Source organism: Ammodytes marinus, assembly GCF_949987685.1.
Source record: "Ammodytes marinus genome assembly, chromosome: 6".
Classification (NCBI taxonomy): Eukaryota; Metazoa; Chordata; class Actinopteri; order Uranoscopiformes; family Ammodytidae; genus Ammodytes; species Ammodytes marinus.
Window position 1 is genome coordinate 11,491,140 of NC_137235.1, and position 144,179 is coordinate 11,635,318.

General features: G+C 39.6%; 6 protein-coding genes across 12 annotated transcripts in view; 4 read left to right on the forward strand and 2 right to left on the reverse strand.

Moving 5' to 3' along the window:
• Window positions 1-550, forward strand: part of dkk2 (dickkopf WNT signaling pathway inhibitor 2) — a 12,970-nt gene extending 12,420 nt beyond the window's left edge. Inside the window, exon 4 of the mRNA XM_080029668.1 lies at window positions 1-550. This exon is cut by the window's left edge and continues 1,513 nt beyond it. The gene's annotated coding sequence lies outside the window, so the exon portion shown is untranslated.
• Window positions 551-28,650: 28,100 nt separating this feature from the next.
• Window positions 28,651-42,425, reverse strand: aimp1a (aminoacyl tRNA synthetase complex interacting multifunctional protein 1a). Its single transcript, XM_080029130.1, has 7 exons — window positions 42,311-42,425; window positions 38,862-38,992; window positions 38,164-38,277; window positions 35,759-35,920; window positions 32,190-32,398; window positions 31,086-31,254; window positions 28,651-28,970 (listed from the first exon to the last, which is right to left on the reverse strand). Coding segments are annotated over exons 1-7 (954 nt in total). The 5' UTR covers window positions 42,313-42,425; the 3' UTR covers window positions 28,651-28,803.
• Window positions 42,426-42,773: 348 nt separating this feature from the next.
• Window positions 42,774-83,421, forward strand: tbck (TBC1 domain containing kinase). Of its 2 annotated transcripts, XM_080030110.1 has the most exons (27): window positions 42,774-42,874; window positions 43,276-43,485; window positions 44,476-44,548; window positions 44,807-44,921; window positions 45,013-45,086; window positions 46,271-46,412; window positions 46,551-46,611; window positions 46,705-46,766; window positions 47,622-47,683; window positions 47,921-48,069; window positions 48,624-48,762; window positions 48,906-49,005; window positions 49,114-49,163; window positions 49,292-49,421; window positions 49,722-49,820; window positions 49,925-49,987; window positions 50,084-50,210; window positions 50,436-50,486; window positions 50,608-50,691; window positions 51,823-51,908; window positions 53,980-54,016; window positions 57,377-57,538; window positions 65,083-65,255; window positions 72,102-72,265; window positions 75,885-76,044; window positions 81,121-81,265; window positions 83,248-83,421. In XM_080030110.1, exons 2-26 carry the CDS (start codon window positions 43,293-43,295, stop codon window positions 81,229-81,231), a joined length of 2,667 nt encoding a protein of 888 aa, XP_079886236.1. In that variant the 5' UTR covers window positions 42,774-42,874; window positions 43,276-43,292; the 3' UTR covers window positions 81,232-81,265; window positions 83,248-83,421. The 2 variants fall into 2 exon arrangements, with proteins under 2 accessions (XP_079886236.1, XP_079886235.1); XM_080030109.1 differs by having other exon boundaries at window positions 81,121-83,421.
• Window positions 83,422-83,734: 313 nt separating this feature from the next.
• Window positions 83,735-92,564, forward strand: LOC307252162 (polyunsaturated fatty acid lipoxygenase ALOX15B-like). Its single transcript, XM_080029753.1, has 15 exons — window positions 83,735-83,839; window positions 84,044-84,219; window positions 84,726-84,930; window positions 87,372-87,453; window positions 87,758-87,880; window positions 88,940-89,043; window positions 89,300-89,466; window positions 89,672-89,815; window positions 89,954-90,157; window positions 90,354-90,440; window positions 90,538-90,707; window positions 90,960-91,081; window positions 91,218-91,318; window positions 91,493-91,663; window positions 91,852-92,564. The coding sequence occupies exons 1-15, from the start codon at window positions 83,797-83,799 to the stop codon at window positions 92,029-92,031; spliced, it is 2,079 nt and encodes a 692-aa protein (XP_079885879.1). The 5' UTR covers window positions 83,735-83,796; the 3' UTR covers window positions 92,032-92,564.
• Window positions 92,565-110,963: 18,399 nt separating this feature from the next.
• LOC307251895 (polyunsaturated fatty acid lipoxygenase ALOX15B-like) lies at window positions 110,964-116,491 on the forward strand. The gene is made up of 15 exons (XM_080029341.1): window positions 110,964-111,047; window positions 111,251-111,440; window positions 111,960-112,164; window positions 112,284-112,365; window positions 112,668-112,790; window positions 112,916-113,019; window positions 113,277-113,443; window positions 113,648-113,791; window positions 113,930-114,133; window positions 114,330-114,416; window positions 114,514-114,683; window positions 114,936-115,057; window positions 115,194-115,294; window positions 115,469-115,639; window positions 115,779-116,491. Exons 2-15 carry the CDS (start codon window positions 111,276-111,278, stop codon window positions 115,956-115,958), a joined length of 2,025 nt encoding a protein of 674 aa, XP_079885467.1. The 5' UTR covers window positions 110,964-111,047; window positions 111,251-111,275; the 3' UTR covers window positions 115,959-116,491.
• Window positions 116,492-121,380: 4,889 nt separating this feature from the next.
• npnta (nephronectin a) overlaps window positions 121,381-144,179 on the reverse strand; it is a 41,938-nt gene continuing 19,139 nt past the window's right edge. For 3 of the 6 annotated variants that reach the window (XM_080029100.1, XM_080029101.1, XM_080029104.1), the window contains 10 exons: window positions 141,887-141,982; window positions 136,685-136,804; window positions 135,262-135,381; window positions 132,505-132,639; window positions 131,303-131,425; window positions 129,546-130,028; window positions 126,056-126,145; window positions 124,894-124,992; window positions 123,107-123,366; window positions 121,381-122,866 (listed from right to left, as the gene is read on the reverse strand). In XM_080029100.1, coding sequence (XP_079885226.1) covers window positions 122,756-122,866; window positions 123,107-123,366; window positions 124,894-124,992; window positions 126,056-126,145; window positions 129,546-130,028; window positions 131,303-131,425; window positions 132,505-132,639; window positions 135,262-135,381; window positions 136,685-136,804; window positions 141,887-141,982 — 1,637 coding nt within the window. In that variant the 3' untranslated portion in view covers window positions 121,381-122,755. The remainder of the gene's footprint in view (window positions 122,867-123,106; window positions 123,367-124,893; window positions 124,993-126,055; window positions 126,146-129,545; window positions 130,029-131,302; window positions 131,426-132,504; window positions 132,640-135,261; window positions 135,382-136,684; window positions 136,805-141,886; window positions 141,983-144,179) is intronic. The other 3 variants (XM_080029103.1, XM_080029102.1, XM_080029105.1) reach the window with 1 other exon arrangement.

The window sequence follows — 144,179 nt, forward strand, 5'->3', positions numbered from 1 at the left end:
TGAGTAAAACTCCTTTAAACAACCACTTGTTGCTTAAGTAGTACATATAATATCACATCTTCTTGCTTTAATGTTTTTAGAGCATCAGCTACACCAGCTACACATATGTTATAACCATGGAAACTCTCAATAAGCTCTTATACTGTAAATAGATTGGAAACAATGAAAATGTATTTAAGAATCAATGTATATCATGTACATATAATACAAATATGAATCTTAAACGTCACAGCAAAATGATGTACGTGAGAGATGTATAGAGGGATGAAGTAGTACAAACACAGTTGGATAGATTCCAAATAATGTAGTTGAAATGATCAGAGCTGTGTGTATAAGCAAAGGGGAAAGGCATAGATAGCTTTTACTGATATTACAGACTGGAGGCGTCAAAATGGTTATTAAAAAAAATGAGAAAAAAAGGGACAAGCACATTCATTTCCAAAGTAGTATGTGTAAATTGTGTGTAAATTGTGTCAAGATTTATATCCCACTAAATATTGTTTATGTCCATTCTTATTTTGTTTGTGTATTTACAATGCTGAGTAAATAAAATAATGTATTTTGTAACAGTGGTTACAGAAGGCTGGTTATTACTTGTTGTGTTGCTTATTATGTTATGTTGCATTTTCATATTTTAGGACAGGAGGTAAAACCAAGGGTAGATTAAAAATGCTTATATCATACATTTTGTTTTCACTTAAAACAATTAAATTAAATCAACAAAAAAGTTTACAGGGGGAAAAAGAAAGCTTTGGCCTATTTCAGACATGTGGGACAACATCACTTAACCAGCTGCCTATTTGTAGTATGTACTACGAGCTGATTCTTTGCATAACATGATCATTACAAAACTTAATAATATAATATAACTTGTTTTTGGATCTTAAAGTTTCCCTGTGTGTTTTTTTGTATACAATGTTATGTTAACATTTAGTGTTACTCACCAAAATGCATTGTGTGTGTCTCCTCAAGGTCTTCCGATGTATTTACTTCCTCAGACAACAATTGAAAATCGGAATCTTTTGAACAGTTTGAAACAAACACTGTTTACATCCAAGTTTATTTGCTAGATAAGTAATACAAAAATAATCTCTTTTTTAAGTAACACCATATCTGTTATTTGTCACACTTTAGGAAAGATGAACATAGCTCTGAAACATGAAAATATTAGTGATATGTAGGGACCATACCAACCAAACTGAAATAATCATAATTTAAAATCAATTTCAGAAATGGGCTGATGTAGTAAATCCTGAAAGAGTTCAAGGTTCACTAAAACCGCCAACCAACTGTATCTGCATTTGAGAATTTCTTCACGAGTACAAATAAGCGCCATTATGGGCTGATGTTTTACACATGTGATTTAAAGACAATATTCTTTCATGCACTCCTCTTAGAGTAAGGGTAGGGAAGGGTAGGTTCAGTTAGGTAGACCACTCACATTTTTTACTGCATCTTGTATGTAGTATGTGATTGAGTTCAAATTTAGGAATTCTTAATGACATGTCTGAATGCGACCAGTGTCCTCACCACTTCAGACAATGTGCTGAAAGCTCTTTGAGACGCCACTTTGCACAATTTTCTGAACATTATTGGACAATTTCACTGAGTCCTGTTTTTGACTGTTTCCAGGAGAGTGACATATTTTTTCCATCATCTCCAACAGGGATCGGCCAACTTGCAACACCAAATACAGCGGCAACATTGCGGCTCTCATTTTGTTCTTCTGAGTATGCCTCGTTATGTTCACAATGACTTTTTATATATTGGTCTGGGGACTTGTTCTTTCATACTTCAAATAAACTTTTTCATGCCCCTATCTGCAAATGACAAAAACGTTAGATGAAATTAAGGCTGATGAAAACTGTCTTAGTAGTAATGCTAAGAGACAGTTATGCTTTGGTTCAGGTAGATGTAAAGTTTGAACCAGATGTGGGGTTTACGTGGCCCTAGAAACTGCTACAACTCTACAATATACCTACGAGTTATTTTTGATTTACAAGCGTTGTGCTGTACATTTTTCCAACCTTACACTCAGAGTACATTTATATTACAGAGTAGCCCGCATGCCAAGATTAGCTTTAAATTCATTGCGATCAGTACATAAAACATCTTTGTCTAGAACATCTGGTGCTACCATGAAATGACCAGTGCACATTGGTAGGATCATTTTTGTATTTTGTACAAAAGATTTGTTCTAAAATAGCTGCTGGTTTTGATTTGATTTCACTCTTTAGGTTCTTATGTAAATCACTTAATAACACATTCAAAATTTCCTTCAGTCATTAGCTTATTTTACTTCAAATATGTGTAAAAGACTGGAAGTGACTTCTTATGAAAAGTGTTCGCCAGATGTTAAATATTTGTATTTGAAAAAAGGTGTCCATTCCCAAAGATATAGCCGTTTAAACCATTCAGTTTTTCTTCTGTTTCTCCTTTGTCTTCTTTTCATGTTTACAATAGAAGCAATGTCATATACATGAATTACAATAATGCATCTTTTACACTACATGCACTTTTGATGGATATTTCAATAAAGAGACACAATAAATCATTTTCCCACCCTCCTTGACAGTAAGAAAGCAGAAACGTGCAATAATTATTCAGCACCAAACTCTGTACTCGCCACTTTACAAGGTTGTGTTTTCAATCCAGCAAGTGTCCACTCAGTTTTTTTCTCTTTCTTTCACATGTGCTTTTGATTGAAAGTAATGACTCTACCCTACCTTTGTTTGGATAGGGTTTCTATTTGCTGAAATATTGGATTCCTTTTTATCTCCACAGACACTGGAAAGGGTACATTGAGTGTGACTGGAGACTTCAGGTCTCCATGGAAAGAAGAGGTAGATACAGACATGCTCCAGGCCACCCACAGGCTCTGGAGTCTTCACCAAAAAACCTGCTAATGAGGGAGCCACTGTCACTGGCTCGGCACTTTCCAGCATGTGTCAGCAGAAAATACAAATGAAGGAGTTCACACAGAGACAGGTTTGACTGCCCATGAAGTTGCCAGCTAAATAAATATGCTAAATGATTCAGTGGAAGGCTTTGATTTTGTGCCCGTGTTGGCACAGCGCAAATCATAAATGTAATTTGGGTTTTGTAAGGCTCATATCATTCACTGTGGCAGAGAAGGAAAGTCTTCCCAATGCAAGCAGGCTTCATGATTTTATCACATCTGTCTGTGTGTGAGACCTGTCGGGTCAAATTTTTCTGATGAAAATGACATTGGTCATCAGTTTCATGATGATTATGGTAAAAAGATGACTTGTATTATTCTCTGGCTTTTAATATTGTGCATGTCTTAATTAAGCAAGAGAGAATAAATTCCTATCCTGAAGCCAGACTAAAATAAAAGCCAAGAGGAGAAATTCATAAAACATATGAAGAAAGTTGGGTTGACCGCAGGAAACATGTGGTTGGATGCTTGGTGACATTTTATCCTTCTGTCACAGCGTCTGTTGGTCATTCTCACATTTTTCTTCAGCCTTCATGGGACCCAAAATTCAGGAATGTACCGCTACTTGTGCCATGTGATTATGAGCAAATGACAGCAGTAATGTTGTTCTGCAGGAAGTGGTGTGAGACGGATAAGGTAAAATAATTGAAACACTGTCATATTGCATCTGTATGCATCCTACTGTGCAGGTTGTGATGATGGAGTCTACTTGGGGTGTCCACGTATATAAGAATTATCATGGTCCAATCTGATTGGTCAAGTCTTGCCTATTTCCCACTAATTCTCGAATCATGTTTTTATGTTTTTTCCCTATGCATGCTGATTGATCCATATTCTCATTTGCAACATTGGCTTTCCATTTTTTCCACACCAAACAAAGGGGATAGAACTCCAAATTACAGTTTGTCTTCTTGAATTGGCAAAATAATTTCTATTATTGCGACTTAGTCTATTCACACACACACACACACACACACACACACACACACACACACACACACACACACACACACACACACACACACACACACACACACACTATCTCAGGGTGTATTCACACTGGGAAGGTCCGCTAGTTCACTTGCTTTGGTCCAGACCAAATAGAGTTTAGATTTTTTTCTTTTGGTGTGGTCCACTTTCATATTGCCCCTTTTGCAAGTGAACCAGCATTACGAAGTAAAACCACACGTGATCTGAGGTCATTCATTCATTGGACAGACATTCTGGGGTGGAGAGAAGCAGGAAGCACGAAGTGAAAACTGCGAAATATATAACTGATACGATATGGGGTTAAAAATAATAAATACATAAATAAATAGGCCTACATCTAGCCTATAAATAAAATAAAAAAACATAAAATTATTGTTGTTTCATATGGTTATAATATGTAGGCCTGTGTCAATGATGTGGCTTGTAGCCTACGATGTGAAACATAATATGTACTGTATTTTTGCTGCTGGACGCGCGGATCGCGAGGAATGGGCTCATGCTGACACACAGCTGATAGCCGTGTGTCAGCTGGGTGTGAGTTCGGCGCAGCTCAGCTCCAAACTGACACGGGGATAGTATTGACGGTACCGTAACATGGGAAGCAAACTAAAAACACGCACTTCAAAGCGCAGCGTGAACCTGTTGGCACTGTGCGGGAGACGCTCCCCTCTCCTTCATCTGATCGCTGAACACATCAGCATGTTTACGCGTCCTGTCTATCAAATGTAATAGGCTATATTTGCTCGGGGCTCCCGGTCAAACCACAACTAATCTTCCCAACAACGGCAACACTTTCCCATAATGTGAAGCTGACGGTGATTTATTAAAAAATAAAAGGCACAGTGCTTCCTGCAATTGGGTCGGATCGAGTCCGGACAAATTCACACCACAAACGAACTGCAGCAGAGTGCGTATGGAACCGCATCGAGACTACCTCTTCAGCTGGGTCTCGGATCGTTTGTTTGGTCCGCCCCCGAGTGCGATTGCTGTATTCACACATGTCTGAAAGATGCGCACCGAAGGCAGAAGTGCATCTGAGTTCGTTTCAACCGAACTAAACACGGCATGTGTGAATACACCCTCAGATCCATAAGTGTGATAAAACCAGATAAAACATGATAAAAACCATCAAAACAGACATTGGGAAGGATTTTTACCTGCTCCGCCATTGTAGGCGCATACACATTCACCCATCTTTTGCTCTGGCGTGCACCGGCAGTGAGACCATGGAGTGTATATAGTATATATGAGTGAGACGAGTGACAGTTTGTAGCGTTCTCTCTCCTGATTGGATAAAAAATCGTGATACTACAACATTTTAATTGGGCTATTACTGTAAATCAGAATGACTTGGAGACCTGTGATATGATGTCCGCACTCTGTTGAAGTGATTGCTGTAGGAATATGGAGTGATATAACACATATATTAACACAAATAAACCGCTTACTTCACCTTTAACAGTACAGTATAATACGCTGGTGTGTATACCAATGTATCATGATTTATTGGGAGAAACCAAGCAATTCCATGTAAAATCAGACATTCAGCGCCCCAATATATCCTGAATGGAATGATGTAGTTGACAAGCTTTCTAATTGTGAGTGCAAAGTGGTGGAAGTAGTTAGAGCATTATCTTAAAGAGGACCTATGATGCTTTTTGACTTTTATGACCTATAAACGTTGTTATGATGATTCATTGTCATGCTTAACCATACTAAATTATCAAATAATGACTTACATGCATTTCGACGTATTCCCTGCTGACCGTCTGGGGTGTCTGTGCAGAGCACTAAACACTATTCTAGCCAGTCGAGAAGTCACGTCTTCAAAGCGGTCTACCCTTTCATAATTCGTGACGTCGCATAAAACTTTGTGACGTCACCACGCGGATGTTTCCATGTATGGTAATGCTGTCACTTCCCTGTTCGCGTCTGCCTTGCGCCCTTATAGGTCCATGCTCGCGCTTCCCGCCACTGAAAGTGTTCCGGAAGGAAGGTAACCAATCACAACGGAGTGGGGTTTGCAGGAGGGGGGGGGGGAGGGTAGCGGAGATGGCCGATGCACAGGCGGAGGGAGCGGAGATTGCCGAAGCACACACACTCAAGTGTTGACAGGACGTGCTGGATCGCCAAAATAAGAGAAAGAGCTTCCCGAAAATCTACATAGTTTTTTGTGATGTGATTCGTGTCAGGTTGCTCTATAGCAGTGTAAAACAAGAAATTAAGACCAGAAAAGTAGTATAATAGGTCCTCTTTAAGTAAAAATAGTCCAACAGTATAAAAATAGTCCAGAAGTATTACCTTCAAAATGTAGGAAAGTTCAAAGTTAAAGTACTTCTTCCAGATAAAATTGGCCCTTATCTGTGATACTTTATTATAAATTACATTATTATTGTTAATACTGATACATTAAAATATAATTACTGTTGTATTGTTGTAGCTTGTCGAGGCGTAGCTCATTTTAGCTCCATATTTTGGGTCACGGGTTTGAGTATTGTTTGGTAGTTAAGTACTGTAATTCCCAACTTGGGGGTCTGGCCTCGGAGGGGTCACAAGATAAATGTGGGGGGCGATGATGATTAATGACATAGGAAACAAAAGAAAACAAGGTTCTGCTACATCGATTTGTAATTTTATTCTGGACCTGTCTCTAATATTTGCTGTTTGGCATAATGAGGGAATAATTTGTATTTCTTTTGGGCCTCAAAACATAATTTGAATGAAACCACCTGAGAACTCCAGAGGAAAAAATCAGTCTTTGATGGAAATGACATCTGAAGCGGTACAAAAAACCTGAGGTGGACAATGCTTTTCTTGGTACGTGTTCACGAACCAATTTTGATTGGGAACCACAGATTTAATCTATTACAATTCCTCATATTTTATAAGCTTATTGTGTATTTTTAGGCAAAATCTTGATCTCAAAAGTCTCCTGTATATGTATCTGTCAAATACATTTTGTGGAGTAAAAATATTTCCCTCTGAAATGTCCTGGAATACAAGCATAATGGAGCGTACAATGTAAATACTCAAAGAATCAATATTTTGGTATGAGGATTAATTTAAATGTCACAGAGTACAGGCTTCCTTAAAATGGAATTATTTGTAATTATTAAGTAAAAAAACTTGTACTTCCAAGAGTCATTCTGAGGTATGACGAATTGTTATCATTTCTAGAGAACACATATTTACTGAGGGCTATTATAGATGCCTTGAATCAGCCAAAGCGCTGATCAGATATAGAATGGCTTCCTGACCTTCAGGATTCTTGTTATGTGCTTATCTCCTCCCATCTGAATCCACACAGTCTCCTCTGATTGAGGCAATCATTACAACTGGCAGAGTTTTGGTTTTATCATTGCGGCAACGTTCACAGTTATTATTTTCCATGTCGTATGTGATCCAAGAATAGACTCATTTTTATATCAGAGATTATCCAAATAGATGAAATCTCTCTGCCAGCTTTCAATCCCTGGACTCCTGCCTGGTCCACCACTTCTTTTTTGTCAGTGCCTTGTTTCTCCTGTTGCACTGTTATTAAACAGTTGCATTAGTCCTTAATGGAAATAGCACAATGTTTTATAACAGCAGTCCAATCACCCAGAGAGAGACTATACTTAGTGTTGCATATGTAAATGGTCTCATATCATTATAGATAAAAAAATAATAATAATAGAAAAAATAAACATGATAGATAAGTTAATCACGTCAACTCAAACACCGGGTTCCCCTCTACACATGCGACACTCGATTTGTATACGACTTTTTTAATCCTCCCATTTTCCGCTGTGACTTTCTTTTCCTCTGTGTTAAACAACATCTTAAATCAATCCTTTTAGTCAGTGGACCATTCACTTATCCTCGCTCATTGCACGGTGCAACACGAACACAAGTTTGTTTGATCTACTAGTCCCTATAGCAAAAGCAGATGATGGTGCTGGGGTGCTTTTGGGTTGGGTTACAACAAAGAAGAAATCCTTTTAATGAAACTTTCTTTATTTCTGCACTTAGTCTGTCAAATTACTGCTGAACCTGGAACATTAATAGATACTCAGTTGATGTGTCAATAATTAACCAACGAAGACCTGCTATTTCTCAGAATCACGATAAGGTCAACTTATTTACATCTTCAGCTTGAAACTTAAAATATACCTTCAGTAAAATTGTATTTTGTGAAAATAAAAATCAATTATATCTAGTAGCTCTACCTAAATAGTGGGTTTAATTATGCCAAACTGCAATGTTTTGGTCCCTTGGTCCCCCATGTGCCCCAAAAGCTCAAGGTTCAGAGTATAATTGTATAATTTCATCTGGCAATATACTGAAGCTATACAACTAAGACTTCACTTTCAGATTCTTGACAAGATTATTTCAACCAAACATGAGACAAATAAAAATACTTTTGAATTATTCACATCCAAACGTAGCCAAAGCTTTCTACAAAGAAAGCTTGATTTCAGTGTGGTATGTGCTGGTGCCTGATTACAGAGGGGTGACAGACATTTGTTTTGGGGGACACACAGCTGCTACATGGTTCCCCGCTTTCATAGTATTTATTTTTTCTCATATTCAGAATAATTACATTGTCTGGTTTGGACAGAGTGATGTAAACATTTCATAAAAATGAGACTTCAAAGATCCGACCCATGCATGTTTATAAGACATAAAAGACATTCTGCTTAAATAATAATACAAAAAGAGTTAAAAAAATCTTCTTACCCTTACTTAAAGGCACATGTATTCACTGAGCCTAAAAATAAAAAAGTCCCGAAAATATAAATGGCAACAACTTAACATACCCACATTCCTCTCTTTTTCATACAACTGATGGTTCTTTGGAAGATGAGTAATGCAGAAATCATCGGATATCACGTGAATTTATCTGCATTGTCACAGGCAGAAAGGAAAATAGAGACCTAAAATGATCTGTTAGAATGAATCTTCTTAAAAAAAAGAAAAAATAAATTTCTAACTGTAGTAGCTGTGTATCTGTGTATCTGAATCTTATGGCAGTGGGGGCGGGACCCGATAAGCCTTTGGCTTCTCCTGCTTCCCTTCGGACGATAACACAAAGTAATATGTATGAATATGCAATGAGAAAATTATGTATTATGTGTAATTGTCCGGAAGAATAATAATAAATAAAAATTTAATAATTCTGAGAAATAAGTTAGAATTTCCTTGTTTGATCTGTTTTCTAAAATTGAACTGCCAGATACAAGATTTCTCCTACTTTAGTTTAAAGTCCATTCTGTAGACGTTTTAAGTTTTTACATTACGCTTATACCAAGTAGTTCACTGGAAAATGATTGGCTTCCCAACTAGTCATGCTTGTAGGTGCACATGTTGAACTCATATTTATGGGGAGAACAGAGAAACTTATGAAAACTGCTTTCTTGTGGCAAACTCTGCACATACATCCTTCTGCACAGTGAAGGTCAAACATCCAAGTATCAATAATCAGAAACACGTTTTTTTAAGAGGAGGTTCTTGGCAAATGTACTAATATTGGCAACAAATCCAAATGGGGGAATTTATAGGTTAAGTGCCACTTAATTAAATCAATATAGTAATTTCTTATGTGTGTATGCCCTGTGGGTTAATGCATTCCACTGTTGTGTTGATTCAGTTCGTTTGTATGTGTGTTCGACACATGTTCTCGTAATCCTGGGGACTGTTCCCTTTGACTTACCAAATAAGGTTGGAATTTGGTCACGCACAATTAAACAGCTTTGAAGCTTTGTTATTTGTCTCATGTTTGTTTAGTAAACTTTCATATTAAAGTGTTCATTGCAGGACTTTTTATTTTATTTTTCATGGTTACAAATGCTGTTAAGTGGGATTCAACTTCATGACACAACTTTGTTGGAAAGTCTTTCAGTTTTAATAATTAGCTTCAAAGTTAAAGCCCTTTTAAGAGGTTTTGTGTTATTTTATCTGCGGCCTGTGTGTATCTCGGAGGTCATATCAATTTTTATCATCGCTGGCAGGTTGAGATGCGACGGGGAAAAAAGATGATGGAGCATGAGCCAAACCTCAAGCATTTCCTGGCTGTCCGTGTTTTATGTATTTACATTTATTGATTTTGGTTTTCATAGATAGGAAGTTTAGATTTTGTAAACTCTTTTTTTTTTACAAGAACACATCAGAAGACAGTCCAAACCAAGTCAACAAATCCCCATGGAGGATCGCCAGAGAGCTTTGTCCATTACACTTCTCCTGAGAAGTTTCAGATGGACGGTTCATCTGGACATTAAGCAGGACATCCAAATAAAAGATCCAATCACTTCATGCAAAAGTTATGAATCAGACAACATGTGCTCAAACTATTTCTGTTTTCCCGAGGCCACACATCTGTATAACAGCTTACGTATATGACCACTGCTGGGTGGTGTCTGTCTGTATATATGTATCATCCAAATATGTCTATTTATAAGCGTACAGTATATTTATCAAGACCTTGTCATAGCTAGAATGCCTCATTTTGTTTGTTATTCAAATTGGGCTTCATATCCAGCAGCACCTCAGCGCAGAAGAGTTTGGTTTGGAGTTCATACTGTAACACATGACAGCATTTCTATCATTATAATAAACCCATTTACACCTACTGCAGGCTGAATCTCTAACACTCTTTAGGGGTCATGACTCCATTCTCACGTTTTCAGTCTCGCAACATCTGTTTTGGCTTCCTACAGCGCTTCCTCTGCCAAACTACAGAGTGTTCAAATTTATGAGAATTCCAGAGGGAACTAGTTGTTTGTTGGTACACACACATTGATTTTCTTTTCAGGAAAGAGCATGGCATAAAGCCAGTTGAAGGAGTGAAAGGCCACCCTGGCAGGTGCAGATCTGAACAGTGTTTGTTTGATTACAACAAATTTAAGATTATGATGTTCTCCCTAGCTTGTCTGTTGTAAGTTAGTTATCATCTTTCCGCCAAACATATATTTTATATGTGACCAGTTTGGGTTTCTGGTGTGACAGCTCCTGGCACCTCCTGATTGGTGGGCTTCCAGGAGATGATTGCTAATCACAAACACCCATGCTGGCTGCTCTCCTCAGCTACGTATATAAACTGTAGGACTCAGCCACTTTAGGTCTCCCTTCCTTGATGTATGGTTTGGTTTGGTTTGGTTTGGTTTGGTTTTGTTTTGCTTTGCTTTGCTTAGTTAGTTAGTTAGTTTTGCTTTGCACATACATTACACTCTTCACTCACACAGACACAGCACCCATTACTGATTACTGACATTCACGCACCACTTAGTTTCATACTTAAAACTTTGTTTAAATAAATTATTATTTGGTTAAACTTAATCTCTTGTGTGGTTTCCTCATTGTCATTCCCTTGAGCCGGGCTGTGACACAAGTTACATTTGGCAATAAGGCACAACAGGCTTTGAACTGTATGAGCTAACAATTTTGAACTAACAATATTATGCCGACTCTATGCATGGCCATCTTCATACACCTTTGTGAACCACACAAAACCTACTGTATAAAATTCACATTTTGCAAAAATGTAATGCTTATGTGCTGCTGTGCTGAAAAAGTATTGCTGCCAAGTAAACTTTACGATACTTAAAAAAAACTTAAAAAGACAACTCTTCAAAGATGACAAGTTGGACTCCCCTCTTCTATCAAACCTTGATGTTTGCCACGGAACGTACTGTTAAGAAAGGCTCTGCTCCAAGGCTGGATTTTAGGTTATTGGCATAGTAACAGATGCCAATGGGATTATGAATGAGGTTCTCACTTCTGGAACAATCCCCCAAAGTTCTGGTTTCACTTCGGCTCTATACCCAACATGTCCAGCAATCTGAAGCTTTGCAGGAGTATCATGCCTAGTTACGGTTTCTTAGCTATTGTTTTGAGTTTTTGATTGATTTGCTTGGTAATACAAAGCACGATATCAAATGAAATGATAAAGGCCGTATTGTGGGTAATGCAAAAAAAGTCTCCAGCGATGGTCCAAGGATCCGATGCCACACACTATACAGCTATAACATGCTACTACAGTTGTTCATGTTGGTTTTTCATACGACTGCTATTGCCTCAGGAAGTGATGGTTAAAAAACCTAATCTTTCAAAAAACAAAACAAAAAAGTGTGCTGGGATCAGGCATCATAATCTTTGGAGATCCTACTCATGAGAATGGTCGGATTAATTCAGTTTCAAATCAACGCAATGCTCAGTGCTCGATGGATCCGGGGTCAACAAACAAGTGCTATGCTTTTGAGTGCAGCATGTGAATGTGTTTAGCGCAGGAATGCAGGATATGCCATGTAAGATTCACAGCCCCGCTTTGATCAGCGCACACTCTGATTTACAGGGCCTGGATCGAAGATTTGTGTGTGGTTTTATTGGCGAGTGTACGTCGAGGATAGCACTCTCTCAGTTCAAAGGCTGTTCTTTTTTGTGTACACACAGGTAACAGCTATATTCAGTCCATGTCCAGATATGTCAAGACAGGTTAGGGTTTAGTTATGAAAATGTGTGCCTGTGTGTGGCGAGGGGCTGACTTGTAGTTATGCTCTGAAACACTTTGTTGACCCTAAATCACTCTTTAGTGCCTGCGTGTGTTTCATATCACTTCCCGGGAATACAAACTGAGGCAAACACAATGTGAGGTCTAAATTGAGTTTAACGTCCCAGTCTCAGTAAGCATGGTTTGGATGGGTTTGCAGGTGTAAAGACAACAACCCTCTCCAGATAAAATATGTTTGAAAACTTCATGATTTACATGTTAGTTTGATTTACATCAAGGTTAAATAAAATAAAATAAATTATTTGAATGATTGTATTTCAGTTATTTTAGTGCGTAGAATATGTGGCTTTGTGGACCTTCTTCTTGTTAAAAGACTTTCAAATGTTAACCAAATGTTATTTTATTACTAGGTTTCTTACTGGTACGATGCAGCCTTTAATTTCAGACAGCCACAGTCATTAAAGTGAGTCATTAATTTGCAGGGTGGTGAGGGCAGCCTGTGTTTCCATTTTATCTGCCATCTTCACTTTCTTTGGGACTAACAAACACAGCATGTGTTTATTTTTGCCATGGCCCCTTGGAAGTCAAGAGTAATGAGGATTCTTGTTTTCTTGAGGGCGAGTTGTTTTGTTGCTAAATCAACATTGCCATGGAGGAGTGGTTGGTTTCTGTGGTAGCACCTCTGTGCATATTACTCTTCGGTCCCGCATTTGGGTGACTTTGCACACCACATTTCTCAGTATAACGAGGGACCACGGTTGGACTCTGCGCCAAGGGGTTTCATTCAATAATTTTTGAAAGGCAGTGTTATTCAAACACCAATACTAATCATTTTCCCTTTAACTTTCTATCCTGTATACTTGTAACACCGCTTGTCCGTAAACATTTAATAAGATGCTCCTTGCTTTTGTCTCCATCCTGTTAAGAGAGCGAGGGCTCTTGCGCTCGCCACGATCACAGCAGGAGATCCATTTGTCAAACAGGCAAACCTGATACGGGGCGTCATTGTGCTGCTTTCAACAGCTCCAAACGGTGACACTGCCCCTCCTACTCCCGGGGGACAAGCTTTAACCCCCACCCCGTCCCCATCCCACTGTCATCCCTCATCTCTAAAAGGAGGCTTTGTCACAACGTCTCACTTTGGCAGTTTAACTTGATAGTTACCATTGAGTGCTTGTGGGTGGCAAAGGGTACAATTTCCTCTAGCTAGATAATAAACTCTCAACAATTACTAGAAGCTTCCCATGGTGGATCCACAGATCCTTTCTCTGTTTGCCTGTCCTTCTGTCCTTGATCTCTTGGTTCTCTGTCCATCTATCTCTCTATTATTCAAAACCTAGAGCAATCAATCTTTGGGTTCCCCTCCCTCCGCTCTGTAATGGTGGCCGATGGTGGAATATTCCAAGCAGCCCGACCCGGCTATGATTTAGCTCCACAGCTCTGCAGCAAGTGGAAGCCAAGTGACTCTGTAAGCAATCAAGACAATGAGACAAACACATGCAGAGTCCCACACAGTCATGCAAGCTCGTTTTGGCTATTTATTTACACCATGAGATGCCCTGGCCTTTGCTAAACGTCTTCTTCACGCCATGTACACCTAATTGAGCAGGCTGTTGACATTACTTTTCAGTCCCTGCTGTAAAGCAGTAATGGAAGCTAACCTTAGGTCATTTGTGTTGTGTACAACAAATTGTACAGGGCAGATGAGAATGTTGCTGAATGTTACTGATATCGTTTCAGATTCCCCCCTAGAAGTTTGTCCACAGCGGCCAAGGCTGCAAAGTATTTACTGAAGGCTTCTAGATGGGTGGTTTGGATCCCAACAAGTTCCTTTGCACTCTCTGTTCTTGGCTGGACCCACTTCATCCAAAAAGCACGGCTCCATGTACCACGGGGAGATTCCAATCCACACTTGTGCTCGATCATGAATAACAGCTAATTCCTCTTTATTTTCATTGGGAGGCCACTCAGGTGTTGCTGCACACATGTTTTTAGATCAAATTTAAATTTGTGGAGCGCCACTTATCAAGCTTAGACGTTTCTTGTAAAATAACAGCAAGCTGTGGGTGTTTATAAGAGAGGAAATGGCAGAGCATGAACAGAGAGCGTTGAAAGGCCAAGACCACAAAACAGTATAATACAATCCATTAATTACTGCCTTGTGAAGTTCAATTCTTGTAAAGACAGTCAGAAAGCTAATGGCTCCATAAATACAATAAAGAGTGACGGGAAAACCCCTGTGTGAAATGAAACTTTGGATGTGAAAGAAAGTGGCCATGGGTGGTTGGTGAGTTGTATATGAGTTGTGAAAATAGATTTCATACCAGTTCATCAAATACCTTATTTGAGTCGAGAAATACTTTCAACAAATGTACTTTTTGAGTGAATAGAAGTGAGAGGCAAACACAGTTTACGAGAGTCGAAAAGGTTTTGAATAAACTTAATTATAATTTTTAATATTGCATGAAATAAGTACTAAGACATGGATACAAAATTTAAATAAAATCATACAATATCTACATTTTATATCTGTCAACAAGCTTTACTATGTTTTATAATATCTCTCACTTTGACAAAAGTCCCACCACAGTGGTATCAATAACTGCAAAGTGAATGTGGTAGCATTTATATTATAACTTTATTTTAACAGTCATGCACCTAATCTGCCTTTTCCCTCCACCTGCAATCTTCCCGCCTCCCCCAATTCACACACACAAATGCACACACACAAATGCACACACACACACACACACACACACACACACACACACACACACACACACACACACACACACACACACACACACACAAACTCTCCCTTGAGGGCGATCCTTTACCAGGTTTCCCTCGTTCTCTCCGAGCAGCATGCTCAGTAGGGACTAGGGCATGAATGAACGACCTGGAAATCTCACTGTTTCAAATGACAGGTGTGCGGAAGTGGAGCTGCGAGCCTGGCCCATTTTGCTTCCCAAGATTCATTCACTAAAAAAAACATGGGGAGAGGGAGGGCAGAGGTATGGCCCCACCCAGCCATCTCATCCTCCCACCCCCACACCAGGGACTCCACTAACGTGACATCATGTCTCTGTCACAGAGCAGACTGCATTGTTGTCAGTGGCTGGCTCTAACTTTCTGCTTCCCCTCTCCCTCCCTCCTCTCTTCCGCTCCCTCATGCTCTTTTTTCTTTTTTTCTCTTCCTCTCTCCTCTTGTCCTCCTCTTTTTGTTTTGTTTTCATGAACAACAAAGGGACGCCAGAGTCAAGGCTGGAGACATCCTTCCTCTCTCCAGCCATTTAAAAGGACAGCTCCCCCCTCTCACCCATCCCTCTGGTTGAATAGACAAATACTCACGCAAACACACACACACACACACAGACACACACCTCAGGCTAAGCCCACAGCTTGACATCGGCCTCTAATTTCCTTTTATATCAATGTCCATGTGCACGCCGTTCAGGAGCCCGCCATGATTCCCTCCTCTCTCACATGCACGAAAACACACATACACACCAACACTTTCATAACCCCAAATATTGGCTGCCAACCCGTCCCCCCAAATGTATCAACATCTCACTGGGAGGTTTTCTCACAGACACACAAGGTTACGTTACACTCGCTTCTTGATTAACTGCTACCACCCAGACTCATTAACCATAACTGATAGGGAGTGAGGTCTTGTGTGGGCCAGTTCACTTGTGGAAAACTTTAACTTGAATGTTTAGGTTCATGCAACATACAATTTGCCAGATTGGTTTCAACAACCAATAACCTCCAGAAAAAAAATACAACACCAAAAGTATTACAGAGCAACAGCAAGATCAATGGGAGGACATACTGTATCGTTTATCTGTGCCAAGGCTTATTTACGATCTCTATATACTGTACCTTCTTGTGTTTTCTATCTGTTTGGGGTCACATCAAGTCGTCATGTGTCATCAGTAGTTGTCACACTTGAACACATGCTTCTCTTTACCTGTAGGGTTTTTTATATAGAAAACTAGTCGCCTGATAGGCCTGAGTGATTGCATTTGTGGAGTCTGTTTGAAGTATTTAGGCTTCATTGATAGTGTGACCAATTGCTTCAGTCATCAGTAGCGCATGATCACAATATGATACCAAATCGAGTAGCTAAAATGAAGCGCCTTCCTGCTTAAAAGTAGTTTTTTCTCCCTTTTGGGCTCCTGAGCTCATGTGGGTCAGTTACTGCCTCTTTGGAAATCCACCTTTTTAGTTTCACAATAAATAAAGGTCCATTTAGACGTATTACATTACATTATACTAGATGACACCATGTGAAACTGACCAAGAAATAACACAACACTGTTTATTCAGCGTGGCCAACCAAGTGGTCCGTGTTCTGCTGCATGAATGTCCTTGGCAGGTAAACTGATCTCTTATCACAAACTATATCCTACTCTGTCATAACAAATTAACAACAAGACATTCTATGGGATAGAGTAAAACAAAGTTGATAAAACAAAGTTGGTATCAATAAAAGTTAATGCTACACCATATTCAGTTTCCAAGGGGACTGAAGCAAGGTTTTATGGAATAAATGGATGCAAAAGCAGAGCTGTGTATCGGCCAGGTCATTAGGAATACTCTTTTTATGCAAAATGTTAAAGATGCACTGACTTCAAACTTTGCCACGCATTGGACCTGAACTGTTTGTGTGATCGAGTCATTCTATGTTTTGTTTGGAAAAAAGGTGCAACAAAGTGTTTTTCCTTTTCACGGATCTCTGCATATTATTAATGAGCTTTGGTGTTTGTCTCCAGTAACTCTACCCATGCAGAACCATCCAGAATGATTGCTTTCCTTTCCTTTCCTTTGGCGCAGTATTACCTGACAGACTTGATTACTCTTTAGTCAGTTGCAAAAAACTTTACTGTACATGTGTTCAGATATCTGTTTCACGGCGCCCTGATAAAGGCCCGATGGGGATTAAAAGTCGTCCTTCATGTGAAATGAATTAATGTTTGGTGCCGTTAAAAATATGCCAGTACAACAAGATTCCTGGCTTGTGTTGCAGTCTTTGTTCGCTAAAGAGAAAATTAGTCCTGACAAAAATCACAGTGTGACTGTCTGAATGTCTGCATATTTGGGGTCTCTTCATTGTCATCATGAGTATTCATCAGTAACCCATCCTTGTCTTCCGGTTATGTTTTTGGCTTTTTGTTTCTTTTGTTGTTGTTTTCATTAAAAAACTTGTCTATCACATAAGAATCGTCTTACAATATTGTTGAAGATGGTATTAGTATGCAACGGTTTCTACCTACTGGTAATATAAAATACAATACCAATTTGAATTTGATAGATTTCTGAAATCATAAGTTGATATCAGTGATGTAAAACCGTATTGTGCTTATTGCTTTTTCCAAAAATGCTCATCACATTAGGGAGAACATCAGAAGAGTCATTAAAGTGTAGACCTTCAGCAAGTTCATTGTTTCACAGTCACATAGTACTTGATTGAAACCAAAACATCTACATACAAAAAATGACTCACTCACTTGTGTACTTGTATTAATAATGACTGTTTTGATCATATGTGGGTTCCTCATTTGTATCCCAGATTATGTCTCACACTTTCCAAACATCTCTGGTGGATGATAATAAAAGAAAGAAAATAAGTCTATAAAGACAGCCTGAATAGTTTTGAAGTTCAAAAGGATACAATGTACGTACATGTCAGCCACACCAAAATCCTTTGACTGAAGTTACTGTTAGTTGGGACTCAGGTTTTGCACATACTGGTGGGTGATTCATAAGGGGAATTTCACTTTGGGCCTGGGTGTTTTCAAACCGCTTTTACATCAATATCTGAGGTGGAGCCCCAATCAAAACCATTCTGCATCTTGCTTCTTTGCCTTGTCCACTTTGGCTTGTTTAACAACTCAGAAACACAATAGATAATTTATGGGCAAATGAACGTTTGCGTGGCAGTTACTTGGCATTCAGCTTAAAAAAAACACATCCCAGACCAGATGTAAAATGTTGCAAAGCAGAGCTGCTCCGTGAATCAAACAGTGATTCAACCGTCAGTCAGTGGCAGTCCAACCATGCGCTGAGTCCTCAGGTGAAATGGCTAAAGCTAAGTGATGACAGTTGTTGTAAGTGACCCCTAACGTTTCATAGTTTCTTAGTGTCACGACCCCATTGACCATCAACTGATTCACTTGCCCAAACGCCCCCCCCCCCCCCCCATCCAAAAAGCCTCCTCGGTCAAGCTGTCTCCTCAGGCCATGACTGACTCCTGAGATAAACCCACCGTACTCACCCAACTGCAATTATTATATCAGGTCTCCAGGCCTTTGTTTTCAGGCTTTGAAGGATGTTTTTTTGTATTTGTTTGAGAAATTATGGGTGTCCGGTCTGCAAAGAGGAGGGAAAAAAATTACCTGGGATAGAAAATAGAGCGACCACAATGCTTTCACAATGCTTTTCGCTTCCCCTTTCTCTTACCAATACCTCATGGTGCAACCTGACTCCCCTTCTATTTTAGCTGTGTGTTTATCTAAGTGTCTCCATGGGACAGGCTGATGTGATTCTTTAGTGGGCATCCTTTCAGTGTTCCACTATGAGAAAAAGGAGGATTCCCATGCAGTCCATTTTTCTCACACAGCCAACACTTGGCCTATACACAGACTCACCATACAACCCTACACACACATAAGCACACACACACACACACACACACACACACACACACACACACACACACACACACACACACACACACACACACACACACACACACACACACACATATGTCTATAGATACTACCTATGCATTACCATGACATTTTAAGAAATAAAAAAAGAAGAGGTCAAGAGGCGAAAATGCAAACAAATAAATAAATCAAATACATCAAATAATTGAGGTAAAAAATACTTGAAATCCAGCAACAGAGTTAAGGAGAGTTCCATATGACAGCAACTTGCGATTATTTTTCTTTATCTTTATACAGGTTTTGTGATGGCTTTCTGTACATTTTCATATACTGTCATCCTTTTCTCTTGGGGTTCAGCACATTGGACAGCTCAGTTTGTAAGTGCCTGGCTTTGATTACATAATGACATAATCCTTAACATTTGTTCACACGTGCCTTAAATCATATGCAAATAATTTCCCTCAAAGTGGCACGAATGCTTGTCTTTAAAGACCCTTTAAAAAAACGTTTGGAAGGTTAACAACCATGACAACTCTTCCCTATTCTCTCTCTGGGCAAATAAGCTCGTGTACAACTAGTAAAAATTGGTCAAGAATTTATTTTACTAGCATATTTAATCTGATGAAAGGAGCCAGTAATAGTCTGTTTATCAGGAGAAATTATTTGCATGTCTTTGTCATTGTGTGGAGGAATGAGCCTGTATGGAGCTCCATTTATACTGGTGACTTTTTTTGTTTACTCCTGTAACACAATCTGAGGCCTCCTGCCAGATAAGATCAGTGGATGGGGCGGCTTTATACTCCTACGTGACACTGAGCGTATCTCTCAATCAGCTGCTGGATGATAAGGCAAACCTGACTGACAGCGTTTAAACTGAGGGTCACTATGCTGGATCCAGGGCCTGAGATTTATCATGGTAAACCCTAAATTACAGGGTTGCACCTCAGAGGTTTACTGAGGCACTGTGGTAGTCTGGCATGCCACTTGTGGCCTTCGTTGTGGAGAAACAAGACTAAGCGTCTACAGCCAGGCTAACAGCTCTGTTCTTATAAGCAAAGTGGTGCTTTGAGAAACAATGTGACAATGTTGATATGCTGATTTTTAGCAGGAAGAATGTTAACCATGTTGACTATCTTTGGTTTTGCCAATATACTGTAGTAATGAAATTTATTATTATATATATAACAAATGTTCCGACTGCACATTGGCCCTTAAAACAGCAGTTCATCATATTTCATAAAGTTTATGTACATGATTCTTGATTTTTTTGGGGGGGTTGTATCTCCTTGGTTGAGTGATCTTAAGCAAATGTAATGTAGGGTTTTGGTAAAAAAAAAAAAAAGTATTGGAGATATAAAACATTCTAACATTATGGTTTCTCTGTTTAAAAAAAAAATAAAAAACAAAGGATCACCAAACTCCTTATGATACATCCCCTGGGGAACATGAATGTCTGTGATCAATTATATCACAATCCACTGACTAAACAGTCGTTGAGGTGGACTGACTGATAAACAAATAGACTGCTGTGATTGCCGTCCCCGCGCCTCAAGCGTTGCTAAAAGCAAACTCAAGACACTCATGGCACTGAACACTCAACAGATGTATCCATAACAGATGTAACTGTATTAAAAAGTGACTAGAAGTTGTGTTGCTTCACCACTGAGCGAGATAATATGTCAGGCAGAGTCATAGCCCAAGTGTTTTTCCACTAGGAGTGTCATCAGACACACACACACACACACACACACACACACACACACACACACACACACACACACACACACACACACACACACACACAGTGGTGAGTCAGCGAATTGGTTCAGGTGCATTTTTTGGGGTCCTAGAGTGCAGCCCTTTGGTCTGACTATTTGTAGACACTGAAGTCATTACACTCAATATTTCCATTGTCTGATGTTCTGTTACTGGAGTGATACAGAGCTTGTGTGAACTGTCGCCCACATACTTTGGCTGAGCTAGTTTGCATTAGTCACAGCTGCTGAGACGTACGCAGTTGAAAAGCTGCGATGTTTAAAAGGGGAATCACCTGCTCCACATCTGAACCGATTAATGTTGTAACAATATTAATAATGAAACACCATATGGGCTATTCGATATTTAATTTCCCCATGACAGTATGAAACCCATGAACCATCCTTTTTTCAATTTCGAAAGATATCCAGTCTGCCAACCATTCCAGCATCTTTCTAGGATAGAAAGGCTTAGCGTAGTTTCAGCTTATACAGTTTGATTTTGTGCATATGTGGTTATTTTGTGATTCAGTGCCAGGATGTTAAAACCCTGCATCAGCACTGCCCCTCCTGTCCATGAGAGAGGGGTTTTCCCCCAAAATGCTATGGGCAAATAAAGCAAATCAACAACCATTAAAGGAAGGAACATTATATCCAATTTGGCAACTACAGTAAGGACTGTGCACCAATAATGTGAGTTGGACTTTGTCCTCCAATGACGGAGCTAAGAAAGGTAAACTGATCCCATTCTCTGAGTAATAATACATCATAAGATGAAAACCACAGCGAAACAAGAGCTCCTTGTCCAACTCTCACCCTGCAAATCAAATAATTGTGCTCACCGGTTCACTAGGTATGAAATTACCCTCACCCTACACTTCTGACTGTCATTCGCCATCATACCCGAGAACACACCACCCTAACTGGTGGCATACCAATCAGTCATGAGGTTGTAAGTAGGCCCTTTAACGGGCAAGAAGCCATACAACCAAAACAGTAGACGGTCTCCGCTTCAAGCCTTAATTTGTCCAAAAAGCTCCCATTCACATCTCCCTTCCTTGTTATCTTGGGTTTCACCTGTGGATGCTGGGGGACAGTGGTGTCCTTGTTTGATTGTAATCACGGTCCTCACCTCAAAAGTTTCCCCCCGGGAACTTCCCTCCTCCTCCCCCTCCAAGGGGCCTTAAGACACACTCAGACTGACTCATTAAGTGTCAAGGGAAATTAAGACAAGCCAGAGCTGTCTGATGGGCTGGAGTCTCAGTGGAGACTGACTCCCTCTGTCAATTGTCTTCTCTCCGTTGGCATGTGGAAGTGTCTCCGCAGGCCTGTTGACTGCTGAGAGATGAATGAGCTCATCAAGACACTAGACCCTGGGCAGGGGTCTAGTGTCTTGACAATTTTTTTTTGGCATTTTTATGCTTTTATTGATAGTGTAGAGACAGAGTTGAAATGGGGCAGAGAGGGGAGTGACATGCAGAGAACGACCGCGGGCTGGAATCGAACCCTGGTCCGCTGCTGGCCGAGGCCCATGGGGGGGACGCCCTACCAACTGAGCTAAGGGCGCCCCCTGAGTTTTTTTTTTGTGTTGCTGACCCAGACATTAGTCTAGGGGTCAGTTTCGTGGGATGATTTATTTTTAGCCTCAAACTGTTTACCAAGCTCCTCCATGATCTGTGATGACAAATATATCCCTCAGAAAAATGTTTGGAGTTATCCCGTTTCTCAGCCAACTCCTAGGACAAATGAGGTTATAAGAGTGAAGGGTGCAACTCAAAACACATGTCTAACACAGCCTTTTTTCTTTTTCATTCTTTGGCAACAGGTCCAGTAATTAGGGAGGCTAACCACATCCTTATTTATTCTGCTCTGATAGATTTTTTTTGTAAAACACTAATTTCTGTTTCCAATATAGCCTTTCATCACTTTGCGCATTGATAAGAAATGGAAGGCAAGATGTACCAGCTCGGTATGGATCAGTATCACAAGTGGATCAGATAAGTACAAACAAAAGCGTTTTCCTCCCAAGGATAATTATACAGTCATATAATACTTCCTCCTCCTCTGCATCCTCTTACACAACGCTGCAGCAATGAATGATTCCGCATGAGTAGGACTTTCCTTCTGCCACTTCAAATTGGCTTAAATGTCAACAGACGAAAAAAAGGCCATTCCCCATACTAAAGGTCAGCCCAATCAAGCACATTTAACTCTTCAATGAAACGAACAAAGCCTATTCTTTGTGTGCTGGGGATGGTAATTTAGTGGTGGGCTTCTGCCCTCCTGTGGTCAGCACGGCAACTCTCATGGTGTCTCAGAGGTACAATGCATTCTCCCCTTCGGTGGTTTCTGTTCATGTACACTGTGTCAATTGTCTCTGGAGACAAAGACCCTTTTGGTTGCATTTGGTTTTAAAAATGTCCCCATTTATCTTGAATTATTCAGTTCGTCAACACAAATATATACCTTTTTCACACAAGACATTTTGACATGTCACAGTAGTGAAAATGTAAATAATATAGTTTATGATGGCTGAATTCCATTTCGCTGTTTCAGTGTTAGGTTCCCATTATTATGCATGCTGTGTCACTGCCAAACTGCCGTGACTTACGGGGACTCACTTGAATATAACAGAGCAATCCTTGATGTTATTAGTAAAACCTCAGCTTTTCCTTCGATGAGAGTCAAAATGTCTGCTGGGAAAACTGCCAATGTTACGGTGGGATAAACGTGTGCATTTAAGTGCACATATATAGGTTATTTACCATGTATATATTACAGTCTGTAGATATATGCAAAAGACTGATAGAAGTTAGTCAAACACCAAGGTGCGGTGATATTGAACTTCAAATGATATGTCTATTCTTTTAAATATTTGTCAGTGCTATGCTGCTACATTTTATATTAATTTGGCTCAACACATTTTAAACCATATTTAAAAATTCACGTTTTCATGATTACTGGGCCACTGGGGTTGCTGAGGAGGATTGTGTTTGATTGAAAGCAACCAATGAACGGACTTTGTGGCGAGATTATTTAAGTCAAATGGTGTTCCAAGGTCAAGAACAAACTTTAAATCTCAATATTGTTTCTTATCTCTTGATTGTGTGTTGATCTTGCTTCACATATTGAATCAACTGGTATTTATATACCACGTGATTTTGATGCATTATGCTTTTTTACGCTGATCTGTTTTCAAATTCCTTTAACCAGTTTCCCATGTTTACAGAATAAGCGGTATCAAATTCCTTTACATTGGACCTGTCAGACGACCTTACATACACCGAGGAAAGCCTACAGCTGTTTCCTTTGAAAGTAAGTGTTATATTATTCTATATTACTCGCCAGCAGTTTGTTCACTCTGCGATTCCTGTGGCTGTCTTATTATTGCCAATTAAGGTCCTATGAGAGAAGTCTCAGCAGCAAACAGGTAACCAGAGAAGACAGCGTGCAGGAGTTGGTCCACTGATGCTACCAGCTGAAATTACATTGGCCGTTGAACAATGCTATTAAAATACTCACTTCACTCAGATGAGATAAAGCAATGTTGTAAGCTGGGCTTTAAAAGGTCCAGCAAGGCTCATAATATGGATAATAGATTTCCTCCAGCTGAATGAGAAGCTTGGATAATTTTGTTCATTGTGAACACTGGCGAAGCATGAAACCACACACAGAGGAGCATGCGAGAGCTGCTCTTTCAACTACAGCCAAAATATGTCCATGGAGGTTTGCATTTCCCTCAGCTCTTCAGTTTTTTTTCTCCACCAAAAACATGTTCCTCCCCATCATCTATAACTGAAACAAAGCTGTTGATTTTTTTAATTAGTAGATTGTTTGTTTATTGGTGATGTGAAGCGAATTGTGATTGGTCATAATTAACAAAGTTTCCATTATGTAATAACCACCAACAGCTTGATGGAGTGTGGAAGGATTTTCAGTATATTATGTTGCACATGTGTGGCCCCAGACGGTTTATTTGGTAATACTTTCTTTTATAAACAGAACCTTTTTGAATTAACACTTAAGCCCTTTTATAAACGATAACGATAAGGTGTTGTAATCAGTCAGATTAATGCAATAGAAGTGATAATATCATCTACTATTGGTTTATAGTGGTCGTTTATTGAGGCCTGGATCTGTACGAGGCTTTTACCCAACTGGCTTTAGCTATTTAGTGAAGAACAGTTCAGACAAACCATACAGTTTTCTATGTGAAGAAGAGAAAGAAGAGAGAATATTGGGCTTACATTCATTCGATGACAAGAAAAATTACTCCGAATGAATGTTGCTACACGTCTACTTCTGTAGACGTGCAAACGGACAGTTGTTTGCTAACATACCAGCTGTTAACAACTTACAAAGCCATAACATGTCAGGATGGTGTGTCTGTCAACATTGTTGTGGAGTTTCAATTTCAAAAATGTTCTTTTGCAAAATGAATGAGGGAACTGTTCTGGGGTGGAGAGCTGATTATAGTCTGGAAGATATTTGTGAGGATTTGGAAAAAAGTAATACTTCCAGATATTAGTGTTAGTCATGGATGTAGAGATAATAGAAAAGGCCAGCCAATGTACGTGCGAAAGTCCATGAGCTTTCTTGAATGGACTATGCACCTTATCTGCACCAGTCGAAAGCGAAAAGCTTACCTAAATTCTATGTTACAGCTACAAACTATCCTGAAATAAACAGCAATATAGTATTAATTCTACATTGTCTTTGTTTGAAACATGTGTCCTAAATGCCACACAATGCATTCAAAGAACAACTGTTAAGCTACAGTTTACTGCGCAACACCAAAATACATTTAAACTTAAACTGTGTCTTTGTTATAGTGTTGCGATGCTTATACTAAAGACGTGAGACCTTCGTTGATGAACGGTTCAAGTCAACTTGCATGAGGGCGACTTAATTGCTACATAACAAAGACAATGAAACGGATCCGCAACTAACACAACTTTTCTGAAAATAAGGTTTGGGAAAATGTAAAACAACAATAACACATTTATCAAATTGACAGGACCCTACACACGTCCAAAGGGTCTTGAAGTAATCAAGGAGCACACAATGTCTCGATTCACACCAAATTTGATCTTGTAATATTGAAATGCAAATCGTACTGTCAAATATGAATCACGACTTTCATCCCAGAGGTTTGCATTCCTTCATAAGGACTCTCATTGTTTGACTATAATGCTTTGCCACAAAATAACTACTTGGCTTCAGATATGAAAAAAATATATTCATGCAGTTTATTGATGTTCTTGCTGTTGGGTAACTCTTCGTGGAACTTTGAACGGATTGTTTGGAGAAAAAATAATATTCAATTTGCCTGTTAGCCATGGTAACAAATAAACCAAATTCTGTTTTCAGATGGGTGAGTTAAACTCCGTCACATCAAAAGACTTGTTTGGGTTTTTCCAGAACGTATTTGTCCTTTTCTTCATGTTCAGTCACGTCTGAAGGTGTTGCATTTGTATGTGTCCACATCTATAAAGATCTGCTAAAAGAAGTATTATTCTTTTGCCAAGGCCTTGTTAAGGATAAAGAACAAGATGGGAATTACAAACAACAACACTGTTGCACATATGCAATGTGTGAACCAACCAGAATTCAGTAATCATGGCCTCAATGACTGCCCCATATTACTATAAGATGTGAGTCGCTTCGACCCACTCTATTGTCAACCCTGCCAAAGCTATGTCTTAAAAAAGAAACGTGGAAGAACTGATTAGAGAAGTCTACAGTTGGATTTGGAAGACATGATCAGACAGTCTGTTAGGACGAGAAGGTTACTGCATCACACAGCATACACCAGGTGCAGCTGAAAATTCAATTAGGAAACATGTGGCCTGAATACGTCTGACTTAAAATATCCCGCAGTGAGTTTTTTCCTCAGGTTGCAACACCCCTTGTGGTGACAGAAAAAGACAGAAAGAACACTGTGGTTTAGGTGCGAATACGCTTTAGCGGTGGTAGTTTACAGCTGTCTATGTCATCGAAACCAAAATGAGAGGTTTTCCTCATAGAACCCAAATGAGAAAAACCTCTAATTTTGTTCAGAGTCTAAACAGTTATATATTACTTGAGGCATATTGGGGTCCTGAAAATGGCAGATTGAGTCACTTAAAATCACATCACAGGAACACTGGTTAAATACCAAAATTCGTTTGCAAATGGATGATTCCAGTTTCGGAACTACAGGTTAATTTCTAGTGTCAGTGTGTTTTTTCAGGGAGAATACTCAAGGCTAATTTCCATCTTTAGTCCCTTTTAACCGTTTAGAGCTGTAGATGTAAGATGATAGCTATGCACCATAGGTAAAGAGAGAAATGGCTTCTGCATTTTAGACAATGAGTGTTAGAACTACAACTGGATTTTAAAAGCATTTTATTGTCTTTGTGTTACCCTAATCATTCCAAATTGGCAAAACTCTTGTCGCAAAATACCAAAGAGTTTGATGTTCTGTCTTTGTGTGTGTGTGTGTACAGGGCAGGGGGCAGAGTCCAAAAGAAAGTACAAAACAATACGGGTTAACTCAATTCTGCATTTGGTGCAAAATACTAGAGAAATATCTTCTGTTTTTGATAAAATGTTAATGTCTTTCGTCTGTGGTCTACTGGAGGAATAGTTATGTCTCCAGAGAAAGAATCCAAACGCGCCTCGTTTTTCTATGTAACCATAGACACCGGTGTTGTCTTGATACACATGAATTTTCATTAACTTGTTGAGATTGTTTATATTATTTCTCAGCATCAACCCAGCATGACCAGAAAAGCAAGAAATAAATCATTGTAGTCCCCAGAAGACGACATCCCAGTTACCGACGACGGATACAACATGGCGTGTGTAGGCCTACTGTTTATTGCCGTCTAGGGTCACCTGTACACAAATGTGTACTATTATATTTTGACGATTTAATATTGACTGGAAATGAGCCCGCCACAACAATGTTCTACAATTAGTTTTCCCATGATACAGGTGTGCTATTATTTTTGCCCTATGCCATATTATAAAAAGAGATCTACCGGGTTTGCAAAAGTTTTACATTTGTGTTTTGTTCCTCCATCATACTCTATAACCTGTGCAAATGAAAACGTGCAGAAGAGAATACACTAACTTCTTGCCACACTTAAGGATAGGATCCAACAGTAAGCACAAGTTTTGCGCGATGGTCGGCTTGGACCCATGACAGATGTTTTTGTGGAGTGGATGGCCTTAATTACTGTTGATGTAACATTAGAGGCTCTTGAGCACAGAACTGTCTGTCCCTTCGTCTGTGTAGCTGGATACTTCCGGAGGTGGGTAGACAATTTATTTCAAGGGGACAAAAAGCAAAACAAAAAAACAAAGCACATGGCACTGGCATCACAGAGCCAAGACTGAGATACAGACAGTCAGTGGGCCAGGAGACTGGAGAGCTGGGACTGCGCACCATCTAAATAGCCCCTGGAAAGAGCTGAACTGAGCTTGGGAAACCTGATCTGTTTTTGTCGGGGCTTTGTAGTTAGTAGCATCCCCGTTTCATCTCCTGCTCATTAAAATGCCCAAGACTAGATGAAGTGGAAACCAACGTCACTAACTCTAGTCCAGTACACTACTTCCATTAGAGTTATAACCTCAAAATCAAAGCACAATCAAGCTAATTTGCCTCAGGCGAAGAGACAAAGCTGTAGAATTAAAGCAGAAACACTGTTGTGATGATTTACTTCACTTTATAGACCATGACCGTGTATATTGTTAAGGTCAAAAAAGGACAAATTGTCATTAGACGGAATCTTAGAACATACTTAAAAGTATATTTGATTTGGAAATCCCTTTATTGAACATCTTCAAAGCATTTTCTTCCATTCCATCACCATCAGTTTCTCAACACCATTATCGTCACTGCAATAGATGATTGCCAAGTAAACACACCGCGCTATTTCAAGCAGCTCTGTTATTTTATTTGATTCCACTCTTGCTCATGGTTTGGGCTTTGCACACTCCCTTGCCGGCGACTTCAAAGGCAGCTCCCTTATAGGTTGCAACACACTGGCCGTCCGTGAGTAGGTCTGGCTGAATCTGCTCCCACACCTTCTTCTTAGGGTTTAGTTCTTTGTCTGGTTCACCTGCAGTAGTGAAATACGTTTGAGACATTAGAAACTCCACTCTTCTGTGCTCATCTGTCCCACATGCAATATGTAATGATCCAGGGCAGATGTTTTGTGATTTTTTTCTGTGATGTCACATGTCTTTGCATAACCCCCACTGAAACACTGTTTTAGTATATACATGCTAAGACACTTTTAATTTTCCTTCGTGGGTTTATTATATTCGCCATACACTGTTACCATATGCATCTCTGGGAAGCTAAAACTAATTGTAAGCAAACGACAGAAAAATATTTGTGATTTATGCGGCCAATATAAAAATGTATTTCTTAGCTTGTCTTGTGAATAATGTAACTTTCTGTCATGTTCTATTAAAGGATCAGATTTTAAAAACCGCTATTTGTTCTCTTAGCTATGATTCAAAACATCTAAACTGAATTTCTCAGAATCAAAATATGCATCCATGGCAAACAATTAGGGGAAGTTCTCTTTTCACAATGCCTTTGTTTTGTGAGAAATCATAGCCAGTTTTGGCTGGCGTCTGTCTAGTGGCAACTTGGTCCTCTCTACACAACTATCTCAGGGTGTGAGGACACAAATGTGTTTAATTTCCCAAGGCGGCCATTTCTGCGGGTTTACAACTGAAGAGTGGCAACAATCAGGTTTGATCAGAAGCGTGAAAGAGGTTTTGATGAGCACATTCTCAAGTTCAAGCAGAAGTACTGGGCCCCATTAGTCGAGGAAATGTGGGAAATTACAACCATGTACTCTCACCAGCGGTGGATTGCCTATAATTGAATCTGTACCGCTTTTGTGGGAGAACCGAGGGAAACTAGGGGGAAAAAAATACTTCTTCAATCCCCTATTTTCCCATTCATACTTTAGTAAAACAGCCTTTCGTTTTTACTGTATTGTTTTTACTTAACAGCACAACAAACCATTAATCAATCCCGTCTTTGCTCTATCCTTCCGTCCTTCTGTTCTCTGGTGATGGTTGGAATAGGCCTCCTTTTTATGTCATATCCTTAAAAATATTCAGGCCAAAGGACATCTCTCATGCCTCAAACAGCTTTTAGAGTAGGTGGGACATGTGTACTGCAGGGATGAAAGCCTGCGGTGATGGAGCTGGGCTGTGGGTACTAAGACCAAAGATCGACCTTTATTAATGTCCTCCTCTTCACTCTTTTTTTTTTTTTTAACGGGGAACCCTAGTTTTGGTTATCGTTTCAAAAGAATAGCTGAATAACGAGACCGATCCTCTTTTCACCACTAATATTCAACTTTGCGGAACTCTCATCTATAAATGGGAGTTTATAGAACCAGAGAGACTTAAATCACAACCACACTAGCCTGCTGGTGGCGGTTTCAAATTTTAGGCCACATTCATTAGTTTTAACAAAAAAATTAGCAAAATCATCAAAAAAAAAAAAAAATTGTGTTTTTTCTTTCTTTCTCTGTAACAGTAAATGTGTATCTGTGTATCTGAATCTGAAGAAAATGGGGGCGGGACTTGATAAGCCTTTGGCTTCTTCCGTCACCCTTCGGACAACACAAAGTAAGATGTATGATGTGAAAGAGATAATTGTGTATTGTGTGGAATTGTCCGAAAGAATAATAATAATAAATAAATAAATAATGTCTGGGATACTTCACAGACCTTGCCTCTTGTACGGTCTAGTTGACATGTTAATTAATAGGGAATATGGTTTACATTTTCTTTTTTCCCCAAACTCATTTACATAAGTTGAACTCAACAGGACCGTTGGATTCTTTATCTTTCCGACAGAGAAGGTTACATTCCCAGCAATGAGCGCTGATTAGTCCGTCAAATCAGCAGTCACAGGCCATTTAGCCACCACCAAACAGAGCTCAGGAGACCTCTAATGAAAGTCTGAGAACGCATCAAGTACGCTGTCTCCAGTGGTAGGACGTTTAGAGCTGCCTTGTTGTATTTGGGAGTGGGAGGGTTCGAGGATACCCTTCATTTCCTAAAGACAGAGGCTTTTTGTCAAAACTATGCTAGGGAATTAATTTGTGGACCATCATTGACAGTCACTCAGGGGCGAAGAGGCGTCCCTATTGTTTGTTTTGTAATGATGAATTTGTTCTGTGACAGTATTTGAGTAATGGTACCTGGGAAGCCCTGGAAAGTAACTCTGTCCCCAGGTACGGCTCCACTTGGAGGGTCAAGGATTTCCACCTTGTCTGGTGAACTGGCACACATGACCATAGCCTGGGACACCACTCCTCTCATCTTGGCTGGCTTCAGGTTACACATCAGGACCGCCATGCGGTTCTGCATCTGCATGAGGGACACAATAATAAATCCACTTTTACAGACCATATGCTCTGGTGACTAGAGAAAGACAACACATTATACCCAGTTTACTTAAGTACAAAAACACTTCAACTGAAGTGGTCTGTTTGGGTACAGGACAGAGATCTTCAGAATTCCAAATAAACAATATCGGCAATTCACATCATTTCATTTAAAATAACTGTGTCCGAGGTTTATGGTTGTGTTCGCCTCATTTCACAAACCAGAGGGAGCAAACAGAACACATTAAAGTTGAGCCTCCAGACCTATGTGGCTTACCAGAATGTAAAAAGAAGAGACCAGAGACAGTTTCTGCCAAGAGCTAAGAAAAAGAGAAATCCAGAACTCCATGAGATGATGTTTAACGGATCTTAAAAAAATGGTTAGCTCACATCAAGCGATCTGATTGGTACATAGCCGTTATATAATTTTTTTTTTCTCTTTTTGAGGGATATCCTCTAAGAACTCACAACATACTGCATATCTAAACTTAATTATGTTGCTTTGGCAGGATTATGGTGATAGCTTTCATTTTTCATTTTAGGGATAATATGTTAATGTTCTGTTACAGTATTAACAAAGTCAAACTGTTTTACTTTAAAAGGTATTTGATGATAAACCCGTTTCAGACTCTTATTTCTGAGTGGTGCAATCATCCAAGATGCATTTCTTCACTTCTCATTTGGCAATAAATCATCTTCTAAACGCTTCTAAAACAAATGTCCTAAGCTCTAGGCCACTTTAAGATAAAGTGTAGCCAAAATGTTCAAAGCGAAGTTGGTTTCAGCAGCAAGTAGCCGTATTGAGAGTTGGATTTCACCACTACGGCAACTTATTGGAATCTTTCCCGGACCCAGTAGCCCTCCCTTATACGTTGCTGCTTAAAGTCCCTGTTGCTTAAGCATAAAGTTCCATTGTACCTGGTCTATAGGTATGTGCTTGACCAGGCCGCTGACTACTGTCCTTGGAGAAGCCTCCCCAACATCCACCTGCTCCACATAGAGACTGTCTGCATCTGGGTGCTTTTCTGCTGTTATTATACGTCCAACACGCAGGTCCAGACGAGACACGTCCAACTTGACGTCTTCTTGGCTGGGCGCTGCCTGCTTCTTCTCTGCTTTCTCCCCTCCTGGCACCAGAGGCAAAGGCAAATAGGGTTATACTACACATTTTGCATTGACATGTGCTGTAAGATCACTTTAGCAAGTCTTTGCCATATTTCAATGAAGGTCTGATATAACAATTTGGTTATTTAGCACAGCAATCCATCATGTGTTAAGTCAAGTTTATTTATATAGCACATGTATAACTGCAGAGGCAGACCAAAGTGCTGTACAGCAAAAAGGGTAAAACAATAGACAAATGATAAATAGATAAAATAATATGTAAAAAGTAACATTAAGTATATTTTAAGTTAAGGGAGGCTTTGCTGAAGAGACGCGTCTGTGAGAGTTTTTCAAAAACACTGAGAATATATAAATCAACTGCTATCATAGTTGAAACGAAACTAGCCATCTTTCTGTAATCTGATTCAATTTCCTCACACAAATGGAATCAAAGCCCACCAGTTACAGGCCTCGGGGACCATGCAGGGGGCATCTATATTAAGTGATCCAAAGGCAGATACATTTTTTGAGAAATTACTTTTTCACCTCTTATGCGAAATGTGTTTGTACTAGTGGTGGGCCGTTATCGGCGTTAACGTGCTGCGTTAACGCCAGACTCTTATCGGCGATAAAAAAAATATCGCCGTTAATCTCTTATTCCACCTCCTGTTCGGCTCAGGGGAGATGGTTCCCTCCAGGGCCGATGGCTGTTCGCCGTCGGGGTGAACCCCCTTCCGTGTGTCATATTTTTTATTTAATTTTTTTGAATCGCCAAATACACGTAATCTATATATGGTCTATTTTCATATTTAACTGGTGCTAATTATTACATTAACGCTAATTTGTGTGCGCGTAGTGTCTGCTACGTTGCATCTCTCCTCTCCTCTCTGCTCCGTTTTGTGAAGGGGGGGCGGGGCTCCACTGCCGATACACACACATACACAAGCAGACTTGGCACAACACCGGTGAGCACACACACCCAGTTAGAGAGCTAGAGAAGAGAACTACACGCAGTAGGTTGGTGTGACAGAAAGTCCAAAAGCCAACGAGTACATTATAAATGGAGTGAAGTCTACCCCGACCGTCTGAAAAGCAGCGAAAATATCCGCGTTTTTTAAATGCATTATGCACCCAACGTGAATCTAGTAGCGAGGATGCTAACGTTAGCTCTGCTGCTAGTAGCCTACTACCAGTTAATGTGCAGTTCAACACAAACATCAGCAACAGTTATCAGAGGAACATCTCTACAGCCTGCATAGATCTCAATAAATGACCCAGAGGTGTCTGACTTCACATACCATGAGGCAGTGGAAGCTTAAAAGTAAGCTACTGGAAAAGTGTTCAAAACAGCCTGTCCTGAGCCAAATTTTTAGATTTTGAATCAAATCACTCATACACACATTAAAATAATAGCCTTTAACTTTAAAACAGATTGTTGTAGGCCTAATTTTTTTTTGCAGAAAGAAGTTTTAAAGAATTGCTGTTGTAAAAGGAATAAGGTAAAACAAATAAAAATAAGTGCTGTTAAAGTTCTTTACATGATTTTTGTTTGCATAAAACATGTCTCGTTTGCAGTTATTGTAGGTTTAGAAACAAAAAAATTACAAATGTTCCAACTCAAATAATATTTGAATTATAGCCTCCACTTTCAGTATGACCCTTAACTCATCTATAATACTGTCCATGATTTGTTTATACATTGTCAATAAAAAGCAAATATAACAATTATTTGAACATGACTAATATAAAAAAAATTGTATAGGGGCCAGTAAAAATTGACTTCGGGCAAGTAGAATTCAGACCCACTTGCCCGTAAGGGCAAGTGAAAAAAAACCTTAGCGTTGAGCCCTGCCTAACAGTTTGTAAACACAAGTACATCTTGTTGAACATTATTTATTTTCATCTCCAATTATCATAGTAGAACAGCTTCCTCAAGCAGTTTGTGATGCATGTTGGAAACAGGAGATGAGCCCCTGGTCTGATGCGCCACCTGGCTTGAGAAACACGTTCTCAAAGACTTACTTTGAGTCATTATTTAGGGAGCACACACATATTATGAATGAATTCAAATGAGCCATTTTAATCTAGATTAATCTAGATTAATTCCAAAATTAATCTAGATTAATCTAGATTAAAAAAATTAATCTATGCCCACCTCTAGTTTGTACACACTTTGACTTAATAACAAAACCCACTTCAGGCTGAAATTGCTACATGATCCAATGACATAGTAAAATAGCAGATGCTTCCTCCCAAGAGACCAAGCACTTTTCACTGGCCTGGTTCGCTTACACACATTCAGTCCCGCAGATTGCACTGATCAAATGATCACACAGTCTTTAATCGTTCAACTGAGACCACACCAGCTCTAAAAAGAATATGAATTCCAACCCGTGACTTTGATATTCTACATGTCTCCCCTGTGTAATCAATGTTCTGTTGTGATGACAGCACAGCCACGGACTAGACTAAGGTTACACATGTGTTTATAGGCTAACAAGTGACGACGGTCGGGATGAGGTGAGAATACAGCTACCTTACAGCCTGAAGTAAAACAATGTAACACACCCAACAGCTTATCAAGTGGAAGGACTATCTCACATTAACATCTCCTGAACATCTGGATGTAAGAAATACCAAACAAACCAGTGCTATTTACTCCCCGTCATTGCCTTCTTATGAGCCCAGATCTTAATATTCAAGGTGATTTAAATGAATTGAAATTCTGCAGAAGATATTTTCTTGTTTTGTATTCTAAACTTATGATACATTTAGAAAAAATGCGATGAGATGTCATCAGTCATACAGGGATACATTTTAGTTTTGGGATGGGGTACTAGAATGATGCACATCCAGAAACATTAACATTAAATCAGTCTTCGTTTTGGATTCAATTACTGGTGACATTAGACAAGGACGCCGTGTACCCAAATGTGACTTATGAATCAGAGAACTCCACAACAAATGAAACTTCACTAGACAACTTCCCACCGGGGCTTGGATTCATTTACAGGGCCTTACATCCATTAGCACCTGATATCAAAATTTCAAATGGGAAAAACGTGTTTGCAGAGAGCCCATTGACTTTTGAAGAACAGAGAGCGCTGCATGTGTACAAGTGTTGAAGGAAAAATTAAGCAAGAAAAAACAACATCTACGTAATAGTTATGTTGACGGAGACCGAATAAAACTCTTGGTGATGAAAGATCACTTTAATATGGTCCTGATAAACTGAAAATGAACTACATGACACAAATGTTGCTATTTGACATATCTTAACAGGCTTAATTTCAGCTTCTAACGCTTTTATTGGATGTGAACTTCAAAAGGATTCCTAATAAAAGCCTGCAGTGTGTGCTATCGTTCCATTCTCCAGATGTTACCTTTTTTCTCTGGCTTCTTCTTCTTATTCTCATCCCTGGGAGGGGGGCTCTGGACAGTAGCGACAGGGGAAGCAGAGGGTGCCAGTCCGGAGAGTTTGGGAGGGGTGGGCTTGGAAACGCACTCTAAACTGGTGTCACCTGACGGCATGGCCACATCCAGCACTGCAGTAGGGGACAGCAGGAGAAATAAATACTCACTAACAGAAAGACTATGTTCTAAAGCACAGTCTGACAACTACCGTATTTTCCGCACTATAAGCCGCACTGGACTATAAGCCGCAGGTGTTATAATGTTTAATTTCCATATGTAAGAGTTTGTGCACAGAGGGGATTGTCGGGAAAGAGATGGTTGCTTGAGGAAGCTCCCATTTATTAACATTTCAACAAACAAGTTGCATATTTGCATAACGTATTCAAGTGTTACCATTTAGAGCAATAGTAGCTAGTAGCTACAGAACAAATACTGTGCTGTGTAATAACAGGTTCGAAAAATGGGGAAAAAGTCGCGGCTTATAGTCCGGAAATTACGGTAGAATGATCTGCACAGTTTCAAAAAGGTCCCAATGAAAAGTAATGGAAGATGTGCAGAACAGCAGCACTGCAGTGAATGAGAACATTTACAGTACAAAATACACAAGGCACGCTACTTCTTAGTTGTTCCTTTTCACGCACAGAGCCGGTTACATCAACATGATACAGAGGGAGCTTTATTTACACACCCAGTGGGAGGACCACTCTCCTGATGCAAACAGTTTTAATGGGGAAATGACAGTGTCCGAGTCGATGGAAAACAAGGAAGTGGAGTCATAAAGCAGGGAACAATGTCCTACAATAACTCGGCAGAAATAAATAACCCCTCATTTAAGGCGCCTCGTGTTTGAATTCCTACAAAATCTTGTGTCTGTGTCTGACAAACATCGGTCTGCAGGCAGGCACACCACCGGCACCATAATGCTTTTAATGACCTTAATTCTATGTTAGGACCTGAGATCAGGACCTTTCCGGTTTACATTGGAATTACAGGCAATAACCTTCTAAACTCTGGACATTCCCCCAACGTTTACTCTCAAGGTATTGGACACTGAGAAACTTCTAGAATCTAGAGGCTATACTGCACGACAATAGCACAGACTGAGTGATACTTGCAGTGAGGTTTTATGGTTGGGACCATTATATCCAATTAAAAGATTGTAGATGGCTGGTGCAATATTTTGGCATGTATCTCTGGAAACATTAAGACCTAGACCAGAATGTTAAAAATAAACTGCCCCAATTACCAATTACTATAATACACTATATTAATGTGTAAGGAATTGCTGTAATTACAAACCAATTGAGAATGATCAACCAAAAGTCCCTGTATAGCAAATCGTTTAGCAGCTAAAGAGCCAGATATTTCAGTCGATGGTGACATAAATTGAGTTTAGGGAGAAGGAATATTGGACCTAAGATTGTCATATGGCAGGAAACATACGGTAATACCAAATGATTGCTCTGGTAGTCAACTATTTGCAATCATGTTTGTCATAAAAAATTGTTGAGGTAATACAACAACCCAAGTTGGGATTTCAGTTGGTTTGAATATGATTTAAAAGGGGAGAGCGACTATGTCAAGATTTTCGTCTTTAAAACAGTGTTTAAGCAAAGCTTGACGCTAAACATTGGATGTTACTGTGTTCATTTATTGGCACCAGAAATGTTTTTTTCTTCTTCTCAAGTCCCTATTATAATCGCATTCAATAGTTTGTTTTTCTCATCTCAATGACAAAGCAGCAAAGTCGACTGAAATTCCTTAAAACATTGTTCTGATTTATCCATGTTTTGATTAAGCTATTTTATGCCACCTTAAAGCCATTGAAAAGAAACTTCAGAAATAAACATCACGATTAGATAAAAAGTGTGGAAAAAACATAGTCTTGGGTGTAATTGAACACATTCCTTCAACGTTCCAACACAAGCATATTGAGTTATTTTGAATACGGTTAAATTGCTTATTTCTTCCAGTCCCTCTTTATTCCTACAGCTTCTTTCTGGAAGACGTTAAATGTGTGTTGATGATCTGAGTTGTTCGCTCTTGAACGTCAATGTATGTCAGCAACAATAGCTGATAGACATGTTGTCCCCATCACTCTAACGGGGATCCTTCAAGCGTTACGGTTGCTTATAATAAAAACAAAAAAAGATCTAAGGGGAGAATGCACATTGATAGTACAAAGAATGCTCATTGATAGTACAAACCGAACAATGCTCAAACGAGCAACAACTCACATCAATTGTCCTTAAGTCAGGCACACACAAACACTCCTATAACTCCTATAAGAATACCAACATCAAGGACTTTTTAAAAGACAAACAAACGTTTGATGTGCAATGGAAATCTTTGCTGGGAACTCCACTCAACATACCTCCCCTCTTCTTCTCTTTTTCCAGCAGCTGTTTTTTTAGTTCCTCGATGTCATTCTTCAGTTTGGCATTCTCCACCATCAGTTTCTTCTCTTCTCTGACACTGGCCTGGACGCCTGTGGCAAGGCAAATTCTTGTTACATCTCATCACTAGAATGACATTTCAATTTTTCAGAACTGCCTCTGAACCAATACAAAAATACAAACAACTATAAAATGTTGACTATTAAAATCTAAATTTTTCACCATCTTGGAAAAATGTGTATAATTTTGTATTTTGTAGTTATTATAACGCGAGATTATTCAAAATGGAGCCTTGACATTAACAACTGTAATTTTCCCCCATAAAATCAAATACAGACAGTACTTGTAAATTCAAGTACACGTTCCCATAAATGAGGCCTCAGATTTCTTTAAACTGCTAGTAGTCCTACAGGGATTTCAATACTAAAATTACGAGGCTGTGACTCATGTATGTAAGCATCTCTTCAGCCAAAAATGATGTCACCCCATCGAACCAAATACAGAAAAAATTATTACAACACATGATGAAGACTATTTGATTTGAAATGTAGCTTATAAAGACAACCTGGGGAACCCAACTCATGTAAATCTTCTTAGTCTGTAAAATAAACCCTAATATACTTTTTGTAAGACTGTCTGTGTTTTAATGAATTATCCAATCAGCTGCATCTCTTACTGGCTTTCTCCTTCAGCAGCTGAACTTGTTGCTTCAGGTACTCGATGATCTGGTCAGCCTCGGCCGCCCGCTGCTCCAGCCTCAACAAAGGATTGGCACTAGACATCTTGATCAAGGAGCGAGCTAAAAACCTAGAAAAACAAAAACAAAATAATAAATCGATGTCAACACTCACTACAAAATGCTAGATATCATAACTGATAATATTCCAACATCATGTAAAATCATCTTGAGGGGCCTAGGATACCCAACTAATTTGGGGTTTTATACAGGAATGCATCAAGCTGAAGGTGAACACAAGGGTACCTTAGTCCGTGCTATTTCAAGTTTACTAAAGTCACATTGGCAATGTAAAAAGAGATGGCATTCTTAAGTGCTATGTTGACCATCTACATTCTACAAAGATGCATGTTTGGAGTTACAAGGTTTGCATTCCAGTACAACGCCACCACAAACTACAGCCTCTAAAATGACCACACTGTTAAGTCAACTGCTGTCTAAAAGTCTAAAAAAACAAAAAAACTTACATCATTTAGCAGGGATTTTACATTTGTGTGTAGTATATCCTTATATCATCCATGTGTAGTAGCAGCATTTTAACTGCTTTGTTTGCAAACATGATATGTCTGAGAGGACAGACACAATATGATTTTTTCCGAGGCTGTATATTTGGCTGGTTACGTAAAGTGACAAAATCTAAACCCCGTCTATGAGCTGATAATCTGAAGAACGTGTGACAATACATTCAAATTAGACAATAAATGAGCAAATCTTGATTCCAAATCATATTAAATTCTAAACATGTGTTTAAAAACCTTATAATGTGAACAATTCCAAGACAACCTGGGCTTGCCAAATCCTTGGATGAATCCCTGTCTTAGTTAAAACTGCTGAGAAGTGAGAAGTGACATGCAGATAGCCTATCCTTTTAAACCATTCTTGGCGTCAACATTAATATGCATTTAGTTCTGGAGATTCAATTCAAAAGAGTTCAGCCCCCTTTTTGGGCCACTCAACTAAAACACAACTGGACACCGGTTTGGGTTTTGGGGTAAAGTTCCTTGATCATGTCGAGCTTGGTAAATTACTTCTTGAAGAGAAAGGAAAAGAAGGATTTTTACAAGGCTGAAGCATGGAGAAGAAAACTTCATACACATATTACAGGGAGGCGCTGGAAAACAACAGCTGGCCCGAGATGAAAACAAAATGTAGGGGGATGAGGAAATTAGAAACACAAAAGGGCTGGAGTTGATAAAATCAAGGATCAAAGCATTGTTTCTAGAAAAAACTGAATTGATTTAAACAGGACCAGTGGTGGAGTAATAGCTCAAGCCACAAAAAGGCTGAACTCATTTGGATAACCCCGAAAAATGAGTCTTGGGACCGAGCTAATGTCCCCAGCATACAGACAGACATGGAAGACTATTTGAGCTTTGGATTTCAGATGGGAATGTGAGTGTTAACAAAGTTAAAGTGACGTGGGCGTTCACCCGGGCCATCATAATGTATTTGGTGTACCTCTGGAACTGTACACATAAGAACAGAAGGTAACAGTGCTCTACAGGAGACACACAGCAAGTGCAGAAGGCATCCGACACCCACTCTTACAAATCTACTAAAAATAGACCCGGGTGGTTTGCTGCTTAGTCATGCTGTTCTCAATAGGCCATCCATGCAAACATTTTATTATGTCTAATTTAATTTTTCAAATTAAAATATCATAAATAATACTGGCCATGTACTATACACTGGTTTCACTGATGGTTTGAATACAAACCATGCTACATTTAACCAGCAGGTCTCTATGGGTATGGTGGTGGTTTGTGAGCAGACCCACCAGAATACAAGTGTTTCCTCTTGTCATGCTTCATTCCCCCACAGTACAAATATACTGTTTGAGGACACTTCCCAACTATACCTGTGTCCGCCAACCAGACCATTTTACATGAAAAGAGAGAGCAGAATGCCAGCACCACCTGAAGGCATTGGAAGGACCTACACGTTTTAATTTAAAAGAAACCTTGACATGTGAAGCCATCAGTACCAGATGTGGTTACTGGTTTGCAGGAGATAGGCCAGCTCTTCTTTCTCATATTTTTTCCTTAAATTTGCTTTTCTTTTTGGTTTTGTAATAAGCACAGTAATAATGGCAATGGCAGGAATTGCGACGTACTCATGAGTAGGGCTGCATTTAGGCTACTGTATTTGTTTTTATTTTAAGGCATGATACTATGTTTATTACATGTCATTATGATGATGATGATTATTTTTTACTTATTCTCTAATTAGTTAAGGAGTTATTACACAAACCATATTGAATTTAGTGCTAAAAGGATTAGGTTGGATCACAGGGAGCATATTTATTCATGGGAATTGAAAAAAAAATGACAAAAATGTGTTTGAGGTGTGTGCAGATCACAGGATTATTGCGTATTTGTATCTGATGTATCATTTGTGTATGATGACTTCTACATTCTTTGTTCCTAGCAGTGTTTGCTTTATTTGTGACATACTCAGCTCTCGGCATATTATTTAATAATGAAAACTATTGTTGGATGTAGCCCAGTTACTTTGTATAGCCAGACAATAACAGATCCTGGAATCATTTGTAAACCACGTTAATCAAACAACACCCATTGTATTTCATAGTGGGGTATTAGTGTTTCCAACTGGGTGCAGTGCTGCTCAGCATTTTGTGCTGAACATTAATCAGTCAGATATAAAGAAGTGTTGTGCGTAGTTCTGCCTGCCTGCTGAGATTTAATAGGCCGTAATAAATACACCAATGTCGAATAATGCATCCACACTTTAATTTCATTTCTTGAGATATATGAATCAAATGCTTTTTACCAGATCATGTTTTGGGTCGGCAGTGTGAATGTCAAATATCTACGAACCTCTATGCTCAACCCTCCCTTTCATACATAACTTTCACTACAGTAGAAAGCTATTTAAAAGCTGTTTTCTTGTAGGCCCTAAATGGAATTGTCATGGTAGGCTATATCAGCCAGCATAGTGGATTTTATATTATTCTTATTATAACGTCTGCATACTGCGTATAATAGTTTTTTTGTTACAAATATAACATGTATGTTGATTAATTAGTTCGTTAAACATATTAGTTTCTTAAATATATTTAAAAAACTCCTTGAAGATTCAATCTACTTTTTATACATTGAGAAAGTAACCAAAATAACCTAGTGGATTTCTTCAAAAACGTATAAGCTTCAGATCATTTATCATCATTGACGAACCTGACAAAGATTGTATATCGTTTTACAACTGATTTTTGCCCTGGGAAAAGGAACATCTACTTCACTTCAGGCTAACTCTCTTGTATACATAGCACTGATAAGCTAAAGCTACACGGTTGGGTAAATATTATTGACAGCTTAATATTCGTTGGTTAAATCATTTAAAATAATACACAATAGGTTTTCGAAACTTACATGGACTCAGAGCACAAACCCCAGCACGTTTCAGGGAGAGCTGGGGGGCTTGACAGCTGCTAGTCTTGCTAACACCGAAAAAGCAAGCTAACAGACAGGCAGCTAGCCGTTAGCCGCGGAGAGGCTGGTGCAGGCCCCCGTGGTTAGATATCTGCAATGCCGGGATAGGGAGCAAGCCTCACATTAGCCCTCGCTTTCGCTAGCCACATGTTCTATAGATCGAATACTGGCGCAAATTGCAAGGTGGCTATGAGAATTGCCTGTGTGTTTTTATAATAATAAGAACCACACTCATCTAAACATAGGAACAATGTACTAATTGACACTTTTGTTGAGGAGTCTGATTTTTCTGTGTTTGATTTAGGTTCCGCAACATTAGCAATGTTCTTAAAAAAGTGTCTTCTGTGCACTACTATTGTCGCACACAGATGACGTCGTTGATCACGTTCACTCAGCTGTTCCCATCACATCGCAGAGGCAGGAAAGGAATTCATAAAAACAAATATTGTATCAATAATTTTAAGTCCATTCTGTCGACATGACCGCACAGGCTTCCCTTTAAGCGTGAGTAGAGGCACTTCAAGGATGCAATGCACATTCTATCATTGGTTTCCTGCCTGGGCGAATAAGGAAGTTATTCTCATATCTAAACTGCAAACACATTACCCTGCAGTTTCACTGCACCCTCAGACTGTGTAGGCTACGTGAAGATAAGCTGTATGTTGTAAATATAGGCAATTTTACTTACAAAGACAGCTTCATCATGCCACTCGTTAACAGAAACATTTGCAAGCTTTATCTGTGGATGCAGTGTTAGTTTTTAGTTAATTTAGTTTTCGGTTTTCTACCCCCTAGCTGTAGGGATAAATGAGGATTGCCTCTTATAGGCTATATCATGCCATGCTGATGATCACAATGTTCCTCTCGTTGATAGTGTATTGTATATCATCACTCATATATTAAAGGCTCCTACCAAGGCAAGATGAGGCCCCTCAAAGACGCCCAGCTGGGAGCCTTCACGTTCTTTGCCTCAGCTCTCCCTCATGATGTCTGTGGGAGCAACGGACTCCCTCTTACCCCCAACTCTATCAAAATCCTGGGACGTTTCCAGACCCTCAAAACCGTCACTCACCCCAGACTCTGCCAGTATGTGGACATCTCCAGAGGGAAACACGGTAAGCGCTAGAATCATTGTGCACACAAATCCATTTAACACAGTATTTCGATTTTTCGTCACAAATAGTTGAGTTTGTTCCTCAAAAAATATGATCAAAATACATTATTCATATCAATTTAGTCTAGACCAGGTCTAGACTAAATTGATATGAATAATGTATTTTGATCATATTTTTTTATTTGTACTTTGTAATTATGTTATTGTAGCTCTAGCATTCAAGAACCTTTTTTCTCTTAATTAAACTTGAATGTAATGTCAATTTTTTCTGGCTTTGTCATTTGAAGCTATTTTATTTAGGCCTATTTATTTTATGTAAATGTATGTCATTAGACAGGAGATTTTGAAAAACAAAGAGAAGCTGTCCGAGCTCCACCAGAATGCTGTTCAGGTTGAGGAATCCGGCATTCACATGTTTGGTAGTTCAAATAAATATGATGTAAATTCAATCAGAGCGTCTTCCGTGTCTGGAATTGCATGTATTCTTGAGTCTATAAGGTAAAAATAATATAATAAGATAAGATAACCTTGTTTGACTTGTGAAATGGGGGACTTAAAGAACATTTTGATTTTGGCTGTACTATACTAGGTATTAACTGGGTTAAATATAATTGCATTACTAAAAAGACTAAAATACAAATGTCATTGACTAAGACTAGACGAAAATAGTCCCAGATCATTCTGACTAAGAGAAGACTAAAAAGTTCAAGACTTTTAGTCAACTGAAACTTGACTAGACTAAAAAGAGTGTTAACGTGACTATGACTAATAAAAACTAAAATGACAGTTTGACACAAAGACTAGACTAAAACTAAACTTAAAACAGGCTGCCAAAAACAACACTAGACCAGGTGTGTGTTTTCACCCCACTCGTTATGTACTGGTTAAACGTAAATAGGCTACATACCTTTTAATTTTGAATGCACAATCAATAATTTTCTAACTCAGTTGCATGTCTTTATTTTGGTTTCTTCTTCTTGCTGCTTTACAGAACGGCTGATTGTTGTTGCTGAACACTATGAAAGCGGTTTAAGTGACTTCCAAAGACAGGGGAAAACAGCCAGGTGAGATATTCAGTAATTAAAAGATAATATGTAGTGAACACATTCTTGTTTTCACTTTCGCGGGTGAGCATTTATTGATAAACCTTGTACTGTATTATGCATTAACCTTGCCATCTACTGGCTGAGGTTAGGTTTGCATAATAACAACAGTCAAGTGTTGAATATATAAATAATTTATTTGGAAAGTTTTTTTCTCTGACCTGATCACCACTTTAGAGAACAAGTTTGATACCCTGTATTTTCTTTTGTATGTGTTAGCCCAGAGAAGGTGCTGCAGGTAGCCTATGAGGTCCTTGAAGGCCTGGATTTTATGAACAAACATGGTATGGTGCACAGAGCCCTCAGCGCACACAATGTGCTCATGGATTGCAAGGTACAACTGAACTGTGTTATGTATGTCTATCTTTCACTGGCTGAAAGTCTCGCTCCGTACTGTCATTTTAAGATGGATTCTTTCTTTGTAGGGGAATGTCAAACTGGCGAAGTTTGGTCTCTATCACATGACTGATCACGGGGCCGATGTTGATTTTCCCATTGGGTACGTCTTTTTCTCCTCATTCATCACATTACTGCCTCTCTGGAACACTTCAACTGCTGGGACTGAGCAACATGAGCTGTCTGTTCAGGGTCAGAGGTTCACTTGTGTCTGTTTGCTGTTAGTCAAATCATAAAAAGGGCAATTGACCGTAACAGTGATGCATGATGGCCCATCCTTTTTCATAGAAACCAGGTTTCCTGGTTCAGGAACTGTAACAGATCATTGGACTTTTATCCTAATCCAAAGGCCTTTGTGTTCTAGCAAGTATCTCTGTGTAATATCCTTTTTGCAAATTGAAAAGAGGAACAATGGCACACGCCCATGACTTTCAAACAAAACATCTGGATGGAGAATTGAATAAACATAACTGTCAAACAGCAATGCAGGTTGATCTCAGGAGAAACTGAATATGCTATACCACTGAGTGACACTTAAAGGTGCAGTCAGCAATTATGGAGAACACTTGATGTCAAAATCAAAAACATTTTAAGATATTTTTTTGGCATTTTTATGCTTTATTGATAGTGTAGAGACAGAGTTGAAATGGGGCAGAGAGGGGAGTGACATGCAGAGAACGACCGCGGGCTGGAATCGAATCCGGGTCCGCTGCTGGCCGAGGCCCATGGGGGGGACGCCCTACCAACTGAGTTATGGGCGCCCCCAGGCAAAATCACTTTTTGTTAAAATCAGTGAACATCTCCTGAGGATCCACTACCTGTCTGTACTGTGTGTGAACTGAAAATAAATATGGTGTTAATACACAGGCCAGGCTCAGGTATGTAAACAAAGGGGGCCCACCCTATAGCAACATGCCTGTTTACAGAGCCTAATCTGTGTTTTACCACAGGATTTATTTTCGGCGCACACACAGATACGACAGGTAGCGCATAGTAAGGAGATATTCACTGATTTGGACAAAAAGGGATTTTGACAACAAGCTTTCTCCAGAATTGCTGATGTCACCTTTAACATACACATTTTTTTTGTAGTTTGGTGAATGGCATGTTCGTACATTGTGTAATATAAATCAAACAAAGCTCACTAAAGATGATTGGATTGTTTCTGCACTGTGGGTCAAACCAGCTCTGTTTACTTACTTGGATAATACTATGTATCAAATGTACAAATGTCATGAAGAGGATGACAAAGTATGGTGTTAATTCACCGTATGGACATTTCCTCAGGTACCCATCATACCTTGCTCCAGAGGTGATCGCTCAGGGCTCCTTCCACCCCAGTGACTCTTCCCATGATGAAGCTCCTCTGCCCTCAGGTCCCAAGACAGATGTCTGGTCCCTTGGGGTTTTGCTATTTGAATTGTGTGCAGTAAGAATCCTTTTGTAAACCACCTCATACAACATAAAGTCATTTGTGCAAGATTTTGTTTGGTGCTGTTTGATTTCTGCTTTCTTGAATTCCTGATCTCTTCTCTTCTCAAATTCTTATGCGGTATTTCATTTCCAGGGCAGACGACTGCTGCACAATATTGATATAAGCGAGAGACTGAAATTCATTCTAACCTTGGGTAAGTGAAAAGGACGCAATTAATCGAAGTACTGAGCTATATGCTCTCAAGCTCAATCAGGCGTAATGCCGTGATATTGTTTGTCCTTCTCAGGTTGCATGGATGACATTGTCACTGTCCTTGCTGAGGAACATGGTTGCCTGGATACCATTAAGGTAGAGTGAAAATCATTGGCTGCCTCGAGCTTAGTCAGTTAGATACTATATGAAGATAATTTTAAATTATAGTCATTTTTAATGGTCTATTTTAATGCAAGATCTATTGGATATCACTATACAATTAGATTAGGTCACATTATTGGCATCACAATATTGTTTTAAAAGGTTTGAGCATCTGTAGGATATTAGCATAGCTATGATACTATGACCTTCCTGAGTTCAAGTTTGAGTTCAGGTAGTGACATCAATGAATAGTTTTTTCAATAGTTTGCGAAATATTTCATGTTTTTTTATTCAACAATATTACCAAACAGCTCAATGCATCAAGTTTAAATAAAGAACCTTGCCTACATATAGTCTGAATTGAGAAAGGTTTCCTAATTTAGTTCAGGATATATCAGCCCAGAAACTTAGTGAACAAGCTTATACATCTGACTATAACATTACTTAAATTTGTGAAACTTGACATATCTATATAGTCAAGTTACAGTTTATAATCAAAAGTGCAGATTTTTTAAAAATCCTGCTCTATACAGATCAGCTTCTGAAAAGGTGTTTCTCAGTATTCTATAAAAGCTTGCTAGGTTTAATATATACTGTATATAAGCATTGTCTGCATCACTTACCTATCCCCTGAAATTATTATACATGCACATGTAATGCTGTCCATTAAGTTAGAACTCCACAGTTTGTATTCAGTAACATAGATGTAGTAACAGAGTATTTTATACGTAAGCGCTTCCTAATCTTTCTTTATTTTGTTGTGAGATCACTGGAAGATGAATGTGACCTCTCCTTTATTGCGTATACCGTAGCTAATATGATCACTTTTCTTTTTCTTTTTTTTTCAAGGAGCTGCCTGAGAACGTTCTTCAGTTATTAAGGAAATGCTTGACCTTTCTTCCATCCAAAAGGTAAATGCAGTCTCGGTTGGTTATCGTATCTTGCTGTATCAGGATATTGGCCATTTAGTTGCTTAAACGCAGGTTATGAGATATTAGCTCCGTGAAACATCAAAAAGGAAGGGAAATAAAATCCAAACAGATGCTTTTATGACTTTATATAACTAAATGCTCAATGTAGTAGTCAGTTCTTACAAAATGGCAACGTGGGCGCACACTGTGTAAGGTTTTTATGTGTGTCTCCTCCAGGCCGACCCCTGCAGAGCTGCTGGGAGACCCTGTGTTTAATGGCATCTCCTGCCTCTACACACCCTTCCAGAAGCCTGTCAGCCTCTTCTCTTCTTCCCTGCGCTGTGCACATCTGGAGCTCCCAGAAGACATCAGTGACCTTTGCAAAGGTCCGCCCAAACATCACACAACTGTGCACGCACCCTTACACCATACAAACACCACACCAATCACCATCTTGTCTAAAAACTTCCAATACACAATTTAAAGCTGAATAGATTATTTTGAAGGGCTTTTAGGAAGGCAGGCCAGCGTCCATATTAATTAGTATTTGCAGAGTAATCAGAGTGTAAAGACTAAGTGCAAGACCATGCATGTTCATGTCCTCGAAATTAATAGTTTTCTATAACTAGCAAAACACAACTGGACCAAAAGATAGCTGCATTCAATTTCAATGCCACTCAGCTCCTTGTGGCTTTGTTTCTGCATGTGTACTCCTACCTGTTATTTCCAGAAATTGCAAATCAAATAAATTGTTCCATTCTACTTATTTAGTGAAATACTTTACATGTTAAACCCCCTTGAAAACAAGCAGGATCAAATACAAAAAGGTGATACTCAGAGACACACAAGCCATTTTTTGTGGACATCATAGATACAGTATTTAAACATGATTTTTGCTGGACCTCTGTTAATAATGTAAATTGTGTGTGTTTGTTATTAGACGATGATGAGGACTACCTGTCAGAGCGGGCCATCGATGAGGTGTACCATTTGTGGTGTCTGGCAGGAGGAGACCTGGAGAAGGAGCTGACCAACAAGGAGATCATACAGTCCAAAGCTCCAATCTGCACACTGCCTAAGTACATAACAGCCACACACATAAACTGAGACACATGTTTACTTATTGTAGGTGATATTCTTCAGACAGTGAAAAGTCTTCCTCTCTCTGTCTTTCTCTCTCTCTCTCTCTCTCTCTCTCTCTCTGTCTCTGTCCCTCTTTCAGTTTTGTCCTGGAAGACGGGGAGTCGTTTGGCCAGGGAAGGGATCGTAGTTTCTTGCTTGACGACACCACAGTGACCCTGTCTCTCTGCCAACTCAGAAATGTAAGACAGCAAACTTGTCAGCAGATGTATGCATGCAGTATTGTTTAAATGAATGTATGTGTGTAGCCTGGCCCAACATCTTCTCTCTCATTTGTTTCCCCTTTTAAGAGACTGAAGGATGTAGCAGGAGAAGCCTATTTCCCTCTACTGGAAGACGAGTAAGAAATCTCCATCCTGTACTTTGCACCTTTGTCCTCTCCTCTGCCTATCACTGTCTTTCACATCATTCCCTCGTTTATTTTGGCTTTGGTGGTGTCATATTCCTTTTACTTTGTGCCTCCTTCAGACAGTCAAGTCTGTCCCAATCCAACAGCAGCAATGAGCTGTCGTCCACCGTCACGCTGCCACTCATCATCCGCGAGAGAGACACTGAGTACCAACTCATCCGCATCATCCTATTTGACAGGCTGCTCAAGGTCTCTCACACACACACACACACACACACACACACACACACACACACACACACACACACACACACACACACACACACACACACACACACACAAAATGGATGCTTGATATTACACAGACGGTGACATACTCAAAGCACGACAACATTGGGATGCTAAACCCATGACCTAAGTGCCTAAATCTGTGTGAGCCTGCTGGTTTTTTTCTACTTAAATATTATTCCCTGTATTTGTATTTGTAATCGTTACCATTTTAAACAGGTTATTGTTGAACTAAAGCTCTGTCTAATGCTTGGTCTCCAGGCCTATCCGTACAAGAAGAACCTAGTGTGGAAAGAGGCCAGAGTGGACATCCCCCCTCTTGTTCGGGGGCTGGCGTGGGCAGGACTCCTGGCAATTGAGGTACAAGAGAAATTGTAGCCTCCTTCTTGAGAAAAAGGTTCAGTGTTGCATTCAGTTTTGTGCTAACGCATATCTATATTTTTTATTTTGTATTTTTTACGCAGGGAGACATACAAGCCAAATATGAGAGCATAGATAAGGATACTCCTATACCGACGGACAGACAGGTAACTTCTTTAAAACCGGATGGCAGTAAAATGTTGAGCCCCTTTTTAAATGAATTTCGCTCAATTCTTTTGTTGGGTGCCATTTTTTGTGTGCAGATTGAGGTAGATATCCCACGCTGCCACCAGTACGATGAACTGCTGTCATCTCCTCAGGGCCATATCAAGTTCAGGCGTGTGTTGAAAGCCTGGGTGGTCTCACACCCTGACCTGGTCTACTGGCAGGGTCAGTCACTCCCCTGACATTCTACTTTACTGTCTCAATTGATTTATTCCTCTCACTCCCTCCTTCATTTTCTAGTCTTCCTCATTTAATATACAGGATTGGACACTAGATGGAGCTCATGTTACATCTTGTAAACACCCTTCCTTGCCCTTAGTTATAACTACTGTAGGCAAATGTGTATCATGAACCAACAGGTTTTTCCTTTTTTCTTTTTATCATGTCAAGGTTTGGATTCACTTTGTGCCCCATTCCTTTACTTGAATTTCAACAACGAAGGTGAGAATTTGATCTCTGACCTCTCAAATAGCTTACTGCCAATATCACTGCTGAGTGTTTCCCTTCTTTTTTTGTTTCTTTTGTTTGGCTCCTTTTTATACTCATGTGATTCTCTCAACAGCCCTGGCGTACGCCTGCATGTCTGCCTTCATACCCAAATACTTGTACAACTTTTTCCTGAAGGACAACTCTCATGTCATTCAAGGTGAGATCTACTTCAAAAGATCACTTTTTGGGTGTGGAGAAGTTACTCATCTGCTGGATTATGCACATAAATACAGTATGGCGGGTGCTGCGGTGGCGTAGTGGATAGAGCCCGTACCATATTGGCTCAGGCCTCATTGCAGTGGTCGCGGATTCAAATCCAACCCATGGGCCTTCACTGAATATCACCCTACCTCTTTCTCTGTCTCCCCATTTCAACTCTGAACTATCAAATAAAGCTTGAAAATGCCACATAAAAAATCTTTAAAGAAATAAATACAGTATTGTGATCTCAAATATTTTAATTTGATATCTGGTTCGTAATGAAAACGACACACTTTGTTTTTTTCTATTTTAGCTATCCTGTTTTTTTAAGCTAATGCAGTAAACTGCCACTGAAAGTTAAGTTATAAGTATTAAACCTGGCCACAGAGCAAAGCGCTCAGTTCACAAACAAATTATCTTTTGGCTGGCACAGATATTGAGGCTGTCAGCTCAATGTTGATTAAATTTTGGCTCCACGTTGTTCCTAAGCAGTGAAAACTAATTTGCGGGTCTCTCTTAATGGAGATTGCAGCTGAGCCAAATCATTTGGAGATAGAGAAACAAATGAAAACTGCAAAAGCATGCAGAGGAATGTCACAAGCAATGCCTGTGTGACTGATAAACACAGCTACACCGTACACATCTTGAACTCTGTGGGGAATGTGGCTATTTTCTTTTCCCTTCCACTGCTAGATGCCCTGGAGAACGAGCTAATGTTTATCTGTCTGGTCCATGCTCCTCTGTTGACTTGCAGTGTGAAGAATGATGCTAGCTCAGAATTTGCCCAGCATGTTTCCATTCGACGTGTGTGGTAGTTAGTTTACAAAGATTCACAGCAGTCTGCTCTCCGCCTTCTTATTTGATCATTCAAAATACAAAACAAAACAGTCCCAAAAATGTCTCTTTGGTATACACCAACACATTGTGTAGAAGTTAGTGAATCTGTATTTCTTGTGTAGTACCTCTTGTGTTACTCTTACTACTCTTTACCTCTTACTCTTGACTGTGAAGTCATGTTAGGTCAGGTAAACTTCCTTTCAGCTTTTACGTACAGACCATTTTCTCCCCTTTTTTGCCTGTGTTTCAGAGTACTTGACTGTCTTCTCCCAAATGATTGCCTTCCACGACCCTGAGCTAAGCAACCATCTCAATGAGATTGGCTTCATCCCAGACGTAAGTTACCAGGAACGCAGGTGCCGTGACACACTGAAAACAATAGACTAGTGTAATAATTCCAGGAAAATAACATTGTCTTATATCGCCAGTTTACTCTTAATGAGAAGTCAAACGTGGTAAGAAATGATTCCAGTGTCTGGCTCCTTACCAGGGGCAAGGGAAATGTCCATCCATAGATCACTTTGGATCCGTTTTCTCATTGTCATTGACACGTTTTGTTCCACGTCCTCCGTCCCAGAGTTTGTGGCGAGGGTTAAGTTCTCCCTGTAGTCCACTGTTGATGATTTATACAGCCACTAATGTCTGCTGGGCACACTTAATGATAGTCCTCCTCGGCCAGACTTCCCCCTTATTTCTCTTACTCTGTGCCACCTCTTCCTGCCCTTTGCTTTTCTCTTTATAGCTCTGCTCAGACAGTGACAAGGTTAAAGTTTCTACCGTCTCTCTGGGTTTTTTTTCTGGTAGTTTTCAGTTCAGTTGCTGATGAATGTGTGTCACCTGTGGACCGGCCTCTGGGACATTGACCCATTGAAGAGGAGTGGGGTCTTTGTCACAGAGGAGTGGAGGATTTAAGCTTTCTCTTTGTCCTTGTAGGCTCGGAGGCTGCAGCTAATTTTCCTTAAAGTGGTGCAAGTGACGCGCACAATTTTGCCCCTAGATTGTCTGTCTGTGATAATATATACTGTGAAGGGAAAAATAAAGTGAGGATGGTTGTGTTGCCTGCATATTTTGGTGCTATTTAAGAAAAATAAATAAATCAACAATGAACATTATGTCACATTGAAATTCTTTCTATATTTTCCTCCTCCTGGGCACTCCAAAGAGAAAGCATGTTCTCATGGTGATGCTGATTTGACACTAACTGCATGTAAAGCACTGCCAGCATTGACTCGCCTTTCAAAGGAGACTTTGTTATCCCTGGTCTCTTTGTTGGACCCGGGTAATTTTGGAGCAAGCTTTGTTGACACAGCTCTTGCACTTGATGTCAATCCCAGTAATTAGACTATACAGACCATAAATTGTCCTTTCTCTCTGTGAACTTTAGAGTTTTACCGAGGCAATAAATCCATCGGCCCTAAAAGACCAAATGTCACTGCAGTATGAAATACATTGACTTCTCTCAATGCATACCAAAACATGAGTGGCTAAAAGCAGTTTTTCTCTCGGAGACAAAAATCAAATGAAAAGATAGATCTTGTGAAAGCACTCAGAAACAACAAGTAATCTTCTGAAATATGTTGTTGTTCTCGAGGATTCCGCTCTGTTATTTGCCCCAAAGCCATCGACAGAGAGCCATCTTGTATGTGTGGCCAGTGGTTTAATTCAGGCCATTCTCTATTTGGGCACATCTCCTCTCCTCTCCTGGGTATGCCATTTACAACTAAACCAATCCAATCTGGCTGGACACGCAATCCTGCTACTGAGCTGTTTAAAATTGAGACTGCTGTGAGTGCAGTGGCTCTCTGTCCTGCTCATCACTCCTTGGGCACAGAAGAGGTCTCCTGAACAGTCACCTGCTCCCCTGCAATTAGCCATAAATTAACTGGCTGAGATAGACTCCAGTGTTTCTGCACTCTCTGCTCCACACTCTGTGCCACTGAGTATTACAGAGGCTCAGCAACGGTGGCTAGAGATTGGCAGGTCGTTAATTGTGTGTGTGTGTGTGTGTGTGTGTGTGTGTGTGTGTGTGTGTGTGTGTGTGTGTGTGTGTGTGTGTGTGTGTGTGTGTGTGTGTGTGTGTGTGAGAGAGAGAGTTTCAATTTCCAGCACTTCTTCCTGGGAAAGTGTGGAACAGGGAGAGTGAATGAAGAATGGATGACTGGTATATTAAGAAAGTATTAACTTTCTCCCCATTGATTAATAACTAAGCTCTGCAGTTTGCTCTTTATTGCCATTGATGTTTCTCCATGTCCGGGGTTTTTTTTTTAAAGACCGAAGTCTCTACAGTGAGAAAAGCATGTTGGTTCATTTCATTTAAGCTCTAAGCTATTTTTTTTGACATACTAAAAATGAGTGCCATAGTATCTGATATATTCTATCTAATATATTTTCTTTTCTTACCACACAGCTTTATGCTATTCCATGGTTCCTGACTATGTTTACACGTAAGTTGGCTTTTATTTGTACTCTCTATGTGGATGTGATGTGGCACCTTGCATAATTCAAAACTGTCAAGAGTTTTTTTTTTTTTTTTTTTTTTTTGAGTCTGCTCCAATTTGAGTGTCGGTGAAAGAGAGAAAAGGTCATTGGCTCCAGCATGGACACATTCTGAAGGCTTGTGTGCGTGCAGTTTCCATCCCAGTGACCTTTATTTTCAATTGCTAATTAATTCCGATCCTAAAACCGCAACGACTTGATATTTATCTGAATACATTTAAAACATCCAACATAAAGACAGCAGCTTGCATCAATGTTTCCTCTCAATGTATATGGGATCAGCAAGTTAAGTACCAGCCTCCAACATCACAAATAAATCCTAACTCAGGGTCCACTTAGTAGCTTTTTTTAAAGATTTCTATATCTAGTCTGAGTGGTTGGTGTCTGCTCAGTTGTCATTGCTGATCTGTAGCTACTAAGAGGCCTTAAACTCAGTGGTGAAAAACAACTAAATACATCTAATCAAGAATTGTATTTAAGAACAGTTTTGAGGTATAACTTTAATAGTACTTTATACGTCTACTTCATCAAATGTCTACTCAAGGTAAAGTGGTTCCCATGTAACGTGATTCAGAGTTGTGATTGTTATCATGCGGACAGTAATATAGTTTTAACTTTTTAATCCAGCCATAAATGGATGGTCGAAATGCTGGAGTTTGTAAAAAAGAAAGAAAAAAAGGTTAAAAAAAATAGCTATTTTATATTCAGATGCATGCGAGTACGGAGTGTCCCATCTCTGTGACTCTAAGTGGCGAGACTGAGTAGTAGACTTTTACCGGCTTATTATATCACTCCCCGTGGGCCGGTCTGCACCATTTCCTGCGTCTAAGTAGTGACTCGCCACAGCTATTAATGCCCCCGATTAGAAAATATAAAACACCTAATTTGTGCCTTTTGTCATTTCACAAAATACATTACATGAGCTGTAGGTGTCGGGATGGTTGTTGTCACACAGCTATTTCAAGAATATTGATTACAGTGTTGTGATTTTACAGTCAGCTGAAAAAGCAAAATGAATGTATTTTAACCTGCAAGATTTAAGAGGCAATATTAAAAAGGGGAATGAATAGAGGATGTCTAGATACACGGGTAGGATGGGGGCAGACAAAATCAATTCAAGGCGCTCAGTTCCAGGATGGTGAGAATAAAAAAGCTTTTGATAAATATGGATTTGATGATAAAAATACATCAACACTTATCGACGACCCTGCCTTCCTCAGGAGATCCTCGAGGAAAGCGCAATGTATTTTTATAACTTATGTCCATATTTATTGAAGACTTTTTAATGTAATCTTTAGGGCCCACGATGGATTTTGTAGTTGAATCGTCCCTCTTTAATTCATCTTCAAGAGCACCTGTGGCTGTAAGGGTCGTGGTAAAAAGATCCTGCTGCTAGTTTTCCTAAAAGCCTTTTGAAAAATACTGTACAGTACTGGAGTCACAAAAGGCTACTCTGTAATGGTATCCAATACAATAGCCCAGCAGTATCTGCTATCCCTGTGAAGCTTGTAATGTTCTGAATTAAATTGGACTTTTATATTATATTGTATGCATTTGTGTGTATGCTTTGTCATCCCGCTGGGAATGAAATAATAAAAGGCAATGTGATTGGAGTCCAACCAGCGGTTATGTTTTTCCAATTTTAGATGTTGTCTGGATGTTTTGAGACGTTGCGTGCCAAATCCGCCTAAACTCACCATTGCAGTATAAACCACGAAGATTATAATTAAGCAGGCGACATTTTAAATTAGCCAAATATTATATTGCTATTATTCAAATCTGAAAATGTTTTATGGCTAAATAATAGCAATGACTGCAGGTTTCATTGCTCAAAGTGGAAATCTCAATTTGATTTGTTGATTCCAATTAGCGTCATGTATTTCTCGAGCCCTTTCACCTTTTGTTCTGCAGCAGAGGTACACAAAAGGTTTTATTCTGGCGTGTACTCAACGGCGTGCAGTTTGTCAGTTGATGGCAGAATTATACGCTTTTATCTCTCCAGCGCAGTTGGGGCTCTGAAATATGGGCACATAAGCAGGGGTCACAAATCATTGTTACACTTTAAATGATGTGCAATTAACCTCTGTGTCTTCTAGGTGCGGCGCTGTTGCACTTTACAACTGTTTGAAAGACTTTTTCGCCCTTTTTGATATCATTTTAGCTATAGTTGCATTAGAACTTTGAGTGTGCAGACTCTTACAGGCAGAGCATAAACTGTGATTTATCGTAATGGTAGCCAAAATGCTCTGTATCCTGCAGTGGGATATTTAATTCTTCTTACACACACACACACACACACACACACACACACAGAGCCCACTCCTGGGGTTGAGAGTGCGAGGTGTGACCCCTTTACCCCCTTATCCTCCCTCAGAGGCATTGTGTGAGTCCAGTATTCAGGAGGTGCACCCCTCTCTGACTGCTAATGTCCCAAATCCAATAGGAGACAAGGTTGGAGGGTCATCTTCCCATTCACACACAGACACACACAAACTCTCAGACACATTGCCTGTCACTCACGCGCACAGGGGCTGCCCAGCTGACTACTAATGTGGCGCGGACCCTCTGAGGCATTTCTCTCACCACTCTCGATCTCTCAGCCTGGCCACTAGTCTGCCCACACACGTCTACAGTACAGCCTTGCATCTCCTTTAACAAAACCCTGGGATGATATTAACAGGTGGACGGTATTAGTCCTCATGCATAAATCTCAACAGGGAAGGCAACATTACATTTTCTGGTATACTGAATGTAATAACTGCAGTGGGACGCATTGTCAGGATGTGGTTTCTTTATTATTTGGCTTGAAACAAACTGAGCAGGTTCCTAGCTCTCGAGCTCCTTCAAGCCCCCCTGATGTTCTTCCTGTCATTTCCCCCGCAACAACACCCACCTAAAAACCTTTTTCCCAGCTGCCTCCCACACAATAAATATCCCTCCTCAGGCAACTACGCCAATTCACATTATTATTGCTTAGTGAGCTTCCCTATTTTAAAGCCATAGTGTGTGTGTGTGTGTGTGTGTGTGTGTGTGTGTGTGTGTGTGTGTGTGTGTGTGTGTGTGTGTGTGTGTGTGTGTGTGTGTGTGTTTGTGTGTGTGTGAATGCACTATATGCACACATGCAAATTATACTCATCATATACAAACTGACTCCGCAATTCTGTTTGCATGTTGCATTCTGTGCTCCCACTATCCTGTTGTGTGTCCCTTTGGGGATTTGTCTTTTGCTGGCACTTTTGTATTCAGTCATTTTGTAAAAAAAAACTCTCCCCTATTGTTGTGTTTATTGGCGTATACCCGCCATACAGATGTGTTTCCACTGCACAAGATCTTCCACCTGTGGGACACGCTGCTGCTGGGTAACTCCTCTTTCCCCTTCTGTATCGGCGTGGCCATACTGCAGCAGCTCAGGGACCGTCTCCTGGCCAACGGCTTCAACGAGTGCATCCTACTCTTCTCCGACCTGCCAGGTGAGAACATCAGCTGGTGTTTATTACATCTCTGTGTGAATGCACACATCCCTCTTTGCAGGTACATTCCATACTCAGGTCAGGGCCAAATTGTACTTGAAAATAAACAACAGTCTCTTGGCATCATTTTTATTATTTGTTTCCCTGCATGCATTAAGATGTTATGGCTACCTGTAGACACACTTGAAAATCAGACAGAAATACTTTTTTTTAAGCCTTCCTCACTAGACTTGAAGGTTGTCCATCTGTATAAGCAGATGGCTGTGTTTTATTCCTCAGAGAACTAATGTGTGCTGATGTGTCTGACTTATTGATATCCTCAAAGAAGGCAGCTCTGCGCCCCATACACAGACCTATTCCCTGCGTGATGTGCTCTAAGCGTATTACGCTCTACTTTTTCAGCTCGGAGCCGCTCAGGCAAGAAAAGGAGACAAAAAATAAATTAAGCCAAGGTCAAGAATTTAGGTATGTGAGGCTTGCGGGCTGCCCGAAGCAACTATCTGCGTTGCTAATGCCGAGTTTTGTATTTAACAACTGCACAAACACGGGCGGAGAGTGTCGTAGGAGGGAAATGACACTGGCAGGAAACAGAAAATGTGGGAAATGGCTAAAGCATACGCAAAATAACAGGTGATAAACCTGCATCTGTTTTTTTCCCCAAAGCCCATTAGAAATAATGACCCTCATGGCAAATTACACTTCTGTCTGACATGTCAGTGCAACAATGAGGTGTGGAAATGGAAAAGGTGTAGCAGCGTATTGAAGTATTGAAATGTAGTCTTTTCACTTAGCAGTATGGTTGTTAATCCCTGCAGGTTCCAGTGCACAACAGGCTGGAGGACTCATTCTGCCTCCTTTAATAATAAAAAAAGGCACAGGAGGAGGGAAATCAAGGAGGAATTCAGTGGGTTGAAAAGCTTGATGGAACGGCACACTTATTAGTTTTGCTTTGTAATATGTACTTGTACTTTTAACAGACTGACCACCATTCCAAGGGCATTTTTTGATGTGGCGTAGGCAGACACTGACATATTGCCCAGGGGACATGTGTAGTTGACAGTATATACCACCCAGAGTCAAGACTCGTAAACGTGTCTCTGAATACACCCTCTTTTCAGTTGCACAAAGCAAATTACTTCGACAAATAATAATTTGCGTCATAAATTGAGTGAGCAGCACTCATAATATATTTTTTCAGAGTGCAACTCTCATCTAGGGGATGGCTCAAATCATGTCCTTAAACTCTATCCCCAAATGCTGCTTATTCCTTTCTTTTTTTCAACCTGAAAGGCAGAATGACATTGGGATATTTACTCCAACAGAGACAGGGGGGTGAATTGTCCAAATGGTAATGCAGGAGCACAGCCTACCATTCGGCCCAAATTCAGTGCTGCCTTTATACTTCACTGTGTTTTACTGCCCAAGTCCAACAGATTCCTGTGATGAGGCAGAGGGAAAGAGGAGAGCCAATTCTCCTTATAAAGGTAAAATATGTTAGGCCCAGAGCGGCAGTCAGCTTCTATGGCAAGATTTCCTGAGAGTGGCTACTGCTGCCAGCTCATTTCTCTTTATCAGTGCCAGCTTCATTATCACAGACAGCTTGTGTATACCTGGGTAGCAACAGAATAGTATCTGGCACTGTTAGGAATAAACTGGCCTGTAGACTGACCTAAAGATGGATTTGTTTACTGAAGCTTCCATTCATGTTCTGGTCCGTACTTAAGATGATTTGATTTAACTTTTAGAGGACACACACACTGTTAATCCAACCGAGAACCAAACATTTCAGCACAATGTTTAACAACGCTAGACGATAACAGTAGAGGTCTTCCGGCTTTTTTTTTTGGGGGGGGGGGGGTACTCTGCAGATAGACACAACACCACTTATTTTAGTGAGGCAGAAGTGATCATTTTTGTGTGACTTTGTATTTTCCTGAAAATGTTGCATATCCTGCCTTTTATTCTTCCCAAGGAATGAAGACTACTGACTTTGGTGATGGCCTGACTTTTTCTTCTAGCACCACAATCTCAAAACGTAGTTAGCTTTATGACCAATTACAAAACTAGTGACATTCTGAACTTCCTCAGCTGTACTTTGTTTAGAGCTAATAAACAGATTTTAGCCACTATATCCGACCACGTTAACCAGTATGTCTGCCTATCAGTTGAATTTTGACGTTGTCAGTGTGAGCATGTTAAGATGCTGTTGATCTAGTAGTTTAAAGCAACACTGCTAAAAAACTGTTTCACAGAGCTGCTTGTGTGTCTTTGTCCTCTTCCTTACATTAGCTTTTGAACTGCTAAATGCTTAGTATTTAAAGTGTATCTTGGATTATTTGGCTTGCAATGCATGCGATGCAAAGCATAGAACTAGAAAGTAGACACATATTTGGCCTTGTTACATAAGTGAGCTATATAAAACTCAACATACCTTGCCGCACGCACACACACACACACACACACACACACACACACACACACACACACACACACACACACACACACACACACACACACACACACACACACAGGACTGTAAGTTATGGTTGATATCCTGTGATTTGTGGCCCACACCTTTACGCTTGTAGAATTGATGTCCTCGTACAACTGAGGCTTACATTTATTTTTTTTCAGAGCAGACTCCACATGCTCCACATGTAGCTACCAGAACTGAACATGGGAAGCCACAAAACATACCCTGATGCTGGCAGGATATTATAACAGAAGGAATAATAGGCCCAGTCTAGTTTGTTTAGTAGGGGAGAACGGGGTAAGTAGGCACACTTTTTACTCTACTGAGAATTGGTCATCACCTAAATATCTTTCGATAGTCATTCCTACATTAAATTGAAGCTTAAGGTGTTGGCTTGAAATGTGTACCTCTCACTTTTTCTATCTTATTGTAATAAAGAAGAAATTAATCATCAAAGACACCCTTACACATTGTGACAATCAACCCCATCAAGGGGTCGGTTGTCATACACTATGGGGTTGTTTGTCACAATGTTATCTTAATGGGAATAATCTTGAAAAGAAGGAAAGAAAGTAGAACTAAATTTGAAAATGCAATTCCATTGTCAAGTTGACAAATAGGCCTATGTAACTAACTGTAGCCTTGGCAGCTTGTCTAGTTTGGGATGCACTGGGTTGTTTTGATTGTGTTGCCCTTTTTTCCTTTGCATGCTAGCTGCCTTTTCCTGCTCTATTCTTTCCTTCTCTGGGGTGTCAGTGAGGATACAGCTTGACAATTTATTTCGTTATTGGGTTCCTTTTCTGGCTGTAGCCTTTGGATAACTTGTGACAACCAACCCCCTCAAAAATGTGACGACCAACCCCAACTTGAATTTTTTGCTAGCATCAAGGCCAACAACCATCTGACAACTAATTAGCTTGCTAACCACAATCTAAACTATAGTTTACCCTTCACACTTTTTATGGGTAACAAGTGTTTTGTTATAAACCCATTCTGTAAAAGCCTAGAAGAAAAATACTGAGGAGCTAAATATTTTCAATTTGACATGAAAAACACAAACAGTCCTCTCACCTCAAATTCAGCAGTCTAACTCCAAGGAAGACTATGTAGGTGACCTCTGATCCCAATTCTGGATATTTACATACCAAAATTTCACAGACAGCGCCTTCTGGTTCCGAGATATAACGATTGTGACAACCAACCCGTGTGACAAATTACCCCGTTCTCCCCTACACAGGGAAAGATAGATCAAATAAAATGTGTTTTAATAAGATTATTTTTTTACACAAAACAAAATTAGGATTTATGTTGGATTTGAATGAGCTTTTGGATTTTAAACTATCAATAGAATAATTAAAGATTTAAATCAACTAACATTTTGACGCTGTAGTAAAATTATAGCAGCTGCAATTCTCAACTCATTGTGAATTTAAGGCACTACATGTAGGAGCACGTTGTTTCCCACTTTTTGTACCATTCATGTCAGGTACCATCATCATTGAAATTTCTGGTAATTTCAGCGTGTGTCTGATTGAAGCCTATAGTTAGCGTCAATGGCTTCGTCAATGGTAAAAAGGCGACAACTTCAAAGGTTCCTCCATTTAAATTTGTACTAATCTAAGGTTCAGAGAAATGGATGAATTTTGATGGGCACATAAGTGGGCTTGACATTTAGTCATGAAATAAAATAAAAGTCGGCTCCCTTTTATTCCTCTCTGCAGCTGTCGAAATAAAAATTAACAGTCAAGATAACGTTGCAGGACAGTTGCTCTTGAATGATTCAGACACTCTCCTCTCTTCCTCTCCTTCTGGGCAGCAAATGGCACAAGTGACATTTATTCTCAGTGACAAGCCTATTACGCACAACACTGTGTAGTCTTTTGTTGCCAAATTTCCACGGCAGAGGAGAGGTCCGGATTTAAGGGCAGCGATACAGACTGTGAGGTCATGTTCAACTACTGGTTCCAAGTTGTCGATATGACAGTTGAGTCATAGGCTATATACTGTATGTCGTAAACTCAATATGCACCACACAATTGTCTCTTCACAAAAATGTTTTTGATGACATCTTGACTCTAAAAATTGCTGTATTACTTTCAATTAAGATAAAATAAGAAACTTTATTGACCATTACATGAAATGTAAATTTGCCTTTGGCATTCTGGTACCATAAAACAGACAATAAGAAAAATACTAAAATACATAAAACATGAATATATTTTGGGCAGCAATGTTCATAGATGTAGAGTGGGGGTTATGTTATTATGTCTGTGGCCTATCTGTGGCCACAATAGAGGGAACAAATGACTGAATGATATCAGATCCAGCATACCGAGTCTGAAGTCAAATAAAATCTGAACGTGAAACAGGTATGATCTGTGCTGATGCCACATTTTGCCTTCGAGGCAGCAATGAATCTCAGCTTTCCATTTGGTGGCAATTAATCTAATTTTGTGCTTCCCATTCGCTTAGTCTTGGTGCCCCAGGTAATCTATAACTTTCTCTTGTTGGGAGACTTCATTGATTCACAATGAACCACAGAGGCTCTCCGGCTGACAGGAACCGCCTGTCTACTGATGATGCAGCAGCATTTGCCTTCACGGGACATTAGCATCTGTCTCAATGAGCAGAGCTGGCCACAGAACTGATGAGCTCTAGTTAAAACCGTTCATATCTTAGAAAAACAAGCATGAGCTGCTAAAAGTGCTCCAGGCAACATTTCAACCCTGGGACACCTAGAAGACTAGCAGAAGGAGAACATTGACGTTGAAGCATTGGATATTTGTATTTACAATCAGGGATTTGGTTGCCATTGGTGCCCTCCTTTGGCTGGTGCATCTGTGCATTATGTGCGGCTGGATCATTTTGCCACAATGTCAAGGATCACGCATACATAACCAAAAAGCTTCATGTGAGTTTAACAAAAGAGTGATACAGTTAAGTGTCAGTTTAAGTTCAAGAAACTGGTTTGCTGATCAGGCAAACATTTTTAAGATTTTACTATTAATGGATTGGATTTATATAGCGCTTTTCAAGGCACTCAAAGCGCTTTACAGGGTTCCAGGCTCCATTCGTTCACACACAGTCATACTGGTGGTGGTAAACTACGATAATAGCCACAGCTGCCCTGGGGCAGACTGACGGAAGCGTGCCTGCCATTCAGCGCCAACGGCCCCTCCGACCACCACCTCAAACATACAGCAATCATACACATTCAGAATGATAGATGTACAAAGCCAAGATAAATATGTCACTCTCCATTGCTCACTCCCATCCAATACTTTTATCATGGTTTACAATAAAAACAAGTTATTCAAAAAAGGGAATTGTCACAAGTATGCTTTGGTTTGTAATGTATGAATTAATGATCAAAAGCCATTTTCATGGTGTGTCTGTCATATTATCAAGTGTTAGAAAATGATCACACAACTGGTTTTCTCAATTTTAATTCACTAACATTTCCGATCTCCATTACCATAGATCTTCCTTTGCACCATAATCCAATTCCACCAAGCACCTGCGTTGCACCCTTAACTAATCACGCTATTGTACTATTCGTCGAAGCCCACCGTCAACACTGATACATGTAATGTTGTCTGAGAAAAAAAATAAAAAATTGCTCCTTATTCGAATTGTCCCCCTTAGAATTCCCAGCTGAGCCCAGAGCTTGTGAAAACCGCTATCAATCTCCTCTTCCTCATTCCTGCCTCTTTTAGCGGGAGGAGTGATTGCGTGCTGCATTTGTCGCCCTAGGGAGGGAGAAATGTGTTTCCCTGAACTGTGTGTAAGCTTGTCGGTGAAGAATCTCAGACCACCTGTGTGTTTATCACTGGAATGAACCTTGTAACTGAATCTGTGAGGTCCAATTAAGCCCCATGAGGGCTGACAATCCCCTTAACCATGATGGGGAAAGATACCACATCTCCTATATCTTCACTGGAACCCGGGCCAGGTGCAGCCAGGTCATCCCAAGGAGCCCTCATTAGCCAGACGTGCTTGCTTATCCACACAAAAAAAGAGCAGTGAAAGAGAGAGGATGTCTATGTGAAGAGAAGTGCGAAACTCAAAAATTCCTAATTTACCCAAATCCTCGGCTAATCCAGTGAGTCCCTGTTTCCCTAATCCTCTTTATTCCAAAGGCGAGAAGCAGGAGAAGGATTGATACTGCTGGAGAGACATTAGGCAGAGGAAACAAGATTTCAGCATTGTACTAAAAATCTATTCTGTAGCAGGAGGGAACGACAGCTAAACGATGGCCAGTTATTATCTTTAAAAAAGACACTGGCACGGCAGGAGGACTATTAATGGCAGCAAAATGCCAAGGTCAAGCTGCTCACTTCTGCATCTACACCTCCCACATGACATTTACATAATCTCTTACAATTTATGTCTGTTTCAAGGGAGGGGAAGGTTTTATTTTACTCTCATATTCTCACCCAGCAGTAAAATTAAATTGTGGAAGTAAAATGTTGTTCAACTGTAATTGAAAGAAATCTATTTTTGAGGGGGTGGTTAAAGTGAAATGTCCTGACTATTTAAAATGGATTGCCTTTTCATTTAGTACAGGCAGTAACATATGTAGCCTACCCCTCAGGATAATGTCTAATTACGTCTGATCCTCTCAGTTTCCATCTAGTGCCACCATCAGGTCAAAATGTCTTATTGGTCCAATAATATAATACATGTATTAACTTTCAAAGTCCTGATACTGCTATCACTTCCAGCTGTCTTCAGTGCTGATTAGCTCATTTTAGCACGCTAAAACACTAACCTTATAGTGAATATAACAACATTACACTTTGGAATGTTAGCATTAACAGTTTACTCTAAGCTGCACTGTGTGTATTTAAATCCTCCTTGAGTCCCTGGCATGGCTGTACCCTCTGAGGCTTGTGTGTATAGGGATTTTATTATTTGGAAATGTATGTGGATGTTTGCAATCATGGGGGAAAAAAATCGATATTAAGGCGGCTTTGTGGTTCATCATGACTTTGATCAGCAGTAATCAAACTCCAGCATTGGCAAGTCACAGCTCCAATTTCTTTTTTCTCTCGTCCTTTATTTTGCACAGAAATTGACATCGAGCGGTGCGTTCGTGAATCCATCAACCTATTCTGCTGGACTCCAAAAAGTGCTACGTACCGACAACATGCTCAGCCACCGAAACCCGCTGGTGACAATGGCTTCGGGAAAGCTGCAACATACTACTCGTCTGACTACCAGGATATGCCCAAGACTGACCTGGTGAGTTCCACACTCCTCACACACAAAAGCTGTAAACCGATTTACCTCGTTATCTAGAGAGAACTTCCAACTTTAACTGAGTCACTGTCTGATGAGATTGAGGTTAAGGTTAGTAACAGTGAATGTGATTTGAAATATACATTTTTACCTACATTTTGCCCTTCATAACATGTATAAAACATGTGTATACGCCTCTCTGTGAAATCATTTTGAAACATAAATAGCTTCAGACTGTCACCTTCCATTATCTCTGTTTGATCAGAGGTTTTAATAGCATCATTCTTCCTCCTTACACGTTCTTTCTGATTTTTGCACAAAGGGTAACTCGCTGCACTTTACTGAACAGCTGCTTTTTTTTTTTACAAATATAAACCTGATTGCAGAACATCAGTAACTCTTGTAAACTGCATTTCTCACAACCAGCATAACAAGTGTAATTGAGAAGTGTAAAAAGGCCTTTTCTTTTAGTTTGAGGGTTTCTGTGGCGCAGCCCTGTTTGCCTTTCCCACCCGAATGTGTCGTGTCCAGAAAGCTCACAGCCACTTCTTGTCAGCCCGATCCGCATTGTGCCCGAGTGATTGCTGTAATCTTTCTCATTCAGCCGAGTCTGAATGAGAAATTGGGGACGTGGTGGCATTGATCCATGGCCGCATCTATCTGCACCCCACCTCTTCCTATGAAAACATTGGGGCAGGAGTGCACTGCGTTGAAATGTCACTGTCAGCACTGGACACGCACACGCAGTACACACAAGACAAATTGTACAGTATGACTGCAAATAGGAATTTATGTGAATATACTTTTTTTATGTAATTTTGTTTTTCAAGCAGATTACAGTTTTTTTTTCAGACTCAATATATCAATATAAGCATACACAATATTGGTGTATACAAACATAAAACATTGTTACGATCATTGAGTTGGATCCAAATGCAGACCATGTACACAATGAGATTTTTAGAGAAAAGGGGTTTACTGCAGGGCTTTGTAGGGGTTTGATGGTGGAGTGTTGTCCAAGGAATTCAGAAGTGAGAGAGGGAGTTATAGTGTTATGTGGCTGGTTGGATTGAAGCAGGAGAAAGGAGGCTGGTGGTTTGGCAGGCAAGTGGGAATGTAATGTTCCCAGAGCACAGAGGACGAACGGTTTAACACAGCATAGAACACTGCAAATACTTCTAATGACTAGAACTGAGCGGTCTAGAAGCCTAATCTACCACATAAGCTTGGTCAATGATAGGGTGAAAAGTTGGTGTGGAACCTGCAGTTGATGAGATGATTGGAGGCAAGTTTGCTGGTGAGTGGGGAAGGGAAAGCACGCCCAAGACAACCCACACACACACAAACCATACAGGCAGAGACAGACAGGAGAGCACTGGAAATACAGGAGAGGAGACCCTGGGGAATATGCTGGGGCACAGCTATAGCCATGTCATGACAGAGAAATACAGATAGCAATATTTGAGCAAGTTGAAACGACAGTAACATAATTCAATCACTTAAATCACATATAATAACAAATTTAAAAAAACAGTGGAAGACGACATAGTAGGCCTAGTTATAAAATACTTGTCTGAATGTATTTTGAAAAAAGGCTACACGCTCTATTGAAAAGTACAGCCTTATGTCTGTTAGCAAATAATATTTTTTCCAGTTTAGGCTCACATAACACATCCAATACCCATTCACTTTGAGATGGAGCGAGTGCCAACTTACAATTTGACAAAAACAGCCGTCAGGCTGAGAGAGAGCTGAGGGCAAAAGTGTAGGGCTGTAACTTTAACATTATCTAGAGGGACGCAAAATAGACCTGACAAGTGACTCAGAGTTTTATCCTTTAATTCATTTAATGGAAAGAAAGTGCATGGCAAGATATTAGTTAATAGTCAACATTTATTTGTATTAGGCAGGGTCAGATTGAACAATTGTGAGCCTTAAAAAAAGAGCTGTAGCACAAATTATTTTCTAAAAGAAACCCCACAAAATTCTTAAAAAAAGAAAAAAAGAATATACTTTTTATGCCCCTTTCATTTTTCATTTTTCCTTTATTTATCCTCGAAAGATCAATTGAGGGGTGTCCCTCATTTGCAATGACCTCGAGTTAATTCATGTAATTCATTAATGCAACATTTAGTCAGTTCAAATTGAACCCTGGTGCGTTTCATTTGGGCAGTTGTAAATGAAAGAATTGTTAACCAAAATAACCGTTTTCAAGCTAACCTTATAGTGCAGGAAGTGAACCGAAATGCAGCTGGGTTGGAAAGAACATACAGAAAATGTTGAATAAAGTCCACAAGAATAATGATGTTTAAAAGCAATTTAAAGGAGAAGTAAGTGATATGTGATATTTTATACAGTGACTGCAGTTAGCAGTCTCCTCCCTCGTCCCTACGTCACCACCAGATGAACGCGCAGCCGTCTTCGTCAGATAGTGCCACGATGGAGAGCAGCGGGTAGTCGTTCACGTGTACAGACACCCGCCTCTTTATAGCGTTCTGTCTCCTGAATGGAAAAAAGTGAGCGGGATACTCAACATTTTATCTGGCAATTACTGGTACTGCAAAGCTGAATGACTGGGAGACATGTGTTATGAACTGTGCATACTTTTAAGTGATGGCTGTATGAATATATGAGTGATTTAACAAATATATTAACAAAGAAAAATATATCACTTTACTTCTCCTTTAAAATAATATTTTTCCAACCAGTAGATCAGTGTGAAGTCAGTCTAAAAAAAAAACCTTTCACACTTTTACACTGTTTATTCCAAATATCTGACCGATAAGATATCAAAATTGTTGTTTAATTATTTGGGCAGCCTACATTTGCTTACTGTGAAATCAAGCTAGACTAAATAGAACATTTGTTTAGATTATTATTTTTGCTCAGATTGGGAATAACCAAATGGACTATCCCTTTTGAAATCGCCATTTGATGTGCTTTGTTCCAAAACGCTCCATATATTTACTCATATAGCCAATTATGTGGGTGTCACTCTCCAAATACATTGCTGTTGTTTGTCTGATACTGATGCATATACAGTACTGTATGTTTGTGTGACATGCTTCCCTATTGCCCTCTCAGAGCAAGAGGCCCTTGTCAGCAGATTCTCAGTGAACAGAAATCCATCTCACTGGACAGCTGCTGTCCAGTTAGCTTGGTGTGAGTGAGTGAACAGGACAAAACGAGCTCTCCTTCGCTTTTCTCTGAGCAACTAACAAGAAAATCTAAGCATAGAAAAACATATACAAACTGCTCTACTCTTGTACCATTCATTAAATTGCCAACGAGACTGCCAAGTATGTTGACATGAATTGAGTATGTCTGCAGTTAGTTGGGCAGCTTTCACAAATTGCTTATTCATATTGGCGTTCAGTTTCGAATGGATGTCCACGAGGAAACAGGAATGCTGCCGAGGTTCCAATTTTCCACAGCAAATGCAGCATTCACAATTAGGTCAATTTAGGTAACGTCTACAACATTTGTTTACTTATTATTAGTCTTTATCTAGGATATAAAAGCTATTGCACAGGTCTTAGACACAATTACATGGCTCTATATATAAAACAGTATATGAAGCAATCTAAAACCAAAGCTTTTAAAAAAAATTAAAGGTTTTTGTATCTTATTATTTTTTATTATTTGTGTTGACATAATGACATGTCGTTTCAACTCTTAGAAACATCTCTCAATAAAGGCCATATAGTTGAATGAATGCCTCTGACACCTTGTCAACAGAAAGTGAACCTACTAGCTTCACAAAGATATGAGTTAATTGTGTGGCTGTTTAAATAAAGTTTTGGGTTGCATACATTACAGGCCTTCCTGTTTCTGTGTCCACCCTATATATGTTTTATTTCCAATTATCACATATCAATCATTTGTAACGTCTTTAACAAACTGCACAGTTCGGAAGATTTCCAGTAATCTTTTTGATTTCTTTGAAGTGTGTCATGCATAGCTGACTATATTATGAAGAACTGTGATCTTATGGGCTTGTTTTCAAACTTTTAAATCATCAAGCTTATAAGTTGAAAGCAGGTTGCTTATGCAACACTAAGGCAGCGTTATACTGCAGCCTCTGTAACTTCAGTTGTCAAAGAACACGTCTGTTCTCAATTTCTTTCTTTTGTCAGCAACAATAGAGATGAATTTTCATTAGAGGAGGCTGCTTTTGTTGTGCTCTCTCCAAGAGAAATCATTCATGTTAGAGCAATATCAGTAACCGCTGTGTGGACAAAATTAAAACTGGGAGTATGTGAGAAGCTGTGAGGACTTTGCTTTAAAGTCCTCCTCAAATGGTGTGTTGCTACAGTAAGGGCTATTTGTTGTCAGCATTTTTTCTCAGATCATGGCCTCAATTTTGCTGTTCTTCTTTTGTCTGAAAAAAATCTTTTTCAAATCATGCTCAAACACCACTGTGTTGTTTTCTATGTGAAAGCCTCAGCACAATTGCAGTCATGTGTGAAGGTGGTCCAAATGAGTCATTGACCATGTCATCAAGCTTTATCCAAGCTGTATAACAGTGTTGTTCCCAGTCCAATATGTTAAGTGATTGGGTTTATTTTGGCGACTGTGAACCACATAGACATGCACGCAAACACAAAACACTGCAGAGGATTTGTGTATGTTTATCAGCAGCTCCAGTTTAGCCCCATCGCTGTCAGGCCAGTGAAATGCAAAAGTGTCATTAAGACATTCTCAGCTGGCACACACTGCTCATCGTGTCCCCACACAGCGCTTCATCAGCTCCAGGCATGACAGGCTGCATAATCTGCCTATTTTTGTCACTATATTGTGTGTGTATGGATACATTTATGTGCATTTGCAGAAAGAGAGTTGCTTGGTTTCACTGGAATAGATCTATAGGTGTTTTCACTTATCTATGCTGCTCAGCACACTGAAATGTGCTTATACATGAGCCCAGTCAAGCAAATTAGCTTGTTCAACTCTATGGAGATTCCTGAAGTCCTCATCCACTTTCATGCAGGGACACAAACAATATAACTTAGTTGGAATCAGCAATCACCAGCTAAGCACTGTAAGCTGTTGCAAACAGAATCAGGCCAGATCGCAGACACTTTGCACCTTCACAGGGCAAAAGGCTCTCGACATCTGAGGAGCATCTCTACTCCTACATGGTGAATCGGCCAATTGTGGTAAATTGATGTCATAAAACTAGCCTCTGGTTGTTTTTATAATTATTCACCAGGATCAAATTCCTTTTTTGTGATAAAAGGGTGTATCCCAGATGATTTCCTTCCACATACTGTAAATTACACAACCGTTCCGATAACTAAACGCAACACGTTGGCTGCACGCCCATCTATTGGGAAGTTCTTTTTCAGTGATGTGTACAAAAAAGATTAGCATTGTTGGGTTGTCATAACAACTGCTTATCCGTGGTCTTCTGTTAAGTGTGTACCCTTAGCTTAAAAGGCATTTTGTTGTACTCCAGTAAGTAATCTTTTAAAAGCATTCCTTAATGGCAGACTGATTGACCCACTCTGCCTTTTTATCTGTCCTTGTATTTTTGGTGTTTTTTTAGACAAATGTTGAACACATTTATACAGGTCCCAAGGACCATTGAACAGTAACTGGGGTAACACTTTATTCATCACTAAATGCTTGCTCTTCTGGTTCCCTTTTTTGTTTTGTTTTTTAGATATTTTTTCCCATTATCTCTCTACATATTGCACACTATGCAACTCAACTGATTTATGCATACACACGAAAACATCTACATGCACCACTGATACAAACATGCTGTTTCTGGTTAAAATTAAAGCTGGTGTACTTAATGATTTTGTTGTTGATACTGTATATTTGATGTACAGTATAATCATCAATGGGGACATATCAGCACGCAGAAACAAGCCCATATACCCTCAGTGTAATACTAATAAATACAATGTCGAGATTAAACTCGGTAAAGCTGGAAGGATGTTGACAGATTTGAACCTACGGTATCAATAACTCATAAGAAAAACGTTATTGAAACACAAATGATGGTTCTTTGCTAGAGCCTTATTTTTTATTGAAACGAGGCGTCCTCTAAGCTCCACTAATAAATGCACAGCACTGTATCAGAAGCACAAAGCCGAGTGTGGAGAGAGACTGCTGTGCTCGCTCAGATGAGAGGAAGGGTTTCCCGAAAATCTACATGGTTTTTTGTGATGTGATTCGTGTCAGGTTGCTCTATAGCAGTTTTTAACAAGAAATTGAGACCAGAAAAGTAGTGTAATAGGAGATCTTTAAAGGACGTCTCGTTTCGGTAACAATTGGGTGGCAGCCTAATTCTTTTAATGACCTATCGTCACCACAATACATTTGTTTGTTAGCTTGTGGGAATGGACTTGGAACATCACTTTTTATTTTTCACATTTTATGCTTGAAGGGTTCAGTCCCCTGCAGCTATGCCTGTAGCTCAATGCAAATGAACCGTTTTGGCAGTGCATGTGGACACTGGCTAAAGACCATGTTCTGGTCACTGCTGCTGGTCATCTGTGGTGCTTTCATATGCTGAAATAAAATGTTCCTCTTTTTTGCCAACGATAATGAAATACAATTTTTTGGGAGTGGGAGAAACTGTACAATGACTGTGTAAAATATTTCATGAATACACACAAGATTTAGTCAACACAGGAGATATTCATAATCACTCTTCTCCTGGTCTTCAAGAAACAAGAACACCCAACCTGATACCATTCTGTCTTTTATCTCTTGTGTCCTGTGTCAATGACTGCTTATCCACATTCAATTATTCAAACTGTATTCATATTCATTTGAAAGCCCACAATACAATTGTGTCCCCATTCATTTGAACTAACTTGACTTATTTTCTTCTAGTCTCGGGAGCCTCTGGCACTGTGTGACCTGAAAGCAGAGGTATCCCCTCGTATCTCCGCTGAGGACTTAATCGACCTCTGTGAGCTGTCAATGGCCGGGCCCACCAAAAGGACCAAATCCGGCAAGCCTAAAATCATTGCTGTCGACATCCGCAGTATAGAGGAGTATCCTTACCATTCTCTGTATAGCTTTGAAACTAACTTGTCATTCCCCCACCTGTGTCAACAGTTATTCCTATAATAGTGGCATTTCGATGTGTGGGACACAGCTTGGGTTGTGTCCAAAAAAAACAACGAACGTTCTGCTGACATTTGGCTTTCCATAACAGTTGAAGGTGCTTCAGTATAATTTGATTTATCAAACGTGTACCAACTTGACGCTTTCTGTTACTTAAGCACTACAAATCATACCTTTTGAACTCCAACCAAATGTGAAGATAGGAAAATTAACATGGGGAGGGGTTTTAAAATTGACTTTTTCCTTGTCTCTGTTATGGATAAAACTGTTGTGACTTAACGGACTGTCCTTGTTAAAGTGCTGCTGACTTCTGATGCCACTGCTTTAACAGGAAAGTTCTACTAGAAAAGAGTTCCTATGATGTGTTGTGCAACCACGTTGAAAATCAAATATGTTTGTAGTTTTTCCTGACTCCCACACTGTAAACCTGAGAGAAGCATTGGTTGTCATAGAGAGAGGAGATGCAATATTGTTTGAATATGGAGCTAACGGCCCACACATGCAGGCCTATTTCTGTCTGATCAGGGAACCTTTGTTTTCTATACAGATACCTATTAACGTTTTCTTTCACTCATGAATTATTTGCACAAGGTTAGAGTGTCATGGAATACACGGAAACAACAATCGTACACAGTTGCACAACAAGAATCCTTTCGCTCTATCTCTCACTCTTATCTTTTGTTTACGCTTTTACCTGGTGCCAGGGCTTTGCAGAGGTTTGAATTTGAACAACAGGAGTTAAAAATCCCAGTTCCATCTAAGACAAGAAGGAGCAGATTTAGAGTAGAGGATTGGCTTTAGATATGTGCTTCCAGATTCTGTAAAACAATAAGTTGGGCCCATATCAAATTCACCTGGGCTGCCAAACCATGTTGTTTGTAGGAACTGGGGGGCGAGCTGTCATAACGAGCAGTTTGCTGTGCTGTCGGTGCGGGGGCGCCGGCTGTGAGTTGTCGGAAGGAGCCGGTGAACGTGGAAAGTCGAACTGCATCATATAGGCCTAGGCCTACTTCATAACTTAACAGGCTTATATGAAAACCCCCAAAAAACATTTGAACATTAGAATGTAACACAATGAAATTAATTCAAAAACAATGAAACCAACTTCAATCACTTTGTCTCTGTGTGAGATGGGGTCATACGTAAACATCTAGTTTTCAGCTTGAACAGCTCTGTATTTCTGTCCTGTTTTCATATTTGTTTGAAGTAGACGTTGTCGCTCATTTGGGAAAAGGTGATGTCATGTATCTCCATGGAACAGTCTCAATGTTGTTTCGCTCATGTAGCAGAACTATCAGTCCAATTAGATCAGACCACAGACACACAGTCCTGATGAAGAAGGTCTGACAACTATTTCCCTGTTTTTGATGGACAAAATACAGCCCTGGAAAAATAATTAAAAAATGTTGGACATATTATAGAAACTACTGAAAAGAAGACTCCCAATTCCAAATCAAATATTGCCATTTATATAGAGATTGCCAATTCACGCTAAGGAAGGGTGTCTGGCCCGAAATGTGTGTGTGGCAATTCATTCAATTTGGGAGGCAGACATGTTGAGATATACATTGATATTATAATCGTGGGAGGGGCAGGCTGACCAGAGAACAGCAGGAGGCTGTCTGTAAAAGCAGTGTCCATTCAGATGTATATTCAGGCTGGGCTATTTTACCTCCACAATAATTTTAATTTAGAGCATTTCCATTAAGTAATGTAGAGATAAAGATTGAAGAAAAATCCAGACTGGTCTTTTAAATTTTTCCAGAGCTGTATATAACAGGTATTAGGAAAAACATGTATCAATATGTTAATGTTTCTGTTTCTTAAAAAAAGGAAATGTAGTATGAAATAGGAAGGAAAATGAGTGGAGTTCAGCAAATGAAAACATTGCATTCTTCTGGCCTTTTGGCTACACCATAGTTTTTTTGCTCTTTTACATGATACATTTAAAAAGAAAACTCGAGCCAATTCGATCTGGCTATTGTTTCTAACAGTCAGCTGACGATTGTGACTGATACAATTTAATTTAGAATGTGGTGAGCGATTCTTGGTTAAACCTCTGCGTAGTGCGTACAAAGGAAGTTTTGTTGTTAAGCTAAACACTATATCAAGTGACGATTTATTTTTTTAGCTGCTAACAACCACTTGACATGCTGTGGCATGTGTGTTTGCTGTCCTAAGGAAACAAGTGACTAAGTGCCTTAGATCAAAAATTATTTATTTTCTTGCTAGCTCTGCACAAAACTACAATATTACATGAAAAACGAAAATCAATTTTGCTTTTGCAGATGGGCAGTTTTTAATAATCACTGCAAGCACAAAACCCTGTCTATAAAAATGCAAAGGACCCCAGGGAGGAGCTTTCAGATCGTCAGTGGAATGGTAATCGTCAAAGAGGGTTAAGAGTCATTAATCAATAGGGATTAGTGAATAGAGCGTGGGATTTTAAGATGGAAGTTGTGCTAGCCAAATTCCTACACAAGAGCCTCCTGAAAGAAGGAGACTCGTCAGGCTAATTCATATGGACAAAGGGATTTGACCACTTTCACAGGATTTGGAAACTCTTGTTCACCTTTATTGCGATCTTAGGCAAAGCTCTGTTGTGGGTGTCTGCGGTCAGAGGAATTGGTCTATAGTAAGACCTTTGTTAAGAACCAGGACAATCTAGATGCAGCTGTTTAGGTAGATGGTTGTTATTATATGACGGTGTGTGCCTGTTGTAAGACCAAGGCTTAATGTACCACAAAAGGATTTGTCAGCAAGTGTATTATGTAACATACTGACTGTACAGTATGCTCTTATTGCGGCCGTTATGCCTCTGTGAACATTGCAATTTGACAGAAAGAGACGCAGAACACTACTTGCCTCAAAATATAGCAATAATGGCAATAGCTACTCTCTCTTAAATAGCACAATCTCCTTTTCTCAAGAGTTATTATTCAGTAGTAAACCACTCTGGGCTTGTTCACTGTACCCTGTGCTAATACTCACTCAGTTTTCCAAGCAAGTCCTTCACTAAGACCTCTTCCTTTTCGTTCTGTTTTATTTAATTTTCTCCTGTTGACTCTCTTGTTATATCTCTTAGTCTTCATTTCAGTCTTTCCCTTCAGTTAAGAGAGTGTGTGTGTGTGTGTGTGTGTGTGTGTGTGTGTGTGTGTGTGTGTGTGTGTGTGTGTGTGTGTGTGTGTGTGTGTGTGTGTGTGTGTGTGTGTGTGTGTGTGTGTGTGTGTGTGTGTGTGTGTGTGTGTGTGTGTCCCACACACACACACACAGCTATCTCAAAGCTTGTCTTACATAATTTTTGTATTGGCAGGCAGTCTGATAAGCAATGGTAAGAAGCACTCTTGATCAGCGTATCTTTGAGCTGACCGTATATTGCTTCCAATTCTTTCCATGTCAAGGATATTGTGGTTCACAGGAAATTCAAGGTGAAAACAAATAATAATAAAAAAAGGGGGGGTTGACCTCATTCTTTGGCCTTGGTCCCAGGCAGGTGCTATAGGCCTACATGTTCAGAGGTGTCCTCCTTAACCCTACCTTCTCCAGCTTTGGCAGAGGCCACATCTCTGGCAGCATCAACATTCCCTACAGCACAGTGTTCAGCCCTGACGGGGAGCTGGTGCAGTGTCCTGCAGCAGGAGTCCTCCAGAACTACAGAGCTCGTGTCATAGTGGTCATTAGCCACGCCATGAAGAGTGCTGCTATGGTGAGAGAAAGCAGTGACACACACATACACACACACCATTGTAACATGCAAATATCATCATACATTTTGTTTTTATTTTGTTGCAGTATGCTTTGTATTATCTTAGTCAAATAAACATTGAGAGAACAGTAGTTAAGGACGCAGCCGTGCTTCAGGGATGGCAATGTGGATCTTGTAGGCGGTCCACCACTCTCATATACTTTTGTAAACACAACCATGCATGAATTCTATTGACTCAGGTCATCCCTTTACTTTTCACTGTAGTGTCAACATTTTCTGATCCCAAAACCAGATTACACATTTTCGTGTAAAATAAATTCTCACCGTCGCTAACATTGCCACACCTCCTACAGTTGAAAAAGCAGCAATAAGATAAGCGTCTCACTTTCACCATCAACACACAGTTACATTATTGGTCCAGACAGAAATAACCGAACAATTATTTGGTATACTGTATTCACCAGCACTCTTGCTGCATCCAGATGTCTGCAGTGATTTAATGAAGCAGAAGCTTTTCTTGAAGTCTAAAGCAGCTGATTTAAACTCATATACTCGCTGGAGACTGTTGAATTAAAATGCTTCATTTACATTTCAAGCAACAAGTTGCTTTGTGCTACCTTATTTAAATGAACCCCCCTCCTGTTTGCGCCTCTCCTCCCACCTGTGTACCATTCACTAAGATAGGATTTTGCTAAGACACTAAACCCCCATATCTGGACCTCTGTCTTGTTGAATCCACAGCTGTCTGGAAATCCTGAGGTAGTCCTGTGGGTCTGATGTACGCTCAAATTATACTCTTTTTCTAAAAGACACTAGGACGTTAGCCAAGACTGAAACGGTATTTTACATAAGTCATTGTCTTTGACATGTCAGTGCACAAAAATAACTTTGCTCGTTTCAGCATTACAGAAGAGAGAACTCCAGTATGTATATTGATCATTATAAATTCTCTCTTCTCTCCTAGTGCTATCCTTAGAATAAATTAGCCAAACGTATTTAAAAGCTCAGCAGGGATATTGCTTCAGGCAACATCCCAATTTAAAAAAGATGTCCTCCTTCCATATGTTCAAAAAATTGTAGTTCTCCTTAATTGAATTACTGCATTTTTTTGTGGGGAAGCAGCTTCTGGAAGATCTGAGTTTCTAACCTGGTTGCAAGAACCTTTACAAAAAATGACTGTTTTAGAGTAATGGAAAAATCCATCTGCAGAGAGACTCAAATGCAAAAAGTGCTGGTCAAATCAGTGTTGATACAAAGGCAAAGTTATACAGGTAGTTCCTCATCATCATAGGTATGTGATATGCTGATTTATCCTCACCTTTACCACTTTTCAGTCATGCAGGTCACAAAAGGAAAGGTCAATAAATTGTGCTTAAATGCCATTCACTTCTCGGGTCCTACCATCAGTGGCATCATTATGAGCTTTGCGGCAAAGCAATGAATCCACTCACTGTGTGGTCAAGCTTTACTGTAAACCTTTAACATTTAAACCCCATTGGGATTCAGCAGTAAGCCCGATTCTTAATGCTCAGTTTTAATGTGGGCTTTTCTACGGATTAATCTAAGAAATATTAAACTGTTGAACAAAACAGAGTGTGTGTCCAGCAGCACAAGCAGACAAATAGGTTTTGTTGTCTGTTGTTGCTTTGTGATAGACACACAAATGAAATACAATTAAATCAATGTATGAATCAGTACGTGAATCAATGTTCTGTTTTATTAAATGTTGTTGTCTTAACACTAAAGAAATCTCCCATGCTTGGTTGATGGATTCTTTTTAGTTTTCATAAAAAGAGATGACAGTTATTATCAGATAGGGGAGAAATGAATACCAAGATAATAATCACATGTAAAATAATGTTTAGTCCCATAAACTTTGTCCCCTTTTAGGCTTTACCTCATACAAAAGTATTTTTTTCCATAACTGTATTTATTAATGTTTAATTGCTACTCACATTAAATCAATAGAACAGCACAATTATGTATACAATCATATCACAATACCATCCCATATTGTCAATAGTCACTAAGTGTTTATATTTGAATAAGAACGGAGAATTGGAGCCTCGCTCTGATTGGTCAAAGTGTACATGAGCGGTACACTTTGACAAATCAGAGCGAGACTCCGATTCTCCGTTCTTATTGGCTGTTGGGACTGTCCATTCACTTTGGCACCGACGTTGTTGGTGTAGAGCGTGTCAGGGAGGGACCAAAGAGAACAAGTGGAGCGGTTGAGGTATTTGGATTCGAATCTCTATCCCAACTGCTATTTTCTCCCCAAATCATATACCCCAGCTTTAATTTTAATTTCACAGTATCTGTCAGTGCGTTTCCATGGGACAACTAGATTGGATTAAGACATATACCAAACTTGCCGCTAGAACGGACCGCGTCACTTGTCTGAGTATACATGGCCTTTCAAATATTCGATAAATGGCCGTTGCATAGCAGACTCCACTATGCTAGGTGGCGCTGTAGCCCTTTCAACAAGTGGTTATAGATCCATGTCCGGTTCCTTTCCGGCAACAACACTACTTTTTATTACGTCGTCTCCTTCCACTTCCTTGTGAAATCCTCCGCAGGGATTCTCGAGCAAGCGCAGAACGCAAACTCCGATATGAGATATGCGATCCTGTATACATGCAGGTAGAATGCCGACTATGAACGAGTTATCTAGCTGTTCTTATCCGACTTTGCTTGTCCATTAATTTGCCTATTTGTGTGCGAAATAGATCGGATAAAGGTGTTTTCATGCATTTTACAAGTCCTGTTGAAGTCTTATTCGTTTATTTACCCGATTATGAGTCTGCATATAAACGCACTGTATGAAAGATCGGAATATCCTTAAAGGAACAGAAAAGATATGTTGTGTTTGATTCCTGACATTTAATTAAAGCATTACATCTCAGATTAAATCGCTGCTCTTGTTCATACTGTAGGCCTATATTGAATGACACACCTGAAGTTTGTTCTTTCAGTTTTCATAAAAACTGATGTATGGGGGCGCCCTTAGCTCAGTTGGTAGGGCGGACCCGGGTTCGATTCCAGCCCGTGGTCGTTCTCTGCATGTCACTCCCCTCTCTGCCCTATTTCAACTCTGTTTCTACACTATCAATAAAGCATAAAAATGCCAAAAAATATCTTTAAAGAGAGAGTGGCCTAAGTTGTGCATTTTGGAAGTTGTTCCACCCCTTGTTTCTAGAAAACCGTGGAAGAAATTGGAAATGTGACCACATATTTAAGAAGAGCCATCCATTTGACTCATCCTGTAAAGAAGGGAGACACAAGGAATAAAATATAAGCACATTTAAGCTCAAAAAACTGTGTTTTGCCTTTCAAAGTAAAATTTCCATGATCAAGGTGTTTTGATTATTGTGTCTGAACAATTATAGACAAGTTTGAAAACATTTGACACATGTTTTAGTACTTTAGTATGCTACATTTTGAGTCTATACAGTTAGCACGATGTCAGCCCTAAACTGCTGCATCATGCTTATTATCCAAAATTCTGGGGATGGGGTGATTTGTGCCAAAGGGCCTGGTTGAGTTATAAGTAAGTAAGTAAGTGCAATGTATTTATAAAAGCACATTTATGACAGTTTGCACTGTCCAAAGTGCTGTACATAGTGCATTCAGTAGGTAAACAATGAAGGTAAAATAACAATAACCAAAATAAAAGACGTAAAGCCCATACATCCACATAAACACAGATAGTAGTGCAGAGGTAAGATAGTTAATGGGGAGGAAACACCAGGGTGTACATATGGGTTTTGAGCCTTGATTTAAAGGCAGAAATGTAGGGGAATCACATTTGTCAGGTGGCAGTTGGTTCCACAAGCACGGAGCAACTAGTGCAAAGTACATTTCTGAGAGTTGTGCCAGTGGCATGGCTGTATACGCTGGTCACCAAAAGAAAGTGATTGTCTACAGTAGCTCAGAAGAGAGTGACATCTCAATTCCACTTAACGACACCACTGATGAGAGTTCAGATGGCCAGAAAGATGATGATGGTGACTTTGTCATTGTGAGCTTTGCAGGTAAAACCATTAGATCTGCTAGGCCTTGTTTAAGAAAATTGTCCTTCAATCTTTGTCAACTATTTACTTTATTTACTTTAAATAAACCTTAAATAAGTAATTGTCTAATGGATTTGTCTTGCATTACAGTTTATGAGATATATAGCAATGGCACAATTCACCCCATGGTATTCTCTCCAACCGCACAACTTACACCACACCGGGGGCAAGTTGTGCATCAAGACAACTTTTTTTCCGAAAGCTATATTTCTTCAACAGTTTATTCCAGATCCAAAGTTTTTATTGCCAGGGATGCACAACACCCTGAAATATATGTACATATTTGAGTTGGAGACTTTACTGTCAAGGCCTTACTTTAAAGTCACTTTGAGTGAAAAGTTGCACAACTTAGGCCACTCTCCCCTATATGACAAAATCTTACAATCACAAACAGTGGTTTTATCATCAGATTTCCTAACATCGTAGGGTGTAGTGAAACCACACTTAGTGTGGACACATAATGTCTCACATATCACAAGTCCAATAATAGGTCTGTTCGATTTAACCATACATACTTAATGATACCTTCATTGGTCCTTTTTTGTTTTATTTGTTTAAGTTACAGCAATTTATTTTAGTCTGATGTTGTTTTTTTGCTCAGACTGTGAATTAAGTTTATAGTAAAATTTGAGTCTGCAGTTGGAGGTGTTATAGAATTGTATTGCATTTAACAATAATTACAGAAAGACAAGATATTATGTTCACCACAAACATTATTAATGCAAAATTGTTTGTTCTCCCCCTTTAATTTTCCCTTTACTTACTCAAAGTCACACTCAATTTGTGTCGTGTCAACTTTGACAGTTTCATACCTGACACATTAAGCAATAAATTACACATCTTACGTCAATGTGGTTCCTAACGACTGCTTTTGTGTTAGGACTTGTACAGAACTCAAGGTAACCTCATAAGAGTGTTAAGTTAGGTGAGGTGATAACGTGCTATTCCTGAAAGTGCGTGGGAAATAAGTGTATTGTTGTTTTTTTCCATTTCTTCCCAGTTTGCAACACACCTGACTAAGGTAAATTTCCCACGGGTTTGTATCCTGGATGGAGGGATCAACAAGCTGAAGCCCACTGGCCTCCTGACTGTACCCTCCCCACAGATCTGACCCCATCAGGCCTTCACATTGACATAAGGAACGAGTAAGGAGACTGCATATTGCGTTTTGTGCTCATACAGAAGTGGAGGGAAAGCAATGGTATCATTGTATTTAGACTTTTTTAACTGTTGTGCGAAATAGATAAGATTTAAGAACTGCTGTAAAATAAACCCTTTCCTATACCAGTCTGATTTGATAACCCACTTATACTGATCATTCTTGTCTGAGTCATAAGAACTGATGGTGATACTGATACTGGTGTATGAAAAAAATCTTACAGTTACAAACAGTGGTTTCGTCAACAGATCTCAGTTTCACATGGCACAGGTCCAATGACAGTTATTTTTGTGAAACCACACTTAGGGCGTATTCACACCTGCCGTGTTTAGTTCGCCTGAAATAAACTCAGGTGCACTTCCGCCTTCGGTGCGCATCTTTCAGGCATGTGTGAATACAGCAATCGAACTCGGGGGCGGACCAAACAAGCGCTCCGAGACCCAGCTGAAGAGGTGGTCTCGCTGCGCTTTGGCCGGACTCGATCCGACCTAATTGCAGGAAGCACTGCACCTTTTCATTATTTTCTTTTTTAATAAATCGCTATGGTAAAGTGTTGTTGTCGACATTGTTAGGAAGATTAGTTGTGGTGTGACCGGGAGCCCCGTGCGAATGTATTACATTTGATAGAGAGGACGTGTAAAAATGCTGATGTGTTCAGCGATCACATGAAGGAGAGGTGAGCGTCTCCTGCACAGTGCCAACAGACTGTGACTATTTTTTTATTATTTTAACCCTTATATCAATTATATATTTTGCAGTTTTCACTTCGTGCTGAACCAGCATTACGAAGCAAAACCACACGTGATCTGAGGTAATTCATTCATTGGACAGACATTTTGGGGTGGAGAGAAGCAGGAAGCATGAAGTAAAAACTGCGAAATATATCATTGATATAATATGGGGTTAAAAATAATAAAAAAGGCCTACATCTAGCCTATAAATAAAGAAGAAAAACATCAAATTATTGTTGTTTCATATGGTTATAATATGTAGCCCTATGACAATGCCACGTTATGTAGCTTGTAGCCTACGATGTGAAACATAATTTTTACTGTATTTTTGCTGCTGGACGTGCGGCTCGCGAGAAGAATAGACTCATGCCGACACTCAGCTGATTTAGCTGTGTATCAGGTGGATGTCAGTTTGGCGCAGTTCAGCTCCAAACTAACACGGGGATAGTATTGACGGTCGAGTTAACATGGCAAGAAAAATAACACACACTTCATGCAAAGCGCAGCGTGAACCTGTTGGCACTCCTTCATCTGATCGCTGAACACATCAGCATGTTTACGCGTCTCTATCAAATGTAATGTACTTTCCCATAATGTGAAGCCGACGGCGATGTATTAAAAAAGAAAAGAAAGAAAAGGCACAGTGCTTCCTGCAATTGGGTCGGTTGGAGTCCGGCTGAATTCGCACAGCAGAATGCGTTTGGAAGCGCACCGAGACCACCTCTTCAAGCGGATCTCGGAGCGCTTGTTTGGTCCGCCCCCGAGTGCGATTGCTGTATTCACACCTGCCTGCAAGATGCGCACCGAAGGCGGAAGTGCACCTGGGTTCATTTCAACCGAACTAAACACGGCAGGTGTGAATACACCCTTAGTGTGGATACACAATGTTTCACATGGCACAGGTCCAATGACAGGCCAAGACAGACCCACTTATAATGATCATTCTTGTCTTACATTAGGTTGTAGTTGCTTTGCACTGATACATTTAGCTCTGTGACTAATATAAATATCTTGATGTGTGTTGTCTGTTCTGAGCCAGTTGATCTAAGGAGCTTTTTTTTACACTCAGTGCGTTCTTTATTAGGTATACCTGTTTGATCTAGTGCAATCCAATACAACTGTCAAATCTACTTTTACGACGTCTGGTATGTTATAGTTCATAGTTATTGGTGTTGTTATTGACTGCATTATATTCAGATGGGTTTCTAATATTCTGTCCCCTTGTGTATGTCAATAGGAAGGACAAACGCTTAGAAACGATTCACAATGGATTGAAATCTTGACTGAACTTAAAATACGACCTCAGTGATAAACTTACATTTGAATTTACACCTGTATTGCATTGCATTGCAATCACATTGCCGCTGAATGTATTATTTGAGTGATGAACAATTAAACTACAGTTTTTGTCCGTGTGTTCCATTTCAATGAATTGTCTCTCTGCTGTATGTTTTTGCCATGTTACAGAAATCTATCAGGTTATATTTGTTTGTAATAAAATCTGATTACTCTGGACAAATTGTGTTCATCTGCATCTTTTCTGAATAATTTTGGTTGATATTAGAAACAAAAAAAGTAATTAATTTGATTAAATAAGAATTATTTCATATTATACACTGCACAAAGACATCGTTATTTGCATGATCATCCTGTTGTGTTGTAAGAGCTGTAATTGTTCATACATGCCCAACATTGCATCACCAGAGCTTACTTTGTTACGGACTGGACACTCCCACAAAACTCTATGTATATAAAGGGGGATCGGTGGTGATAACTTTCATGAAAAATGCAGTTCATCAAAAAAGAAATGATTTGTATCCCTAACAGAGGTAAGAGATGCTTTTTGAAAATAGTTCAGTTAGCAACGGTTAGACTAATATGGGAGAAAAGACTAATTTAATATTAGTTGCTATAATGCCTTTTCCCAATTCATTGTATAATGTGTTCAGTATTTTAAATTTTGTTTGTTTCTTTTTTTGCACTCATATTTCAGTGCTCAGTGAATTGTTAAATTGATATTGTCTCCCCACCAGGATTCTTCTGCTTTCTATATCGAAAATTGCATTATAAAGTGACCATACACACTTCCGAACGTGTCAATGCCACTACGTTTAACAATGTCTACATTAAGCTGGTGGGCACAGATGGGAAGAGCAAACGCCAGTGGCTCAAGGGCTTCAGAGGACCTTTATCTTTCATCGGTGGATATGTACGTTTGATACATCTCTCTTGAAATGTTTAAAACACAACCTCCTACATTAGATTATAAACACATTTAATAATTAAGAGAAGCTGATGTTAATGCTCTCAAAGAATTGTGCAGGTCTAAAATTCTTCAACCAACACCTTTACATTCAGTATTTGCGTGCTAATAATAGGGATGTTACTGCTGCTTGGTTGGGAAATACAGTTTTCTCTTTTAAAAATGTTTTCAAAACATTTCTGTCATTACAGTGCTACTTCGCATTGTGATTTTGAATTGGTCTCTGCATGTCTTTGCCAAATAAAGGCACTTAAATTGCAATAAGTGCAGCATAAACCTTGATCTGCACGATAACCACTTCAGGAAGAAAGAAAAAGTCTTAATTCTCATAAAATTATATTGTATAATAAAACTGTATTTGCTCTTTGCTTTTACTTTTCACTACCACTGGCTTACACCTGCAAACAATTAGAGCACAGAGCCTCTCTCACCTTCTTTGTGTCTGTCTGCAGGAGTCTACTTTTGATGTGTCCTGCCCAGTTTCCATTGGAAAGCTGTACCTGATAGAGTTGGACAAACAGCAACTCCTACTGGCACCTGGAGACGCCTGGTTCCCTGCCAAGGTGGAAGTGAAATCCCCTGAGGGAGACGACTACATTTTCCCCATCTACCGCTGGATCACTGGCAGTGAGGTGCAGCGCTTTAGAGAGGGAACAGGTGTGTATACCCAGGGGGCAAAGTGATTTTATGGACATGGAGCGTTGTTAAAGGTTGTTCACCAAAAATGACATCTAGGACCAGAGCCGGCCCGAGGCATAAGCGAACTAAGCGGTCGCTTAGGGCCCCCGACCGCCAGGGGGGCCCCCTTAAAAAAAGATTTTAAACATTTTTTTTTTTTTTTTTTTTTTAATATTAACATCACATTATGCAAATATGAGTTATCATACAAAAAAAGGAATAAAATGTTTTGGTCTAGATAATTAATAGCCTAAAAATCTGTGAGGTAATCCGAAATTATCTGATCGTGTCACGTTCACATTCATGCACAGTGTGTATTGAGTTTATTTAAAAACAATTGGAAATGGGGCTGCCCTCAGTTTCCCATGCACTGTGTATGGTCTATAGCCTATTTCAGCCTCGTCTGTGGAAAAAAAGATAGCTGGACAAGAGTTCTTCTGCTTCGTTCCTCTCACTGCATTTAAATGCATTCATTATATTATAGAGAAATATGTCCCGTAAAAGAAAAAGAGCTCCAAGCCCAACCCAGAGGACCCTCCATAATATTTTATGTGTTCTTCTTCAAAAGCTTCTAATTCATCTGATCCAGTGTCTCCAAATAATTTGTTCACACAAAATTTCTCAGATTTAGCATCTTAATTTTCCTCCTACCAGATTCATGCATTTCACTTTAAAAAGGTTAAAAAAATATCCCGGGGGGGCATACCCCCGGACCCCCCTAGGAGGGTCTGAATTTCGGCTGTCTAATATTTTCGCACAGCTGCACAGTGGAGGCACTAGCGGAAAACACTGGGTGTGTGAATGATATTTCACAAAGATCTATAATTTCAGCAGCGCTAACATTGGAGAGGGGCCCCCTAATCATATTTCGCTTAGGGCCCCCTGAAGGCTTGGGCCGGCTCTGTCTAGGACCTTCCACGATCACAACCTGGGTGGACAACCTTGTCAACAAGCTGCTGGAAAGCTACAGCGGGCCGACATAGCAAATCAGAACCACTGTTTAAGTGAATGGGGGTGAATGGGGAATTTTTTGAACTTATAGATATCATTATGAAACTTTGCCAGTTGATTACTGACATTAAAACAACAACTTTTTGTATTACAGTATTTTCGAAAATGTTTAAATAAATATGAAAAATCATCAATATCTTACTAATGATGCGTACATTTGCATATCTGCAAAGCCCCAAAATCTAGATGTTGGAAGAAAACAAAGTCAATTTGTTTTTAAATTTTGAAAACAAAACAAGTGTCCAACTGCCTGAAGCCTTTCCTAATCACAGTTCAAATTTGATCAATAACCCATAGAAAATAATTTTTTTACACAGTTACATTTCATGTGCTATGGACCAAAGGTGTCCTTTTGGAGTCTCCAGCTGGTATTTTAGGAAACGGCTAGACACTCCCTTGGAAAAAACAGTGTAAAAAATTCCTTTTCTATGGGTTATTGATCAAATTTGAACTGTGATTAGGAAAAGCTTCAGGCAGTTGGACACTTGTTTTGTTTTAAAAATTTAAAAACAAATTGACCCTGCTTTTGTCCAACATCTAGATTTTGGGGCTTTGCATATATGAAAATTTACGCATCATTAGTAAGATGATTTTTCATATTTATTCAAACTTTTTGGAAAATACTGTAATACAAAAAGTTGTTGTTTTAATGTCAGTAATCAACTTGCAAAGTTTCATAATGATATCTATAAGTTTAAAAAATTCCCTATTAGCCCATCCCCATTCACTTAAACTGTGGTTCTTTTTTGCTCTATGTCGGCCCCCTGTAGCTTTCCAGCAGCAAGTTGACCAGGTTGTCCACCCAGGTTGGGATCCTGGAAGGTCCTGGATATCATTTCTGGTGAACAACCTTTTACAACGCTCCATGTCTGTTTTTCCAAAAAAAGGGGTTTTGCCCCCTAGGTAGTATGTGGTTAACTGCCTAAACGTACCAGAAAGACCAGTTCTGCAAGGTAAGGCAAGGCAAGGCAAGGCAAGTTTATTTTTAGAGCACATTTCGGACACAAGGCCATTCAAGGTGCTTTACATAAGCAATAACAAAATACATCAAGTAAGAACAAAATACATCAAGCATAGAGCACACATTCAAAAAAGAATTTAAGCAAGAACAAAATACATCAAGTATAGAGCACACATTCCAAAAAAATAAATTATTAATTAATTCAAAATGAGAAATTAAAATTTCAGGTTAAAACGGAAAACAGAACGGTCTTCAGACCTGATTTAAAAGAGCCGAGTGTTGAAGCGGACCTCAAGTCCCCTGGAAGTTTATTCCAGAGCTTGGGTGCATTAAAACTAAAGGCTGCCTCTCCCTGTCTGGTCCTTACTCTGGTAGACTATAAGGAAAATGTGAAAATTGATGCAACTATAATGTATCTACAATTTTTAAACCTTACTTTGGTTCTCAGCCCTCAGAGTCTTCGATGACAGCCATCATCTTGGCGAATACGCTCGGAAGCAGGAGCTGATACAGCGAGAGAAAGACTATCGGTGAGAGATCAGAGCTTGTACATGTTTTTAGCTTCATGCACCCCAGAGCTAACCTCCATTTAAGCCTGCTCCACCTTTGGTTGATTATATCCTTGGCTTATGGTGATAAATGAACCACCATGTGACAATGTAACACCTGCCAGACTTTATTGAAATATATTTTTCTATAACAAAGAGTGTTTCTCAAAATAATTATATTGAGCACATGAATTCATATCAAGTATTTTGTGTTTGCATTCTGTAAATTAAAACTGCAGACATACTGATCGTTTCTCACCACTCTGCTCTTCTCTATTTTATCCAGCTGGGATGTATATCAAGAGGGAATACCCCACAACATGAAGGCAGACAGCCCTCTGTCTCTGCCCGCTGAGGTCAGGTTTTCCTTCACCAAGACTACAGAGTTTGCCTTCACTGCAGCCTCAGGGTGAACTCCTCAAATTATGTCAAATATGTATCTATGTACAGTATGTATTTACTTGCTTTCCTTTCTGCCTATGAAACGATTTGAGGCATCATTGATGACGGCTGCTGCGCGATGCCACATTGTATCTCCTGCCTGATGCTGCGTCACGCAGCATTGTTACTTTATCTAATTTTCATGGCGTGCGCAACATAGAATGCACCGTCATTGGTTCAAATACACATGAGGTGGGTTTTGTTGATTTTTTAAGACCACGTGACCACCCAAAAAATATGTGGTTTGCCGAAAATCACGCCAATCAAAACATTTATAAATAAATAATAATAAAAAAAATATGCCAGCTGTATCGGCGATAGTGTATTACAGAACAGTTAGTGGCGTTCGGAGCGCAGAATCAAGGTCTACTATAGGCTACTGACGAAAATCACACAACACATTGCATCTATTTATTAACAATATTTATGAATTTAGGCTATATTTTGCTGCTCCAACTGAAATTCAGCCCAGACAGGCGATAGTTAAGTTTCAGTTTCGTTTTCATCTCCGTGGTATACAGCCGTTTGGACCAGCTGATCGGCTCCCGACAGCAGGACTCAGTCTGCGTTCCAGTTGTACTGGGAAGTCGGATTTATGGTGCCAGTGATAACTGAACTAAATAATAAAATAAAGCTATCTTCTCCTTCCTATATCTGTCTATCTGTATCCCTCCACTGCACACTCAGTCACTACTATCCATGCTAAAAGGAAGCAGGATTATAACCTCGTTTAGCACATTATTTTTAAATATTTTATATTATTTATAAAAAAAATTCTCCCCCATCTAATTTTGACGATTTTTAGAAAAATGTGTTGGTTTGTAAGCGCTAAGGGAGAATGTTTAAATAAAACCTGTGAACCTTAACTTTTAAATGTATTTTATTTCATGTTTCTATGTGCTACACAGGCTTAGATATTAAGGTTTTGGTAGACTTTACAATTCGTACTATTTTTTCAGAAAACCCTCAGGCATTAAGGACATGCATCCTAGATTGCCATAGTCATCAATGGTTTAATGTTCTATAGACTGGCTGACCTTCAACTATCGGGCCTAGCTGAAAGCAAGGAGAAGTGGACTGATATGGATTCAATAGGCGGGGTGTTGACCACCAAACGAACTGACATATCAGGTAGGTAGTACCTTCTATTATGGTCCTTTAATGAAATGCTTAATATTGTAGGCAGAGTTGTATACACTTGATTGTTTTTTTTCAAATACTTAATGACAGAAAAAGTTTCCTAGTTGTAAGCTTTGCTCATGGGAAAACTAGTCACTTTTTCACATTGTAAAATTCACCTGCAGTGTACAAATCAGCTAATATCAGTGGTAGAGAATGATTTTCCAACTTTGAAACCGAATGAACTTCATCTTGGTTCTTTTTTCAGACTATGTCCAGGAAAATTGGAAGGATGATGCGTTTTTTGGCTACCAGTATCTAAACGGTGTCAACCCCATGTTGATCAGACGTTGTTCGGCCCTGCCAGAGAACTTCCCGGTCACTGATGACATGGTGTTTCTCCGTGGCGGGGCATGCTTAGCTGAAGAAATACAGGTATTTTTTTTTTCTTTTTTTAACTATACTAGTTAAATGAATGAATATGTTGACTTTAAACTTCCTGACACTTTAACTTGACAGAGGAAAGCTACATTAAAAGCGAAATTTAGAATTTCCTGTTTCACTTGCACATGTTCACTGAGTATATGTAATGTGCAACATGAGTCGAAACATTCCTCCTTCGCACTGCTATTTCAAACAGAAAGGGAACATATTCCTGAGCGACTATAAGCTTTTGGATGGACTCCAAGGAAACATCATCAATGGGAAGAAGCAGTACTTGATGGCTCCCCTCGTGCTTCTCCACAAAACACCTGATGACAAGATGATGCCGATTGCTATTCAGGTGAGATAAGCACTCAAATATATCAATACAACAACAACAACAACAACAACAAAATCTAATATTATTGGATATTATAAACCAGACCTGCTATGGATGAAATGGATTGAATTAACCATATCTCGCTTGCTTTTCCTGCAGCTGAAGCAGACTCCAGCAAAGGACAATCCCATCTTCCTCCCTACTGACTCTGAGTATGACTGGTTGATTGCCAAGATTTTTGTGAGGAGTGCAGAGTTTAGTGAGCATCAACTCAATGTCCACCTGCTTCGCACTCACCTGCTGGCTGAAGTGTTTGCAGTTGCACTGCTGCGCAACATTCCCATGGTGCATCCACTGTACAAGGTACCTGCAAGGGAGAGTATACTGAACCTAATGTGGTGGTAGTTTTTTTTCTTGTATTTTACAAAGTTGATTAACAAAAAATACAGTTTCAATTTGTATATATTTGCAATTATTTCACCATGCTTAATGGTATGAACGCACGCTGACTTTGTTAAAAAGTAACAGTCCTACTAACAGAGTTCCCTCTTTCCCTCAGCTTCTCAAACCCCACACTCGCTACACTCTGCAGATCAATAACTTGGCTCGACTTCTTCTCATATCTGAAACTGGAGTTTTCACAAAGGTACGGAAAGACCAATGTGCACAGTGCACCACTGTTTAAACAGTTTTGTTACAATACCACACACAATATATTCCTTACATGTTTGACTTCTCCCCAGTTTGCAGCTTCTGGTGGAGAAGATATGATCGAAATCCTGAAGAGATCCCTGTCTTCCATCACCTACAGCTCTCTCTGTATACCAGAGAACATTGCCGAGCGTGGGCTGGAGGCTGTGCCAAACTTCTACTACAGGGATGATGGACTCAAGCTTTGGGATATCCTTCACAGGTAGTATAGGCAGTTTCCATTCAGTTGTAGTAACTATACTGTATTAAAGGTGCACTATGTAACTTTGGGTATGTCAGAGAAGTGACCATTTTCTAAGGTATAGGTTTAACTTTATATGAAAAAAGAAATTATCATTCTAAGATGATGACCATAACAATCGTATTACAAAGGAATTTACCCCTGCCGTGTGTATTTAACCTGTATAATTCAACTAGGAATGTCTTTAACAGAACGTATAAACATTTCTCAAAGGTTTGTGCATGGAGTTCTAAGCCACTACTACAAAAGTGATGGTGAAGTCCAGAAAGACTCTGAATTGCAGAAGTGGATCTCAGACATTTTTGAACAAGGATTCCTTTCCCAAGCATGCACAGGTGGGCTTTATAGAAAAAAACTCAATCCTTGATGATGTGCATATTGAGATTCCATTATGTCATCACAATGCAGAAAATAGGCCAAATGTACTCATCTAGATGATTTAATGTACCGTTTATTCTTTGCTATTCTTAGGAGTTCCACAGAGCTTTACCACTGTGGCTGAGATGGTCAAGTTTGTCACCATGGTGATCTTTACTGGCTCCGTACAGCACGCGGCTGTAAACAGTGGACAGGTGAATCCTTTTAATCAATTATGATTGTATTATTGATGTTAAATGGAATGAGGTTTTGCAGTTGTCTCTGAACCGGGGAGGAATAAATAAATCCTGCACAAAAAAAAACAGTCTGACATGACGTGGCTCCAGAAAGTATTAATCAGTCATGTGTCAATGATACATTCATTGCAGTATGACTATGGTGGCTGGATGCCCAACATGCCACTGTCCCTGCAACTTCCTCCACCAACCACAAAGGGGACAACAAGCGAGGCCACGATGCTGCAGACTTTCCCTGATGTCAACACAACAGCACAGGGCATGTCCACCGTGTGGCTTCTCAGCAAGCAGTCTTCTGACTTTGTGAGTGACCTAATGAAAAATAACATCACATCACATTTATATTCAAGTTGTGTGACATGGCAAGAGAAGCTAATAAAGTATAGGATAGAAGTATCCTATATTTGCCACTAAAAGGTCCTCCAACTGTACATTGTTTTGTCAATAGAGTACGTTTGATAAACCTTTAAATTTGTCTCTGATCCGATCAGGTGCCTCTCGGCCAATACCCAGAGGACCATTTCAGTGAGAAGATTCCCTGCGAGTTGATAAAGGATTTTCAAGGAGAGCTTGAAATATTAAGTTCAGTCATCGAAGTAAGAAACAAGAGTCTTGAAGTCCCATACACGTACTTGGATCCAACAGCGTTGGAAAATAGTGTGGCCATCTAAAACTCAGATGGTGGGACCTCCTCAGGTGTTGGCCAAATTCTGGTTTCTACTGACAAAAGGGAAACAATGGAAACAGTGGGAAGAAACTATTGCATGTGATCGTCTTATTGATTTTACTTTGGTCAACATGACTGTTTTAAATCCTGATCCAACCCCGTAATATATCTTTTTATTTCCTCACCAATTTTACAGGATATCTTATCAGAAGATATTTCAAATGTGAAGCTGTTTTATTAGTAAGTTGCTCAACAAAACATTTATCTTTCTTGAAAAAGTTTTCGTCTGCCGTCAGTGGCCTATGTTGTTGTACTTTTCTGTCTCCACACAAGAATGAATGAAACTGTTATTTAAAAAAACCTTGCAATGATGAACTGAGCAGCTTAATCCTAATGTGAACCTGTTTGTTCTGTGCCAGTTAATTGCCACAACAGTCTCGTATATTTTTATGAAAAAAACGATGGAAATGATTTCAACAACAAAAAATGCATTTCATTGTTATCAACATGTTACTGATGAATAAACTCTTAATCAAGCTTTTGTGCATGGACCTTTTGTGCAAGATAAACTAAAACAAACATGGTGCATATGAATATAAATGTGGCTAATTTGTCATTTCATTATCACAGCAAATCCCTCATTGAACAATGTGCCGAACCAATTTGATTAAACATATTTTTTCATGATGATCAAAAAATATTTGTGTTTGAGTATGGATGGTGGAGTGCAGATTTCTGCATTTAAGACCATAGTTTCCTTACCAAAGTAAAGTATTGGTTGTGTCTAATTAATAACAAGTGCCTATAGGAGATGATTGTTGTCATCGTAATGACCTACTTACATGTTATATTTTTAACTGTTAGTGTTAATATTAATGGAGGGATGCTCCCACTAAACTGCAGTACAGATTAATGTTAGAATAAAATGTGTTTTGACAAATCTTATCAAAGTTATGTAATGTGACTGTCTAGCATAGGTTGTTTAAAGATACCAGTTCTTCAAAAACAGATGCTTCTTGCCAGGTTTTATGCAATTGAACAACTTTTTTTTCAAGTATTGTAATCATGAAAGTACAAAGTAAAACTGTGCATCGTAATTGCAGAAATGTATTATTCATTATATTCATTATCATGGACCTTTTTTGGGAATGTGGAAAGTCTAAAGCCTGAACAGCTGAGTCAGCCAACAAAGCACTGGATCATTCAGACTGTGTGAGATACTGCCTATTGAATTTTTAAAATCTTTCATTCCAAAATTTCCAGACAGCCTTAAAATATATTCCTCAGTGAATACTGAAAGGTTTGAAAGATAGTTTTTAACAAGTCATTTTAATGATTCAACACATTTGGGATAAACATAATTAAATACAAAATTGCCTATAGAGCTAACGGTATGACATTAGACTTTGTACCAACCTTTTTAGATTCACATCTTACAAAGTGCAGTTTTAATGCTTTAGTTTTTCTAGATTAGTTTCCTTTGCAAAATGAAAAGAAGAGGCAGCAGAATAAAAAAGTTAAATTTTTAATAAGAACTATACTCTTCTCAACCCAACCACAACCCTCAACATAGAAAAGAACATGAACATGGAGTCCTGGGGGTTTCTCACATGTAGTCCCTCAGTTCCAGTGTATTTCATACAGATATGCGCTTCTGCTACAGCAGGGTGCATCTCCGGAAGATACCAAGTCTAACTGTGATTCCATTTCCATTTGCTATGTGGCACAAGTGTTACTCAAGTTTGTCACTTGAATCATAAATTTTTTTAGAGAGAGAGAAACAATATGTTGCATGCCCCTGAAATGGCTGCAGTGGTGTGATTCAACATTTGGAGCTTGTCACAACGTTGTATTTTAATTGAGGTAATACTAGTTCTACTTTCCTTAAAGGTTTTCTAAAGGGAAAACTGCTGAAATGGATTAAAGAAGACATTTTGGATAGTGGATTCTGCGCCCATGGCCAGCACAGTTGTGCTTAGAGAGAAGCTGATGTTTTTTTTTTTACATATATAGTACATATATTATACTATATATTATACTCTGCATCAAACATCTAGGAGAAAGGAGGCTTCTTCTTGGCTGTTCTCTATATATGAATTATTGCTTTTTCCGTGAATTATCAGAAATCCCTCAAAGATTTCAGAACTGTGGCTGAGTTGGTCAGGTTTGTCACGGCAGCTCATTGCAATCCAGAACCTGCAGCTTTTCACCTCCGATCTCATTCAGCACATTGCCGCTGGAGCTTTCAGACTGCAGCAGCTATGATTCTTCACTGCACACACCCCCAGAGGGCATGTTTAACACGTTCCTAAGAGTGTTCTGTCACACCTTCCAACTATAACCCTAATTCATATCTTCACTCCCCGTCTTTGAAAACATCCACTGGTTTGCTCCGATCGCTTGTCCGTTAAGTCAGCAGCATTAACATCCTAATCTGAAAGATCCCTTCTTCAGCACGACAGTTTACAGATTGCTACGCGTAAATCTATGGTCAGATTTACTGAGCTCTTAGCACAGTGCACAGATCTTATGTCCCACATCAGCATTGTTATGGTTAAAAGTTTTCATTCTTTTTAGACAAGTGATGTATGAGTTTAAGACAGATTAAGCTGTCGCTCACTCACTTGATTCATCATTTTTTGTTGGCAAACACTAAACATGAATACCTACAGAGGGAGCTGGGTGGGTAGCTGGGACAGATAAGACGCCTCTTCATTGACTGAGGTAAAAAGAGAGGTCGGCAAATTGGCACTCAACAGGCGAATGAAAAGGTCCATTGTGGTTGAATGTCCTTCACATTTCTATGCAATCTAACATTGAGCACTTCAAATAATGAGATACTAGTCCAGCTCCACTGTCTGGGTTTAAAGGTAACCCTTGACTGGCCTTCTTTGCTCTGTTCTTATGCCTGATAAAGAACATCAATAGTGTTTCGTTCTGTGAACATTCCCATCATATTTAACACATGTAAAACCATTCATATCCCATTTACTTGATAGATTTATTGCTCCTGTGGTAGAGTAAGAATTTGGGAAGTCTTTTGCCCTTAATCCGCCAGTGGCTTCTTGCTTTGTTCTAAATGTACCGAAAAGGTGCTTAAAAATTCCTTCTCTAATTAAGTTCTATGACACTTTGACATGTTTATGTGTGTGTGTTTGTGACTTTGCTATTCTAGAGTCAGAGGAAAAAGTGAACACACCAACACAGAGATACAAGCAGATGTGCACATACACACATATGTGTTACCTATTGCCTCTGCCCTTTGGATTTCTTTCTGCTATGGAGTTTTATCTTCATAAATTGACTGTCTTCTTTGCCTTTTGGTCCCACACACAGCTGCCCCCAGGGAAGCTTATAGTTGAGGTATCGCATCAAGAATCATTGACAGGTCTGTCTGTGGATAATCATCTATTTTTGGACTGATTTGATAGAGAGACGTTATCCTTGAGGGCCGACCGTCCCTTTAGAGGTCATCAAACTGTAATTGGTGATATTGAAGAACTCCACTGAGTGTTTTGGTCTCATATGATATAGTGTATGTGTTACAATGTCACTGATTCTTTTTTTAGAGACAAAACGTATAGTTTTTTTCCAGGTAGTTGGTTTGAGTCACAGTGATGTGGTGTGATGGATATGTATTTTTAGTCGAATTAATGACTGCAACCATGTTTGAGGCTTATACTATACAGTATATAAAAATACCTACCGCCTACCTAAGATCGCTCCACGGTACCATGACATCTGTGATATGGAACTGTTAATACAAAGCATGGATCCTTCTGCATTTAGTCTGCAGACTTCAAGTTCTTTCATTTTATTCAGAAAATCTTATGTGCTGTGCAAACCGATGTGCTCTTCTTGACCTCTTTCACATTTATTCTCCCACAAAAAAAATATTGCATCTTCTTTTTTGAAATCTTGCATATAATTTAATAAGGCCTCTTGTTGCGTAGTTATACAGTCTTGAATTTTGAATCTTTATTAGGATTTGCCAATCACTAATGCTGAAAAATAGAATTGTTCTTGTTTCATATAAGAAGTCTTGAATGCCATAATTCAGGGGTGTCCAAACTACGGCCCGCGGGTCAACTGCGGCCCGCGGGCCGCTTTTTATTGGCCCGCGGCCGATTTAAAAAATATAATGTAATATGGCCCTTTGAAAAAAAAAAAAAAAAAAATGTTTTTTTTTTTTTGCATTTCTTAGTTAACCCACTAGTGCAGGGGTGTCAAACACTGATTGATTGGCCTGTGGCACATTTTAAAAATATAATGTAATATGGAGCTTTTAATTTTTAAATAATTTAAATGCACTCATTATATTACTGAGAAATATGTCCCATAAAGAAAAAGAGCAACAAGCCCATCCCAGAGGACCCTGAATAATATTTAATTTTAAATTAATATTATTATGGAAAATCTATATGTCCTTCTCCAATAGCTTCTAATTCATCTGACAGTGTCTCCATTTTTTTTTCATACAAAATTCTTCAGATTTAGCCTCTTAATTTCCCTCTCAAAGTGCACCAGATTCATGCATTTCACTTTAAAAACTTTAAAAAATCTCGCGGGGGGGCATACCCCCGGATCCCTCTAGGAGGGTCGGGACCTCGGCTGGATACTATTCTCACCCTGCTGGACATTGGACGCAAAGGCAGAAAACACTGGGTGTATCATTGGCATATAAACAAGAGGGGAAATGTGTCTGTTTAATGTGCAAGGAAAGTGTTGCCGTGAAGAAGGATTACAATTTACAAAGACACTATGAAACTAAACATCAGAGCAGCTACATGTCCTGATAAATGTGTTATTTTTGCAAAGTGGCCCGGCCCTTTGTAGATTTTTCTGTATGTGGCCCTCAGTGAAAAAAGTTTGGACACCCCTGCCATAGTTGAATAATATTCTATTATCATATCTTGCAAGCCCTGTCAATACAGTCAACGAAACTGGTTACAGAAGAAAGTTCTGTATAGATCAAGCTCATTCAAGAGTCATTCCCTAATGCTGACATACATAAAATAAATATTGTGAGCTTGGATCTTTTACCCAGCCTTTGACATTCTGGGGCATTGTTATGTTAAAGGTATCCTCCGAGGTTTCACTCACTTGTCTCCAAAATACACTGTGTGCACTGTGTAAGTGTTTATAAAAGTGTTAATTTTTTTTTTAACATTATGAAACCAGCTTATAACTGTGAGATCAAGTGGCTGTCTTTCTTTTCTTTCCTCCTCTTGTTTTGAAAAATTGTAATATTTTACCAGCACTCTTGCTGCATCCAGATGTCTGCAGTGATTTAATGAAGCAGAAGCTTTTCTTGAAGTCTAAAGCATCTGATTTAAACTCATATACTGGCTGGAGACTGTTGAATTAAAATGCTTCATTTACATTTCAAGCAACAAGTTGCTTTGTGCTGCCTTATTTAAATGAACCCCCCTCCTGTTTGCGCCTCTCCTCCCACCTGTGTACCATTCACTAAGATAGGATTTTGCTAAGACACTAAACCCCCATATCTGGACCTCTGTCTTGTTGAATCCACAGCTGTCTGGAAATCCTGAGGTAGTCCTGTGGGTCTGATGTGCGCTCAAATTATACTCTTTTTCTAAAAGACACTAGGACGTTAGCCAAGACTGAAACGGTATTTTACATAAGTCATTGTCTTTGACATGTCAGTGCACAAAAATAACTTTGCTCTTTTCAGCATTACAGAAGAGAGAACTCCAGTATGTATATTGAACATTATAAATTCTCTCTTCTCTCCTAGTGCTATCCTTAGAATAAATTAGCCAAACGTATTTAAAAGCTCAGCAGGGATATTGCTTCAGGCAACATCCCAATTTAAAAAAGATGTCCTCCTTCCATATGTTCAAAAAATTGTAGTTCTCCTTAATTGAATTACTGCATTTGTTTGTGGGGAAGCAGCTTCTGGAAGAGTTTCTAACCTGGTTGCAAGAACCTTTACAAAAAATGACTGTTTCAGAGTAATGGAAAAATCCATCTGCAGAGAGACTCAAATGCAAAAAGTGCTGGTCATCATCATCATAGGTATGTGATATGCTGATTTATCCTCACCTTTACCACTTTTCAGTCATGCAGGTCACAAAAGGAAAGGTCAATAAATTGTGCTTAAATGCCATTCACTTCTCGGGTCCTACCATCAGTGGCATCATTATGAGCTTTGCGGCAAAGCAATGAATCCACTCACTGGCCCTCATTTATCAAACTTGCGTGGAAACTGGTGCAGATTCTGGCGCAAATACCTCCCTACGCCAGGTATCGCGTGGGATTTATCAAACAGTCGTATCTCGCCAATCTCGGCGTACGCCAGGCCAAACAATCGTTTGGCTGAAAACAATCGTATCACGCCCCTATATTTTCTCAGTTTAGAGGCCTCGCCCAGAGGTTTTACGACATGGATATGCGCATTAGGGCACAGAAGAGGAACTTCTCTGAAGTAGAAATTGACAAAATAACAGCGAAAGTAGAAAAAAAAGAGTTTCATTTCGGAGCATTACAAGCGGCATCAGAGAATGACAGAAGGCAGCAGTTAGGAAGGAAATAACTCCTGCGGTCAACAGCGTTGATGTTGACAACAAACGATCTCCAGCGCTCAAATGCTATAAAACAGCATATACAATTATATATCGCCATTTCTTTACATAGATGAAGAAAAAGTGGTCTGACTCAAAAATTGCCACTAAAAAAAGCGTGTTGCTGTTCTGAAATGCAACCAACGTGCGGGCATAATATAAGTGGTAGAGGAGAAAAAGACGCACCAACTGTCCGATAATGGTCCCCATAAAAGAAATACACGTCTGCAGAGATTTGAATGATTAAAATATATTGGCCCTTTTAGATAGCACTACTCAGAAGGGGTTTAAAAACTAAAAATAACACATTTAGCATTTTACTGTATGACAGCATGCGCTTGGCACGAGTGGTCAGCTCGGCCGTCAGCTGCACAAGCCGACCCGGCAACGATCAGCTGTGAGAGCGCCCACCGTCCTGCTGAGCTGCTCCACTAGCAGATCGGAAAAACGTGCCAGTTAACGGTGGAAATAAATCGCTCGCTTAAGCGATCAATGACACATAAGAGGAACTAACATCTAAAAAGTGCGTAAGATAAATAAAATGTTAAGTTGAATGTTGTGCCGTGTATTTTTATCATATACATACTACATATTTAATACTTAGGCTAACATTTTGAATGAATGCAGCCCCCGTGCCTCAGTGTCCCCCCAGCTGCTCCAAGTCGAAGATAACTGCCCTTACGCAGTCCCATGCAGCGCTCCTAAGTGGCCGGTGTGTGCACTATTGAATCAGCTCTCCTACTCAGTTGCGCACCATAAGCTGCACCATTTTAAGTGATTAATATCTTTATTTCGGTCTGAGCAAACACTGCATTTGTATTACCTTCTAATAATTGTCCAACAAAGTCATCGGCTACCCGGCACAGCCTGCACTGCGAGTCCATGCTGTTTACAAACTTGCGTACACGAGCTGAGAGCTGGCGTGGGATTTGAGCGTATCCTACGCTCACGTCCATATTGATAAATGCCGAGATTTGCGTGGAAATGTACGTACACCCATTTTTCTGGTCTACGCTCGGTTGATAAATGAGGGCCAGTGTGTGGTCAAGCTTTACTGTAAACCTTTAACATTTAAACCCCATTGGGATTCAGCAGTAAGCCCGATTCTTAATGCTCAGTTTTAATGTGGGCTTTTCTACGGATTTAATCTAAGAAATGTTAAACTGTTGAACAAAACAGAGTGTGTGTCCAGCAGCACAAGCAGACAAATAGGTTTTGTTGTCTGTTGTTGCTTTGTGATAGACACACAAATGAAATACAATTAAATCAATGTATGAATCAGTACGTGAATCAATGTTCTGTTTTATTAAATGTTGTTGTCTTTTATTTATTTATTTATTTATTTATTATTCTTTCGGACAATTCCACACAATACACAATTATCTCTTTCACATCATACATCTTAATTTGTGTTGTCCGAAGGGTGACGGAAGAAGCCTAAGGCTTATCGAGTCCCGCCCCCAATTTCATCAGATTCAGAATCAGATACACATTTACTGATCACAGAAAAAAAATTAAAAAAAAATTAAAGAAATAAAAAATAAAAAGGAAGAAAACAAAAAGGAAGAAAACACACAATTTTGCATTTTTTTTTTTGTCTGTTAAGCTGCAGTCCAATACACAGTCAAATTTTCATTCTCCTTATTCATTGACCTTGCACAACCGACATGCTTTCCATTTTCCCGATGAATTTTAATTACACATCGTTATCCTCTCCTTCCACTGTAGCCATTTTTTGGATGTCTCCTTTGATATCAGCGATGTCTCCTTTCATGTCATCGATTCCAGCGACTTTTCCTTTGATAACTGTGATGTCTCCTTTGATAGATGCAATACTGGATACAATTTTTGCTATCCCCTCCCGAACAGCTGCTCCATCCATATCTTTCAGCGCTGTAAATCTTCCGGTCTTAACACTAAAGAAATCTCCCATGCTTGGTTGATGGATTCTTTTTAGTTTTCATAAAAAGAGATGACAGCTATTATCAGATAGGGGAGAAATTAATACCAAGATAATAATCACATGTAAAATAATGTTTAGTCCCATAAACTTTGTCCCCTTTTAGGCTTTACCTCATACAAAAGTATTTTTTTTCCATAACTGTATTTATTAATGTTCAATTGCTACTCACATTAAATCAATGGAACAACACAATTATGTATACAATCATATCACAATACCATCCCATATTGTCAATAGTCACTAAGTGTTTATATTTGAATAAGAACGGAGAATCGGAGCCTTGCCCTGATTGGTCAAAGTGTACATGAGCGGTACACTTTGACAAATCAGAGCGAGACTCCGATTCTCCGTTCTTATTGGCTGTTGGGACTGTCCACTCACTTTGGCACCGACGTTGTTGGTGTAGAGCGTGTCAGGGAGGGACCAAAGAGGACAAGTGGAGCGGTTGAGGTATTTGGATTCGAATCTCTATCCCAACTGCTATTTTCTCCCCAAATCATATACCCCAGCTTTAATTTTAATTTCACAGTATCTGTCAGTGCGTTTCCATGGGACAACTAGATTGGATTAAGACATATACCAAACTTGCCGCTAGAACGGACCGCGTCACTTGTCTGAGTATACATGGCCTTTCAAATATTCGATAAATGGCCGTAGCATAGTTGACTCCACTATGCTAGGTGGCGCTGTAGCCCTTTCAACAAGATCCATGTCCGGTTCCTTTCCGGCAACAACACTGGTTGCGTTCCGAATCGCATACTTTCTACTATATAGTATGTAGAAAAAAGATTTAGGATGTCCCGATTCTTGTGGCCAGATTTAGGATGGTTAGAAGTACCCGGATGTCCTACTTCATGCGGCCAAGATTGTTAGTGTTGAAAAGTGTATCCTATTTGGGTGATTCTGACCCACAATCCAGTGCGCACGTGAAGTGACGTAACATCTACGAAGCCTCCATATGAAAACAAACGGGGTTGCGACGGATATAAAAGCAAGAGGCAAGATCAAGGTGCAATGTTATGATGAAATAAGAGAGAAAAGTATGTCCCAATAGTATGCCTACTGCATCCTAACTAGATTCTTTTTATCGTCGGATGTAGTATGTAGAATTGAAAAAAGAAAGAGTATGCGATTCGGAACGCAACCACTACTTTTTATTACGTTGTCTCCTTCCACTTCCTTGTGAAATCCTCCGCAGGGATTCTCGAGCAAGCGCAGAACGCAAACTCCGATATGAGATATGCGATCCTGTATACATGCAGGTAGAATGCCGACTATGAACGAGTTATCTAGCTGTTCTTATCCGACTTTGCTTGTCCATTAATTTGCCTATTTGTGTGCGAAATAGATCGGATAAAGGTGTTTACATGCATTTTACAAGTCCTGTTGAAGTCTTATTCGTTTATTTACCCGATTATGAGTCTGCATGTAAACGCACTGTATGAAAGATCGGAATATCCTTAAAGGAACAGAAAAGATATGTTGTGTTTGATTCCTGACATTTAATTAAAGCATTACATCTCAGATTAAATCGCTGCTCTTGTTCATACTGTAGGCCTATATTGAATGACACACCTGAAGTTTGTTCTTTCAGTTTTCATAAAAACTGATGTATGGGGGCGCCCCTTAGCTCAGTGGGTAGGGCGGACCCGGGTTCGATTCCAGCCCGTGGTCGTTCTCTGCATGTCACTCCCCTCTCTGCCCCATTTCAACTCTGTTTCTACACTATCAATAAAGCATAAAAATGCCAAAAAAAATATCTTATAAAAGAAATGATGTAAATGACAAAATCTTACAATCACAAACAGTGGTTTTATCATCAGATTTCCTAACATCGTAGGGTGTAGTGAAACCACACTTAGTGTGGACACATACAATGTCTCACATATCACAAGTCCAATAATAGGTCTGTTCGATTTAACCATACATACTTAATGATACCTTCATTGGTCCTTTTTTGTTTTATTTGTTTAAGGTACAGCAATTTATTTTAGTCTGATGTTGTTTTTTTTGCTCAGACTGTGAATTAAGTTTATAGTAAAAATTGAGTCTGCAGTTGGAGGTGTTATAGAATTGTATTGCATTTAACAATAATTACAGAAAGACAAGCTATTATGTTTACCACAAACATTATTAATGCAAAATTGTTTGTTCTCCCCCTTTAATTTTCCCTTTACTTACTCAAAGTCACATTCAATTTGTGTCGTGTCAACTTTGACAGTTTCATACCTGACACATTAAGCAATAAATTACACATCTTACGTCAATGTGGTTCCTAACAACTGCTTTTGTGTAAGGACTTGTACAGAATTCAAGGTAACCTCATAAGACTATTAAGTTAAGTGAGGTGATAACTTGCATTCCTGAAAGTGCGTGGGAAATAAGTGTCTTGTTGTTTTTTTCCATTTCTTCCCAGTTTGCAACACACCTGACTAAGGTAAATTTCCCACGGGTTTGTATCCTGGATGGAGGGATCAACAAGCTGAAGCCCACTGGCCTCCTGACTGTACCCTCCCCACAGATCTGACCCCATCAGGCCTTCACATTGACATAAGGAACGAGTAAGGAGACTGCATATTGCGTTTTGTGCTCATACAGAAGTGGAGGGAAAGCAATGTTATCATTGTATTTAGACTTTTTTACACATTCAAACTGTTGTGCGAAATAGATAAGATTTAAGAACTGCTGTAAAATAAACCCTTTCCTATACCAGTCTGATTTGATAACCCACTTATACTGATCATTCTTGTCTGAGTCATAAGAACTGATGGGTTCAAGAGGCAAGATCAAGGCGCAATGTTATGATTAAATAAGAGAGAAAAGTATGTCCCAATAGTATGCCTACTGCATCCTAACTAGATTCTTTTTATCGTCGGATGTAGTATGTAGAATAGAAAAAAGAAAGAGTATGCGATTCGGAACGCAACCACTACTTTTTATTACGTCGTCTCCTTCCACTTCCTTGTGAAATCCTCCGCAGGGATTCTCGAGCAAGCACAGAACGCAAACTCCGATATGAGATATGCGATCCTGTATACATGCAGGTAGAATGCCGACTATGAACGAGTTATCTAGCTGTTCTTATCCGACTTTGCTTGTCCATTAATTTGCCTATTTATGTGCGAAATAGATCGGATAAAGGTGTTTTCATGCATTTTACAAGTCCTGTTGAAGTCTTATTCGTTTATTTACCCGATTATGAGTCTGCATGTAAACGCACTGTATGAAAGAACGGAATATCCTTAAAGGAACAGAAAAGATATGTTGTGTTTGATTCCTGACATTTAATTAAAGCATTACATCTCAGATTAAATCGCTGCTCTTGTTCATACTGTAGGCCTATATTGAATGACACACCTGAAGTTTGTTCTTTCAGTTTTCATAAAAACTGATGTATGGGGGCGCCCTTAGCTCAGTGGGTAGGGCGGACCCGGGTTCGATTCCAGCCCGTGGTCGTTCTCTGCATGTCACTCCCCTCTCTGCCCCATTTCAACTCTGTTTCTACACTATCAATAAAGCATAAAAATGCCAAAAAAAATATCTTATAAAAAAAATGATGTAAATGACAAAATCTTACAATCACAAACAGTGGTTTTATCATCAGATTTCCTAACATCGTAGGGTGTAGTGAAACCACACTTAGTGTGGACACATACAATGTCTCACATATCACAAGTCCAATAATAGGTCTGTTCGATTTAACCATACATACTTAATGATACCTTCATTGGTCCTTTTTTGTTTTATTTGTTTAAGTTACAGCAATTTATTTTAGTCTGATGTTGTTTTTTTTGCTCAGACTGTGAATTAAGTTTATAGTAAAAATTGAGTCTGCAGTTGGAGGTGTTATAGAATTGTATTGCATTTAACAATAATTACAGAAAGACAAGATATTATGTTCACCACAAACATTATTAATGCAAAATTGTTTGTTCTCCCCCTTTAATTTTCCCTTTACTTCCTCAAAGTCACATTCAATTTGTGTCGTGTCAACTTTGACAGTTTCATACCTGACACATTAAGCAATAAATTACACATCTTACGTCAATGTGGTTCCTAACGACTGCTTTTGTGTAAGGACTTGTACAGAACTCAAGGTAACCTCATAAGACTATTAAGTTAAGTGAGGTGATAACTTGCATTCCTGAAAGTGCGTGGGAAATAAGTGTCTTGTTGTTTTTTTCCATTTCTTCCCAGTTTGCAACACACCTGACTAAGGTAAATTTCCCACGGGTTTGTATCCTGGATGGAGGGATCAACAAGCTGAAGCCCACTGGCCTCCTGACTGTACCCTCCCCACAGATCTGACCCCATCAGGCCTTCACATTGACATAAGGAACGAGTAAGGAGACTGCATATTGCGTTTTGTGCTCATACAGAAGTGGAGGGAAAGCAATGTTATCATTGTATTTAGACTTTTTTACACATTCAAACTGTTGTGCGAAATAGATAAGATTTAAGAACTGCTGTAAAATAAACCCTTTCCTATACCAGTCTGATTTGATAACCCACTTATACTGATCATTCTTGTCTGAGTCATAAGAACTGATGGGTTCAAGAGGCAAGATCAAGGCGCAATGTTATGATGAAATAAGAGAGAAAAGTATGTCCCAATAGTATGCCTACTGCATCCTAACTAGATTCTTTTTATCGTCGGATGTAGTATGTAGAATAGAAAAAAGAAAGAGTATGCGATTCGGAACGCAACCACTACTTTTTATTACGTCGTCTCCTTCCACTTCCTTGTGAAATCCTCCGCAGGGATTCTCGAGCAAGCACAGAACGCAAACTCCGATATGAGATATGCGATCCTGTATACATGCAGGTAGAATGCCGACTATGAACGAGTTATCTAGCTGTTCTTATCCGACTTTGCTTGTCCATTAATTTGCCTATTTATGTGCGAAATAGATCGGATAAAGGTGTTTTCATGCATTTTACAAGTCCTGTTGAAGTCTTATTCGTTTATTTACCCGATTATGAGTCTGCATGTAAACGCACTGTATGAAAGATCGGAATATCCTTAAAGGAACAGAAAAGATATGTTGTGTTTGATTCCTGACATTTAATTAAAGCATTACATCTCAGATTAAATCGCTGCTCTTGTTCATACTGTAGGCCTATATTGAATGACACACCTGAAGTTTGTTCTTTCAGTTTTCATAAAAACTGATGTATGGGGCGCCCTTAGCTCAGTGGGTAGGGCGGACCCGGGTTCGATTCCAGCCCGTGGTCGTTCTCTGCATGTCACTCCCCTCTCTGCCCCATTTCAACTCTGTTTCTACACTATCAATAAAGCATAAAAATGCCAAAAAAAATATCTTATAAAAAAAATTATGTAAATGACAAAATCTTACAATCACAAACAGTGGTTTTATCATCAGATTTCCTAACATCGTAGGGTGTAGTGAAACCACACTTAGTGTGGACACATACAATGTCTCACATATCACAAGTCCAATAATAGGTCTGTTCGATTTAACCATACATACTTAATGATACCTTCATTGGTCCTTTTTTGTTTTATTTGTTTAAGTTACAGCAATTTATTTTAGTCTGATGTTGTTTTTTTTGCTCAGACTGTGAATTAAGTTTATAGTAAAAATTGAGTCTGCAGTTGGAGGTGTTATAGAATTGTATTGCATTTAACAATAATTACAGAAAGACGAGCTATTATGTTTACCACAAACATTATTAATGCAAAATTGTTTGTTCTCCCCCTTTAATTTTCCCTTTACTTACTCAAAGTCACATTCAATTTGTGTCGTGTCAACTTTGACAGTTTCATACCTGACACATTAAGCAATAAATTACACATCTTACGTCAATGTGGTTCCTAACGACTGCTTTTGTGTTAGGACTTGTACAGAACTCAAGGTAACCTCATAAGAGTGTTAAGTTAGGTGAGGTGATAACTTGCATTCCTGAAAGTGCGTGGGAAATAAGTGTCTTGTTGTTTTTTTCCATTTCTTCCCAGTTTGCAACACACCTGACTAAGGTAAATTTCCCACGGGTTTGTATCCTGGATGGAGGGATCAACAAGCTGAAGCCCACTGGCCTCCTGACTGTACCCTCCCCACAGATCTGACCCCATCAGGCCTTCACATTGACATAAGGAACGAGTAAGGAGACTGCATATTGCGTTTAGTGCTCATACAGAAGTGGAGGGAAAGCAATGGTATCATTGTATTTAGACTTTTTTACACATTCAAACTGTTGTGCGAAATAGATAAGATTTAAGAACTGCTGTAAAATAAACCCTTTCCTATACCAGTCTGATTTGATAACCCACTTATACTGATCATTCTTGTCTGAGTCATAAGAACTGATGGGTTCAAGAGGCAAGATCAAGGCGCAATGTTATGATGAAATAAGAGAGAAAAGTATGTCCCAATAGTATGCCTACTGCATCCTAACTAGATTCTTTTTATCGTCGGATGTAGTATGTAGAATAGAAAAAAGAAAGAGTATGCGATTCGGAACGCAACCACTACTTTTTATTACGTCGTCTCCTTCCACTTCCTTGTGAAATCCTCCGCAGGGATTCTCGAGCAAGCACAGAACGCAAACTCCGATATGAGATATGCGATCCTGTATACATGCAGGTAGAATGCCGACTATGAACGAGTTATCTAGCTGTTCTTATCCGACTTTGCTTGTCCATTAATTTGCCTATTTATGTGCGAAATAGATCGGATAAAGGTGTTTTCATGCATTTTACAAGTCCTGTTGAAGTCTTATTCGTTTATTTACCCGATTATGAGTCTGCATGTAAACGCACTGTATGAAAGATCGGAATATCCTTAAAGGAACAGAAAAGATATGTTGTGTTTGATTCCTGACATTTAATTAAAGCATTACATCTCAGATTAAATCGCTGCTCTTGTTCATACTGTAGGCCTATATTGAATGACACACCTGAAGTTTGTTCTTTCAGTTTTCATAAAAACTGATGTATGGAGGCGCCCTTAGCTCAGTGGGTAGGGCGGACCCGGGTTCGATTCCAGCCCGTGGTCGTTCTCTGCATGTCACTCCCCTCTCTGCCCCATTTCAACTCTGTTTCTACACTATCAATAAAGCATAAAAATGCCAAAAAAAATATCTTATAAAAAAAATGATGTATATGACAAAATCTTACAATCACAAACAGTGGTTTTATCATCAGATTTCCTAACATCGTAGGGTGTAGTGAAACCACACTTAGTGTGGACACATACAATGTCTCACATATCACAAGTCCAATAATAGGTCTGTTCGATTTAACCATACATACTTAATGATACCTTCATTGGTCCTTTTTTGTTTTATTTGTTTAAGTTACAGCAATTTATTTTAGTCTGATGTTGTTTTTTTTGCTCAGACTGTGAATTAAGTTTATAGTAAAAATTGAGTCTGCAGTTGGAGGTGTTATAGAATTGTATTGCATTTAACAATAATTACAGAAAGACAAGATATTATGTTCACCACAAACATTATTAATGCAAAATTGTTTGTTCTCCCCCTTTAATTTTCCCTTTACTTACTCAAAGTCACACTCAATTTGTGTCGTGTCAACTTTGACAGTTTCATACCTGACACATTAAGCAATAAATTACACATCTTACGTCAATGTGGTTCCTAACGACTGCTTTTGTGTAAGGACTTGTACAGAACTCAAGGTAACCTCATAAGAGTGTTAAGTTAGGTGAGGTGATAACGTGCTATTCCTGAAAGTGCGTGGGAAATAAGTGTATTGTTGTTTTTTTCCATTTCTTCCCAGTTTGCAACACACCTGACTAAGGTAAATTTCCCACGGGTTTGTATCCTGGATGGAGGGATCAACAAGCTGAAGCCCACTGGCCTCCTGACTGTACCCTCCCCACAGATCTGACCCCATCAGGCCTTCACATTGACATAAGGAACGAGTAAGGAGACTGCATATTGCGTTTTGTGCTCATACAGAAGTGGAGGGAAAGCAATGGTATCATTGTATTTAGACTTTTTTAACTGTTGTGCGAAATAGATAAGATTTAAGAACTGCTGTAAAATAAACCCTTTCCTATACCAGTCTGATTTGATAACCCACTTATACTGATCATTCTTGTCTGAGTCATAAGAACTGATGGTGATACTGATACTGGTGTATGAAAAAAATCTTACAGTTACAAACAGTGGTTTCGTCAACAGATCTCAGTTTCACATGGCACAGGTCCAATGACAGTTATTTTTGTGAAACCACACTTAGGGCGTGTTCACACCTGCCGTGTTTAGTTCGCCTGAAATAAACTCAGGTGCACTTCCGCCTTCGGTGCGCATCTTTCAGGCATGTGTGAATACAGCAATCGAACTCGGGGGCGGACCAAACAAGCGCTCCGAGACCCAGCTGAAGAGGTGGTCTCGCTGCGCTTTGGCCGGACTCGATCCGACCTAATTGCAGGAAGCACTGCACCTTTTCATTATTTTCTTTTTTAATAAATCGCTATGGTAAAGTGTTGTTGTCGACATTGTTAGGAAGATTAGTTGTGGTGTGACCGGGAGCCCCGTGCGAATGTATTACATTTGATAGAGAGGACGTGTAAAAATGCTGATGTGTTCAGCGATCACATGAAGGAGAGGTGAGCGTCTCCCGCACAGTGCCAACAGACTGTGACTATTTATTTATTATTTTAACCCCATATTATATCAATTATATATTTCGCAGTTTTCACTTCGTGCTGAACCAGCATTACGAAGCAAAACCACACGTGATCTGAGGTAATTCATTCATTGGACAGACATTTTGGGGTGGAGAGAAGCAGGAAGCATGAAGTAAAAACTGCGAAATATATCATTGATATAATATGGGGTTAAAAATAATAAAAAAAGGCCTACATCTAGCCTATAAATAAAGAAGAAAAACATAAAATTATTGTTGTTTCATATGGTTATAATATGTAGCCCTATGACAATGCCACGTTATGTAGCTTGTAGCCTACGATGTGAAACATAATTTTTACTGTATTTTTGCTGCTGGACGTGCGGCTCGCGAGAAGAATAGACTCATGCCGACACTCAGCTGATTTAGCTGTGTATCAGGTGGATGTCAGTTTGGCGCAGTTCAGCTCCAAACTAACACGGGGATAGTATTGACGGTCGAGTTAACATGGCAAGAAAAATAACACACACTTCATGCAAAGCGCAGCGTGAACCTGTTGGCACTCCTTCATCTGATCGCTGAACACATCAGCATGTTTACGCGTCTCTATCAAATGTAATGTACTTTCCCATAATGTGAAGCCGACGGCGATGTATTAAAAAAGAAAAGAAAGAAAAGGCACAGTGCTTCCTGCAATTGGGTCGGTTGGAGTCCGGCTGAATTCGCACAGCAGAATGCGTTTGGAAGCGCACCGAGACCACCTCTTCAAGCGGGTCTCGGAGCGCTTGTTTGGTCCGCCCCCGAGTGCGATTGCTGTATTCACACCTGCCTGCAAGATGCGCACCGAAGGCGGAAGTGCACCTGGGTTCATTTCAACCGAACTAAACACGGCAGGTGTGAATACACCCTTAGTGTGGATACACAATGTTTCACATGGCACAGGTCCAATGACAGGCCAAGACAGACCCACTTATAATGATCATTCTTGTCTTACATTAGGTTGTAGTTGCTTTGCACTGATACATTTAGCTCTGTGACTAATATAAATATCTTGATGTGTGTTGTCTGTTCTGAGCCAGTTGATCTAAGGAGCTTTTTTTTACACTCAGTGCGTTCTTTATTAGGTATACCTGTTTGATCTAGTGCAATCCAATACAACTGTCAAATCTACTTTTACGACGTCTGGTATGTTATAGTTCATAGTTATTGGTGTTGTTATTGACTGCATTATATTCAGATGGGTTTCTAATATTCTGTCCCCTTGTGTATGTCAATAGGAAGGACAAACGCTTAGAAACGATTCACAATGGATTGAAATCTTGACTGAACTTAAAATACGACCTCAGTGATAAACTTACATTTGAATTTACACCTGTATTGCATTGCATTGCAATCACATTGCCGCTGAATGTATTATTTGAGTGATGAACAATTAAACTACAGTTTTTGTCCGTGTGTTCCATTTCAATGAATTGTCTCTCTGCTGTATGTTTTTGCCATGTTACAGAAATCTATCAGGTTATATTTGTTTGTAATAAAATCTGATTACTCTGGACAAATTGTGTTCATCTGCATCTTTTCTGAATAATTTTGGTTGATATTAGAAACAAAAAAAGTAATTAATTTGATTAAATAAGAATTATTTCATATTATACACTGCACAAAGACATCGTTATTTGCATGATCATCCTGTTGTTTTGTAAGAGCTGTAATTGCCCAACATTGCATCACCAGAGCTTACTTTGTTACGGACTGGACACTCCCACAAAACTCTATGTATATAAAGGGGGATCGGTGGTGATAACTTTCATGAAAACTGCAGTTCATCAAAAAGGAAATTATTTGTATCCCTAACAGAGGTAAGAGATGCTTTTTGAAAATAGTTCAGTTAGCAACGGTTAGACTAATATGGGAGAAAAGACTAATTTAATATTAGTTGCTATAATGCCTTTTCCCAATTCATTGTATAATGTGTTCAGTATTTTACATTTTGTTTGTTTCTTTTTTGCACTCATATTTCAGTGCTGAGTGAATTGTTAAATTAATATTGTCTCCCCACCAGGATTCCTCTGCTTTCTTTATCGAAAATGGTGCATTATGAAGTGACCATATACACTTCCGAACGTGTCAATGCCACTACGTTTAACAATGTCTACATTAAGCTGATGGGCACAGATGGGAAGAGCAAACGCCAGTGGCTCATGGGCTTCAAAGGACCTTTATTTGTACCTTTACCTTTCATCGGTGGATATGTAAGTTTTATATATCTCTCTTGAAATGTTTAAAACACAACCTGTATTGCTCCTACATTAGATTATAAACACATTCAACAATTAAGAGAAGCTGATGTTAATTCTCAAAGAATTGTGCAGGTCTAAAATTCTTCAACCAACACCTTTACATTCAGTATTTGCGTGCTAATAATAGGGATGTTACTGCTGCTTGGTTGGGAAATACAGTTTTCTCTTTTAAAAATGTTTTCAAAACATTTCTGTCATTACAGTGCTACTTCGCATTGTGATTTTGAATTGGTGTCTGCATGTCTTTGCCAAATGAAGGCACTTCAATTGCAATAAGTGCAGCATAAACCTTGATCTGCACGATAACCACTTCAGGAAGAAAGAAAAAGTCTTGATTCTCATAACATTATATTGTATAATAAAACTGTATTTGCTCTTTGCTTTTACTTTTCACTACCTCTGGCTTGCACCTGCAAACAATTAGAGCACAGAGCCTCTCTCCTCTCTCACCTTCTTTGTGTCTGTCTGCAGGAGTCTACTTTTGATGTGTCCTGCCCAGTTTCCATTGGAAAGCTGTACCTGATAGAGTTGGACAAACAGCAACCCCTACTGACACCTGGAGACGCCTGGTTCCCTGACAAGGTGGTAGTGAAATCCCCTGAGGGACACACCTACGTTTTCCCCATCTACCGCTGGATCACTGGCAGTGAGGTGCAGCGCTTTAGAGAGGGAACAGGTGTGTATGTGGTTAACTGCCTAAAGAAACGTACCAGAAAGACCAGTACTATAAGGAAATGTGAAAATTGATGCAACTATAATGTATCTACAATTTTCAAACCTTACTTTGGTTCTAAGCCCTCAGAGTCTTCGATGACAGCCATCATCTTGGCGAATACGCTCGGAAGCAGGAGCTGATACAGCGAGAGAAAGACTATCGGTGAGAGATCAGAGCTTGTACATGTTTTTAGCTTTATGCACCCTAGAGCTAACCTCCATTTAAGCCTGCTCCACCTTTGGTTGATTATATCCTTGGCTTATGGTGATAAATGAACCACCATGTGACAATGTAACACCTGCCAGACTTTATTGAAATGTATTTTTCTATAACAGAGTGTTTCTCAAAATAATTATATTGAGCACATGAATTCATATCAAGTATTTTGTGTTTGCATTCTGTAAATTAAAACTGCAGACATACTGATCGTTTCTCACCACTGAGCTCTTCTCTATTTTATCCAGCTGGGATGTATATCAAGAGGGAATACCCCACAACATGAAGGCAGACAGCCCTCTGTCTCTGCCCGCTGAGGTCAGGTTTTCCTTCACCAAGACTACAGAGTTTGCCTTCACTGCAGCCTCAGGGTGAACTCCTCAAATTATGTCAAATATGTATCTATGTACAGTATGTATTTACTTGCTTTCCTTTCTGCCTATGAAACGATTTGAGGCATCATAATAAAAATATAACTTTATTTAATGTTCTATAGACTGGCTGACCTTCAACTATCGGGCCTAGATGAAAGCAAGGAGAAGTGGACTGATATGGATTCAATAGACGGGGTGTTGACCACCAAACGAACTGACATATCAGGTAGGTAGTACCTTCTATTATGGTCCTTTAATGAAATGCTTAATATTGTAGGCAGAGTTGTATACACTTGATTGTTTTTTTTTCAAATACTTAATGACAGAAAAAGTTTCCTATTTGTATGCATTGCTCATGGGAAAACTAGTCACTTTTTCACATTGTAAAATTCACCTGCAGTGTACAAATCAGCTAATATCAGTGGTAGAGAATGATTTTCCAACTTTGAAACCGAATGAACTTCATCTTGGTTCTTTTTTCAGACTATGTCCAGGAACATTGGAAGGATGATGCGTTTTTTGGCTACCAGTATCTAAACGGTGTCAACCCCATGTTGATCAGACGTTGTTCGGCCCTGCCAGAGAACTTCCCGGTCACTGATGACATGGTGTTTCTCCGTGGCGGGGCATGCTTAGCTGAAGAAATACAGGTATTTTTTTTTCTTTTTTTAACTATACTAGTTAAATGAATGAATATGTTGACTTTAAACTGCCTGACACTTTAACTTGACAGAGGAAAGCTACATTAAAAGCGAAGTTTAGAATTTCCTGTTTCACTTGCACATGTTCACTGAGTTTATGTAATGTGCAACATGAGTCGAAACATTCCTCCTTCGCACTGCTATTTCAAACAGAACGGGAACATATTCCTGAGCGACTATAAGCTTTTGAATGGACTCCAAGGAAACATCATCAATGGGAAGAAGCAGTACTTGATGGCTCCCCTCGTGCTTCTCCACAAAACACCTGATGACGAGATGATGCCGATTGCTATTCAGGTGAGATAAGCACTCAAATATATCAATACAACAACAACAACAACAACAACAAAATCTAATATTATTGGATATTATAAACCAGACCTGCTATGGATCGAATGGATTGAATTAACCATATCTCGCTTGCTTTTCCTGCAGCTGAAGCAGACTCCAGCAAAGGACAATCCCATCTTCCTCCCTACTGACTCTGAGTATGACTGGTTGATTGCCAAGATTTTTGTGAGGAGTGCAGAGTTTAGTGAGCATCAACTCAATGTCCACCTGCTTCGCACTCACCTGCTGGCTGAAGTGTTTGCAGTTGCACTGCTGCGCAACATTCCCATGGTGCATCCACTGTACAAGGTACCTGCAAGGGAGAGTATACTGAACCTAATGTGGTGGTAGTTTTTTTTCTTGTATTTTACAAAGTTGATAAACAATAAATACAGTTTCAATTTGTATATATTTGCAATTATTTCACCATGCTTAATGGTATGAACGCACGCTGACTTTGTTAAAAAGTAACAGTCCTACTAACAGAGTTCCCTCTTTCCCTCAGCTTCTCATACCCCACACTCGCTACACTCTGCAGATCAATAACTTGGCTCGACTTCTTCTCATATCTGAAACTGGAGTTTTCACAAAGGTACGGAAAGACCAATGTGCACAGTGCACCACTGTTTAAACAGTTTTGTTACAATACCACACACAATATATTCCTTACATGTTTGACATCTCCCCAGTTTGCAGCTTCTGGTGGAGAAGATATGATCGAAATCCTGAAGAGATCCCTGTCTTCCATCACCTACCGCTCTCTCTGTATACCAGAAAACATTGCCGACCGTGGGCTGATGGATGTGCCAAACTTCTACTACAGGGATGATGGACTCCAGCATTGGGATATCCTTCACAGGTAGTATAGGCAGTTTCCATTCAGTTGTAGTAACTATACTGTATTAAAGGTGCACTACGTAACTTTGGGTATGTCAGAGAAGTGACCATTTTCTAAGGTATAGGTTTAACTTTATATGAAAAAAGAAATTATCATTCTAAGATGATGACCATAACAATCGTATTACAAAGGAATTTACCCCTGCCGTGTGTATTTAACCTGTATAATTCAACTAGGAATGTCTTTAACAGAACTTATAAACATTTCTCAAAGCTTTGTGGATGGAGTTCTAAGACACTACTACAAAAGTGATGGTGAAGTCCAGGAAGACTCTGAATTGCAGAAGTGGATCTCAGACATTTTTGAACAAGGATTCCTTTCCCAAGCATGCACAGGTGGGCTTTATAGAAAAAAACTCAATCCTTGATGATGTGCATATTGAGATTCCATTATGTCATCACAATGCAGAAAATAGGCCAAATGTACTCATCTAGATGATTTAATGTACCGTTTATTCTTTGCTATTCTTAGGAGTTCCACAGAGCTTTACCACTGTGGCTGAGATGGTCAAGTTTGTCACCATGGTGATCTTTACTTGCTCCGTACAGCACGCGGCTGTAAACAGTGGACAGGTGAATCCTTTTAATCAATTATGATTGTATTATTGATGTTAAATGGAATGAGGTTTTGCAGTTGTCTCTGAACCGGGGAGGAATAAATAAATCCTGCACAAAAAAAAACATTCTGACATGACGTGGCTCCAGAAAGTATTAATCAGTCATGTGTCAATGATACATTCATTGCAGTTTGACTATGGTGGCTGGATGCCCAACATGCCACTCTCCCTGCAACTTCCTCCACCAACCACAAAGGGGACAACAAGCGAGGCCACGATGCTGCAGACTTTCCCTGATGTCAACACAACAGCACAGGGCATGTCCACCGTGTGGCTACTCAGCAGGCAGTCTTCTGACTTTGTGAGTGACCTAATAAGAAGCTAATAAAGTATAGGATAGAAGTATCCTATATTTGCCACTAAAAGGTCCTCCAACTTTACATTGTTTTGTCAATAGAGTACGTTTGATAAACCTTTAAATGTGTCTCTGATCTGATCAGGTGCCTCTCGGCCATTACCCAGAGGACCATTTCAGTGAGAAGATTCCCTGCAAGTTGATAAAGGATTTTCAAGGAGAGCTTGAAATATTAAGTACAACCATCGAAGTAAGAAACAGGAGTCTTGAAGTCCCATACACGTACTTGGATCCAACAGCGATGGAAAATAGTGTGGCCATCTAAAACTCAGATGGTGGGACCTCCTCAGGTGTTGGCCAAATTCTGGTTTCTACTGACAAAAGTGAAACAATGGAAAAAGTGGGAAGAAACTATTGCATGTGATCGTCTTATTGATTTTACTTTGGTCAACATGACTGTTTTAAATCCTGATCCAACCCCGTAATATATCTTTTTATTTCCTCACCAATTTTACAGGATATCTTATCAGAAGATATTTCAAATGTGAAGCTGTTTTATTAGTAAGTTGCTCAACAAAACATTTATCTTTCTTGAAAAAGTTTTCGTCTGCCGTCAGTGGCCTATGTTGTTGTACTTTTCTGTCTCCACACAAGAATGAATGAAACTGTTATTTAAAAAATCCTTGCAATGATGAACTGAGCAGCTTAATCCTAATGTGAACCTGTTTGTTCTGTGCCAGTTAATTGCCACAACAGTCTCGTATATTTTTATGAAAAAAACGATGGAAATGATTTCAACAACAAAAAATGCATTTCATTGTTATCAACATGTTACTGATGAATAAACTCTTAATCAAGCTTTTGTGCATGGACCTTTTGTGCAAGATAAACTAAAACAAACATGGTGCATATGAATATAAATGTGGCTAATTTGTCATTTCATTATCACAGCAAATCCCTCATTGAACAATGTGCCGAACCAATTTGATTAAACATATTTTTTCATGATGATCAAAAAATATTTGTGTTTGAGTATGGATGGTGGAGTGCAGATTTCTGCATTTAAGACCATAGTTTCCTTACCAAAGTAAAGTATTGGTTGTGTCTAATTAATAACAAGTGCCTATAGGAGATGATTGTTGTCATCGTAATGACCTACTTACATGTTATATTTTTAACTGTTAGTGTTAATATTAATGGAGGGATGCTCCCACTAAACTGCAGTACAGATTAATGTTAGAATAAAATGTGTTTTGACAAATCTTATCAAAGTTATGTAATGTGACTGTCTAGCATAGGTTGTTTAAAGATACCAGTTCTTCAAAAACAGATGCTTCTTGCCAGGTTTTATGCAATTGAACAACTTTTTTTTCAAGTATTGTAATCATGAAAGTACAAAGTAAAACTGTGCATCGTAATTGCAGAAATGTATTATTCATTATATTCATTATCATGGACCTTTTTTGGGAATGTGGAAAGTCTAAAGCCTGAACAGCTGAGTCAGCCAACAAAGCACTGGATCATTCAGACTGTGTGAGATACTGCCTATTGAATTTTTAAAATCTTTCATTCCAAAATTTCCAGACAGCCTTAAAATATATTCCTCAGTGAATACTGAAAGGTTTGAAAGATAGTTTTTAACAAGTCATTTTAATGATTCAACACATTTGGGATAAACATAATCAAATACAAAATTGCCTATAGAGCTAACGGTATGACATTAGACTTTGTACCAACCTTTTTAGATTCACATCTTACAAAGTGCAGTTTTAATGCTTTAGTTTTTCTAGATTAGTTTCCTTTGCAAAATGAAAAGAAGAGGCAGCAGAATAAAAAAGTTAAATTTTTAATAAGAACTATACTCTTCTCAACCCAACCACAACCCTCAACATAGAAAAGAACATGAACATGGAGTCCTGGGGGTTTCTCACATGTAGTCCCTCAGTTCCAGTGTATTTCATACAGATATGCGCTTCTGCTACAGCAGGGTGCATCTCCGGAAGATACCAAGTCTAACTGTGATTCCATTTCCATTTGCTATGTGGCACAAGTGTTACTCAAGTTTGTCACTTGAATCATTAATTTTTTTAGAGAGAGAGAAACAATATGTTGCATGCCCCTGAAATGGCTGCAGTGGTGTGATTCAACATTTGGAGCTTGTCACAACGTTGTATTTTAATTGAGGTAATACTAGTTCTACTTTCCTTAAAGGTTTTCTAAAGGGAAAACTGCTGAAATGGATTAAAGAAGACATTTTGGATAGTGGATTCTGCGCCCATGGCCAGCACAGTTGTGCTTAGAGAGAAGCTGATGTTTTTTTTTTTACATATATAGTACATATATTATACTATATATTATACTCTGCATCAAACATCTAGGAGAAAGGAGGCTTCTTCTTGGCTGTTCTCTATATATGAATTATTGCTTTTTCCGTGAATTATCAGGAATCCCTCAAAGATTTCAGAACTGTGGCTGAGTCGGTCAGGTTTGTCACGGCAGCTCATTGCAATCCAGAACCTGCAGCTTTTCACCTCCGATCTCATTCAGCACATTGCCGCTGGAGCTTTCAGACTGCAGCAGCTATGATTCTTCACTGCACACACCCCCAGAGGGCATGTTTAACACGTTCCTAAGAGTGTTCTGTCACACCTTCCAACTATAACCCTAATTCATATCTTCACTCCCCGTCTTTGAAAACATCCACTGGTTTGCTCCGATCGCTTGTCCGTTAAGTCAGCAGCATTAACATCCTAATCTGAAAGATCCCTTCTTCAGCACGGCAGTTTACAGATTGCTACGCGTAAATCTATGGTCAGATTTACTGAGCTCTTAGCACAGTGCACAGATCTTATGTCCCACATCAGCATTGTTATGGTTAAAAGTTTTCATTCTTTTTAGACAAGTGATGTATGAGTTTAAGACAGATTAAGCTGTCGCTCACTCACTTGATTCATCATTTTTGTTGGCAAACACTAAACATGAATACCTACAGAGGGAGCTGGGTGGGTAGCTGGGACAGATAAGACGCCTCTTCATTGACTGAGGTAAAAAGAGAGGTCGGCAAATTGGCACTCAACAGGCGAATGAAAAGGTCCATTGTGGTTGAATGTCCTTCACATTTCTATGCAATCTAACATTGAGCACTTCAAATAATGAGATACTAGTCCAGCTCCACTGTCTGGGTTTAAAGGTAACCCTTGACTGGCCTTCTTTGCTCTGTTCTTATGCCTGATAAAGAACATCAATAGTGTTTCGTTCTGTGAACATTCCCATCATATTTAACACATGTAAAACCATTCATATCCCATTTACTTGATAGATTTATTGCTCCTGTGGTAGAGTAAGAATTTGGGAAGTCTTTTGCCCTTAATCCGCCAGTGGCTTCTTGCTTTGTTCTAAATGTACCGAAAAGGTGCTTAAAAATTCCTTCTCTAATTAAGTTCTATGACACTTTGACATGTTTATGTGTGTGTGTTTGTGACTTTGCTATTCTAGAGTCAGAGGAAAAAGTGAACACACCAACACAGAGATACAAGCAGATGTGCACATACACACATATGTGTTACCTATTGCCTCTGCCCTTTGGATTTCTTTCTGCTATGGAGTTTTATCTTCATAAATTGACTGTCTTCTTTGCCTTTTGGTCCCACACACAGCTGCCCCCAGGGAAGCTTATAGTTGAGGTATCGCATCAAGAATCATTGACAGGTCTGTCTGTGGATAATCATCTATTTTTGGACTGATTTGATAGAGAGACGTTATCCTTGAGGGCCGACCGTCCCTTTAGAGGTCATCAAACTGTAATTGGTGATATTGAAGAACTCCACTGAGTGTTATGGTCTCATATGATATAGTGTATGTGTTACAATGTCACTGATTCTTTTTTTAGAGACAAAACGTATAGTTTTTTTCCAGGTAGTTGGTTTGAGTCACAGTGATGTGGTGTGATGGATATGTATTTTTAGTCGAATTAATGACTGCAACCATGTTTGAGGCTTATACTATACAGTATATAAAAATACCTACCGCCTACCTAAGATCGCTCCACGGTACCATGACATCTGTGATATGGAACTGTTAATACAAAGCATGGATCCTTCTGCATTTAGTCTGCAGACTTCAAGTTCTTTCATTTTATTCAGAAAATCTTATGTGCTGTGCAAACCGATGTGCTCTTCTTGACCTCTTTCACATTTATTCTCCCACAAAAAAAATATTGCATCTTCTTTTTTGAAATCTTGCATATAATTTAATAAGGCCTCTTGTTGCGTAGTTATACAGTCTTGAATTTTGAATCTTTATTAGGATTTGCCAATCACTAATGCTGAAAAATAGAATTGTTCTTGTTTCATATAAGAAGTCTTGAATGCCATAATTCAGGGGTGTCCAAACTACGGCCCGCGGGTCAACTGCGGCCCGCGGCCCGCTTTTTATTGGCCCGCGGCCGATTTAAAAAATATAATGTAATATGGCCCTTTGAAAAAAAAAAAAAAAAAAATGTTTTTTTTTTTTTTGCATTTCTTAGTTAACCCACTAGTGCAGGGGTGTCAAACACTGATTGATTGGCCTGTGGCACATTTTAAAAATATAATGTAATATGGAGCTTTTCATTTTTAAATAATTTAAATGCACTCATTATATTACTGAGAAATATGTCCCATAAAGAAAAAGAGCAACAAGCCCATCCCAGAGGACCCTGAATAATATTTAATTTTAAATTAATGTTATTATGGAAAATCTATATGTCCTTCTCCAATAGCTTCTAATTCATCTGACAGTGTCTCCATTTTTTTTTCATACAAAATTCTTCAGATTTAGCCTCTTAATTTCCCTCTCAAAGTGCACCAGATTCATGCATTTCACTTTAAAAACTTTAAAAAATCTTGCGGGGGGGCATACCCCCGGATCCCTCTAGGAGGGTCGGGACCTCGGCTGGATACTATTCTCACCCTGCTGGACATTGGACGCAAAGGCAGAAAACACTGAGTGTATCAATGGCATATAAACAAGAGGGGAAATGTGTCTGTTTAATGTGCAAGGAAAGTGTTGCCGTGAAGAAGGATTACAATTTACAAAGACACTATGAAACTAAACATCAGAGCAGCTACATGTCCTGATAAATGTGTTATTTTTGCAAAGTGGCCCGGCCCTTTGTAGATTTTTCTGTATGTGGCCCTCAGTGAAAAAAGTTTGGACACCCCTGCCATAGTTGAATAATATTCTATTATCATATCTTGCAAGCCCTGTCAATACAGTCAACGAAACTGGTTACAGAAGAAAGTTCTGTATAGATCAAGCTCATTCAAGAGTCATTCCCTAATGCTGACATAAATAAAATAAATATTGTGAGCTTGGATCTTTTACCCAGCCTTTGACATTCTGGGGCATTGTTATGTTAAAGGTATCCTCCGAGGTTTCACTCACTTGTCTCCAAAATACACTGTGTGCACTGTGTAAGTGTTTATAAAAGTGTTAATTTTTTTTTTAACATTATGAAACCAGCTTATAACTGTGAGATCAAGTGGCTGTCTTTCTTTTCTTTCCTCCTCTTGTTTTGAAAAATTGTAATATTTTATGTCATCAACTGCTGTTGATATTCATGTGCCCTTACGTTGCATGTGTGCCCTCATACACACAAAGTATACAGTGCAAACAATATGAGGACCTACTCATCAAAACGTAGCTCGACAACTAGTGTTTAAATAAATGGGACAAGTAACCTTCAAAAATGTGTTTTATATCAGAAAAAAAATCATGCTTTGTTTTGTAACATATCAGTCAAATGTATTTTATTTACATACTGGTCTGGATCTGAATCTGGTGAATGCACCCATGCATACAGAAAACCTTATAATTCCAGCCAATGCCCTCCATAATCACACCATATAATATGGAACTATGTGCTATGCAAATTACGGACAGAGCATTATGCCATAACACATGAGCACATTGAACACAGCCTTGCACTATGCAAGGTTTCCGTCTGTATACATGTTATTTGATTAAAAGTTGAAATAGCAACCATTTTGTCCAATTAATAATCTTGTATGAAATAACATAACATATAAACCACACAACAAATGGGACTTTAGATCTTTAGAGTATGTACACACGACTACATTTACAAGAATTCAATTAGCGAAAGCCTAAAAAATAGTTGGGTATCGTCTTTATAACAAACTGCACTTAATATAACAAAGCACATACTGTATAATAATAGAAAGTAACGGTTGATTTGCCAGTGTCAGAAATCATATACGCTTTTGACACATTTCAAGTATCTGAAAAAGCATGACCACGGAGTGTTTAAACAACTTGAGGGAGGCTTCCATTAGAGATCGGGGTAGGAAAGGAGCTGAATTGTGAAACCCTCTTCTACCAAACAGATCTCTGAAATGATAACAAAAGAAAAGATGTGCCGTTTCAGTAAAAACTGCTATAGTAGAATTGCAATACCAAGTAGAACAAAGCAGGGCAAAACTGACTCTCTGGTTGCTTTTATACTTTGGATCTATATCAGATTTGTCATCTAGATTGGAAAGAAATTACCACAAATACAATTGTCCTTTATAAACCTTTTTTTGTTAGTTTATCTCTCACCCTCAATGAAATGTTTACCGTCTATCTTCTGGTATTTTGTTGATTAAAACCATCACAGAATACACCCCATGCCACATCTTTTAATGTTGAAGGAATAAAAAACAGCTTTTGGTTAAAGGAAAAAAGCAAGGCGAAAGCAGACCCCCTATAAGTAAGGGAATGACCCTAGGAGGAAATAAAAGAGAATGTTAGGTGGCGGATATTTCCATGGTAAATAGGCACATGCAGGGTAAAACAAGGGTGATGGAGTGAGAGGGAGGCTGAGAAGGCCGGAGTGTGCTGCTAAGATCCGCGTGTTATATTCGATCCAGTCTTTTTATTCATGGAGCAAACAAACTGTTCTGCAGATGCACCATTTCTTTTTTTTTTTGGGGGGGGGGGGGGTATTGTTCGCAGGATGCTGTGGGAGGGGGGGTTTGATCAGCGAGAGCCCAGACAGAGTGAGGGGTTGTCACAACAGTCAGTTCTCCTTGAGATGATTTTCCCTCTCGTTTTCCTTTCTGTCTATCTCTGCTCTGTCAGTCAGAGTCTCCTCAAATTGTGCTCCTCTGTGCAGGAGCCTTTCCTCAGGGTGATGTCATCCACGGCCATCTCACCGCTCCTGCCTCGCCCACGCTCCCCCTTCAGGATCACCTGGTGAATAGCAACAACATGCACACTGAGGTACTACTGCTACAGGAGAACATTCACCACACATTATGTTTTTATCTACTCAATCTCAAACTTGAATTCTACGGATCCACTCATTTGAAATGCATACTACTGCTCAGATGTGTTCTTTTATTAAACTGGTATTCAAACATTTCTCCTTTTTCCTGTCAAAAATGTTTTGAAATGTGTTAACTTCTTCGACATGTTTATTGTTAAACTCACACTTTCCAAGCCTGTGCCCCATAATGTGATTTGGGTGTGCCTCCAGCCGTTTCCACCTGTTCGGCCCCAGACTGCGGGGCTGTACTGCTTTCCCTTCTTCACAAACACTTGCAGCATGCCCACGTGGTGGCCTGCCAGCTTGTGCCGGAATGACAGGCACAGATTGCCATCGTTCCAGGGAGGGGTGAGTGGGAGGACCAGCCGCGCCCCTCGCCCTGTCCTCTTGTTGCCCACCTCGGGAATGGTGAGGTAACGTCCACCTAGGGAAGCAGTTGCAGTCAGTTAAGGCAAAAAAGAGAAACTAAAATAATATCTGCTTCTTAATTAAAATAGGCAGCACAAAATTGTGTTCACTGACAACACTAGACTGTATCTTAGAAAACATGGTACGAAAATAGTTCCCTGCCTGATGGGAGAAATGCTACATTGCTGGTAGCACCTTGGCACCCCCTATATATTACTGTATCCTAAGAAATAATTTAATAGTAATATAATAAGACAATAATGGTGATGTGATTTTTTTCCTCATTTAAGATTTTGAATAATGTATTATTTATACTCAACCGATCATGTGCATGTGTGTTTGTAATGCTTTGAGCAACAAACCCTTGACCTCCTCATATCTGATTGCAAGCAAAACTAACGACACAAAAAAAATAACCGCAGAAGCAGAAGGCCTAATAGCGCTATGGCAATGAGTAAGAAAAATTACAGTTTAAAAAATGTAAAGGTTAAAGTGCCTTTGGATAATAGCTGATTAATGTAGAGGTATTTCTGCTTATCTAGCAGATCCGTGCAGGGCTGGTGTTAACCACAGGGGGTGCAATTCAAATCTGAGGGCTTCAGAGGCTTTCTGCATAAATTATGAGCGCCCTCTAAATCTGTGCCAATTCCCTACCAGCCATGAGTGTTCACCAGTGGCTATCTATCAAAGGAACCTAAAGTGATGAACAGTAAATAATGACATGAGTCACAACACCCTGACGATGTAGTAAAAGCTGTGTATATGTGGACACACATAATCCATAAATTAGACACTGTTCAAATGTTCAAATACTGTATTTACTAAAGGCTATTGGAAATTGAAATGCTTAAATGGAATTCCTCTTGGTCAGGGCTTAGCTGATGATTTACTGTAACTGATTTTCTAAGCAACTAAGAGATCCGGGCAAAAATATTTATTTTCTCTAATTGAGTGTGAGTGCAAACTTGGCAGAAATGAGGCCTCCGTCTGAATGCCTGGAACACACAAGTGTAACTGCAGCACGAAGAAGCCAGTTGGCAGAGGAAGCCTGATGTAGTTAGTGGCTCTTGAACAGTGCCAGTACGCCGCACTGTTTAATCCTCACACCCCGTCTACTGAGCCCTCTCAACACAACTCGTCGCATTTTCCCCTCGTCTGAACCCCAGAGAAAAACAGTGTCGTGTTCCCATTTAATGTGAGCACGAATATATCACTGACAGGTCACGTAATCCACTTCTCATTTGCATCGCTTTGTAGAGAAAAGCACTAATCTGCAGCAAATACAAACTACTTTAACCTCGAGTAATTTTCACCTTGACCTGTATTGAGCAGAACAAAAATCGAGCTGCATGGCTTGTCTGGCTCTGTGAGGGGTTTGTGTGTGTGTGTGTGTGTGTGTGTGTGTGTGTGTGTGTGTGTGTGTGTGTGTGTGTGTGTGTGTGTGTGTGTGTGTGTGTGTGGCTTTTCCTGTTTCCATTTTGTTGACAATATAATAAACAATTTAGCTTGAGCGAGAATCGTTGAACCCTGTCCCTTTAATTACCCGACGGATCAGGTGTCGTCTCCCAGTGCAGGTCTCCGTCTTTGTCCCGGATCCAGCCACATAGACCGTCATCAAAGGAGCAGCTCAGATACCCCGACTCTGAAGAGAATAAAACACACCTTTCAGAGAAGAAGGGGAGGGGGCATACATACTCTATGTAACACTTCACAGGAACTGTGCTGTGTGAATGTTACTCGGAGTAACAGGAGCTACTGAAGCACGTTATGATGTGCATGCTGATAAAATAAAGGTGTAAACAGTTGTTCTATTCCCTGAAAAGAACGGAAGTAGTGAGGAAAAGTCAACTGGAAAAGGAGCCTCTTGAACCACATATTCATATGAGTTGTTGGAATTGCTGATATCAGGCTGTGTGTGTGTGTGTGTGTGTGTGTGTGTGTGTGTGGTAAGGGAGTGTACTTCTGCAGGTATAGCAGACCCTACAACACCATATTACAATACTATAGTGTAAAGTGGAAATAGTCATAATATTCAATGAAGGATGATTTATTACTCAAGCAAGCAATGATGAATTTAAAGGAAACACAGGAAATACAGTTGCCGCAATTTGGTTCGAACATAAGAATAACATCCATCACATTGTCCCTGAATTAGGGTTTTCCACAAAACACTTCTCAGTTCATTTTCTGGGCCAATGAAAATGTCTTCTCTCTTGACACTGCATCGCAAGTGATTCAATGTGTACCAAAATAAACTTGATACTAAATCATTACACAAATCAATCCACATACCATTGTCATTAATGCAACACATTGGCTTAATATAACAGATGAAATGCTATCTCTCCACTGAACTGTCTCATGTACTTGTTTTAGGGAATCTACATCTAGTTCTAGAGAGTTTAAGTGAACTGATGTATATTTCCAAATGATCAATTAATCATTTAAGCAATCAAGCCAGCATAATGTGAAAAGTGGAAAAGTACGGCCAGATGTCATGTGTCTCTTCCCGGTGAAAAGGCCTATCAGAACACATCTGGTCACCATAATATCTAGGCCTCGTTATCAGCACTGCACAAGTTGATCGTCAGTTTCATTTTGCCAAGAGCCAAATGTGGCTCGTCTGTCACCATTTGAGCTCTGCAGTCTGCTATGAGCGCGGGGGCTGCTGCCGATTATCTCTGTCCAACATGTTGTGTGTTTACCTGGATCGTCCTTGGCTTCATCTGCCGTGTTGCCCAGCTCAATGTCAAAGTCCACGCCAATCACTGTGTTATGGCCGTGGTTCCGAGGGACTACGGGAGAAGGGGAGAAGTGAGAGATGCAGGTTTAGATAAAGGATTAACACAAGGTATTATATTTACTCACTAGCATCCCCGCTCTGGACTATTTCGTGTCTCTCCTTTCATTACTCTACAAGGACTCTACCAGGATGAATCAAAGTCATGGTTTAGTGCCTGCATATCTTGAGTGAAGCACGTTTTACGGCGCTGCATGGACGGCTGAAGGGACCAGACTACCTGAAAAAAAAACGTGCAGCAACACGCTACGAGTCATATGTGAATGGTAAAAGGGCAATGGGTCATCTGATGCAACGTTGCTGCTACACAACCGAGAGCTATACACACATATACAGTACACAGCCTTTCCAGAAATAGCCTATTTGCTTCTGCAGAGGGGTCACACACACACACACACACACACACACACACACACACACACACACACAGCCCAAAATACTATAAGCCAAGCTGTCCTGCTAAAGGTCAACTGACAAAGTTAAAGCATAGAACGTTTTCATATACTTTTACATTTGCAGTGAAAGATGTGTTGGCGCTTTGACACAATAAGAATGACAGGCGGTTTTACTGGATATATGGAATGTTTTATGAAGAGGTTCTTTATGGAGAAAGGTGTCAAAGGAATGAAAATTACAGTTACACGTCTCTATTTTAGTGTCTATGGCATTTGGACAAGAGACAAACTATAGTGTAATTTAAGGAGACAATATGTCAATAAAACTCTTCCCAGCATCCCAGGCGCATTATTGCTCGTATTCGATGAGTTCAAGTGCCGTAACCCGCACTTGAACTGTCAGTCCGTCAGAGTCCGAGACATTTGCCCCTTCATGTCAAACTGAGCACTGAAAGGGCCCATCCTATAACTGGGTGACGCAGACTTCAATGTATAGTCTTAGAAATATGCTTATTTACTTTCTTGTCTTGTATGGAGCTAGAGCTAAAACGCTTAGCTTAGCATAAAGAATGGGAGCAGGAGTAAAAACAGCTTGCTTCTATCATGGTCCATCATATCTTGAATCTAACAACGGTAATGTGTGGTTCTACTGGCGGGTATGTGCTGTAACTATTGTTGGCTGGAAGCAAAGTCAGCATCATTACCAGGTTGCTAAGCATAAGCACAAGAAAATGTTGAAAGGAACAGGGTTGCGTTGTTTTAACACTGAAAGGAAGGCACAGCTGAGGTGTTGATGCCACAAGACTATTATTCAAATGATCTCTATTTTTATCTTATTAGTTGAGTAGTCTCTCCTCCCTCCCTCTCTCATATTGTTCAAACCATCTCCAGGAAAACTCTTATTTCTATTACTGTTCTGCAGTGCTGCACATATTAGATTGATATCTCCCTCAAGTCGTGCAGACAGGTGCTAATGTAATTTTCTCTTCCCACTTTATTTTTTATAATTATGTGATGCCATCTGGCAAGGTGAGTACCAGGCTGTACATTGCTGTTGCATCTGACCAGAAGTTTCTAGGTCAAAGCAGCTGAATGTTAGGTTTGGTAAAGACACATTTTTTGCTATGCCTGCAAGTGAGCATGACAACTAAAAGCAGAAGCAGGCACTTATTTACAATGCCCAATTTAAACTTGTGGTGCGCCTCGACTAAACTTTCCAATTATTTTCACCTTCTGCTGCTCTTTCCATATGGCTCTATATTATAATGTGCAAAAGCGTAGTTCCTGCTTTATCTGTTTCTTGTATGCAGTTCTTCGAGAATACAAAAAGAATATTTATTTACAATCGCAGTTTAACTAGACAAAATGATTTATCTTATCACCCAAACCTTGTTGTGTACAAGTATTACCAAACAGATTGTTTTGGTTTTTATGTGTCAAGGTTTAGAAATATTCAACCCAAAAGGAGGTGAATGGTATTCTGTTAGTAATAAACTATATCAGGCTTCAAACATAGACAGAGAATAGAAGACTTGTTAACAGCATCATTTCATTGTTAGATTTGATCTCTTTGTGTAGACAATCGTGAAAAAAAAATATAGAATTCCACCAGCTGCATCCTTGAAATACTGTATGCAAATCATCTATTAGAGTAATTGATTTTGGCACTAAACTGAAATTTTTTTTCAGGATTAACAAGTCACATGTCACAGGATTATCTCAGGAACAAACAGCTGTTAGGAAGATGCACACACATTTAAGACTGTGCAAAGAAAGCTGCAGATGATTGCAGTGATTACCTTCCTCGAGCAGAAATAAACAATGTCAATCACATATTAATGCTACAGTATTATGACTTCAACTCTTAACTGTTTTCGATCAAGAACATTAAATTAACTCAATAATAGATGATGCATTTTGAATGTAACTGGTGTCAAAAAACATGTTTGACGGAGAACACAGTGACAGGCAGAACAACAACGGTCTGCTGGAGTTTGTTTAGTTAACTGATAGATAATTAAGTTGAGGGGAAAATATACCGAGCATTTAGCTCTGCAATTAGTAAGACTATTTTGACATGTGTAAAAAATGGGTTATTTCTTCACAATCTGTGTATAATACTTTACTATGTGGGAGGATAAAGCTTGATTAACATATTAACCACCTTGAATTCTTATATGTGGGAGGATGTATGACAGTGAGGAAATACTTAAGCGTGAACCCTCAGCCCTCCCATCACCATAAATCATTTATCAACAGTTCACATAAAGAAAATTATTTACATTTCTTGCACAATGTTCAGAAACCGTCAACACCTGTTGACTGACTCCCAAGTGGACAGATAAGTTACATCCACATACTCATGTGTTTGAATAATAGAATATGATAATGTACATCATCTGTCACGTACACATCAATTCTGATTCCCCACAATATGACAGGTTTCAGGATGAACACAATGTTTCAGGATTCGGATGAAGAAATATGCAAATTTGCTCCAATCTTTTCAACGGAAACCTGACAGGGAACTGATGAAGATGAAGTGTTGGACAAACAAGTGCCTTCTTACAGTATTTCTAAATCTGTGACCAAAAGGCAAAGAAGAGCCTCAACTCACTAGCAAACATACACATCTGAGATTAAACCCATCTACTGCAACAACCCTAACTATGCTCTCTAGTATTACATATGAACAATGTGTATTTCTGTATATGTAATGTGAAAGGTATCACTCTTGTTAATAAACCCACAGAAAATCATCACTTAACCCTGTGTCCCTCATGAAACCCATGCACAGTTAAAGGTTTGTTTGCATTAATCATCATAATATAATTATTTATAAAGATTTCCCCTTCAACTATGAAAATGTCTCAAGACATTGTGTGTGTGTATTGAAAATGGTCTGAGAAGTGACTTTTCTGCCAAAATTGATGAAAGAACAAATGTCAACTACTTGAAATATGAGACAATATAATAATAATTCAAAAAAAACCTTCTTACTATGAACATCCCCTCGCTGTTTGGTGACCTCTTTCTGGATGGTGTTGTCTACTGGTGTGACCGGTGGTGGTGGTGTCTGTGGCAGTCTGGTGGGAGGCACTGGCCTGGGTGGGACGTAGGGCTTGCGTGTGGGTGCTGCTGGAGGCTTCCTGGGTGGGATGTAGGGCTTGCGTGTGGGTGCTGCTGGAGGCTTCCTGGGTGGGACGTAGGGCCTACGGGTGGGAACGGCCGGCTTGCGTGGACGTGGGGTGATCCTCTTTGGGGGCGGAGGAGGAGGAGGAGGAGCTTTGGTCGCTGGTTTGACCGTCCGGGGCGCCACAGTGGTTGTTGTTGTTTTGGGAATAACGGGAAAGATTCTCCTCTGAGTCACCGCCGGGCGCACGGTGGTGGTGGTCCTCCTCTCATCCATGTCCGGGATGTAGTTGTGATGATTCGGAGGCCGTTTGCCCGGTCTCGGAGGATCAATAACCACCTTAGGAATGGCTGAAATAATAAAGAGAGAGCAGATGGAGCACTGAATATATGAACACTTAAGAGTTGATGAGGCATAGAATTGCAGACTAAACCGCAATGATTATCCAGACTTCTTGCAGAGCGGGGCTTTCTTTCATCTACTGATATTTCTCCTGATATCTATTAACTAAATGTTATCACCCTCAAACAAATTGGGGGTGTTTTAAATCTCACTGAAGTGAAAAGCTGCTCCACCTTCATTCATTTGTCTTTAGAGTGAGCTCTAAAGACAATTCTGGACATCATTTCCTCAATAGTAATGTTAAAAGAGAGAAAGAGGGATGGTGGATGCGTGACATATGCCTTCACAAGCTTTACCACAAAAACTCCACATTCAGTGAATTCCTGCTCTTGTGAAACCAATATCGCCCTCTGACGTTGGCTTGTCATCTGTCCCTGTGCTCACCCTGATTTGTAATTATTTACGTGCTCATAGCCGGAGGCCTCGCAGCAATCCGGCTAAAGCTGTTCTCTATGTGTGGAATGATCTGTCATTTAAACAGGTTGCTGTGCTCCATAGATCACCCTCGCCCTGATGATGTCATCAAAGTTACACCTCCTTTTCCTTTGTTCGTCCACACATTCTTCAGTTGAGGAGCAGGGCCAGAGATTTGGGGGTTGGTATGATGTGGGAGTGGGGAAAGGCGGACTGGGGGCGGGGGGGGGGGGGGGGGGGGGGGTCGTGAGGATTTCACGAGTGAGGAATGAGAGTGGACAAAGCCAAGTGGTTTGAACCCGGTTATTGCCTTCCTGGGTTTCAGGCAACTTTGATATCTGACACACAAATAGAATATTGCAACTGGACACCCAAGGCACTTGTGGCTCACACCCCTTTGGGCAGGCTAAACGGGGGGGAGGGGGTGTATACACTTCAGTGTATTTGAATCACGGGAGGCATCCTCTCTACTCACTGGACCGTTACACCAGTTTTTTCTGTTAGATGATTAAATAACTGGGGAGAATACATGACTTCTTGTCAACCGAGCTTGGAGATAAATGCACCGTGTGTCAGCATGCAAATGGAGACAAACTGCCAGGAAATATTTTACTTTTAATTTTGCTCGTCAAAATGACCAGATGTCACTCTGGGCACATGTGATAAGGCAGCAGGGTGATTTAAGTTAAGACTGACAGCCTTTAGAAAGGAGGCTATGATGAGGGCAGAGGAAACAAACAATGTGAGGCCCCCTGTTCCTCTTTGCTAAATTGAGCATCGGGGCACCGGTTTTGTTCTCATTTCTTACGTTTGCAGTCATGGCCCATCCCCCTGTAGCCATCTTTGCATTTGCACTTGTAGGAGCCCGGCGTGTTGTAACAGGTGGCAAAGCTGCTGCAGTGGCTCTGGCCTAAAGAGCACTCATCCACATCTGAAAGATAATGGAAACATAACAACATTCAGCTACCTGCTGTAAAATATAAAAAGCTTCAGACATAACAGCAGGATATCAAAGGCTAACTGCCTATCTACTTCAAGGGGGGCTCAAAGTTAATGTCTTATGGGCTGTTTGTGACCCCTCCATGAATGCCAGGGCAAAATCATTAGGACAGTTGTTTGGTAAAAAACATCCTCAGAGAAATACAGTATATTTTTGAAGCATCTTAGGAGCAAATGGCAAGATTACAGTCAGTGCTCAACTTTTGCTCTTTTTTTAAACATTTGTTAAAGAAAAATGAATTGATAAATAAATAAAGGTTAAAGATTTAAGGTGAGCGCTGTGAGTTTGAATAGAATTTTGATCCGATTTTTAGAGAGGAATCTTAATCTGCAGTATGCAACGAGTAACCTGTCAGATAAATGTTGTGGAGTAAAAAGCAGAATTGTGCCTCGTAGTGAACTGGAAGTATAAAGTAGCATGGCGTGAAAATATTCAAGTAAAGTACAAGTCTGTCAAGATTTAACTGTATGGTGCTTTAGCTAATGTACTACAGTATTTGTTTTGTTCAAAAATGCCTTTGTGTTTCTCCAGAAAGGGTTTTCTTCCTTAGCTGCATGCAGCAGAGTGACAGTAAGAAAAAGACTTTCATAGCAAAAAACCTGTAACCATGGCAGATAAGCACTTGATTTGTCCAACCCAGACTAGTAAGGCCTCATATCATCTACAGATGTAATATATTTTTTGGGCCGGAACAAGGACATTGCATTTAGTTCCCCATCAGCCGCTATAAAAAGACGCCTTGCAGCAAACAGTTTGAAAGCATATGAACCAGTCCTATAATATGCCTTTTTTTTCAATGTGTCGCACGTGTGAGAGTGCGTGCAGCCCTTGTGTGTGTGTGTGTGTGTGTGTTTGTGTGTGTGTGTGTGTGTACATGCTCTCGCTCACAGAAAAACAACACCTACATCACTAAAAATAGCTTGGTAATAATTCAAAAATATCTCAGCACTGATATGACCTTTGTAAGTTTTATCTGTAAAAGCCTCACTGCCGAGACCTTGTGACATTACCTATGCATTGGTATTTCCCATTGATGTATTGCAGGTCAAAACCTTCGTGGCACTTGCAGATGTAGCTGCCAAAGGTGTTGATGCATTTCCTGAACCTGGGACACACCGCTATTCCTGCTGCACACTCATCCACATCTGCAAGAGAGAAATAGAGATACAGGTTATTTACACAGAAGAAGAAAATATTCAAATTATAAGACAATATTTTCATTATTTTTGATGCTTGAGTCGGTCACACACACACACACACACATGGGATGAAATGCGTACAAAATTAAAAACATCAAGGGGGAAAAAAAGGTCATTTAAACCAAAACTAAACCAAACGTTTATTTTTAGGCCAGAAGAGTTTTTCACCTTCCATGGTTTAATATTCACCTATGTACAAAGCCCATTATAAATTCTGTTCAGTGAGCAGAATACAATGCACACTACCTTGTTTCATTATTTAAAGACCTATTCTCAGCGTCACTGTTGATCACCTTTGCAGACATGTGGGGCATTAATATTTAGACACAGGGAGGCTCCAAGCATTTACCTGAAAATCCTTAATTTATGATGCAGCTGAGGCACTGTGTTCTCCAACAGGGACTGTTGTTTAAAAGGGACTTAAAACACTGAGACACCTGGACACGCCGGGGAAAACAAGCATGTGGAGCTCCTTCATCCCTTAACAGCTACAGTTGTGATTCTCATTAGCGAGGCACTTAATCCCAAACTGCTCCAGTGGAACTGCTTAAAGGCCTGCAGTTGAATTATTCAGCTTGCAGGGCAATGGTGAATTATTATGTACACAGTCCCTGTGTCTTTATAAGAAATATATAATATTGTTTACAAATGCCTGTTTTTATTAGGTTTACAAGTGTAAACATTCTTAAAAACAGGCATTGAAGACAGCTCAGGCTTTTATTTCAAGGTATCAAATCTTTAAGCATCAGATATACTGTAGATAACCATAACAATATACTGTATATATATCAGCCAATATTAACCACTGACATGGGGTTTTATTTGACAGCATGCCTGATACATTCAGCAATTTCTACGTGAAGCAGCAATGGAAGATGAAGCCTTCTGATCGTCTTCAACAATGAAAAAGGCATCGATACACTCTCACATTTATTGGAGAGTTTTGTAGCAGGTCTGTCAGCGCAAAAACAAGTCAATATTTATTTTTAGTGGATCATGAGACAGCCTTCTTATTGGGGTTTCTGGACTAATCCATTGTCTTGTACACAAACAAAGGGTGCAGTTTCTTAAAAAAAAAAGATTAGAAAATGAATCATTTCATGAATCCAATCAGCAGGGAATGTATTCCTCACATTGATTATAGTTAGTTGAATATGGATATTAATTTCCTTCCTTAAGTCAAAAAGACATGATTATAAACATTATAGATTGTGCAAACAACACCAATACAGTGAATGGCGTTGATTTGGTTTGCAATGTCTTTCAAAGCATCTTCACTGGCTGCAATTGTCAGTGTAGTACTGAATTCTTCTTATCATACAATTTGATGTACCTCGTCTACCAGCTGCAGAACTTATTTACTGCTTCAGTTTTTTTTCAATTTCTGCTAGTTTCCTATTATTATTATTTAATTACAAATAATATAACCCTATTCATATATTATTAAATATGAGATCGAAGTTCATTACACTCGTTTAATGGTACTGAAGCATTTTCAAACACTTAAAACAGCCTTTTAGAAGTATGCTTATGCAGAAAGCTGTTGGCTTCCTAAACAAACTAGGGTAGCAGCTTTGTCTTTCTTAAGCAATGTAAATGATTATATGATGTCTCCTGTATGCTTTTATGTTTTTATGTTCTGTGTTTTGTATTTTTTATGATTATTTGTTTGTTGTGTGACATTGTTTTTACTACTGGATGCAGAACATTCCTTTACGTTTAACAAATATGGGGCTGAGGCCACATTTAAAGCTGCAACAAAAATGTCTTCTATACATTCAATTTCACATTTCATTTACAGCTGTAGAAACAGCTCTGCATCCATACAAACTCTCTCATAAGGCTCTGGTTACTGGAATGATTCAACCCCATAAATATGATTAGAATCCCTCCATAAAACTCTCCATAAAGCAGCGGCTTCCCCGAGAGATCAGGAAACATTCCAATAAAGGGTCGTAACACCTGTGCTTGGAAACCTTTTCCTTCCTTCTCCATTATTTTTCATGATTGATGTCTGTGCTCTTTTAGAAAATCCGCCCCCCATTAACCAGCCTGCATTTAAGTGGGGCTGTAAGGCAAGTGGAACAGTCCGCTCTGGAACAACCTGTATTTAAACCACTCCCAGGTTAAGTGCCTCAACTGACCCCTTACATCTGTCAGTTACTCATCTGCAACATACAGTAATTAAAAAAGGAAGGGGAAGACAGGAGGAGGGTTGTGGAGCGATTCTGCTGCAAAAGCTAAAAGGAAGTGAATGGAATAAAGTCATCATCTAGATAGACAATGACCGTTTAATTGCTGGGTGCCTTGATCAAAGTAAAAAAAAAATAATAATAAAATGTATTAGAAAATATTCTTGATGAATGTCAGCTTTGCTTGCCAAGATAGTTTGACTTGATTCCCAAATGGAATTTCGGCTGCCAAGTTTTCTTTCTTGCTCTCAGAAGAAAACATAAAAAAAAATAAAACATTCCTGTTAGTGACATTTTAAATGGGTTGCTCATTGAAGGGAGTGGTAACAGTTGTCATTGCCTGCTGTGTGGCCATATATAAAACAGCCGGACGTACCCACACAGGTTCTTCCATCCGGAGCCAGCTGTAGCCCGGGCGACGGACACTGACATCGGACCTCTCCTTTCAGCACCTCACAGCCGTACTGGCAGTTGGCCATGCCACAAGTGCGAGCATCTGATGGACATGAGGGAAACACAGCACGTATTAAAAAGGAAGAGAAGAGGGGAGGGACAGTTATAACTGCCCTCACTCTCACTTTTTTCCCCTCGTCACATTCACAATCACACTTAGCCTTGTCCTCAAGCTAGTGCCAGCAGGCCACTCACCTGCCTTTTCTGATATTAGTCGAGTTGACCCTGGTGCAGACAACAGGCACTCTGCCTTTATTAGATTCCTATGCTGCGCAGTCGCACTGTGCTCACACCTCAGCCCACACAATCCTCCCTTAGCCAACTTTCATCCTTCCCCACAACTCATAATCCATTTCCTACACCATCAAAGCGGCAGTTTGCAGCACCTCTGTAGTTGACCCATGCTGGGCAGATCAAGACCCTTTGCAATAACAAAATAGTGGAATGGATTTTGTTCAGCCTCTCTCAATAACTTGGGACCTTAAAAAAGGAAATTAAAATTGGGGCTCATGCTGCCATCGCCACTTCAGCTGCTGAAGGCACAATGGAGTCCAGTGTGATGACTGGCAAGCCAGGCTGATTAAATGCTGTGGCCGAGCGATCTATTGATCAAATCAGTAGCTTAGACAGACATCACACCTAAAACAATTTGAGATTGCCTCCAGTGTTGAGCAATTTGGAATTTAGTTACCAGGAGTTACGCCATCCTGGAGAAACGTGAGCAGAAAATAGTTATCAGGCGGGGGACAGAATTTACAGGGAGACGTGTATAGGCACCAACTCCAATTCTGTGAAATACCTGAGGGCAACTATTAAGAGCTGCACTCATTCGCTCAAGGCTCCAAAGATTGTTTCTTTTACATTATTTTTCATTTTAACCCTCTTTGGGTTCTTCACAAGGGTTCTTCACACTGTAGAGCTGCAATAATGAAGGGGATCGGCACAGGGCTTTAATCAAAGCAGTCTATCAAAGGGTTTGTGAGGCTGCTGCCGGAGGCACTCACACGAGTGGGAAAACACATTTTATAATATAGAGCATAGTATGTCACCAGCACTGCTTTTTGCAGGAATTCAGAATTAATAAATTTGTGTTGAAGTGAAGGAAGGCTTCGCAGTTGCACATCCAGGTTACAAAGCGGAAAAGAGATGATGAAAAGAAAAAACTCACAAGGGAGAAAATAGGTCAGGAATGAAAATACCCACATTTCAGACAACAATACAAACAGTGCGAACAATCACAGAGACTGAGACTGACAGAGTATTTATTGTGTGTGTGTGTGTGTGTGTGTGTGTGTGTGTGTGTGTGTGTGTGTCTGTGTGTGTGTTTAAGAGGAAGACAGACTCACTTCCACAGGTCCCATCAGGCATCAGCATGTAGCCGTTGAGGCAGTAGCACTTGTAACTCCCGTACGTGTTCATGCACCTGTGTTTACAAGGCCTCGGCTTCAGCCCGCACTCATTCAGGTCTGCAGACAGAGAGAGAGAGACAGCATGAGCAGACTGGAGTTCAGAGAGAGAGAGAGAAAGAACCTCCCATATAGGGGTGAAACTAGTCAGAGGGCAAAGGTGAAGAGGTCAGTTATGTCAAACCTCACCCATCCATTTGAGTGTGGTTTTGAGGTGTCTTGTTTGTCTGTGTGCGGGGGCTAATGTGTGTGTTTTGGAAGGGGTGGGTAGGGGGGGTGCGTCTTCGAGGAAGCGCTGCCATGTTCTGACAGGCCTGCAGCTTCCCTCTTTGATGATTTAACAGGAAGCCAGTGTCAACTGTCAACCTGCCCATTACCTGGAAGTGATAAAAGATGCTATTATACCCTCTGAATCACCACAAGATCATGTGGCTGTAGCTGCACCATCCAGTCCTCCCTTTTAATAAACACCTATAATTCCAGTGTTTTTAATGCAGGCATACAAGTAGAGAAATGTCACCAACAGCCCACGGAAGTCTTATTAGAAAATTATGCTGTCTGACTTCGACTCGGGGAGGGCTCCTGGGAGAAAGGAATAAGACCCGAGCTCGACAACACCTGTCAAATGCTTATGCAAATTGCAAGTCATTATACCGTTCCTCGCAGCAGACATTTCGACTAGTCAAACACAAGGTGTAACTAATAACATTATTAATGTCTGCATTTCCACATATGTGTTTCAGTGGCAGTTTGGTTTGTTTCCTCACAGGAGCGACAGGGACACTGACAGAGACACCGTTAATGTTGTTAGTTACCCCATGTTGCGCTCTTCCTGCAATGACGAGACAAAGTGTCCTCTATGTGAAGCGCTGGATTAAATATATGTGGATTTCTCCTTTGCCATAGATTCTTTTTAAATTGTACCTTAAGGAATGCAGCTAAAGCAAAGTGACAGCCACGACATTAAAACTGTAACAAACCGACCAAACCAAGAGCTAGATAGCTCCATGTTTTTTATATGGGCACAGTTTGACATATGCCGTATAACAGGAAAGGCACAGGATAAACTAATAATATTAACCCAGGTGTTACTGATAACATTTTAAATGTCTGCATTCCACTTATGTATTTCAGTTCGATTAGCCCTGGTGCTGTGCATGTTTTCTCCCGCAGAATGACGTTCTGACACTTGTAAAAGGCACAGAGACAGCATCAATGTTTTAAGTTACATCTAGGTAATACTTTAAGGCCTAAAGTGCAACATTTTTAGAAATCGGCTCATCCTAGCCTGAGAAAAGGCAGAAAGAGTGTGTTATGGCCTCACTGTCTAACCCTACAGTTTGCCCAGTTGTGACATCATCTGTAGGGTTAGACAGTGAGACCATAAAACACTCTCAGGCTAGGGTGAACCGATTTCTAAAAAAATTGCACATTTATACTACATAGGATCTCAGAGTTCAATACACCTTCATATTCCCACAGGTGAAGTAGGCCTTTAAAAATGCTTCTAGTGGCTTGGAGAACATGAAATAAGAAAGAAATATGGTCATTTGTTGTAGACTTTTCTGAAAACGTATTTTAAAGAATGAAACTACAGTAAAGCAACATTCACAATGGCCAAATTGCAGAGATCCAGCCAGTCCAATTATCATGTCCATGTTTATTTAGGTGGTCCTTTATTTATAGTCTAGTTGTTGCTCATTCATTTTCCCTTCTCAAACACACACACACACACACACACACACACACACACACACACACACACACACACACACACACACACACACACACACACACACACACACACACACACACACACATACGCGCACACATGAGCTTCTGCATTAGTCTGTTCATCAGATAATATGTATGTCAGAGTTTAGGGACAATCATCCCCATAACCCCAAACAATTAACTCACATGTTATATTTAAATAAATAACTGTAACAGGTGTCTTGACTAAAATGTGACTAGTAACACCTGTACTTTTCCTTCTAGGAAAGATCAAAATGTCTGCTGTGAAAATGAAAAATATGCATTTTAAATGAGCTTTGTGTTTAGTAGAATATTGATTTCTGTCATTGGTTGTGTTGGAAAGTAACTAATTACTCTCATTACTGTAGTGGAAAATCTTTGCTGTGTATACTTTAAGTACACCCAATGATTTATTTAAGCACATTCTTCAATTCCATCTGCACTCAAGGACAAGGATTATTGAGTAGCCTGGAGTTATGGTGTTCTGACACAGAGAGAAGGATGTTTCAATTCAGTTTGCTCCAAAGCTCTTTTTCCTCTCAAGCAATTTTCACGATTAAGTTTTCTCATAAGAGAAAATAGTGTCACTACTCTTGCAGAGTGTCCACAAATTGAAGCGGGACTGGATGGTAAGGCGTATAAGTATTGAACTGGTTACAGTGACCAGATTAGCCTCTTGCTCACAGGCTTTTTCCATTTCCAGTTAGTGGGATATTGTAGCAATCAGGGCTGCCCCTGGCCAAATTGGGGCCCTAAGCGTAATTTATGAAACATTAAGAACGTAAAGTGTGAGAAAGTGTGATCTGAGATAAATTGAGTATGACAAAAAAAAAAGAGTCAACAATGAAATATTTAAGGGCCTCCCAAACTGCTCGAGCCCGCAACACTGTCAGTATGCGCATTATATGTGCAAAAAATGTGTTCTGTCTTTAGGGACGGGCTGCCCTGGTAGCAATATCATCATATAATTGGCATGGATAGTTGAACCTGTCAAAATTAACATTTCAATGTGTTAATTGTGAATGAAAACGGATGTCTCAAACTGCAGCTTTGGTAGTTATCAAATGTAATTCATTCATGTTACTTTCCATATCATTGGGTTAGCGTGATTTATAAATTACAAAATTAATTACAAATTAATAAAGATTAATAGAAAGACAAATAAAGATCAGGAATGGCTGAAAATATGTAAAGTCACACTTGGTTTTGTTTCAGCACCTTGACTGTAGAAAGGCCCAATGACGATGGGAGATAATGTTTTGATTGGCTACAATTACACATATTTTTTCCATATATCCCCAAAATAATGTTTCTTCCTGCTCCTCACTTAAATGTGGGGTCCCTTGGGAGTACCAGGCCCACAAGGGGAAAATCCAACTTACAAAGTTATCCATCCAAAAATAAAAAATAAACTTTCTAACTGAAATAGCACCCGACCTGTTTCCGGGATACAGTAGAACTATCAGAAATAGATTTCATCTGACTGTACAGCACATGAGGGGGGTCGTTTTCATCTTGGCCGACCGCATTGTTAATGCCCTGTTTAGCTCAGTGGACATATGCAGGGCAAATTCTCCGAGTGCCACATACCATCCTACATTTAAAAGATACCAGATTAATTTAGATGAATGACGGAGTGGATGCCTAGTTCGAATATCCACAGATCCCAACCTATTTATAGTAGCGTATGGTCTACTGAAGCCATGGTAGCGTGGGGTGGAGTGGTGTGGCTGGAATTTGGACTGACCATCTGCTTGTTTAATGCTACCGCGTGCCATCAGGCTTGTTAAGTCGTGTTCCATAACTGTACATTTTTATGAATATACTGGGGTCAGTTTGTGACTGCAGTTGTTACATGAGGGCCAAAACAATGACACATATTACAGAGTTACCTTCACTGAGTACAAGAGTACGGATAACAAAGAAACTGATATTTAGGAGTGTTGGACAAAACATCCCCAATATTATATTTGAATTTATTACACTGAACGCACATTTGTCTTTGTCTTGCCTGAGGGAAAATACACTGCGACTGAGTTTGAGCTACTGCTGGTGTACACCACATGAATATAAAGGCCACTGTGTTTATTAAAGCCTTTTCGTTGAAACATTTGTTTGTTTCAGGACTGGACATTATGGCTTCTTAATTCTTTATCAAAACAGACTCAGTCAAAATGATTTGTCCTGTCCTTGTCAAACAGACGGCTTGCCTCTGATCATTTTCAGTCAAACCATTCAACTCTCCTTGAAGATAATGTCCTCAACACCCGTACATCTGTTCACACCTGCACCTTACAAACAGGTATCCTCCCTCTTCACTTTTTTAATTAACGTTGTCGCCGTTGCTTTTCTGGCAGTAAACAACGGGCATTCTCATGACTTGCGATAACAGAAAACCATAGCAACACGCTGTCCATTGTCATGTCAGCGCAGAGAAACAGGTCTCCACTTGCCCGTCGCACTGAAAAGAAAAACAGCTTAAACATGTAAATGAGGGATTATTGAAATGGTCACATTCTCAGACATAGGCAGCTCCGTGAGCGTCAGCACATGCCAGACACAAGACACAGCCAGGGCCTCCTCTGTGTAGAGAAAGAAAACAAAAAACAGAAAAGAGAGAGGACAGAAGAGACAAGACTGAGAGAGGAAATCTTAGAGATAACAAACCAGCCCCGGCCACAAATTGACAGTTGGACACGGCCCCAGGACTGAGGAGACCTGTGCACTGTACGCTAAATGAACTGCTAAGACACATCTGAAGTGATGCAAAGTAGAGTGATTTATTGGGTCAGCTCCACTGAGCTATGCTTTGCTACATTCCCGACACGCCTCTATCACTGACAGAGAGATTAGCAGGGGCTCTTTCTCGGGGATACGCTTGTCTCTAAAGAAGATCACTCTCGGTTATAGGGCTTAAGGCCTCGTGCTAGCAGCGTTGGAGGAGTCATGAGTGCTGAGTCCATGTGTCAATGATGGTTTGAAAGGGGAAGGAGGGGCTATTTGTTCCAGGTGCTCAAAAAACACTGGAGGGGAAAAAATATGAGAGAGAGAGAGGAAATAAGCGCTATGGATACATCACCATGGCTCTCTGTTGCTGAGGAACAGATTTTTTAGGGTGGATGGAGAAAGAAAGAGAGGCAGATATAGAGAGGTTAAGGCTGTGACATGCTTGGCATTCATGCTGGCATTTTTCCACTGAAAAAAGCCGCTCTTGAGTGGTGTCTGTTCTGCCAGGGGAGGACAGGCAGCGGTGAGCAAATAGTTGAGAGTGACATTCCCTCCCCCTCGGTCGGCACAGTGCTGCACCACGCATGCTGCTGAGATGGGGGAAGAGAGGGGAAAAATAGCTGCTTGCTTGTGAAGGGAGGTTTGATCGACGAATCTCACCCTCCATCACTACTCTCGCCGGCCGGTGGTCCACGGGTAGAAAGATAGGAGGGTGACTGTCCCACACTGGTGGGGTTAAATAGTCCAGTTCCTCTTCTTTAGATAAGAGAAAATGGGTTAGAGGACATGGTGGGGAAAGAGGGAGAGGGGGTTGGTTGAAGATGGGGAAAAGAGTAAAAAGACAGTAAGGGAGGGAGAGAAAGAGAGAGAGAAACAGACGTATTGAGAATGAAAGGCACCAACCAATAAATTAGAACACCTCTGACCAGACCACATTCCTGCAAAGTAAGGGGAGTATTATGCAGCAAAGAGGATTACAGTTGTGGGAATTGGACATGAGCTGGGTATCAGAAAAAATGTTTAGGGCACATGTTAGAGAAAATGAGTGAAATTGTTTTTGAGTCCCTTCTCCCCCCTGGCCTCTTCTTTCTTATGCATTCCTGTTTTTTGTCATGTAGGGTGAAATGGGACCTGAGAGAATTACAGTATCTCGCGGATTCAGAGGATACCCCCTCAGTTTGTGTCTGGAGGTTCAAAGGTAGGAGTTTTAAAGAGGTACAAACACTTCAGCCTCTAGAATTTCAGCCCCTCCCCTCTTTGTCTACCCATCTATCCATCCTGCAAGCTTTCCTCCGGCAGTAAGCTAACAACACCTATTGTTAAGTGACAGGAAGGTGATACAGCTACCTCTAGCTGCTTTGCACGCTTCAAATCATTCAGGCTTTGCCTATTGAGGGACGTGGTAACTTAGACTGAGAAGTTATGCAAGCATACCACACTCTTGCCAACTTTACCCTTGACAAAAAAAAATTGGCCCAGGCCTGATCTGTAAATAGGCAACATGTATTGATATAAGAATGTCATACGGAAGAACAATAATTCACTAAGAGAATTGTCTAACCACTGCACCAATGTGTAAAAAGAATGTACCTTTCTGCCAATAAAAATGTGTATGCAGACCAAGCAATATGAAAGTATCACAATAATGAACGTGAACTTTCCATCGACTCAATATTGTGCGTGTTGGGACATAGAATGTAGACAGACAGATAAACAGTCAGAGCAGAAATTATATAAGAAACATACTGGCTTAAATGGTATTTGAAACGAGAATATTGTAAGAAATGATGCAAGAAATTGCAACCTGTTAACATCTGAAGTTAATAAATACATTACAATAGCACTGCAATGGCTCTATAATGCTTATAATGTTCAATTTGCCTTGTTATGATACTGTGTAATAGATGTCATATAATGTTGTAGTCTTCTTAGGGGCCATAGTTAGGGGTGGGGTTGCACTCAAGTCCATTGAAAATGTGTTTGGAAAATTGCCAATTCACATTTTCATGCATATGCTTGACAATACATGTCCAACCTAAACACAATATCACTTGAAACTCGAAGACGGAGTAGTGTTAATGGAAATTGAGGCTACAGTATTGTACCACGAATCCCCCCCAGAGACAAATTCTTCATGATTACCTGATGGGATCTGAGACTTGTAGCCATGGAACTGAAACATGTTAGAGCAATGTCAAAAAGAGAATTGTGTGGTATCATATCAAATGGTAAAATAAACCCATTCACGCACACAGTCACACATCAATGTTTGTGAGCCACCACGCAGGGTGCCGGGGCCTGAACATTGAGAGAAATTTGGAGCACAGTGGTATTGCCTTGGCCTTCTGGTTGGAGGGGGGAATCGATCCCCAACCCTGTGGTCAGTGGGCGACTCCCTCTACATCCTGAGCCTACATCTTGTTTATTGCTTACGGTCAATGACTTTAATGACCTTGTAATATAAAATAAAGATAAAACAAATAGAGTTTGGAGTAATTTGACGACGATTAAAGGAAAATACAAAGTATGAAGAGGTGACTTCATTACTTGCAGCTGTTTGGCTGCCAACAGCAGACAGCCAGGAAGACAAACAGAGAGAGAGGGCTCGGTTTCTAAAACAACAACCCTAAAGTACGTCTCTACACCTAGACTGTATTCAATTCAGCCGAAGATAAGTGGAATGTTGGAGATAGCCATGCGGCTATGCCTAGACAAAGCAGTGAGAGGTCCAGATATTAGCTTATATTTAAAAAAAAGATGGAGAGATCCATTGTATAGTTATTTCATCCACAGTGGGGGTATTAATTATACAGCTGATTGACAGACGAGGGGGGTGGAGAAGAAAGAAGCATCTGGAGGCACTGCAGCTTTAATGCGTCTGATGTCATGGATGTCATTCCCCCGGCACAATCGTTCAATAGTGTCTTGACAGCGGGTCAACAACACCTAATTA

Bases quoted from the DNA above. Each gene is read 5' to 3' on its own strand.
- aimp1a (XM_080029130.1), bottom strand. The intron at 35,921-38,163 runs GTATGTTGAGTG...CCCCTACTGCAG, and splicing joins AAAAGAGAAGAAGAGGGGAG to TGCTGGATGTGGCCATGCCG. The intron at 28,971-31,085 runs GTACCATTACTC...TCACTACTGCAG, and splicing joins TACTTTCCAGGGCTTCCCAG to GTGAACCAGACAAAGAACTA.
- tbck (XM_080030109.1), top strand. From the start codon at position 43,293: ATGAGGCCCCTCAAAGACGCCCAGCTGGGAGCCTTCACGTTCTTTGCC. The intron at 45,087-46,270 runs GTACGTCTTTTT...ACATTTCCTCAG, and splicing joins GATGTTGATTTTCCCATTGG to GTACCCATCATACCTTGCTC. The intron at 46,767-47,621 runs GTAGAGTGAAAA...TTTTTTTTCAAG, and splicing joins GTTGCCTGGATACCATTAAG to GAGCTGCCTGAGAACGTTCT.
- LOC307252162 (XM_080029753.1), top strand. From the start codon at position 83,797: ATGCAGTTCATCAAAAAAGAAATGATTTGTATCCCTAACAGAG. The intron at 87,454-87,757 runs GTGAGAGATCAG...TATTTTATCCAG, and splicing joins CAGCGAGAGAAAGACTATCG to CTGGGATGTATATCAAGAGG. The intron at 90,441-90,537 runs GTACGGAAAGAC...ACTTCTCCCCAG, and splicing joins AAACTGGAGTTTTCACAAAG to TTTGCAGCTTCTGGTGGAGA.
- LOC307251895 (XM_080029341.1), top strand. From the start codon at position 111,276: ATGGTGCATTATGAAGTGACCATATACACTTCCGAACGTGTCAATGCC. The intron at 113,444-113,647 runs GTATTTTTTTTT...TATTTCAAACAG, and splicing joins GCTTAGCTGAAGAAATACAG to AACGGGAACATATTCCTGAG. The intron at 115,295-115,468 runs GTGAATCCTTTT...CATTCATTGCAG, and splicing joins CGGCTGTAAACAGTGGACAG to TTTGACTATGGTGGCTGGAT.